The 143,627-nt window shown below is 45.0% G+C and overlaps 5 protein-coding genes and 1 non-coding gene across 11 annotated transcripts; 4 read left to right on the top strand and 2 right to left on the bottom strand.

The window, feature by feature from the left end:
- Nucleotides 1-12,530: 12,530 nt before the first annotated feature.
- LOC146196632 (uncharacterized) lies at nt 12,531-54,082 on the bottom strand. 3 transcript variants are annotated; one of them, XM_084598398.1, is made up of 14 exons: nt 53,831-54,079; nt 47,967-48,258; nt 45,623-45,779; nt 43,539-43,713; nt 42,230-42,339; nt 37,086-37,663; nt 36,838-36,944; nt 33,424-33,727; nt 23,802-23,958; nt 23,384-23,561; nt 22,960-23,072; nt 22,276-22,594; nt 18,197-18,470; nt 12,531-14,289 (listed from the first exon to the last, which is right to left on the bottom strand). In XM_084598398.1, exons 1-14 carry the CDS (start codon nt 53,874-53,876, stop codon nt 14,193-14,195), a joined length of 2,907 nt encoding a protein of 968 aa, XP_084454524.1. In that variant the 5' UTR covers nt 53,877-54,079; the 3' UTR covers nt 12,531-14,192. The 3 variants fall into 3 exon arrangements, with proteins under 3 accessions (XP_084454524.1, XP_084454526.1, XP_084454525.1); XM_084598400.1 differs by lacking the exon at nt 12,531-14,289 and adding an exon at nt 19,081-19,151 and having other exon boundaries at nt 18,332-18,470; nt 53,831-54,081; XM_084598399.1 differs by lacking the exons at nt 12,531-14,289; nt 18,197-18,470 and adding an exon at nt 19,158-21,082 and having other exon boundaries at nt 53,831-54,082.
- On the top strand, nt 24,124-25,234 carry LOC146196633 (uncharacterized). The gene has a single exon (XM_084595975.1). The coding sequence runs from the start codon at nt 24,124-24,126 to the stop codon at nt 25,045-25,047; it is 924 nt and encodes a 307-aa protein (XP_084452101.1). The 3' UTR covers nt 25,048-25,234.
- Nucleotides 54,083-54,185: 103 nt separating the features above from the next.
- Gnf1 (germ line transcription factor 1) lies at nt 54,186-92,981 on the top strand. 2 transcript variants are annotated; one of them, XM_084598402.1, is made up of 23 exons: nt 54,186-54,449; nt 54,745-54,987; nt 55,744-55,798; nt 55,928-56,011; nt 59,129-59,337; nt 59,981-60,055; nt 61,178-61,277; nt 65,834-65,926; nt 66,125-66,264; nt 67,150-67,284; nt 68,944-69,123; nt 70,189-70,485; nt 74,332-74,470; nt 74,854-74,957; nt 76,261-76,369; nt 77,259-77,341; nt 78,950-79,087; nt 79,806-79,901; nt 80,019-80,117; nt 80,723-80,877; nt 83,178-83,441; nt 88,037-88,250; nt 90,489-92,981. In XM_084598402.1, the coding sequence occupies exons 1-23, from the start codon at nt 54,447-54,449 to the stop codon at nt 90,687-90,689; spliced, it is 3,216 nt and encodes a 1,071-aa protein (XP_084454528.1). In that variant the 5' UTR covers nt 54,186-54,446; the 3' UTR covers nt 90,690-92,981. The 2 variants fall into 2 exon arrangements, with proteins under 2 accessions (XP_084454528.1, XP_084454527.1); XM_084598401.1 differs by having other exon boundaries at nt 54,189-54,449; nt 67,147-67,284.
- A 548-nt stretch (nt 92,982-93,529) lies between these two features.
- LOC146196635 (vacuolar protein sorting-associated protein 37B-like) lies at nt 93,530-104,779 on the top strand. 3 transcript variants are annotated; one of them, XM_084598405.1, is made up of 5 exons: nt 93,530-93,768; nt 94,053-94,200; nt 97,087-97,258; nt 99,872-99,954; nt 102,300-104,779. In XM_084598405.1, the coding sequence occupies exons 2-5, from the start codon at nt 94,063-94,065 to the stop codon at nt 102,561-102,563; spliced, it is 657 nt and encodes a 218-aa protein (XP_084454531.1). In that variant the 5' UTR covers nt 93,530-93,768; nt 94,053-94,062; the 3' UTR covers nt 102,564-104,779. The 3 variants fall into 3 exon arrangements, with proteins under 3 accessions (XP_084454531.1, XP_084454530.1, XP_084454529.1); XM_084598404.1 differs by having other exon boundaries at nt 93,530-93,664; XM_084598403.1 differs by lacking the exon at nt 93,530-93,768 and having other exon boundaries at nt 93,882-94,200.
- Nucleotides 104,780-107,187: 2,408 nt separating this feature from the next.
- On the top strand, nt 107,188-107,259 carry TRNAA-UGC (transfer RNA alanine (anticodon UGC)). Its single transcript has one exon. It is a non-coding gene; the product is annotated as a tRNA-Ala (tRNA).
- Nucleotides 107,260-131,213: 23,954 nt separating this feature from the next.
- LOC146196637 (uncharacterized) lies at nt 131,214-141,205 on the bottom strand. The gene is made up of 4 exons (XM_084597047.1): nt 141,188-141,205; nt 141,105-141,134; nt 132,034-132,129; nt 131,214-131,459 (listed from the first exon to the last, which is right to left on the bottom strand). The coding sequence occupies exons 1-4, from the start codon at nt 141,203-141,205 to the stop codon at nt 131,214-131,216; spliced, it is 390 nt and encodes a 129-aa protein (XP_084453173.1).
- Nucleotides 141,206-143,627: the final 2,422 nt, after the last annotated feature.

Raw genomic sequence — 143,627 nt, forward strand, 5'->3', positions numbered from 1 at the left:
ACCTCTTCACGCACACTTCGCCGCCAATTTTCCCATTATGAGATTTGGGATACTCTTTTACCGGCGCAACTACAACTGAAGTGGATTGAAATGTCTACTCGTGATGTCGCGCCATCTACGGACACAAACATACACAGCTTTCCGCGCCGATCCGCAGTGCGGTCACATCGAAGTATTTAGGGCGTACACTCGAATCCATCTTAGCTACTATTGGCGCGATATGTATACGACTCGGTTCTCCGGTTCTCAAGTACTTCCGATCATGACTGGTCCGCATCTCACCTCTTGGCTTCTGAGTTGCAGCCTCTCATGTGTCCGCTTTGACTCTTCGACCACGGCCCTCTTCAGTACACAGCTGATGGCAATCGCTGGGTCATTGTCGCCGTCGATCATCTGACGCGATATGTCAAAACCGGCGTGCTCCCAGCTGCCACAGCCCGAGGTATGGCCGGTTTCTTATTGAAAAACTGCATTCTCTGCCACTGTGCTCATCTTGAATTGCTCAACGACAGAAACCATGCTTTTTTATCCGACGCCGTTCAAGCTCTGCTCGCTTAGTGCAATACCATTCACCGCACTTGCACCCCCCTACAACATTTAAAAAAAAAAAAAAAAAAAAAAAAACGGCCTTACTGAGTGATTTAATCGCAACCTTGGTGACATGCTCGTGAAGTACGTCGGGTCCAACCCCACGAACTGGGACGTTGTCTTTCCTTATATAACCTACGCGTACAACACTGCTACGCAATCCACCCCGGGTTCCTCTCCGTTCGTTTTGCTTTACGGTCTGTATCCATCTGCTCCCCCTGATACTTCCCTCCCATACAGCCCTGACGTGTCTGAACGTACCACCGTGACCGATGCTGCACAGCACACCGAAACGTGCCGCCAGATTGCCCGGTCATTCACGACGACTCTCAGTGGCGCCAAAAACATCGCCCATACACCGAGCAGAAGCTTGTACCGCTCTTCGAGCCCAGCTTACTCGGGTGGCTATGGGTTCCATCCGGCAGTCCCGGCCTCTCAACAAAACTGATCTCCAAATATCATGGGCCCCATACCGTGTCGTCGAGCCCACATCACCAGTGAATTACATTGTTGAGCCGCTTACGTCATCTTTCTATTTCGATGAGCCTGTGCGTCTGCAGCGCTTAAAGCCTTCTACGACCCTGGTGGGCTCGACTGGTCAGGAATTTGGTCAGTTGGCGCCAAACCGACTGAGTTATGGGAAAAGCGGCCTGTTGCTGCAGAACATAGTGTGTGTGCGTTATTACTCGCCGGCATCCCGTTCGTAGAAGTGTTTTCGTGGCGAGCACGTGTTCCCGAACGATGGCCCGTGTCTTTGAGGTCCAGACGCCGCCTGCGCACCCCCTTTCTTGCGATCCGGAAGCGGCCAGCGCCCCCTTTGCGGCAACAAGACCGCCGCCACCTGGTCGGGAGAGACTGCTCGCGGACCGCACCATCACCGCCACTGTTGCTTGGGAAAACGGCGGCGGCGTAAAAAGAAGTGGGCGACAGGACCGCAGGGCTGGAGGCCCATAAATGGAAAGTCTGCCGAGACGCGGCAGTTTGAACGATCAAGTTCACACAAGGCTGACAGCGGGCTGACAGCAGAACATGGATCTCCTTCGCCGGCTCCGAAGAGCTTGTCAGTCCAAGGAGCGATGTTACATCAATCGACCAGCCGCTTGGCGGGAGGACCGGCGAGAGTGTGAAGGCACCGCCTTATCTTGGGTGAGTTTTCGTCAACGGATGTGATTGGTTGATTACAATTCAGCCAAATTTTCCCTCACAATTCGGAAGCCTTAAAATGAACCTCTGGAAAGTCTTCAGACATCTTGATTCTCATCTTGATCCTCGATCTGGATCCCGACTAGTAATTAAGTGAATAAATTGTGTCTATCTCGTCTAACTTTCGTGAACCGGCTGCATCTCATTCTGCATTTCGTTGAGGAATCGAGAAACTTCGGAAACCATCAGAAGTACGAACCATCAACATCTTAACTACGACCCCGTTATGTGTTTCGTCCCCTACAGTCGCCAGGATGGCTCTATTTAAGTTAGGGGAGGTGGGTAGCCACTGTGAAGAAGAAGACGGAGCCCTCGCTAGGCGCTGACGAAGAAGATAAGAGGTACTGTCGCATTGCTATTGCGTAGAGTGAGAGCCTCTCTGGTCTGGACTGGATCGCACCGCTGCTCCCGCCGACCTTGACGTCGTCAAATGAACCTTCTTCTACAACGGCATCTGGTGGACTGGGCTTTGGAAGTCACCGAGAAGCATCACCTGCCGGCCACGGCACGCGTCCGAGAGCAATCCCATCACGAGGATGTTACAGCTAAGGCTCACCTTAATAAAGTTTGTCACCACCACCATCTACAACTGTGTCACAAGCTGCCTCATCTATACAGCGAAAGTTGCGGGAGCTTCTGCCTCAGATATAGAGCGAAACTCATGGCACCCCGCCGCTCCTCAATGCAGGATTCAACACGTCAGTAGGGGCAGCGACCGCCTGTCCTTGACACGGGCGCTGCGCACAAGCCGAGTGTATAAAATAACCGACCGCAGAACGCCCGCGCCAGTGCGCTCTGGGAAGATTCAGACTTCCGAGCCACTCTCACGGCCGCGCCGGGAAAGCGTATTGTGTTTCATCAGGCCCGCGATCGACGCATCGTTCTCCTCCCCTGTACGGCCGCCGCTACCGAGCAATCCAGCCTGGACGCCTCAACTAGCAAGAAAGCGGTGAAAATTCCATTTCGCCACAGACTGTTGTTCAATCGAACATTATTTTCGCTTTTGTTAACCTTTACCTGACTTAGTAACATTTTTTTCGCTGTGTTTTCTATGTAACCATTGCCCATACTTATTATATCTAGAATACTTGCTTGTTATATTTATAGTCTTCTTTTTATAGCAGCGTTTTGTTCACTGTCGGGTTTTTCCTCTTGTCAATTAATTAGTCGTCTTTTATCAATATCTTGTCGTGGCGTTTTATTTTTTCATTGCACACTATTATTATGCAGTTTAATTCGGGCTACTATTTATAAACATTCAATTTTTTGTAAAGAAAGTGACCTATTTGAAATTATTCCTCAAACACACACCCACACGCGTACTTAGCTGGTTGACCGGTCTACCTTTTAAATGTGTTCTCAAACATCATGGAGGGACGACAGGTAACCGTAAAGGCGATCCTGCACCTCTTTTGACCGTAAAGGCGGGGGTTGTGACAAACTGCAATATTCTTTCTCAAATCCGCACCAAACTTTTCAAGTACAAACGCCCTGTTCTTTCCCGCTTTCATGCCAGCACCACTTTATGATGATAGTACAATGATCTCAAACGTATATAATACATCTTATTGAGGGCAGTGAACAATTTGCATAACCGTCAATGGTTAGTACACTATAAGCAGGAAGACTTCTGACTTGTAGAGGAGAGGCGACATAGACGCAGGGTTTGAAGTATTTTTTAAACACTCCAAAAAAGATAGTAAAGTACATTTAAGGGGGCGCAACACGCACGTCTATACCGGTAAACAAGCCTAAGCACGGAGTGTTAACCATTGCAAATATAACTGCTGACAGGCAGCTGAAAGTAAACAGCGGAACGAAACAAGCATGGCTACATAAAGACATATTCAATACCTACTTAAGACGACTTCAACAGAAATGAAAATGAGCTGAAACAGCAAACTGTTACAGGACACTTGCTGCAGCACCAACCGCATGCTTGGGTATTCCAACCTCATAGCCTGATTCGCTATGGGACGTTGAATACTACGAAATAAAAATAAACAAACCAATGTTTTCGTCATGTCTCATGAAACTGTTTCCTATAGCTTGTCACTGATACACTGAGCAACTAACGCATTTTTTGGAATGGGATGGAATTTCTAAATGTAACTGCATGTACAGTGATTTCAGCTGGTTCCATTTTCCTTTAAACTTTACACATCTACATAAAATCATTGATATGCATGATGCGTCACAGCTGGAGCTACCTTTACAGAGCCATCTCTTTATTAGCTCCATTACGCGAAAATCCGGTTGCCGGCGTATGGACTCGATGGTACTCCGAAATTACTTCAGGTGTTCACAGTAGTAAGTCACATATACTGCGTCTTTACCTTCCTATGAACGCGAAAGCGTTTCTATGCTCATGGCGAAAATTCGCGTCGGCGAGATGTGTCAGCGAGATTCCGCGAGTGACCTGCCGTGGTGGTGCAGTGGTAAGACGCCCAACTACTGTGCCCGAATACCCAGGTTAGATCCCGACCTCGGCGGCTGCGTTTCGATGAAAGCGAAATGAAGAGGATTTGATTGACTTATAGGAAGGGAAAGGCACAGTAACTGTCTCGCTTGTTTTTCTGTAGACACCTCACCCGCGCCGTAAGGGATGGGAGGAAGGTGGGAGTGAAAGTGGAAAGAGAGAAAGAGGAGCCGTAGTGGAGGTCTACGGGTGTAATTTCGACCACCTGGGGATCTTTAACGTGCGCTGACATCGCACAGCACACGGACGCCTCTTCGTTTCGCCTCCATCGAAACGCAGCCGCCGAGGTCGGGTTCAAACCCGGGTAATCCGGCGCAGTAGTCGGGCGACTTACCACTGCACCACCCCGGCGGGGCAGGCGAAATGAAGAGGCGTCCGTGTGCTATGCGATGTCAGCGGACGTTAAAGATCCCCAGGTGGTCGAAATTACTCTTAGCCTTCCACTACGGCTCCTCTTTTTCTCTTTCCACTTTCACTCCCACCTTCATCCCTTCCCCTACGGCGCAGTTAGGGTGTCCACAAAAACAAGTGTGACAGATACTGCGTTTCCAGACGAAACGCGCGTCTTTCTCTCCCTCTTCCTTTTCTTTCTTTTCGATTTTCTCTTCTGTCTGATTTTTTTTTCTTTCTTCTGTCTGCACGAGGCAGCGGAGGTGGCTCAGCTACAGAGCCAGTAGCAGGCCCGTGCATTTTCTTTTCCTTCTTCCTACAGCCACAACAACAACCACGTGGAAGCGAAACGAAGAGGCCTCCGTGTGCTGTGCGATGTCAGCGCACGTTAAAGATCCCCAGGTGGTCGAAATTACTCCGTAGCCCTCCACTACGGCTCCTCTTTCTCTCTTTCCACTTTCTCTCCCACCTTCATCCCTTCCCTTACGGCGCGGTTGCGGTGTCCGCAGAAAACAAGCGAGGCAGTTACCACGCCTTTCCCTTGCTATAAATAAATAAATAAATAAACAACCACGTCTAGGAGGCGAGTCGCCCAAGCGGCGTAATTATTATTATTATTATTTTTGGTGAACGCCTTGTGCCATGACCCGACATCATGTTGCATGGCGGAAGTAAAAAAAAAAAACATTCCAAGTGCTGGCGAGGCGCATGAGCCAAGTAATGATGCCGTCGGCACAGTTCATTTTGTAAATTGAGATGAATAAAATGCAAAATAACGGGCACGACGTCATTCCGTTCTGCAAACTTCGATCGTGGCTAATGTAGAAGCGGTATTAAAATGAATGCATATGTAGTTGAGTAGCGATGCAATAATGTGATGGGTAAATCATAAGTAAATATTTTGAGAGCTTTATATTCCGACGTTCGTGCACGCGCTGGATGGCCTGCCTCGCACGGAAAGAAAAAAAAAAAAAGAAAGACGAGGAAGCCGCACAGAAAACGCAGAACGATATATGAGAATGAATGAATGAATGAAAACTTTATTGGTTCTTTAAGAAGTAGTAGCGGTAGAGGACGGAGTCTTCGTCTTGAACTCTGTGTCCTCCTTGGCCGTGGGTGGGCCCCTAGTCCAGGGCTCCACTGAGCCGGGCCACCTCGCTTGCGTGTGCTATGAGTGCCCTTTGGGCCTCTAGCTCGCAGCTGGTGAGCCGGCTCTCCCATTGCTCCGCACTTGGTGTTTTGTGTTTGTGAAATGTTTGATTCCTTCCGCACTCCCATGTGACATGATATAGTGTTGGCTTTGCTCCCCACCACGGACAGTTGGCGCTATACTGTGTTGGGAACATCTTATTTAATATGTATAAATTTGGGAAGAAGCCTGTTTGCAGTCTTCGCCATCCTGTGGCTTCCTCCTTAGATAAATGTTTATGTGGTGGGGGGTGCTGGAATCTTAGCCCCTTATATAGGTTTAGTAATTCCGTATAGCTGTCCCCGCAGTTAATCTTGGGTTCCTCCACGGTTAGTGACGTTCCTGCTCGGCAAGTCATTCCTCGAGCTAGGTTGTCTGCCCCTTCGCTGCCCCCGATCCCTGCGTGACTCGGTATCCAGATTATGTTGTGTATTGGTCGTTCCTCAGGGAGCGGACCTCCATTGAGGATCTTGAGTGCAGTACTGTTAATTCTGCTTCTAATGTAGTTCCGGCACGTCTCTTGTGAATCCGTTAGGATGTTAAGGGATCTCCCTGTCCTGTATCCTTCTTTCGCTGCAGGAGCGACAGCAATCTCCTCTGCCTCCGTTAGATACTTCGGCTGTGAGGCTTGTGAGGTGTTCTCCGTGGTGGTTTACGACTGCTGCTACTGCGCTATTTTTGTGTTTGGGGGTATAGGGAGGCATCAGTGTAGACTGTATTGTTCCGATGCCCCATGGTCCTCTTATAATGTTCTGCCCTAGCCTGTCTCCTGTGAGCATGGAGAGAGAGAGAGCAGAACTTTTTATTGATTCCAGCGGATGAAGAGGCTCCGGCCCTCCGTCGCTTGGGATGGATGGCGGGTGCCCCGCCTCAGACGCAGGCCGGCAGACGTTGTTGGCCGGCGGCGTCCCAGGCCAGCTGGATGGCGGCTAGCTGGAGCTCAGGGTCCGAGCAGCGCAGCATGGTCTCCCAGAGTTGCGGCGTCAGATTTAGACCCCTCCCGGGAGAAAAGGGGCAGTCCCAGAGGATGTGTTCGAGGGTCCCTCTCGAGTCACAGTTTGCACACAATTCAGATCTTTCTCCTGGGGGCATATGGCTCACCAGGAGCGGGTGCGGAAATGTCCCAGTCTGAAGGCGACGCCAGGCGACGGCCTGCCTGAAATTTAGGGTAGGGGCTGGCGCAGCAGCCACCCGTTTACTGAGTCTATAATGCTGCAGAATTTCTGTGTAAGATTTGGCACACTCTATGGTCCCCGCTCCAAGTCCGCCCTCTCTGCCACCGGCTCGGTGGTAGAGCCCTCGAGCCATGGCATGGGCGGATTCGTTGCCGGGAACGCCAGTGTGCGATGGAGTCCAAATCAGCTGTATAGTTCTCGAGATTGGTGATTGTTGTAATATTCGAATTGCCTGGGGAGCAATAAACCCACGACTGTAATTTCGTATGGCAGTTTTGCTGTCGCAGATCACGAAACGCGCCTTTGTCTGGGCGCAGGCTAGAGCTACAGCCACTTCCTCAGCTGCCTCAGGAGATCTAGTTTTCAGGGTGACCGCGGTGATCGGTCTACCCGACCCATTCGATACCGCTGCAACCATAAAGGAGCTTGCCCCTCCGGCAGCATCTACAAAGGCTACTTCCTCCGGCGGCAAGCGGCTAAATTTCCTACTGAGCATTTGAACTCTTTTTTCCCGACGCTCCGTATGGTGTTCGGGATGCATGTTTTTTGGCAGCGGAGGTATCCATAGCCTGTCCGTACAGCCATGTCTATTTCAGATTTTGTCTGAGCGCCTCCCCATGTGTCGATGCCCAGTTTTTCTAGAATGGATCTGCCTGCGGCGGTTAGGCGGAGCCGTTCTACCTGTGAAGTGCGTACCGCTTCCGCGATTTCATCCCATGTGTTATGGATGCCCAGTTGCAGGAGGCTAGCGGTGGAAGTACAGCGCGGGAGTCCAAGGGCTCTTTTAATACTTGTGCGGATGAGGCTCTCTAATTTCTGTCGTTCTGCTGCCTTAAGGGGTAAGTATGGCGTAGAATAGCTGATTCGACTAATGATAAATGCCTGGATTACGCGCAGAAGATTTTTTTCCTTTAGTCCTCTGCCTTTACTCGAAACTCGGCGGATGAGGCTAACTGTTTGAGATACATGCCGCTCAAGCTTTTTAATAGTTTCTCCGTTGTAGCCGTTATCTTGGAGAAGGAGACCTAATATACGGATCTGCGATACCTGGGGAACTTGATGTCCTTGTACCGAAATCTGTATATCCACTTTACGCTCTTTCCGCAGGCACCGTGGATTGTAAATTAAGAATTCTGATTTTTCCGGCGAGCATGTAAGTCCACGTTCTGCTACAAACCGCACGATCGTGTCCACCGCCTCTTGTAGCGTGTGTTCAATTACGGCATAGCTACCCCGGCTGATCCATAGTGTAATGTCGTCAGCATAAATACTAAAATTTAAATGAGGGTAACGTCGTAGTTGTTCTGGTAATTTTGCCATTGCTATGTTGAAGAGAAGAGGCGAGAGTACCGAACCCTGAGGAGTACCCCTACTGCCCAGAGGGAAAAGTGACGATGTGCTATCGCGAAATTTAAAGCGGGCACTACGCCCACTCAAAAAGTTTTTGATGTAGTTATACGTTTTTGTCCCTACATTCAATGCTGATAGGCCGTCCATGACTCCCTGGTGTGAGATATTATCAAATGCCTTCTTTAGATCGAGGCCAAGGATGGCCTCGATACATGTTTCGGAGGATGGGTTGTATGCGTATTGTCTTTCTTAGCGGGTCTGGTATTGCGACCCTGCTGTTTTGTGGCTTTTCTATTTCCCTACCTAGCCTTGTCAGGAGCGCCCTTCCAGTCGTTGTGAGTCTTCGTATTTGCGCCTTGAGCTGGCACTCTCCTAGTTCTTCGAAAGTGTTGCCGATTCCGAGTTGCATGCCATCGAGATACCACGGGGGAAAAAGAAAATAAATGAAAAAATAGCTAACTAGCATATATGCCCGTTGATGACCTTGCGCGAACCCACCTGATTCAATATAATTGTAGGCCTCCGGGGACTTGTATGCCTGGACGATCTTTGCAGTGAAGCCACTCTCTACAAATACACTACAATGTTTGCCATGCCCAATGGTGGAAGAGCGCTCGCGTCAGTTCAGATGACTTCCCAATGCGTTTCAAGCTAGCAAATTGGTCCGGATGCACAACGCCGCCAATTTACAGCTTTTCATTGTAGCGCTGTTTAGCCGATTCCGACAAGCTTTTCACGCAGTCTGACAGTGCTGCAGCTCGCAAGACATTCCCTTGCAAGTACTGCAAGTCTGACAATCTACGGGACTGTTCACAACACGATAAACTAACCGCGCACAGTTGCAGACGACCATGCACCGCCGGCGCCGTAGCTAGCCGATGCGTAACTGGAGGCGGCCGCGGTGGGTATCGCCTGCTGCGCCGTCGTCTGCTGCAATGCGCGATTCACATTCGGTCCATATTGTCGTATGGCGTTTGACATTTGTTTTTTTAAACGTAGTTCTGTCTAAAATATATCATTTGAGCAACAGTATTATCAAGCTAATTTACTCCATGCGGCAGCATAGCAGACTGTAAACAAAACTGCGCGATTCGCATGAGCCTTTTGGGGGTGTCCGGATTCACAACATAGATTTTTTGAGGAGCTTTAAAAGTGGAGTCCCTCCGTAATGACGCAGCATACTTTGTCACACACTTCTGCAAAGCGCTGGCCAACGTTTAACGACCGGCCACCACTTCTGGTACTCTGCGAAACGAGAAAAATGTTGCGCTAAGTTGTTTACATGTGTTTCTACGGGTCGCCCTCCCAACTCGCGCATCCATACGTTTCGCGGTGTTTTAAAAATACTCCGCCTCGCTAATGAGGTCTCATATTTTCACGATCTGTTCTAAGGTGTTTGTTCATGGTTGCTCTGTGTCTAATAATGACATCATAGATGTCCCGTGAAAAAAGAACACTGCTTTGAAATCTTTCGGTTCCATGTAAATTCCTATGAGCACTAACTAACCCTACTTTTCACCCCCAATGGGCTGCCGCGCCGCGAGCACCTCCTTTGTTTGTAAACACGGTGTTTGGTTTACCCCGCCGGGCGTTTGATCGAGGTGTCCGTACAGCGCGCCATTCATTTGGGGCTTTCTCAACGCCGCACCACGCAGCATAAGAAGCAGACAGTCCAGCAGGCATCAGGGGTATTTCAAATTGGTTTATAGGAAAGAAAAGGCGCAGTATATCTGTCACAATTATCCACGGACACCTAAACCTAAACCGAGTCGTAAGGAAAAGGAGGAAGGTGGGAGTAAAAATAGAGAGATGAGGTGCCATAGTGGAGGGCTTCAAAACAGCGCGCAAAAGCAACTTTCGCCTCGTCGCACTTTAGTGGTCGAGGGGAGAAGGGGTGGCTGTTCCTGGCCCTACGGAGCAGCGGTCAACGCCGCTTGCGGCGGCGGGCTAGCCTGCCACCCATGGAGGAAGGAAAAACAAGGAGGGAGCGCGCGGCAATGTTAGTGAAGCCTAGTCATAAAAAATAAAAGGGAGTGATTCGACCCCTGCGTGTTGGACCACGTGGTAGCGTGCGGTGATATCTACACCCGCGCGCATGCGCGAATCGGCGCCGCGAGCGCAGCACCCAGCAGCCCACACAGCAGACAGACAGCCGCGCGCCCGCGCCATCGCAGACGCGCACACTAAAACGCACCGACATCAAAACATAGGGCTAACTAGGAGAGCGAAAAAACGGGGGAGGGAGCGGCTTCATCGGCACTTGGCTTGCGGAGGTTGGCCGCGTGACGTCATGCTCCCTCCTAGCTTTTCTTTCCTCCATGCTGCCACCGAATTATCTGTTGTAGGCTGGCATTGCACCCGCCACTTCGGTGGTGGACGGCTGTTGCGACGTGTCTTTCTCTCCCTCTTCTTTTTTCTTTCTCTATTTTTTCTCCTGTCCGCACGAGGCAGCGGTGGCTCAGCAACATATAGCCAGTAGCAGGCCCGTGCATTTTTTTTTCCTTATTCCTACAGTTGCAACAACAACACTTCAGTGGTCCAAAGTGCCCCCTGTTGGCACAATTACCACTTATGCTGGCCATGCGGCACCTAGCTATAAAAATGGTCAGTCTAAAGGTCGTTCACACTTGCGAAATTCCCCGATACTCGCAAATGTTGTGCGAATGTTTAGGTTGAAGAGTGGTAGTCGCAAGTCACTGTTCGATATTTTCCAACCTTGCGACTGTTGGCAACAAAACGGTAACCAATCAGCAGAGCAGCAGAAGTGAACAGAAGTCCGCTTTACATCTGGCTTTTTGTTACTGTCTTGTTCCAAACGAGACCAATTTGGGAAAGCAGACCGCGGGTGGCTGTGCAAAGTGTGAACATCAGTCGAGCTGAGCGTTTCCCAGGTCACGTACAAATGGGCACACGCTTTTCGCAAGTGCGGATGGGCCTTAATGGAGTTGACTGGAAGGTATCATTTCGACTTTGGAGGCAAAGTAGTTTTCTGGGCTCTCAGTTGCCAGCCTAGTCTGTGCCTTATTGCAGGTGCGAGAACTTTTGTGGATGCTGGCACAAAGACACCGCCAGAATGGTGGGGCACAAGATTTTTTTTCGTGATTGCGCATAACAATAAAACATAAATCACCTGTGGAGCTCACCTAAGCATGGCAAATAATTTATAATTGAATTTTGCCTGCAATGTATGTTAAGGTTTCAACATGCGAATGACATCTTCGTCACTAATAGGATACATTCATGCGAGGCATAGAAAAGCTGTAATAAAACCGCTGTTCACTCGTTACAAAAGCTCGAAGATCGGGTTGCAGCAAATGAAAACAAAAAACTATACTGCGGTTTCGTTTGCCTACAATCTATATATCTATACATATCTATATATCTATACATGGACAAGAAGTGGAAGCTGTGACAGATTTTCTGTTCTTGGGCGCCAAGATTACCTCGGAAGGAGACTGCAGCCATGAAATTAGGAGACGCCTGCTTCTGGGAAAGAGAGCAATGGTTAGCCTTGACCGCCTAGTAAAGAGCAGAGACATTAGTCTGCCAACCAAGATCCGTATAACCCGTGCTATGGTCTTTCCAGTTGTGATGTATGGATGCGAGAGTTGGACTGTGAAAAAGGCTGACCGCCGAAGAATTGACGCGTTTGAATTGTGGTGCTGGCGAAGACTCTTAAGAGTTCCTTGGACTGCCAGAAGATCAAATCAGTCGATATTGTCGACCATAAACCCTGACTGCTCTTTGGAGGGTCAAATTCTAAAGTTAAAGCTCAGCTACTTTGGTCATCTGATGAGAAGAGAGGAGTCGCTGGAGAAAGATTTGATGTTGGGAAAGGTTGAGGGTCGCCGGAGAAGGGGTAGGCAGCGAACGCGATGGTTAGATGGCATTCTCGAGGCATTGCAGATGAAGCTATGTGATGTTAGGAAGATAGTGAGAGACCGGAAAGCGTGGCGTGACATGGTCCATAGGGTCACGAAGAGTCGGACACGACTGAACGCCTGAACTGAACTGAATACATGATGTCACAGCCACAGTTCAGCTATTTAGAACAGAACTACTGGAAAAACAGTGTCAATTACTCACCCACAAAAAAACGCATGCTTGTTAACATTTCACGCAAAATTAAATAAAGTAACTTGTAGCAAAAAGTTCATGTCCATATTTATTGACACTGCCGAAAAGCAATATACTACGGAAAATACACCACCTTTTATTGCGGTATTGCAATCGCAACGAGCAGGGTCAAAAACAATAAAAAGCAGAAAGCACCTTCTGAGCCTTCTTTTATAATCCATTCAGCACATATTTATTTCTCATATATACTTGCTACAGTTTCATATATGACCAGGTGCACATGGAAGGCATCAGTAGAGATCACAGCAGACTCCATGCATTTAAGAACATTTTTCTAAGCATTCGATAGCAGGAAATATGAGCCAGCAGTTGGCTGTTAATAAGGCAAATATAATGTTCTCTGGCAACAGCAAATCGAAGTAGTATAAAACTTAATTTAGCAAAGTTCCATGAGGTGACTTTGTTTACAATGATATTTTCGTTACGAAAGATAGGCTGGGCAATGATTTCGGATACAGGCAAAGTTACAATTTAGATACATCTGCAGCCATTCGTACCAATGCAAATGTTTCTTCAAATCCACCATTTTCATTAACATTCTTTCTTTCAGTACTAACCAATGAAACGGCGCAAGGAGACGAACACAGGAAAAAAAGAGGAATAGAAAGAGCCCTCTTTTTTGCCATTTCATTGGTTAGTATGAAATGCTAGCCCTTCAGAAAGTATTTCTTTCAGTGTTCAATCCCTGGCCAAATCACAATTTATCTTACCAAACTTTCTTCCTTTCCAATTAGAAATGACGGTAAGAAAAATAAATCAGCAGATACATTTAGGGATACATGTAGACACATGTATGAACGCGAAAGATCTGTCGCACAATGCAATGCCGCGACGTCCATCTCCTCCTGCGGCATGCCACCATGTGAGTGGCAGCGCAATGCTCTCTGTGCTCTTTCCGCTTTTCTGACAACACCCGCTCTGTTAGGTCATGTGATATGATCAGGTAATTAAATCCTACAATTCGAGATACATATGTCATCAGTTAAATTCCCTATCACAAACCAGTCTCCGACTAACTAGCAGATGCGTGCTAAATAGGAAGAAATATGGTATAGCATCCCTCAAAAAGTTTCCCTAAGAATGGTTGCATTACAGTTATATTACGAAAGACTGATAATGTGGCACCACATGAAGGTCCGTTTGTGAAGCCATGCGAGTAAATATGACATGGCAGAGAGGGAGAGTGGGGAGGGGCCCTGCCATGGGGATATCTGCTGTGCATGCTGTAATCCCACTCCAATTCGGTGGCTAGACAACGGCCGACAACAGTGCCAGATGGATTTTCATGTAATTGGGCCAGTAATGTTTTTTATTAAAGATGAAAGAGGCCGAACGAACTGGCTTAATCTGAAAAGGCTAACCACCCCATTCTGGAGAAATCCAGGCAGCAGGACTAGTAGGCCTTGTGAACACAGGCAGTGCCTGCCTGCAGGTCACATTGCGCTCATGCGGTTGAGCATGCACTAGGCAGTATATTGCCTAAGCGGCGTCTTCGGCATAAGTGGATCTGTATGAGGCAGTGCTAATTCATCCAACTGTGTTTTGGTGTGCGTCGTGCTCCGTGGTTTGTCTCCAAAGGGTTCCAATTAAGCCAGGCCCATCAATCACGTACGAGTGCACACCACGCTTTTATGCAAGAGGATCACAGGATATGGCGCAAGATAAAGTACAATCCTGGCATTCATCGAAATGGGGCAAAAGGTCTGGAGCGGCCACTGCATTTTGGTGGCCTTCCAGGTGTTGTGTTTCGCCCCTGTGACCAGGAACGGCGACTCAGCCTGCGTGTGAAGCAAAAAGGAAAGGTGGTGAAAGGTAAAGGTGCTGGTGTACACAGACACAGACGGCAATAAGGCTGAAAAGATTTTATCGATTGTTTGCAAGCAACACATACAAATATGTACTAGAGAACTCCTGAACTAAAAGATGTTGGCCTTGCTGTGAGTCATGGGCTAAAAGAGATGAATACATTCGAGCCACCTTATAATGGCCACAGTTATGATGATAAGTGATAAGTGCTCGCTTATCATGAATGAAGGCAGTGTTATTGTCGCATCCTGCCAGCACAGAGAGTGTCCCCCAGCTCCATTTGAACCCCTCCTCTCCAAAAGAACAGTGCATCGCTGCATCATCCTTGCATCACCATCAGAATCTTCCTATGTCAGTAAATGATATGACATCTGTTATCCTTCGGTAATTAGTGGAATTTCTCTCTCTGCTGTGAAAATATTTGATGTTTTCCCTTGTTGTTCTGGTTTCAAACAATTACTAAGATGACGAAGCTTAGCCTATATCACAGAGAGTTATAACGAAATTGCGATCAGTCGCTACTGCATAGTTTTAATTCACCACAGCTCTAACGACAGTCTGCCCCATGAGTCGGAAGCAATGAGCGAAGTAGCTATGCCGCTGTTTATGTATAACTGGCAAATGTAGAGCTTAACATTGACGCCGTAGCCATCATTTGGCTGCTGGACCGGAAACATGCGACTAGAAATTACAATGCAGACTACAACGTAACCGCTTATAGTGCGGAACTGGATATAACACGTCTTTAGCCAGCCACCGGAATGCCTTTTATGACACTCGGTGTAGCCATACCATCTATTATGCTCTCATGCGAAGTGATATACCGGTTATAATGTGGTTTTAAAATCTACTCGGTGACAGCGCAGAACAATAAGTGCACTTCCCTGAGCGTCTGAAGCAGCACCGGGCTTTTTTGCGTGGCACAGCATATTGCACCATGTGGTTAGGGCTCGACAGAAGTGCACGCTCTGCACACGCCCACCACTCGCTTCCTCCTTCAGTCTACATGCGATGCTCCAGTCTTGCTCAAGACTGTGCAACAGATACTCTTTTCCCTCTAGCTCTTCCACTTTTCTCCTTTCCAAGTGCTGTATTGTAGAAACAAAGCTTGGCAAACGTAGCAAGAGTGACTGGCTTCCTCCACCTGTTTATCCAGTCCTGGCCACCAGTGCAGTCTCTGTTTCGTTCAGACAATGCCAGGGTGGCTTTCATGTGCAGCTGTCACTAGAGCTCACGTCTGTGATGTTGGGATGACCAATCGCTCCTCACGTAAAAGCAGATTGTTCATTATTGCCAACTCTTCTCGGACATTGAAGAACGGCAGCAGCTCAGAGTTGAGCGTACGTTGGGCGGGCCACTTGGTTGCCACGTACCACATTACATGCTGCAGCACTGGGTCTGCTTGTAAAGCTTCCTGCAGTTGTTCTTTAGTGATGCATGATGAAACCACTGAGACAATTTCTTCTTTGTGCTCCTGTACTGCAGGCGTGAATGTCCAAATTCCTTGCGAAATTCGACAGGCAGTAACATAGTAGCGGCCTTTGTCTGCAGGCACTGCAGAATTGACCTCTGTATGCATAAGTCAAGGTAGCGAACGGCGTCTAGTCCAAGTACCGCAGTTCCTTGGCGAACAACATAGAACAGGACGAAAGTGGATCGACGCTGGTAGCAAACATTTGCAAGAAAGCAGCCCTTCACTATGATATCACCACCCGAGTAATTGAGCAGCGTCACTGACGGTACAGGATAGCGTTGCAGTCGCTTTGAAATGGTTTACGTAAGCATCTTCGGTCATGACAGATACTGATGAACTCGTATCTACGAAAAACTGCATGCTCAGACCTTCAACTTCAATACCGATGTGAATGCCGGAGCGCGTAGTGTTGTCCCCAACACGTAGAAGCATCACCTGTTCATCTTCATCTCCATCCTTCGGTACTTCCTTGACGATCTGTTCCAATTTCGGACTACAGCATATTTTTTGGAAATGGCCAACTTTCTCGCATTTGAAACAAACCTTTGGCCGATTCCCCTAAAGGGGAATCGGCCAAATGTTGATTGGAGCTGCATCGGTAACAGCAATGCCCCAACTTGATTACACACCGAAGTTGACTGTGGCCCATGAGCAGCGTTCAGAGTCCGACACGAAGTGTTCGCACTTGCCTTTCGCATTTGGTTCACGCCATCAGAAGAGGTGAATTCGCGCAAACGTTTAATTGCCTGTTCATAGCGGCACACGATTGTAATTGCCTTTTCCAGAGTCAGCCCTGCGCCTTTAAACAAAAAGCATTCTCAGAGCCTATCTGATGCAATGCCAGAAACAAGTTGATCATGAACAGCAGCGTCCGTGTAATTTTCGAAATTACAGTTCTTTGCAAGGTCACGGAAATGAGCAATATAAACTTCTGCAGGCTTACCAGGGTTTTGCAGACGTTTCTTGAATCGGTGGCGTTCGACGAGCTTGTTCGTCGTGGCTGAGAACAGGTGGTTGCAATTATAGAATGCAGCTTGGAACACGTCTTTAACTATCGTAGCTTCACTTAAGGTCCCAGTTCCTTCGCACTGAACTTGCGCTGGCTTGCTAGAAGTGGGCGTGTAGCGGAATCAACGCTGACCTTCGGCACTGAGCGAGTGCAGATATATAGTTTGCGCCGGGACGCAGCAAACTTTGAGGTGCCAGATGCTTCTAAGTTCGTAGAAAACAGTGCCTTAAGTTCCATGGTATTGGTGGCTGACCCAGGGTTTCCAGGAATGCAGGAGGAGGCATAAGTCCCGTGAAACTCATTATAAAAGGTTTACCTTGTTGCCACTTTGTTGTATTGTAGAAGTAAGGCACTGACACAGAGCAGAGATGTTACGCGCCAAGCGCCATGTCGCCGTCTGGCTCTCCTTTATTCTCCTCCCTCCGTACACATCATATCTTACGTAACATACATGTGACCGGAAGTTGAAGGTGCCTGGGAAGATGTGAGACGAAACTGGAACTTCCAGTTACATGCGCGACACAATACCAAGCATCTAGGTCGCACTCACACGTTTTTTCAGCATGACCCCTCTAATGCTTTCGTTCACTTGTACATTGCTCTCTTCATAAAACAATAAGTGAAAACGCTTCTTGTGATTGTGCCTTCACTCAAATTTGGTTGCACAACAGCAGTATTGCATTGCGAGGAATTGTGAAACGTCGAGGGATCGCTGTAACAGACACTCAGCTAGCTTCATACTAAATGTGCCGAATGATTTGAGAGAGGTGATATTTTCGCGATGACAGAACTGTCCTGCTGAAGCAAGATATAGGTAAACGATGTAGTGGGCAGGCACTACAGTGCATTAAAGACTCTGTCAACCTCACCATGATACTTGTCTTGTTCCAAAATGCCTCGCATTCTTCGTGGGAACGAAAAGGGCCAAGGGATGTTTCAGCATACAGCGTAAAGCGTGACTGTGGAGGTTATCGTGACCACCTTTGTGAGAATGCACATACGCCGCTAAGTGCATATACGGTTCCAAGCTGCATGCGGTATGCTAAATCTAACCTAAGAGTGCAGTGGACTTAATAGGCTGCTTTTCGTTCATTCATTATTAAGCCATTTTTGAAAGGCAAGCTACCCATCTGGTGTGCATTTTGAGCCATTTTTGAAAGGAAAGCTACCTATCTGATGTGCATTTTGACCTAAAAAAAATTAACTACTATAATTATTTGCCACACATGGGTGAATTCCACGACAATTTAGGCTTGCTAATATCTTGTACATCATTAAAAAGAACCAACACAACCAGCGTTTCGTCCTTGTACTCCTTTGAAGCCTTTACTACCCAAGAGTCCCTTCCTGTTAGAATTAATTTCTGTTATGTGGAAGAGAGGAAAAGAGTGCTCACGCTGTCGTGTAGGGCTGGTAGTACCCCGTAAAGACGACGTCCAGTTCCACAGTCATTTCGTCCACCAGAAGAAGGGCATCATCCCCGGCAATGCCAAACACGTCGATGCCACCCACTCTTTTTGAACGGTCGTTGCCCTCCACCAACAGTGCGGCCAAAGAGTGCAGCTTGGAAGACAGCAGTGCCCACGGAGCGCCTATGGCTCTGCAGAAGCTGTACTCGATTCCCTCGACAGAGCCAAGGGGCATGAAGGTGACTTTCGACGGGTTCACGTCTTGGTATGAAAAAAAAAAAAAAAGAACAGTCGGTGCAAAAGCAGGGGAGATGTAAGTGTTGCATAGCCAGGAAGAGCTACGTCAATTACCAATCGAGAAAGCCACGCCTATAGCCACAATGAACAGTGAGCTTGTGAACGTGATGAGGCAGAGTGGAAAAGCAAAAAAAATTAGCTCCACTGATAATCCACGCAGCACTGCAGGGCAGGCTCCTGACTTTTCTCTCTCACTGTTTACGAAAAGGAAATTTTGAAGTGTCTGTATTTTGAGCCCTCAGAATGTGTCTGAAATGCACTAAGGAGATTTATATTTCATGTCTCCATAAAGTTCCGAGTACTATATGTAGTGCTAGCTAAATATGCAATCTGTAAGTCGGTAATTATAATTCAGAACTTTGACAACCCGATAAAGGTATGGAGGTAATAGCCAACACATGTTCAGAGTCCCTCTGTGCCCCCGTTAACTAAGCCTCACTCATCGCATACAGATTAAATATAACCACAACCATCACATTAACAGCGACAAGCACCATCGTAGTCATAAACTTTAATTACTCTCATAATTCGCGGCTTAAGAACGCTATTGCCAGCAGCACGTAGAGCTACTCACACACATTCCTTCGCAGTGCACCTTCTGTCCAGTCCTGTTCTTCCTACCTTCAATGAGGACAGCGAACTGGGCTAGTTGGAAGGGATTCATACTAAAATAAAACTAGTCACAAAGAATATGGACTTTTAGAAGAGAAGACCACGGTGTTGTCTCACAACTCATAATACAGGACAGCAGCACATTTACAATCTCAGAAAATGCGCATGTGAAAAGGAGGTGTAAACCAAAGAGCACAACTGGACAGGTGTTCACTGATGATTCCGATTAAAAAGAATTGATGAGGTTTAACTCTTCTCAACCTAGACATACAGAGCTAGAAGGTCTGCTCGATGATCGGGTGCAGCCTGACACCGCTGCTGAAGAATTGACACACTCGGTGTGGTACGCACCTCTGGCAGGTATTGCCAAGAAGCAGCAGCAGCTGTGCAAAGAGGCGAGCGCCACTGGCTCCTACAGCCGCACCTACAGTCAAGGTCAAATGCTCACCAAACTTGACCTTTGCAGACATGAAGTAGTAGTCTTTCAATCTAAAATGCAGATTCCCAATCAGAGCTGAACTGAGGGACTGCTGATGCGTTCACCCTTATAATTATACAGTGATAAGGATACCCTAAATTTTACATGCGCTGCAATGCGCCGAGAAGTATTAGACACCTTCAGCATACCGTGAACCATGTTAGTGTTACAGGCACCATAGTAATGGGAGCCTGCCAACTGCTGGTGCAGACGCCCTAACTGGTGCCAATGCGGCAGGCACGAGCGGAGTTGATGAACACCTGGCACCATCAAGGTGATCTACTGTGCATCGGGATTGATCAGCATATCTGACACTGGTAGAGGGCAGTCTCACAGTATGCTAAAGGGTCTATTGTTTATCAGCACATTGTGCACATGCGGACAGAAGGAAGGAGATAAGAGTGAAAAGATTAAGAAATGATTGTCAAGCAGATTTTCATGATGCTCAAATTTTATTTTGTCATCATGATCAGTTAACATGGAAAATTTCTCTGAAGCCTTTCATATCTAGTGAGGTGAGGGTGAATGGGTCAGCTGACTCCCTATTCACTTGTGTGGCTGAGGAATCTGCATGTTTGGCTTGCAATTATTGGTGAACAACCAACCAGTCGTGTTTTTCCAGTTTTTGCCTTCTTTCCACACGTTTATTTTCCAAGGTTGTGAATATACTTCTACCATGTACTAAGTTTTCAGTTGCCAGACAGCACTACGTTTTTTTCCTCTCAAAGCTGATTATATCTGAGTATGGACTTCCTACCTTCCTCTCCCTCTCACCTCACTCGGTTGCATGTGGATATGACTGCCTTAAGTACGCTAGGGAATGCACCGCGCTTCAGATGCATTATCTACAAGTATGTCTATAATAAATGTGGCCAGACAAGCATGTGCAAAGAGCCATAAAAATAATCTTTTTATCAAGAGCTGCAGTAAAAAATGGGCGTGGCCAATTAAGTTGCATCCAACAAAATTAGTGGTACAACAAACACCAGTAATGCAGAGATTGCTCACTGTGCCTAGGTACTGTACTGAAGCAAGCGCCTTGAATTGCGGCTCAGATGACGTGGCTGCAGTCCGGAGCAACTATATAGACCTTTCCAGCAATTCCGCCGCGCCACCGAGTGGCCGCGCAGGGCCCCAAGGGAAAGCGGAGTGCCGCCGCGGTCACATCTCTCCGACTCTGCCGGTTCACAGGCGAACATTTCTCTGCCATCTCAGCGTCCTTGCTGCATTGCTGCTTCCCGCTATTTTCTTTTAATTACATTATGCCTACCATTCCTTTGCACCGGGTTGTACAGTTGGGGGTTGCGTTCCAAATCCATGGATCACCAGCCGACACGAAAAAGTCCGGCGTTTGCCCACTGCAGCTCCCCGTGGCGGCGCACGCATGTGCAGTGCGGAAACAACCCTTCTCCTCTCCGCACCGACGCGCACATCTGGAGCACAGCGGTGACGGGAGCAGCTCGTTGCCATGGTTGCAGCGCATCCGCTGTAGAGGCGTGTGCCATGCACAGCGACCTTGGCTTTACATGGCGTAGTGAAGCTTTCACTTCAAAAGTCCCAACAAAATTGCATAAAGACTAGCAGTTAACCATCAAAGCAATCTGAGGCTTGCTGCGTTTTGCAAAGAAGCACAAATAATGCGCATGAGAACATGCATGACGGCAGAAAGCAGCGGCACAGCACGCCAACACGCTTGTCAACAGCCGAAGCGGGTGGCGATCGCTCCGTTCTCCCATCATGCTTTGCGTAGATCCGCCAGGGTATGGCGCGGCGCTGCAATTTGTGGAAAGGTCTATTAGACGCGTGAGTGCATGCGCTCGTGTGTGTGGAGGAGGTAGAGATGTTAGAGAGTTGCGAGCTGCCCTTGCACTCGCAAAGAGGCACAGTTAAGCCATCTGTGGTCTATAATATCTCCTGAGCAAAAGGCATTCAGCAGCAAACTGATTCAATTGGAGTGTAACGCGTGTGAATCTGACTGAAAGCTCTTTTGACAATGGAATCCATTTCATTCTGTTACCTATTCAGTGGTATTAAATAAGGAGGGGGTAGAAACAGCCTGCTGATAATGTGTGAAACAATCTGCTGATAATGTGTTAACACAAATAATGTGACTAGCAAAATTTTCGGTGCATATAGTTACATGGTGGCAACAATGCTGTAGGCAACAAATGAAGAAACTGGGGTATACTGCAATGGACTCTTTATTGGGTGGATGTGCACCCGTACAAGAATTCAGCAACTGGGAGGCAGTGATAGCAGCAAGCGTGTTCGGTAGTTGTTGAACAACAAATGACTGTTGCACACTTTTCAGCGCTCAATTTAAAGCTGGTAAAATAACATCTAGATAAATGCACCAAAGGTGACTAGTACAACTGGGAACAGCATGGAAGTAGATGCGAGTGGCTGCAATTGTTCAAGATAAACCGTGATGCACCTTGCACAGCAAAGAAAGTGATAAAGCCGCGTAAGCAAAGAACACAAGATCCTTCTGGGCACTACAAGCAAAATGATAAGGCTGTATGCCAGTGGTTCCTGGCAGCAACAAATAAAGATTACAATGTTGGCGGCAATATGGATGAGCCCATGATGGCAGTGAGGTGGTTGGAGTAGTCTTTTTTTCTCTTTTCTGTACCACCAATGGTAGCATACCTCCTTTTTCAAAGGCAAGTGCAGGCTTACCTTTAAGAGTGATCTTGCCACCAAAGATGCGCAGCATGTTTTCCTGGTCACTTTCATCACCCTTTGGCAAGAACTTGGCCAAGTCAATGATGCACGAGACTTCGTCCCACTCTCCAGTGCTGAGGCAGACACCGAAGGTATGTGACAGAGCGTCCATGTCAGAGGGGTCTTCACATAGGTTGCTGTTGCCATTATCACCATCTGCTTTGCTCAGAGAAGCCTGTTCAAGGCTGAGGTCCACCAAGGCAAACACGAATCCTTGGACCATGGCGTAGCCAAACACATGAAGCGTGTCACTCCGCCCAAAGGCTTTTCTCACCTGTGTCAATTTAGTAGAATACAGCAACAACTAACAGACACGCCTGAAGAATGAGACGGATATTGTTAGATATGTTGCGTAGACAATAGCAGTGATTCAATGGCAGATACAGTACCGGAAGATTGCGTTCCTGTATAACACAAAGCAAATGCGCTGAGGCTTCCCCTTAACCTTTGTTCATTTGACTATGAGTCAAGCTGGTCTGGTATAGCTACTCCTTCATAAAAGATCTGGCTGCTATAATGACAAGCTTATGGTTCGAAATTTATGAAAAATGATAGGCGACAAGTTGACGTCAGCCAAGAGTCATGAAACACAATGGAAAAGGCACATAGTTTAGACTCAGCTAAGTGGCATACGTTTACCTTTTCGCTTCTGAAGTAGTCACTGTCTGACGTGGTGCGGCCGAAGAGACACAGCTTCGCCAGGCAGAAGGGAAACACGTGGCTGCTGGCTACGTCTTGTGGTGCAACGGTTGCTAGACAAAAGAACATTTCATATTTAAGTAACGACGCAGAAAAAAATGAGAGCCGTTTACATATGTCAGTTGATTTTCATCACACCCATGGTGTTGACACAAAATTTGCAAAGCTGGCTAACTTTAACTACGCTCCTCGCATGTTTCTCCCACTGGAAAAGCAGCCACCAAAGTATCACACACACACGACAGAAAGCAGTGCTGCTGGACTCTATTGACTAACGTCTCGAGAATCGCGCCCATGGAGTTAATTCGATTTGGCCAGCTGCTGTAGCAGTAATCGAACCTGTGGATTTGTGTTCTGCACTCACGGTCTTTCTCGTGCAGATATGTCCGCAGCTGCCGGAACCGTTGCAACAGCCGCGCCGCGTCCTTTGGTCTCGGAGACCAGCCCGTGGCGAATGGGTGCAACTCTTCCCACTGTTTCACTCGGCTGGTCAAGTGCACTTCGCCGAGTTCATTGCTGTCGGTAGTGCTCAGAACCCGGCCCTACAAAGCAAGTGATGCAAAGCACAGAATGTGTTGTTAGTTTAATGAGACTGGAGAATTGCTGGTTTGGGGACCACTGATATCATTCACACACTGCCGTAACCTGGCAAGTACGCTGTGTGTCCAACATCAGTGGTTTGATCAGGCCATAGCCCCACAGCAAAATGAGACACAATGATCCTGCAGTGGGGTCTAGAAACATTTGCACAAGAAAACACAAATGAAATGCGCTGCTTTCACCTTGGGATCTGAAGGAAACTGGTGTGGCATGTTGACAACTATGATGGTATAGCTGTATCTTGATGCCAAAACCAGAAAATTCGCCATTTCCCACACCATGAGATTCACATTTTTGTTGATTATCACAGCAGTGTCGTTCTTCATGAAACCCTCCACCCTGAAAGGAACAAAAATAAACAGTCCATGTACGGTACGCATGTGGACTATGCTGGCTGCTGTAGTGCACAACTTTCCAATAAACTTTCACCAACTGGGGTTCTGGTGGTCTTGCACAAAGATTTCTACATCTCGCTTCAAGCGAAATACAGTTGCTCCAACCAAAATGCCATCCTGTGATTTTTGGCCCAATAGTGGCCTAAATCTGGACTTGATAGTCTTGCCGTGCCCTCGCAAGTGTTGTGAAATTTTGTACGACTGCTGGTCAATGCTTCTTTTATTGCTTATGTCGGGTGACGTTGAACAGAATCCCGGGCCAAAAGTAACTGAGAAGTTGGAAGAAATTCTTGAGAACCAAGCTGCGTTCGCGCGTAAGATGGATGACATCAAAAGTGAAATTGCTGCAGTAAGCGCAAAAACCGACAACTTACAGGGCCTTCTTGATGCATTTGACGCGATGAATAACAGGATTTTTAAGTTAGAAGAAATAGTCCAACAGCAGGCTGTAAAGCTTATCGATTATGAGAACCGAAGCCGACGTAACAATTTACTAGTATTTGGCGTCGCTGAAACTGAGACAGACACTGAAACGGAAACAGAATCAAAACTGAAGGAACTTGTTGTAGAGAATATATTTCGGAAAACTATGGGCGTGCAGGTTGACACAGTGGAGCGAATTCATCGCCTTGGTAAAGCCCAACCACAGAAATGTAGGCCAATTATTCTTAAATTCTACGATTCCAGAGAAAAGGAAAGTCTCCTGAAGAAAGGCACAAAGCTGAAAGGGACTTCTTGGCGTATTGGCTCTGACTATGCCAAAGAAACTGTAGAAGTACGCCGAAAACTATGGAACAGTGCGTCCGCAGACAGGGCTAAGAAGGCAAAGGTCTTCCTTATCCATGATAAACTTCGCGTAAACAACCAAACCTATATCTGGGATCACAGCCGAAACGAACGCTGTCTGCTGTCTACAGACCGCGGAGATAAGGCTGATAATTTCAAACAGCACCAGTCAGATGAGCCAGGCAGCCCAGATAACCTTGATTCCTCAATCAAGAGTGCGACGTCGGACACGTCATCACAGATATAGCTACGCCTTTTAAGTCTGAATGCGCGTAGCATTGTAAATAAGACTACAGAGTTAGAATACTTGCTGCTTTCACAAAGTCCGCATGTTGTAATAATAACAGAAACCTGGTTGAATAACAATATTTCTTCTGACTGCATTGTTCCTCCGGACTATATAATGTTTAGAAAAGACCGGGACACACGTGGTGGGGGCGTTTGTATCATAGTAAAAAGCTCTTTATCTGCAGTAGGGATGGATTGTAATGTTGCTGAAACAGTTTGGTGCAAGATAAAGTTTTACAACGTTGCTTACATTATTGGAGCTGTGTACCGCGCGCCCTCTGCTTCACCCGAGTTCTTTGATGAAGTAAACACTTTTTTATGTGCGAATGTGAAAAAGAACACGAGACTAATAATGACTGGCGATTTTAACCTCCCACACATAAATTGGCAACGCCTATGTTCTGTTGGTCCTGATTCGTCTAACGGAGAGAAACTATTAGAAATTATGTTCGCGTATAACCTAAAACAAATTGTGCATGAGGATACAAGAATAACGCCCGATTCGCAGTCATTGTTGGACTTGGTGTTCCTGTCAAATAATATAAAAGAACACACCGTTAATGTTGAAGATGGTGTCTCTGACCACAAGATGATTATTGTTTCCTTACCGCTTAGAATCAGTGAGTGTTCAAAGCCTTATATCCCTGTGCGCGTTAAGGATTATGAGCGTGCGGACGACACCTCCATTCTTGACTACCTGGAATCTGCCTTTGATGATTTTGAAATTGACTATGATTCCAAAACAGCAGAAGAGTTGTGGCAGCAATTTAAGAAAATTATACAACACTGCGTTGACAGGTATATCCCAACTCGTGTTAAAAAGACGAAGCTCCGAAGCCCCTGGATCACCAGGGACATAATTCATATGAAACGTAAAATAAAAAGACTACGTAAAAAGAAAAATAAACGTATTCGTGTTTTGCGACTTCGTGCTGAGCTGAAGCAGGCGCTGAAAGAAGCTAAAAAAAAGTTTTTCGATGAAACGCTTAGCCGCTTCCTCAAAACGTCACCGCAAAAGTTCTGGCGATACTTTAGTGATAGGAAGGAGAGAATACAGGAGATTAAACACGAAAATCAGGTACTGATAAAAAAGGGGCATATAGTAGATCAGTTTAATCATTTTTTCCAGTCCGTATTCACTGCAACCAAAGATGACATAGACCTTAGTTCAGAACGCTTGTTGCCTAGCCGAATGAATGACGTCATAATTTCGCAGGAGGGCGTATTTCAGCAGCTCCTCAATTTGAATGTTAAAAAGGCCAATGGACCAGACAACATACCAACCCAGTTTCTCCGAAGATATGCCGAGTGGGCCTCACGATACCTTAAACTTATTTTTCAAAAATCCTTGCACACCCATTGTGTACCACAAGATTGGCGCAATGCACTAGTAATTCCGGTGTTTAAAGGAGGCAACCGAACTCTTGTAAATAACTACCGCCCAATATCTCTTACATCGATTTCTTGTAAACTTATGGAACATATTATAGCGAAGCATATCTTTCATTACCTAGAAACAAGCTGTTTACTTTACCCTCACCAACACGGATTCCGAGCAGGCCTTTCCACCACTACACAACTTGTAGAGACAATTCACGATTTGGCAATGACGATGGATGCGAAGCAGCAAATTGATATAATCGCTGTAGACTTTGCCAAAGCTTTTGATAAGGTGCCACACAATAAATTAGTTTTTAAACTGGAAAGAGTTGGAATTAATATGAATATTGTAAAATGGATTAAAGCGTACTTAGGAAATCGGAACCAGGTGGTCAAAATGGATGGTCATGTGTCCGCCTCACTACCAGTTCTTTCAGGAGTTCCACAGGGCTCTGTTCTGGGACCGTTGTTATTTTTGGTGTATATTAATGATATCTCTGCTGTCATGGAACCGAATGTACGACTGAAGCTATTCACAGATGACTGTTTAATTTATTCCACAGTTAGAAACACGGAAGACCAGCTTAGAGTTAACAACTCTTTACAGGCATTAAGCGAATGGTGCAAAAAATGGAACATGGAAATAAATTATTCCAAATCAACGTACATGCACATTACAACGAAGAAATCTGTTCTTTCGTTCCCATATTTCATTGGTGACAAGTGTTTGGTAAACGTAACTCAGTTTAAGTATCTAGGAATGACAATAACACAAAATTTAAATTGGGGCACACATATAGAAGAGGTGTGCTCTAAAGCACACCAGAGGTTATGTTTTTTGAGAAAAAAATTGGAGAATGCTACACGAGATGTAAGACTAATTGCATACAAAACTTTTGTGAGACCAATCCTTGAGTATGCGTCAGTAGTATGGAGTCCTAAACAGAATTATTTAAAGAAACAATTAGAAAGAGTTCAGAGGTACGCAGTACGCTTTATTTGTTGCCGATATCGAAGGACAGCCTCAGTTACAGATATGCTTTCTTCCTGTAACCTGGATTCATTAGAAATATGTAGATAAAAATATCGCCTAAAGCTACTATTCCAGATGCTCCAAGGACAGGTAAAAATTCAAAAGGAAACATATATACAAGCGCCAGGCAAACGGAGTTCTAGAACAAATCATAGTCGGATAATTCAGCCGTACTACGCCCATAGTGAAGCTTTCAGAAATTCCTTCTTCCCCCATGTAATTGAAATGTGGAATGACTTGCCAATGAGTGTTGTAGAACAGAATGATCTGCATGAATTTGAGCGATCTCTGGATGACCATCTGCTTGAAAGTGCTATTTGATGCTTGAACGAATGTACTGTCTTCTGCTGATGTATTTAGTGATTGTGAATGATTCTATTTTCTACGAAGTTTTTCATACCCTCCCTGTAAGGACCCTCGCTTGAGGGTTAACAGTATTGTTAAATAATAATAATAATAATAATAATAAACCATTGGGCCATGTGGCTTGTTACTTCATAAAATACTGCGTCAGTAGCAAGAGTACCAGTGTCAGAGCCAGCAGAAACGAGCTCAATGAAAGGCAGTGCAGAATGGCAGATAGTCGCGTACAAGGATGCGATTTGGAAGCTCCCTGGCCTAGGACAAAGCTAACTGCAGGTCAGTAGAAGAGGCCTCTGTCCAAAGGCGCATGTTAATACTATGTATATGCTTCAAACCAACACAACCAAACGACTTGCACGTCCCACATAGTCCTCAAAGATGTCATCATGTTCATGATTTTTGGGTGGTGCTATAGTTTTGCAGGGAAACTATATTTCGCTAAGGGCATCATCCTATTTCACACGTTCTCTCACTGCATCAAGTAAATAAATAGGACACCTGTCAATCAACAGCCAAGTTCAGCTGCAGTGTACAACAACAAGCTTTATATGTACAGCGTGGCTACTTAGAGACCCAAATTTTAGTGAGATCGAAGCACTCCCAAATAAGCCATCCAACTCTACCTACCATCTGGTTACTCGCATGTATAGCTCAAGCCAATCAGTAGTGCCAGAAGCACCCCTCGCAGGCAACAGAAAATGCAAAAGGAAGGCGCATATAGCGCACGGACTGCACAGTTTTGTCCGCACAGGAGAGGCTGCATGCATTAACTGTGAACAGATATTGCAACCACCGGAAGTCTCACTGTAGCTCCAGTATTATCAAGCACTCATGCCCAGATATACCGAAGTGCAAAGTCATCTACCATTCATATTAAATGGACAGAAATCCCCCTTTGAAATCACAACTACACTTACTATACTAATGTTCACGCTTCTGGAATACATGTCCAGAGGAACATTCAATACATTGATTACACTCTTCGGTCCCTTTTTACGGATGGTGAAAGCAGATTGCCTTCACAGATCTGGCCACCTGCTGTCAACTCCATAGTGCTACGAAACCGTATTACGAGGTGATGGATTTTGGTACCTTTTAATTAATTTCATGCCATATTGCTGTCATGTGGCGAAGCCATACTAATTATAACTCAGCGGCGGTCTTTGTCTGGTTGTGCTTCACTGCCGAAGGCGTTGCAAAAATCAACAGTACTGTAATTTTAGAGATGCTTTTTTATTCGAAGTGTGCTGCTAACGGTTGTGTGCGTGCAAATTCACGTAAACATGTTTTTATCGCATATTGTATGCCCATGTGCACTCTTTGGCTACCGCTACCCTGATAGCCCCTGCTGGCTTTAAAAGGACGCTTGCGCAGGCCTACCATGCTCAGTAAGTCACCTTGCTTGCAGCCTGTCAAGTAGCAGGAATAAATGTCCCTTCGATGCTACGTCTACGCCTTCCATTTCCCGGATGCCAAACATGAGACTAGTAGTAATAGACATTTTAGGAGAGGCAGTGGCCAGTTTCAAGGCACCGTCAACTGCGACTTGATGCAAAGAAGGTTAGGCCTAATGCCTAGTGAGCTGAGTGTTATCAGCATGCCAGTGGATAGCACATCACTAGTGTGAGTGGAATTCTTGTTTCTAGGTTAAAGCTAAGCTTATACATAGGCATCTTTTTATATTGAACTGTCAATATATAAAACTATTAACAATCCCCTCTGAGTCTGGTTTATCCAGGCTTCAATCTACTTTGAAGAAAATTTTGCAGGTCGCCGTCCTTGAAAAATGCCTCAATGCACCGGACTATAATGATTTTTCTATCAGAGGATGGTTAGAGGCCCTGTGAGGAATATCCCCCTTTCGGTGCAGAATTTCTTACCAACTTCAACCACTCTATTAATCCATAACAGTGTCAATTAAGTGTAGGAATGATGTGGAGTGTTGCCGACGAGTGTGTTACTTCTAAGTTTCAGATGACCCTTTCCTAACGGCACAAACTTCCTGCGCACTGTAAAACCCAAAGCTTCCCATTAGTACAGATGAATACAGCGCAGTAGTAACACGGACAAGCAAGACGGACGTAAACACAGGCACTGACACAGGTCCTCGTGGCATCTCATGCCCCACGTAGCAGCGGCAATATGCAGGTCCAGATCATATGCCTTTCACATTCGTCGAAAGCTCAGCACCTTTGTTTGCATCTGTCTTTCCATTCTGTGTTACTACTGCACTGTATTCCTCTGTATCATAAAACAACAAGCCAGCTCCTACATATTAAGCAACTTTCCACTCGCTTCACAGTACTGCTCTGTCGGCATTTATAACTAAGCAAGCAACCTCCTTTCTTGAAGCCTCCAGCGGCGATGTTCTTGTGATGCCTTTCCTCCTCTCCATACCAACGAAACTTTGAAATTACACCAGTGATAAGTTTGTGTCATAATAGGGGATACTCGATGCCTGCCTACACGGAGCAGATATTTAATTCTGTATGCCCTTCCGCAGTGGCACAGCTGTTAAGATGCTTGACTACTGCTCCAGAGTACCCAGAGTTCGATCCCGACTGCCGGTGGCTGCCTTTCGATGGAGGCGCAACGGAGAGGCGCCTGTGTGCTGTGCGATATCAGTGCATGTTAAAGGGACACTAAAGACAGCCAAAGATGGTATGAAAATCTAATAAACTACATTTGGTGACACTGTCGCCGCATATCCGGCAGCAAAAAATCGAATAATTGCTGAGATATTGCGATAAGAAGTTGAGGTTTTTTTCTTGTTCCCGCCGGTCGAATTCAAACTGTGGCCTCCAACTACGTAGTTAAAGTTGAGTGACGCACACTATGACGTAAGCGGAGACTCCGTGATAGCTAGCGAGCCGGCGCGGCCCGCGGCGTCGCATCTCTCAAGGGCCAACTTGGCAACAGCGTACTCGCAATGACGGCCTCAGCCGAAATAAATAAAACGATGAAGAGAGTAATTTACCGAGCAATGGGCCCATAAAGGAAGAAAAAAAACATAGAGCGCTTGTAATGCAAAATACTTTACATGTTTCTCAAGCTTTTGCGCTCCTTCTTGCACTGTGTATAAACAAACCGAGCCCTCGGTCATCGCAACGCTTCCTGACATGTTTACATACAAATAAGATTTAGTTACCAGCAAAATAGTGTCCTCGCTGCTGCGCTTGTCAGTTTTGAAGCTTCGTCGCACTTTTTCCTTCAAGGTTTGTGCTACAGCTCCGTGTGCAGCGAAAATTACGTCCACGGTAGCAGAACATGACCGAAGTGCTGGCGCCACTACATTTCCCAGCGCTGTGAAATTCCACATGTTAAAATGGATCCAGTGCACAATATAGTGCGCATAGGCATCCAGAACATTAGTTGCAAGACGTGAGAGCAGGCAGCATGCGCCGATGATCAAGAAGTTGTAATTTTTAGACCAGCAGCAGAAACACTTTATTGTAAATGGGCTCATGACATAAAAACTAGAAATATTTCCAAGGTTCTTGTGGCGCGGCGTAGCCAAGCGGTTAGCGCCGAACGTTACGGAGCAAGCAGGAGTCAGTTCGAGTCTCACCTCTTCTGGCGTTCTTTTTTTTTTTTTTTTTTTTTTTTTTTACAAATCGATTTTTTTTTAACCTTTTGTAATGTATTTGCTTCGTTATTTTTAGTTTTCAGTTTTTATCTGAGGCCCTTTTTTTCGCCGGGCGACGAGCGCAATATATCGACGCTCTCCTTGGTATGAGCGGCAAGTATGCCCCTTTGTTTACGACGCCTGCAAATAGCATGCTGAAGGTCTTGTTGACGCAGTATATGTTGGTCAGATGTGCTATGATTTAGTGAACAATTGAATGATAATGCGTTTTTCCTTCGGTACTTAGCATATGTATGCTTTTCGTGGCGTACGTAGCTGCAGGGTTCAACACATTGGCAGGGTTCAACACAGTCAAACCTAGTTTATCAAGTGCAAGTTCCATTTTGCATGGCTTCACAGTGACTAAGCAATGATACAATATAATGTGTCTATCTGCAGCTATCCACCAATATACTGCCTAAGGTAACATATTTGAATGCCAGTTAATTGTACCAGTTATTGTCGCTATTTTAACTATCAGAATGCACTTGATCTCACCAGTGCTATCCAATGATATACCACATGGCTCACTAATGCTAATTAACTTAACTATCAGAATGCACTTGCTCTCACCAGTAGCTATCCAATGATATGCCACATGGCTCACTAATTTTATTTTACATGCTTAATCATTCTCCACTATTACTTAATTACTTTGTCACTAACTAGGAGCTACCTTATTACTTACACCATGGCCTCCTATTTTTCTATGCCCAGTCATATGCTACGGTGTTGCCATTCAAGGTTGCTAACTGGATTGCGAGAGTCACTTCTTGACACATGCAAAAAACTAAGTGTTTGTCGCAATGAAGCTCATTTGTGCAATGAGAGGCTCGTATATGCATGATCACCCCCCCCCCCCCCTCCCCCAATGCATTGCGCTTTACTATCCATGACTATCTGTGCTTGCGATTCTTACAATGTGATGTACACTCATCATTGCAGAGAAAAGTCTCACTTATCTATTCATCATGGGAAACAGCTAGTTTTGTCACTCAATGCGAAGTGGTGCTTGCAGTTGAGACCTCCCACCCACCCACTCCAGTTGCCTCATGCCTGGTGGAAGAGACGACCTTAAAACACCGCGAGGCACATTCAGTTAGTTTCCTATGCACGGCGTGGCCGCAAGCAGCAGAACCAATTTTGGAGGGACTTTTTTCTAAGGTGGCGCTTGGCACAACTGCTTAATTTCAATGCATACATCATGTTTGAGTGTCTCGAACAACCCTCTTTAGGCTGCAGGCACATGCTTTTATAGTCCTGCGTTCCAAATTCTGCCTTCAGGAGTGCTGGGGAATGGTACCTTTTCCTCCTATGGCAGGTAGACGCGATTGCTGCAATGCAGAAAGAACGTCTTCACAGTGAGAGCACAATTATGCTCTCCTTGCCATCACGAAATTCACAAAATATTCAAGACAGCAGATTAAGGTACTAATCTTCAGTTGCAGTAGAAGAGAATGCGTGAGTCAATCCAGCACATCTGAATACACTTGTCGGCTAAGTTGGTGATTATAACTGTACAGTATTATATACATACAACACACTTGGCTTAGCCGACTGCTACAGTGACGAAGCCCGATTTGACTTCTACCGGGCTTAAAGGTCAAAGCAGGGTAGGTTGTCAATTGCCAAGATCGTACCCCTGGTTTAACATGGTTAGTAGAGCTTCTGTTTCAATACAAACATATACATACATCTATTAGGCATGCAGCCTTAATGCGGGACAGTTAAAGTGAATTTAAATTCCCTTCCCCTGCTTGTCTCTTTCAGCACACAGTTCTTTTTTGGAACCAATAAAAGACATTGTCTCCACTGCTTTGAGATCCCTTCTCATTGAAACACACCCTCCTTTAGAAGCAGTCACGTTACTGCGGGAGATAGCTGTCATCCACTCAGAGCTTTTCTTTCTTCCCAACCTCCCCAATCTAGCTCACTTGCTGAGGCAGACGTTGTGTGACTCTCGTATACTGGCGGCGTTCCTCTCTGGGGCCATGGGTGAGCTGAACAGTTTGTCCGACCAGTAGGCCTGGCTGTCCGGGTACAATTTCTCCAGCTCGGCTGCCACGATGTCCTTGCCCGGGCAGGTACGTCCGCGCAGCAGGAACAGCAGACGCCCGTGGGTGCGCAGGAAGTGCTGAGTCTTCTCGTGCTTGAGGCAAGGTTCATCCATGAAGTCCAGCAGCTGCACGCTGTCCACTGGACTCGCAGCGCCACAATCTCCCGTTGCTGCCTGCAAGCCTGGGCATGACGATGGATGTGCGACCAGTTGGTTTGTGGAAGCTTAGCTTAGCTATGTGGAGGGAAAATGAAGCCTCAAACCAGGCACTGTACACTGTAAGTAAGTAACACCTTTGCTTGTAGGCACAGTATCTCGAAACAAACTGTAACAGCGAAGCAAGAAAATTAAGGCCACTGAACAGAACTGGTGGTGGTGGTAGTCGCTGGCATGGCACCTTCCCCTCTCTCTGCTTCTCGTCTTCTTGATGCCCTATTGCAATTTGCGTTTAAAAGAGTGTACCTAAACGTTATGATAAATGCCAAATTCTTGCTGCTCTACAACAATCCTTATTGGTACTGAGCGTGCCTAAAGTTCTGGTGGGTTACATTTTGAAGGCAAAAGATAAGGTGATGCTGCAGTTTACTATGCAAAGCATGCACGTACAAAGACTACTGAAAAAAGTTTGCATCAAGTTGAATTGGAAATTGCAGCTTGTTTAGTAGAGCAGCAGTTTTTCAACCATAGAAGCTATGACTAGACAGTAAGACCCTTCTCATCGGGTGTTACAGTGAGCGATGTTGGCGCACGTCAAACTAAGAAAGGACAAAGCCGTAGACAAAGACACAGCTATGTCACTACATCACCACAACTAAGTCTAACTGTATTGTGCGACACAGGCAGAAGATTTCAACTTTCCTCGAAAAGACTACCCTATTTCGCCAGTGACTTTCTGATTACTACTGGGTATTTTATTTCCATTTTTTCTATAAGGGGTAGTGGTTCTACAACCAAACATTGGCCAATCCCCCACAGTGGGTTTGTGGCATTAAAAAAAATGGTAGGGTTTAAACATACTTAAACTAACTAGTATGTGTGAGAGCTTTTGCGCACAGAGGGAAGTTGATGGAGATGACAACGTGCGACGCACAGCGCGAGTGTGTGTTGCAGTCTGCATGCGGGTGGATCGGCGGCGGCGATAGGTATGATGCTCAGTGCCCGCTTCCCACGTCAATTCGAATCAGCTGCGCACCGATGATTTTTTCTTTATATAGTGTGCAAGCACTACAAGTGAACATACAGGCATTAGACGATTTTGCTAGGCTCTATTCAGGGTTTAACATGGTTAGACCAATGATAGTGTGTGAAAGCACTGTTTGTATTACCCTCGCCAGGACACTGAGCATGACATCACGCCTGGCATGAAAATGAGGGTCAAACACAGGCAAAACTGTCGCATTAGTACTTTCGCAGTAAAAAACAGTGACCACAAAGGAAGATTGGAAGGAGTTCCTTTTTCCTTGCATGAAGCTGCGAAGTAATGTTATGTGTATGATGTCGAACAATACCACATTCAGGTCAAAATCATTGTTGTCGCCACTGCAGCATGTCTTCAGCAGAGGTCGCGTTTGCACGAGGCTTCATTCGCATCTATAGTGCACTTAGTTTTCAGTGCAAAAGCATTAATGAGGACAATCAGAGCATGGAAAAATCATCTAATGATTGTATGTCCCAGAGGCACTGCAATAGCAAAACAATAAAATACATAAAGAAAGTGTTGAAGTGTATTCAAATTCAAGAATTTCCTGTGGGAAACGAGTGCGGAACCTCGTAGCTATTGTGCATCTGACCGCCTCGCACGTTTAACTGCCACTCAGTGATGCTGTGCATTGCATGTCATCTTTATCAACTTCTAACACAAAGTAAAACTATACGCTGATAAGGCTTTTTGAAAACATGGTTTTGAATGTCTATTTCATTTAGGTAAGCTAAAGAGACAGAACACTGGAACTTAGGTACCGAATTTTTTTTGGCGCAATGGATAAATTGATGTATAAAATGTTCAATTTCATAGCAGTTTTGGTAGAAACGCTGTAGAAAATTTTTACCAAGAATATTTGGATGAGTGCATATGCCCATTTTTATGTGCTCCGATGCTGGAAACCATGAGCAGCGACCGCAATGACAACTGGTGGTCGACAAGAAAGATGTACCGAAAGCAAATACAAGTTTCATTGTAGACATCTTTACGTAGAGTGGTGTCCTCTTCAGTTTCCACTCTCAAGGCTGTTATGGCACAATAATGCACGCCTCGTCGATGGAAGTTTTAGTGGGCATTATCATCACTTCATTCACGGAATTCCAAACACTCTGGTGGCAAAAGCTGAAAGCATGCCTCTCGCAGTGCGAAAGGAGGGATGGTTTTTATTTAAGAATGCACTGAAGAGAGCGCAAAATATAATAAATTATGACAAGCACTCCTAGAAGAAAAAAACAAAATAGTATGCACTTGCGAAAAACAGTGATATTTTGCTGAGATGTAGTCACGTGGGGTACTCCAGTGAAAGCAATAGGGTTTCTCCGCTAGATAGTGCCTCAGTTGCATTTTTTTTTGCGATTTTCAATGGCAAATTAAAATTGTAAAGCCTATTTCTTTTTATATTGTAGTGCTCGATCTGTACTATACGAGGCAAGATCTTTTTGTCTCCACCATAATCTCATGACATATTTTGGCCAGCGTTCTGTCCCTTTAAAACACTACCACATTTTGTTTTGTGGGTAAAAAAAGTACCAGATTCATTTTTTTCTTTTGCATTGCTCGGCTTAAGGAAATCCAATTTCTTCATGTCAAACATTGATACAGCATCACCTCATCCACAGCTTCGAACTCACCACTGGCATCACCCATAGCACTTTATTAATTAAATGTGCACGAGTTTTAATTAGCTACATAATTAAAAAACAAATTAGAAGAAAGAAAATTAGATGAGAAATTAGAAGAAAATTATGTTCACTGCACAGAGCGTATGTCCCCACATATTTTTTTGTTTCAGACTCATTTTTAGCAATTTTAAGAGTGTTTGCTGAAACACCCGGCATAGATGTGCCTTTTAAATGACATCAATATGCGGTGCTGCACGAGCGACACAACCAAGCACTGTAACCTGTACTTATGCTGCGATATGTGCCGCTGGTAGCAGCAAGGCGTACTAGCCCCTTCTATGTTTCGTAGCACTGACACCACTGACTGCATGCGTACCTAAGCTTTGTGATGAACTGTGAACTTCACACAACCCCTCTTCTCGTAAACTTGAGATTGCACTTGAGCCGTTTCGAGTTTTTAGTAACTCACTGTGCATGTAACGTGCAGCGCTGTGCTGCGGTCCTCCCCAGAAAAGGCACCTTCCCCCAGGTGCACCCATTTGGCCAGTCGACCACGTTGGGCAGCGGGCACTCATCCTGCCCAAGAATAAGACCTATTTCATTCATGACTGTGATAACCAAAAAATAGAAAGATATGCTCACCAAACGGAAGACAAAAATCTTCTAAATTACTTTCATTCGCATGCAACAGTGGATTAAATGCTCGGAAAAATGCACCTTGTAGTGTGAGACTGATAGTAGCCAGTGAAGACCACGTCCAGTTTGACCGTCTTCTCATCCAGGACGAGGAGGGGGCAGCCATTTCCCGATCCTGCACCGTACACAGTAACACCACCAGCTTCCAGACTTGCCTGTGCATCGGGTGAGTCTCTCCAAGCCAGCACAGCATCGTGCAGCAAAGAAAAGCCGCTGCGCACAGCCTCGCTGTAGGTGATAGGTTCGGATTTGGTGGAGCCCAAGATGATAAAGCTCACTCGCGAAGGCGGTGGAACCTGGTGGTATGCACAGGTCTCCTCCAACTCTTCTCCGTCAAGAGCGGCCATACTGTCCAGGTCCAGGGTGCACAGCATCTCGTCGAACTCCTTAGTAACTGCTGGGAGCTTCGTGCCCATAAAGTTCGCCAAATGCTTCCCTTCGGCGCCATTTCTGCCTGTGTTCCAGTTCTCTGCTTGTCCACCATCACCCGTAAGCACCACTTGGGCATCTGTGAGCTCCACCATGGCCGCAACCAAATCGTCAAGGACCACGTAGCCAAATACACTGATGCTGTCCTTCAAGCCGTAAGCTTTCTTTACCTGTGGCAACAGATTCAGAAAAAAACGAGCACTGCAGCATAATGCTTTGTATATCACTGAGCACTAGATGAGAAATCAGTCGATGTGGACAAACATACTCTCACATGGCACGTTGTCCGATTTCGCATCTTTATTTCTTCTCCCAAAGGCAGAGGGGGCGGCTCGCTTGCTGCAAAACTTGAATCATACTATCCCCCCCAATTCTCAATGACTTTCTTGACTGGCAACAAAAACTAGCCTGATATGTATAAACGCATGTAAGGGCCACATCCGTGTACAGGCCGCACTCTGTTTTTCCAAAGAAAATATTAAAAAAAAGAAAAGATCCCTATAGGAACCACACCCAAACTTTACACGACCCACGCAGGAATAGCCTTCAAAATGCATTGGGACAAGAGCTTCCCACACAGATGAAACCCGAGGTTGCGGGTCATCACCACCATTATCACCACCATGATCTTCCTCCGCCGTGAGCTCCCGCTATCCATATTGGCATCAGTATCACTAGCTCCAGTTCGTGCTGCAGTTTTTTGTGGCTGTTCTGTCAAAGACACGTGAGTTGTGGTAGCATGGTGGTTTACTGTGGTTGCAGCTTTCCTGTGCAGTCTTTTTTTTAGTGTGCTTTACTTGAACATTGCTGTTTTAACAGGATGGGCAAGCATCTTATAATAGCTACACAGCTGGCTTTAAGCTGAAAGTAGTGGAGTTTATTCTCGAACACGGCAAGCGTGCGGCAGGCAGGAAATTAGACATGGAACACAACCGATGATTGTGCAATCAAAAAGATGCACTGAAGAACACAAGCCACAAAAAATGTGCTTTCCGAGGCAAGCCGTGCAAGCTTCCTGAACTGGAAAAAAAGCTGCTCTGCTATGTGATGGAAGTGCGGAACAACGGCTACGCTTCGCATGAAGCACAAGCCTTGGCGCATGTGAAAAGCATACCGTACGAGGACTTCAAAGCTAGTGCCAGCTGGGTACAAAGATTTCTAAAGCGGAAGGACCTATCCTTTAGGCGAAACACTATGCTGTGCCAGCAACAGATGCTGGACTACACTGACAAGGTACTCAGCTTTCAAAAATATGGCATCGGTCTGCGCCATGAGCAAAACTACATAGTGTCTCAGATAGCAAATGCTGATCAGACCCCCGTGTGGTTCGACCCTTCCGAGAACTGCACAGTTGATGTGAAAGAGAAGAAGAGTGTTATCGTGGCAACAACCGGTGCAATGGTACACCGTAATGCTGCAAGTCACCTTGAACAGGTGGAAGCTGCCTCCCTATGTTGTCTCCAACAGGAAAAGGATCTTGACAATGATTTCCCGACGAGAATCGTAGTTAGAGCCCTAGAAAAGGGCTGGATGGACAATGAGCTTGTGCTCGATTGGGTAAAAAGCGCATGGCAAAGTCACCCAGGCGCCATGTTGGTCAAATGATCGCTCCTTGTCTTCGACCGCTTCTGCGGTCGCTTAAGACAAAGTTAAAGAATGCCTGCGCACTTAGCGTACAGACATGGCCATTATTCGGGGTGCCTCACCGGAATGCTACAGCCACTGGACGTGAGCACTAACCGGGTTTTTAGGGTTCAATTCCACTGATAATGGATGGCAAACGCCGATCAAGTAGAGACACTGACTGGGCAGCTCGAAAGGGCATCACTTGCAACGGTGCTTGGGTGGATCGTGTCCACATGGAACTCCGTGTCTACAAACACTATAGTACACAGTTTTAAGGTGACCAGGATCTCTAACAGCTTACTAAGATGGGACCGAACATTTGTAGAACGATTATGCACCAGAGCGCAACACCAACTTGGAGGACTCCGCGAGTGAAGATTCCGCCAAGGATAGATGATTGGTATGCGAACAGTGCAAGGACCTCACCATGAAAACTGGCCCTGGAGTCAGAGAAAGAAAGTGCGGCCCTTACATGCGTTTATATGGTAATTAAAAACATTATCTGTTGTTTAGCTCTGGTTAAACCTGGTTTTCCCTGCTACATTATTCCCCTATCACACCCGATACCAGTGTAGGGTGCTACATTATTGGGGACACTTAAGCTCAGCCTTTAAAGGTATGACGCGAGAGCATAAGCTCTCTATAATGTCCCGCTTTAACCAAGCTGTATGGACGTGCCTGCGTATTGTAGGGGTAACGTGAATGCAAAGGGTTCTGGCAGGCTGATTCTGATATCACCCTCCAATATGAAAGGAGTGGTCTGAGTTGGTAGCTCCTGCCCATGGCAAATGGGTAACGCGAGTTCAAATGTCATGGCAGGCTGATTCTAATGTCGCCCTCCCACATGAAAGGAGAGGCCAGAGTTAGCTCTTTCGGTCACCCACCGATACCGACGCTGAAGGCTTGAGCTGGCTAGTGTAAAGCTTCCGCTTAAAAAAAAAGAAGAAAAAAAAAAGAGGCTGCCATCTACATGGCTCAGCTAAATGCGACTTAAGTGCGCTAGCACATTTTTGCCCTTGTTTAGGTTTGTTTGTTTGCACCTCCCCTTGAGGGTCCTCGATCCTGTACATGCACTCTGCTACTCACATGATCGCCAATCCCTTCATTTGCACCCTTATTATCTAGCACATACTTATTGGCATTGGGTGTGAGCTCTCCACTTGAGCAAATAGCGCTAGCGTCGATCTAGAGAATCAACTGGGATCCCATGACTTCTCTTACTGTTCTTGGAGCGTGCACTCAAATGAATTTATGCCTTTTAAAAGCTAAAAAGTCACCTTATTGTCTATATTGTTGCTTATCACCAAGTGCCAGCATTCCACATCCTCATTGCCCATCATCCCTAGGAGTGCTGCCACAATTTGTTAAATGTTCAGTGCCTCAATGCCAGACGTACGTGAAGGAACCCAATGCAAACTTCTTTTTCTCCGCGAAAAATAAGTTGCGAGTTCAAGGTGAAAGCCTTTCTTGGCTCACAGTGAAAACCTCGCGTGTGCGAGACTGCGTGTGCGAGATCTGTGCGCGAGATTCTGTGAGATGTGTTCTCTTTGTCTAGCATTCCTACATTCTCCATGGGAATGTAGGAGGTGCGACGATGAGTAAAGCCATACTGCCAATCTCACACTTGCAATAGCACTGCTACGAATGCGCCAAAGAACACCGCGCCACAGGAGCAGCAGTGTACCGTCCAAATCCACATTTGCGGGAGCTCTGCAACTAATGCATGCTAAGGAAAGGAAATTTCCGCTGTGCGGCATGAGCCCTGGCCTTGCTGGCAAAAGCTATACAAGGGGCGTGCGTTATACCTTGCGCAGCAGCAACATTCAGGCTTTTTCATCTCTCCAGTGCAGACTCTGCAGTGCTCTTGGAAGTTTTTTGGTTAGTCAAGCAACAGATGGGCAAATCAGGAAGTGCTCATTCTCGTTTGTGAAGCAAGTATTTCAGCAAGAAAATTTCGTCTATGGAGCTGGCACTAGTTCGGTCAGTAGCACCTGAAGGACGTGCACACATTTATGTCCATGCGTGCTTATCACTTGTGAAGCTAACGAAGGGTCACTGCTCGTAGAATGCAAAAAGGCGCAGGTTTCTTCAAGCAGCATTACTGTCCCACAGCAAGGCGGATTCGACTGAAAGCTAGGCCCGAAATTTTTTCTCAGTAAGGTCCTTGATGCTTGACCATGAAACTCAATGAAAACGATTAAAGGATTTTGCAGCTTGCACAGACAAAAAATTATGCGCAGCGGCATGCATGCCAAGTCAACCTAGGCAGCTTGAGCAGTACTGAAGTGGCAAGTTCAAATTGTCAAGGAAACCATTAAAGGTTAGCTACAGATTTACACGTTGTGATGTACTGAGGTAAAGGTCAACAAGCGTACCCAGTGCAGAGTATACAGGCATCTACCTGAAGCCTGAGTGTCTGTGATCGCTGTCAGTGTGTAAGAATTTGCAGCATGGAACACGTACAGTGATGCAGATTTGCATTTAAAGGTTTCTTCGAGCAGTCTTAACCATCCAACTTGCCTGCTATACTGGTAAAAAAAAAAAGCAGTCAAACAGTGCCGCTACCACCGGCACTGTAAAAAGCACTCTACATCTATCAGACATCTGACAACTTGGTTCCTGTCACAGGGGAGCCTATAAACAATACTCGGCGACTGTTTACCTCCGATCAGCAATGGGGTAACTTCAGTCCTCTCCATAACAGCAACAACAACGCTGGTCGGAGCCCACCATAGTCACGGTTAAAACTCACTGGGCTACACTTCAACAGTTCGCTTACTTGGTGAAATGCTTTCTTGATGAGTGAGTGGGCCTAATAAGCTAGTGGGTTCGTTATGCAAGTAAATATGGTATCATTCGCCATGATTGTGACCGCGTCAAGCCGACTCCAGCATATCAAATTAACGATCGATATATCAAACTATTTTGCGACCCCCTTAGAGTTCGATATATCAGGTTCGACTGTGTCAAACTTTGTTACTAAAGATCACAAATGAATTCAACTGCAGCTTAGCAGCTCGAGCTGCTTCAAAAGGGGTGTGAAGTGCACGGGTTCTCAATCTGCAGAATCGTCTGTCAAGACAAAATCAAACACGGCGCTTAGCCCTTACCTTTTCGCTGTGCCAGTAGTTCCTGTTTTCTTCATCCCAACCAAACCAGCAAACCCGCGCCAGACAGAAAGGGAAGACCTGAGCATTCTGAACAGGCTTAAGGTCTGCAACTGAAGAGAGAAAAAGGAACAGTGCTCATTTCGGAAGTACTCTCTAGGATTGTATATACATTCAGTAATTGTAAATTCCATTCAGTAATTGTTCGTGCAAAGACAGAGTGGTAAAACTTATTTGTCTTGGCACTATGGGGTTTGGCCTTGTTGGGTAGGTACACAATGTAGTGGGTGCAGATAAGATGGGAGCGCAACTTCTGTTTGGTTACTGGTCATGATAAACTGAGCAAAACAGCTGTAAATAGAGAGCCCTACAGCATTCATTCAGTGGAACAAAGCTCAGTTGCTTCTTCCCATCAATCGCATTAAGTAAGCGATCATGCAGGCCAAGGACAAATCAGGCAGCAGTAGACTATTATTTCAAGCATGTCTACGTAAAATTGAAAACCGGATCCCATAACGGACAGGCATATTCCGAAATAGACCTGACACATGCTTTATATGCCGCCTTACTAAATTCTTTGCTAACATGTCAAATTATGTTGCAGAAAGCTAAGTGTAGCGTTTTATGAGCTACACAGTTAATATGCACTATGCGACATCTTGAGAAAAATATCCAGATATTTATGTGCAGTTTCTGGCTTACGCAATTCACTGTTAAAAGAATACTAAAATTTTAGCTTGTTTCTCTTGTTTGTGAAGCATATGTGGTCACTTTTTAACATTTAAGGACATTCTGTACGCAGATGTCTAAGGTCGTCCCTGGGCTGTGTGAAATCAGTTTCACTGACATACTGCAGAGTATATGACGCAATTGTCTGCGCAGAGTCACATTCCAGACAATATATCGCTTATAAATATAAACAAAAGTGGCCCCATAACAGACACATGGGGCACTCCCGAGGTAACTACACAAGAACTGAAGACATAGAATTGACCGATAACGATTGTTTTTTGAACGCCAAGCAATTCTCTGTCCATTTCCACACGACTGTGATGATACTGAAGATACCAAGTTTCTTTAACAAATTTGAATGACATACCACATAAAACACTGTTTTGCCCAAGAAAACTCAATCCATTCGTTCTATAATGTCTATTTCGAAATATATATCTCATTCCCTTCCTCAAAGAATGTACGAGAATGCCCTACAGTGGTGACTCTATCAATTCTTGTTCAGCATGAGCGCCCCCTATCTGCCAGACAGCATCAGCAGAAAGCATGAAATCAAACAGATGGATTAGTAACTGCTCACACTTTTCATTGCCGTTGGCGAGGTCGGCGAGCTCCCTGTAACGGCGCAGGAGCGACGCAGCGTCCCGAGGCCTCGGAGACCAGCCCGTGGCAAATGGGTACACGTGCTCCCACTGCTTCATTCTGTTTTTTAAGTACTGCTGGTCTAGACCCTTGCTGTTTGTAACTGCAAGAACCTGCACACATGACAAAGGACAAAATATGAAAGGACATTTATCCTGCCTTTGCCCGAACAGCGTCTACATAGGGCGCTATAAGACCGCACACTAACTCATGAGAGCCGATTAAAAAGAGCTGGTCAACAACTGCAGAAAGATAGCAGGCAAAACAATAAACACAGGAGTGCTTAATCAGAAGAAATGGAAAATGCCTGCATGAAAGTTTTATGTACTCTCAAAACAAAAGTGAGATCGAATTGTTTAACGTTGCTTCAGCGTGACCTCTGAACTGCTGCAGCTGCCGTAATTCTCAATGATGACAACGAATATCTGGGTCTGAAACAGGCTCAAGGTAAAGGTTACTAGCGTTAAACTGCAAGGAATTATTTAAGAACAAAGGGCACTAATGTTACTGAAGCGTCAGCAGCTGTGTTAGAGACCTTTCCACCTTCAACCTTTTAAATTAGAGCCCTGATTTACTCCGTCGTGGTGGCGCAGTTGTAGTTAAGAGCGCTCGACTACTGTGCCCAAGGATGCGAGATTGAATCTCGGCTGTAGCGGCCGCTTTTCAATGGAGATGAAAAGTTAGACGCTCGTGTGCTATTCGATGTCAGTGCACATTAAAAAACCCCAGGTGGTCGAAATTTCCAAAGCCCTCCAATAAAGCATCTCTGATAGCCTGAGTAAGTTTGAGATGTTAAACTCCCCAAACCAAACTAAACCAACCCTCCTTCATATATGCATCTGCTATGAACGGACCATATCTTGCTGAACTGTGTCATCAGGAAACTACCACCCACGTAGCTATACAAGGCATTTTTTTTATGTTTACAGATCGTTATTTTAGAACCTACAAGAGATATGTCGTTTCGGTCTGTGAAGGCTAATTGCACAACAAGGCAGACGTTATGTATGTGATCGACCTAAGCGATAAAACGATTATTTATTTAAAACTAACTAATGAATCTGAACCTTTAAAATTTTGACATGAAGGGAAAATGTTATATTAAAAAATTGGAGGACGTCAACATAAAAGCTCAGTCCCATTTTAAATTTCTTTTATCTGCAATGCAGTTTGAAATATTTAACGCAAATATGTACATTTTTTAGCTTGGAAAGGTGGCTTCCCGCAATGCACATATTTTCAATGGCGTTGCTTGCTCGCTTGCATCTTTAATACAACAAAAAAGGAAGCTGTTTGTCTTATTTATGCCGCAGAAGCAGTCAACATGATTTCCACAACATTACTATGCCTAGCGACTACATTTTAAAAATTTGCACTGCGAGAAGGAGCTAGAAATTCATTGCCAATAAAGAAAATTTAGAAACTGGACTCAACTTCTATGATAAGAGCCTTAAAGTTATTAATATAAAGTTGGCCCTGGAAATCAAAAGTAAAAAATATCATTAGTTAACTTTAGGTAATCGTTTCATCACTGAGGTCTATTATGTGCCGTCTTTGCCAAAAGTATCCAGGCTGCGGGTTCCGCTTCTCAGTTGAGTAATAGAGAATTGCACAGGGAACACCCAACTCGAAAAGCCATATACAATAGCTATATTATACCATGTACTATACTATACTGTACTAAACTTTCATGAAGTCTAACGGCTATTTACAGCCTATAACAAAATATGGAGTGCCATTTTAAACACCAGGTGCTTGATGGCACAGGGAACACCCAAATCAAAAAGCCATATACTATAGCTATACTACACTATGTATGTACTATACTATACTATAGCTATTCTATACTATGTATGTACTATACTATACTATGCTATACTGAACTATACTATACTATAGCTATGTACTATACCTTTGCTTTTACCCAGGTATTCAACATTCAAGGTGACTGAAATGGTTTAACCAGAGAAGTACAATACAAAGCAGTCTTTATTGCTGATAAAGATGAAGAAAGCTGCTTACTTGCGGCTCCAAGATTAGGTTTCTGTTGATGTCGAGAATGATTACAGTGTATCCATAAGTGGCAGCTATTTGCAGGAACTGGGAAACCTCCCATACCGTCATATTGGTGTTTCTGTTGATAACGACTGGAACATTCTGTTGCATGTATTCAGCAATCCTGCAATGAACGCAGTGGACATAACACATGGACATAACTGCTATTTCACAAGTGATACATTCGGAGCTAGTGCGCTAAGAAATGGCTTTAGGTTATTAAAAGACCTCACTTCAGTGTGAAACGAATGCATGCAACACTAGAATTTTTGAGGGAAAAAAAAAATAAATCAGGCAAAGAGCATAAGTGAACAAAATGCAAGCGAACAAGCTTGCATTGGTATCGCGTCTGCTAATAACACCACGCGATGTACGGAAATCAAACTCCCTAGCTGTGTACCAATTGAAGCATTTGTGATGCTAAGTGGTGCAAGCTGGCAACACTGTACATACGTAAACTACCGGCTGGCGAACATGCCGTGCAAATAAAATCTCTCCAAATCGTATTGACAACTGTGCCAGTGCGGTGCCCTCTTGCGTCGTTCCAAAGTGACTCCTTTTTTTCCCTACTCTCCAATCTCCCACCCCCAAACCTTGCTACCGGCAAGTAACGACAGCTGGCAACAATATAAGGGCCATGGAATGTGGTGTGTGCATTGTTCTCGTGAACAGTAAACAGTGCCAGGTTTTGATGTGTTACTATACACCAAACAAGCCAGATGCATAAAAATTCTCAACCTTATAATTTGGTTTGATGGTTATGCCTTTTTATTTAAGCGACGAGAAAGGCTAACAGTGAACTACTTTATGTCATAGAGGAATTTGTGCCGCGGTTACTACATACTTGGGTTATATCTGACTACAGTGCATGTTAACGAAGAACATCAGGGGTTGAAATCAACCAGATGCTGTCCACTATAGCATCCCCGTAGCCTGAGCCACATAAGCCCGTTAAACCTGATAAGCCAAACCAAATCACCACTGTGGATATCAACACCAACGTTGCTGATCCAGAAGTTCCCCAATAATGGGTCCCTGAAAAGGCATCCAAGAAAATGGCTATTAGATGAGTGTAATATGTACAGGAAATGCCACTGAACTTGCATGCTGCTTACAAGTCTTCAAAAGCAAGCTGATAATTTTCAAGGCATTTTTATGGCAAAAGCATTAGATCTGTATGTTTCAAGGTTGCATTATGAAACAAGCCTATTAACTGGAAAAGGAAATAGCAGCGCTGGAGGAGGGTTCTGGAGTGCAGTCAGAGAACTGACAGAAATGTTAACGGCGGCAAGGGAGGGTGTTGAGGGAAAGGACAAGAGCAGTACTGGGAAGGAGGAGAGAAATGTCAACAGCGGTGCTTGTGGAACATCCTGGAAATGGCCGCACGATACTCACAGTGTTCTCGCCCGCCTTGCACTTTGTATACATCACCGCGTTTGCTCAAAGCTTCATTGCCTAACCCTATGGGTGATGACGCACCAGGCCCTAGTCGCAGGTGGAGAAGACTGAGAAAGTATGTCCCAATGAAGGAGGCTAGAGTAGCTCGAAATACCGCTCATCGTAACCGCCGTTGAAAAGTGGATGCAGTGACTGAAGTGTGTACTGGTATATTTGGATGTTATGGAGAGCAAATAAAAGACTCAAACAGTTTAACAAAACATCCACTAGGCTTTCACCTTCACATTCTTAGAAAGTTCTAAGCATCCCCTGAAGTTTTTATAAATTCCCACTTCCGCGGCGCGCGCTGACCCACAATGCCTGGCGTTCACTCGAGTTCCCACACATTACATCGCCTGTAGCACAGGTGATGTCATGCAGTGGAGTGCCATCACTGGTTTGCCAGTACTACAGCCAAGGCAGGGTGCCCGCCTGACCAGGCAACTAGAAACCACAGCACATTTCCCTTTCCACACTCCTTTACTGTCTAGCTGCGAAAGGAGAGCAAGTGGTAAACAAAAGTAAATGACTGAGCCCGTCTAGCTCAAGGCATTTCGTGGGCAGAGCGCAATGCCAGTCTGTAATGTGTGCTTTTTTCTCTTGAGCCGGTGTTTGATATAAAAGGGGAAACAGGGACGCCTATTTTAATCGCATGCATCTTAAGCTAGATCGGAAATTTTGTCGGCAGGATGATGGGCAATTCAATATCTACCAGTTTAATTGGTTTTTCTTATAGTTGGTAGAACCCTTTAGTGCCTGTTTAAGTTTATAATCTGAACAAAAGACAGACACAAAAGGTAGGAGAGGGGGGCACTGCTATATGACTTGAGACAGAATACAATACAGCATTCGTAATACAATACAGCATTCATACTTTTGCCTGCAGAATGTGTGCGACTCTGCAAGTGTCTTCTTGTTCCTGGCCGGAGCTGCAGGCGAGAGGAACATCTTACCAGACCAGTAGAGGCGGCTGCCCGGGTACAGCTCGTGCAGCCTCGAGGCCACCGTTCCTTTGCCTGAGCCGGGCGGGCCACGCGACAGGAAGAACACACGGCCATGGCTGCGAAGGAACTCCATCGTCTCGTCATCCACGAGGCAGGGAAAGTCAACCACGTCCAGGACGTCGATGTCATCTGTGAAGCGCGTCTTTCCTTCGCTGTTGCCATCTGCAAAGTCATGGCGGGACTGTTAGCAACGCAGAAAGGGTTCTTTTACCATACTGATTACAAAACTGTTTCAAGCAATTATATCAACAGGACAGTCATGAAGCTGTTTCAAAGTGATTACAGCAACAGGAGTGCTACGAAGGCGAAAGCTCTCCGGCATTGGTGATGTCAGTGTATATGCAAAGCATCCACGTGCCAAACGTGGCAGCTGGCAGGCAGGTGGAGCTTACGAACTTTTCCTTCTCCACTTATAGGGAGCGATCGAACTGAGCATGGCCAAGCAAAAATGAAAAAGGCTAAGAAATGACTTAGCAAAAATGAGTGAAAGAAGAAGTTACGAATATGTATGGAGTTTCGCTCCGCATCAATCTTATTAACTGCTCCAATTTTTTTTCTTCCCAAAATATCTTCCGGCCACTTTGTGGAAGCGTATACCCTTGTCAGACACGAGCAAAATTCGGTTCGTGACTATTAATATGCAAATAAATTTCTCAAGTCCGGTTGTTCCCATGAATGCATACAAAATAACTTTCAGCCATAGGTCCCACAGTTTTACGCAACGAGTTTTCTCTAAGCTCTCTGCTACAGACCTCTGCATCTTCGTAAACATGCAGCAATGTCCTATGGGCCTGGCGCGCTGCAGTTACAGCCATGCATGTCGCGCCACCTGGGAGCCACGGCGGAAAAAGCCATGTTTGGATACGATGCCGCTGACATTGCCAAAGCTGTGTTCTAATCCCATTGCGGCTGTCCGCGGGAACAAAAAGAAAACTTGAGTAAAATATGAAACTAAATTCATTGTTGAGTTTCAGATTTTCATAACAGTATAGAAATACAGCTGGAAAGCAGCCGAAAACCAAAGTTTTTCTATTCCTGTACGGGGAAACAATACGAGATTGCAGGCCCAGAGCAGCCAATATGGCGTGGAAGAACGAGACAATGTTTCATGTATAAGGCTTGATTACTCTTTCTTCACCTTCTGCTTAAATCTGTGACCATATATGGCATGAAGACAGTGCAAAGGATAGGGAGAGAAAGGAAAACAACATGCGCTGACTAGCCCGTATCACCCCTCTGCACCATTTCACCTATGCTCACTTTTCATGATCTGCTTCGGTCCAGACAGGCAAGCAAACGTGGAATGCGCATATGCTGTGGCGGAAACCTAATTACTCACACTATGAATAAACTAGCCGCCAAAGAATGAAATTCACCTCCAACCTGATTACACAACACTTTTCACTTGGACTGCGAACTTGCCATAGACACCCGAGGGCGTTGCTGCACTGAACTTATTTGTGCCCACTGCACACGGGCTTAACATACAATTTCACATTGCACAACATAATTGCCATTTTCAAAATATGCGTAAACATTTGCAATGGTCAGAAAGCCACCTAACACCAAGGACTGAAGAGTTTACTCAGCCACGTTTGGCGACCGTGGTGAGTCGCGACCCCTCAGTCAGTCTGTGGTGAAGGACCCTGCTGCCGGATTCTGACAGAAATCTCAGGGAAGTGCTGCCACTTGCACCCATATTTCTGACGCTCAGTGCCCCAGGGCAGATCTGATATGACCAGTGTAGGTCATGGACTAGTGTTACTAGGAGTGCGTGCACTGCCTGCTGCACGGAAGGGTTTTTTTTTTTTTTTTTCAAGCTTCAAACACATTCGTACTTACAGCAACCCAGAATGAGGGGAGGGGGGATGGTCTTGCTAGCTGCCGCCGGTGCATTGCTATTGGAAGCAAAGCCGAGCACACCCTTTCCGCTTTGTACTTTGTTTAGTGTCTTTCCTTCAGAGCACATGTTTGCATGCAGAGTCAAACTCTTGAAACGAAGCGCTCGCGCGTGAAGGGTGGGGCAGGCCCTACAGAAAGAAACGTGCTCCTAGTCGAGAATGAGTAGTGGCTTTCTTTCGTTTCAACTTTCTTTTTGTAACACACACATGGTGTCTGCGTGTGTGCGGCGTAAGACACAAAAGCGGCCGTAAAAAGGTCTGTTCTAACGCGCTGATGTTGGAAAGCATACCTTTCCTAGCTTCTTCTGCTGCCTCACATGAGAGGTGAACATCCTCTTTTTGCATGCACCGCCTGAGTGGCGGTGCCACTTGTTCTGGCGCAGTGGCGCCTCCATACCAGTGCACCAGGCCAGTAACATATATTTAGTGAAACACGAGCATGACCGATAGAATGCATATTAAATTTAAAATCACAAATCATCTGAGGCTAAAGCAGAAGAGACTCAGAAGCCATCTGGCCACTGGAAGCAGAAAGCTAATATAATACAGACAAGGCAGACAACTTGGAGGGCAGCCCTGAGCGCTCCCATACTGTTGCGCAGTTCTTGAAAAGCTGAACATGCAGTAGCATAATGAGCACCCTTGACATCCAGTAAAACTTAGGCTGCAGAAGTGATGCATGTTTTTTTTTTTTAATCTTTGTTAAAGACAACTGTGCATTGAAACTAAAATGTACACCAGGCGTGGCCACTGGCAAGGATACATGCGCCAATATTACTAGAACCAGCTTCAGTTTGAAAACTCTTCATCTCGGATGAACACCATCTGTGGCGCCGGGGCTCTTTCCAGAGCAGGGGGCGTGGCAGCCGAAACAGGCTCCTGATGAACGCCGTGGAGCGGCAGTGATAGCTAGCTCGCGATGGGCAAAAGGCAGCAAGGTATTAATTCATCCGAAGCAATAATTCGAGTGTTGATTTTTATTTTGCAGTAGTTGCAACTTTGGTAGTCACAAGAAAACAAAAAATTTATGCAGAAGCAAGCAACCATTCCAAGGGTGAAGCGGCACTGTGGGATGTCTGACTGGCAATGATTGCCTGACATAACAATTTTAGGTTTTCGCAAACAGGGAAGACAATCAATGCTGTTTGGATATATTCTGTGCGATTGGTGCGAACTATCAAATGCTAGATAGCTGCTTACAAGAAACCAGCCGTGTGCACCCATTGAGGCTGTCTGTTTATTGTTAAAAAAAGCTTTGAGAGCAAGCTTTGCAATTCAATGGCAATTGCCTTGCAGAACACATGGCACAGCAAGAATGAAGTGATAAAAATAGCAAAGTGTTAAAATAGTGGCATGAAAAAAGTGCCGGTCATGTAATTTGGCAGAATTGATAAGGGGCTATTCTCAGTTGCTGCTTAAGTAATATGGATTTAACAATTTCCTGAAATGAAATGACCTAGCATGTACATTGACAAATGGGCAATTTTAATGCATAGCATATAATAGCATTACATAATTGGTTCATCCACATCATGTACTCAATATGTGTAGAGAATATGTCCACAGTGGCTGTGTAGCTTGAGTACAATTGCATTGTACAAATTGTAGGTTTAAACTGCTACCCATTAACTAGTTCATTATCATCATCACTATACTCACTGCAGGATGAAGGCCTCTCCCATATTCCTCCAATTAACCCAGTCTTCTGCTAGCTACATCCACTTGACCCCTACGAACTTCTTATCCTCATCCGCCCACCTAATTTTCTGCCGCCCCCTGCTGCGCTTTTCTTCCCTTGGAATCCAGTTTGTTACCCTAAGTGACCATCTGTTATCCTCTCTTTGCACTACATGTCCTGCCAAAAACAATCCTATTTTCTGCTACTATCCCGAAGAAGCAGCTGAATCTCCTTCCTGCTGAGAGCTGCCAACACGCTCTCCTTCCTAACCCAAAATCATTCTGAAGGCTTTGATAATTTCTCTTCAAAATATCCTTGGACCTTGCCAGAGCAGTTGTGTCCCTGAACCTGTCCACGCAAAGCTTCACAGTTGGATTTTTTCTGTGCCATCTTTACCACAGCAGGATCAATGGGCTGCCAAGTTTCTTGGAGCTGACAATGCATCATATGCCATCCGATGCTCCGTTCTCACTGATGCATCTCGTAAACCCCTTCCTCAAAGCAGCTGACAAAGCATTCCTTATGCCATATACCGTAGCCTTCTTTGGTCTTACTGCTTTTGTTGACTTTCCTATGCAGTCTTTTTAACTTCTTTGGTGCAAATATCCCTACAATACCATCAAATTGACTGGAAATTTTTTTTAACTATTGTAATATCTCGTGGATGTGAGGAAGGACCACAAACGGTCTCCTCTGCTCAATCTTAAGCTATCTTACCAGAGGTCGCTTGCTTTTTAAACAGCTTTCAGCTGCAGATACCAAGAGGCTCTTGGGGTATCCACTTCTGTTCAATCTCTCCACTTGTAAATTTACTCTTTCTCCCACCAGGTGCACAGCACTTATTCAGCACCCGCTGAAAACACTAAATTGCCAGCCCCCTCTAGACCAGTTTTGTATGGCCGGAGTCAAAAAGGGAGAAAGCCTTTTGCTCCTTCTGTGTTGTAAAGCTAGCCCATTGTGTTGGAAGACTGGGCGGGCAGGGCAATTTATTTTAACATGTGTGGTCTTGGCACCAACCTTATAACCATGCAGATACTGCATAGCAGACGTGAAGTGGTGACAACACCAGAGTGGCCAGTATATGTCCACATTCTGGGCTTACGTAGCCCACTCGTGGGACCCTCCACACGAAACCAATGGATCGATTTATTTAATTTATTGACGACTGTTGTGGTCGTGAAAATCACCACAATTCAGCTGTCATAAATTTTTTAAAGATGCATTCAATTAATTCGCTAATTACTGTTTATAGCAACGTTGGTTAGTGAGTAATATGCTGATCTAAGTCTAGAAAACCATTGGCATCCAAACGGGATTCACTTGAAATTGGTTTGGCTTATGAAGTTTAATGTCCAAAAATGAATCAGGCTATGACATACGCCATAGCGGAGGGCTCTGGATATTTCGACCACCTAGGGTTCTTAACATGCACTTACATCACACAGAACATTCAGTTCAAAATGACCCGGTGCATGGATTCACGAGTCAATATATGCATGGCAGTCTTTTTGAGTCTGATTCCATTTGCTTCTATCAGAACACACGACAGAATCAATTTTTTTTTTCACCTCGGAGCAGCCCTTGGGGCAAAGCTAATTGATTTCAAATTGAATTCAATTTTTTTTTCTTGTGGGCTAGGCAGTTCAATTATGTGGTAATTTATTTGAATCCAAATATGATTGGGCGACCAAAATTATATTTCCGTCTGGAAGCAAATTGCTGAGTGGTAAAACAACTGGTTTTCGACTGGTTGGCTTCAATGCATGATTTTCATTTGCTTGAAGTGTTAAGGCTGCCCGACTCAGTTTCTAACTCCAACATTTCCATCAGAACAGTTCATACAAATTCCCTTAGAACTAAATTGGATCTAAAAACCAGCGAATTGGTTCCCGCCGAATTTTCGCAATTTTCGGTTCGTTTTTGGACCTCGCATGACCGCGCCCAAACATGACGCTGCCGACTGCTCGGCGAAAGAACACACGCACAAACTGCAGTGGTCACATATCAGTCGTCAAACTGGAAGTTGTCAGTAAGCATAATTAATCTATTTGTAGTACGTGCGTGCTCAGATGAGTCGACGTGTGAACAACCTGCGCAAAGTGAAGAGCACAGCCCACAAATCACGCTTGCAAGCAGAAATATTAAGCAGGCATACCAGAGGGCGATCGCCGGTCGGTGAAAAATTCCTCGCTGGAAGCCATATATGTTCAATCGTGCCTCCTTTCTTCGATTCAGAGTACTATAAACGCGAACGTATTTGAATTCAGTTCACTAACAACATGCTTTGCAAGTGCCTGGCCTACGAAAACTTGCTTCGCGTTGACAAATTTCCCGAGAAAACGAAACTACCGCCTACGGAATGGACACGCAAACGTTCCAAAAATAGCGCTAGAGGTGTTTGCGCATGCGTTTGTCCGTGGCGGCGTGTGTCCCTGGTGGCGGTCGGGTTCCGGGGTCTCTGGGTTTCTGCATCTTTGTTGTTAAACTTTTACTCTCTTGCATAGTGAAAGTTATGTCATCTCTGAACAAGAAAAAGTTGGAACGACAAAAACATTTCACTTATGTCAAAATCACAAAATTTTGCCGCTGCGCTTGTTGGGGATGCCTGGCAACCAGGTCATGAAATATGGCGCGAACTGCCGTTTAGTTGTTGTAGAAAACATGTGGTAACATGAAATTGAAAACTTGTCCTGTTGAAACGTTTTGCGTGGAAATTGGCCACAAAGCTACATTTTACTGATGCAGCCATTCTGCCTGCGGAAGTCACTGTAATGGTGTGTAATTTTGCCTTCCTTGGTACTGCTGACAAACGCTACTTCATTGCCTCTTGATACTTCAGCATGCAACTAAACGCGCGATACGATAGTCATAAAATGCAAGAAAACGAAATCCTCTATATTTGTCTTATCATAAAAAGAAATTGTATCTGATTTCAACATGTACATGTACTACTTCACGTCCAGAGTCTCGGAACAGTATCTTGGCACCGTTTCTATGATGAACAATGTACGGCATTATTTTCAGCGGGAAGTTATCACTGTCTTTCGTTTAACGCCCATTTAACCGCAGGACATTCGCAAGTTTTTCACGCCTTCTGGTTCGCCGCCAGTCAAGCGAACTGCAGACGAAGTAAAGAAGCAAGCACATGTGAAAGGCAACTCTAAACAGCCAGCGAGAGCAGCGGAAGCACAACCAAAAACCAAGGCCGCCGAAAAGATTACGAAAATTCGTTCACCCTCAAAGAGCTCGAAGAAAGAAAAAGATAATGCTAAGCCCCCGGAAACATCTAAGGGCACAACAACAACAACAAAGGTATGCGAGTGTACCGCGAAAATTGCCTTCGATTTCTAGGGCAACTTACTGCATGGGTTTTCGAAAGGGCGGTTGCGCGTATATTTTGACGTGATTCTCCTCGTCTCTCTAAACTTGGTAATTAAACAATAGGAAAATTAGTAGGTGCTTGCTACCGCTGCATACTGGATATGTGCACTTGAGAAATATGTCAAAAGAGATCAAATTTTGTGAGTGAGACTATTAGACATATGCCACTCTAAAACCCCTCCATGACGTTATAAAACTCTAGAGGCTGCCTCACAGTAGGCTGCACCGAGCACTTTCAGTCAAAAGGCTACCTGCAGTAAATGCAGGGCAGGAGCTTATTTACTGATTAAGTGAGCAACAGCACATTGATCTTGTACATTCTCTCTTTAGATTTGAAAGTAAAAATCTTTTGCTGCCACATTGAAAAAAGAAGCAGATGTTAAGGAAGATGCCTTGTTGTGTATCAGATGCTAAGCATCTCTGTTTCGACTTTTTTTTTTTTTTTTTATTCATAGAAACTTGAAAAGCTGTTTTCTGTCACCATTTGCTGCATGTTTTCAATCTTGTTCACTTGCCTTTTTTTGCTTGCTTTATGGGTAACCCTGGGCACCAGTTTTCGTAGCACATGCATTGGTCCATACTCCTTCCATAACTTAATTTATTGGCTGCGCTGTTCACTTTGAAAGAAGTCGTCATGTTCATATTTTTCGGTATTAGCTTGGCTGTTTTTGTGTTTCCACTTTTCAGGAAAAAAAGGAACCTGGAAAAAAGTCACGCCAGAGGATTGTCATGCTTGATTCTGGTTAGTTGGCTTCAGATGGTTAGAATCGCATGTGCGACATGCAAGCTGTGATATAGATGTATTTGCTCAAAAGATGAGAATTCAATAAGAGACCTCATGTAAAAAAACCACTTTGGAAATTTTATTCAGATTCAGATGATGAAGAACCAATACCGAAGAAAGCAAAAAAACAAGCCAAAGAAATTAAGGCTGCAACTATTGATTCTGATAACGGTAAGCTGGCTTTGTATTGATGACTGACTTTTTTTTAGTATTCTTGACACTGATATCAATGTAGTGGGAAGCAAAACGTTTTCAGTTATTCAGTTTTGTTGGTATCATATGCACTGTGTTCATTCGAATGTGTAAAAATGCAATTTTTTTTTTCTTTTCCTTTTGTGTGGATGGTGCAGTGTTTGGCTTGTTTGAATGCATTACTGCATTGATTAGCATGTCTGAGCAAGGTTAGCTTATAGTTTGTGATATTTCATGATAGTGTGACTATTGAATATTTGGAAAGACTCACACTTACGGATTTGTTTTAGACATTGTTATTCATGAGGGCCCATTATGTCCCTTGTTTGCCTTGGTCTCATAAGGGCCAGAAAATACCAGGTTACCTCTCACATCTTTGCGAATGAGGGGAACAATATTTATAGCCACTTAGGGCCAGCCTATATAAGTAAAAAAAAAAATGGCTATAAGTTATTAGTCTGCTTTTTCCCTGCTAACTTCTAGCTTTTCTGTATTTAACTTAGTTTGAACATCATTTTAGAGGGAATTTCGAACCAACAACTCGGTAGACTTCAGGAAGGTGTGCACAGATTCCCTTGCTTTTTTATCCTCGTGTCTGGTTTCAGTGTATATGAACTGTGAATATTGCCTTCTTTAAATGTATTCTTGTTTAGCAATTTCCCACTGACACTTTCTATTGTTAGACTTCTTTATAAGCTCTCTAGCTCATTTCTGCTGCTTTTTTTCTTCTTGGCACTTTTCTTACAACATGTATGGCACGGAGTCACAGTGGGACAAATTGAGTCACGCTGCGGCTTATGTTGAATGTGCTAAAACCAGGAGTGCACAAATATTTGAATTTTTGAAACGCAAGTTTAATATTATTTGATTTGATTTGATCAAGTAATGCATGTCTAATGTTATTGGCAACAAATTAAGTCTATTCTGAAGTTTTTTGAATAATTGGTACGGAGTTGAATACAGCATACCATAGTTTTCTTGGACGTCTATTTCAAAACTGAGCACATTCCAAAATCTGTCTGTGTGGAAACGACAGTTCTGTGCTGCGAAGCATTTTGTTTGTGGGGGCAGAGTTCTTGTCATACTACACGTATGTGACAGAATTTCAGAATGTGACTGGGTTCAGCCAAGTGAGGCAATCTCTGCCTTCATGCCCAGCATCAGACGTCATGGCTCAGACTCCTGTCACTTTCATCAGCTGATATTTCGCACTAATTTGTTCATTGCTGTCACTAGCATAGCAAGGTATAAGCGGAGGCAGTTTTTTCCTGTGTGCGAAATTACAGTTGTAGAGGTAATTATTGGTTTCATGTTGCGTATCCCCTAGTTGAAATCAGTGTTGTGGCTTTCAGCAGCTGAAGATTTAATTACATGGCTTGTAGGACTGCCGCTAGCACTTCGCTCCTTCGCATGAATATTTCTTTTGTACAAATGGCCGCACTAGTTGGGAATAATTGCACGAATATTTAATTCGTGTTCAGGTCAGTTTTTCATCACGCCTTTCCTATTTGATTAGGTAGTAAAGCAAGCTAATTTGTATTTGATTCGGTTTTGAAAAAGTACTGTTCACACCCCTCCACCCTCCTAAAAGCTCTTAGAAGCCTCTGGCACACCCCTAGCTGAAAGCTAACTGCTTCTGGCTGCACTTTTAAAAGCATTAAAGGCTTTCAATTCTCATTCTCTGTCACCTTTGGTAAACTTTGTTGCCAGGGAACTGTGGCAAGCTGGAGAGGGAACATGAAGCCAACTTTCCGACCGAACAGTTATCCGCATAGCGCATGCAAAAGCCACTGATGCACCGGAAAGAAACGTGGAGTGCCAGCTTTCAAATGCTGCGTTATTGATGCAAAGATCAACTTGATTTTGGCGGTGCTGAAACACCATCTGTGTCAGAGCAATTTCATTTTGTCTCAGCTTTACTCATCTCTAACATCTAATAATACAAAAGGGACCATCAAAAACAAGAAAAGAAGAGGCAGGGTAGCCTGGGAGCACATACTCTTATGCCTGAGCAGTTGTGATTAGCTCCAGGTCGGTGTTGGGGACTCATGAGCACATGCACCTCTGGCTTGTTCTGTGCTTTAGTAAAGCTGGCAACCAAAGTGTTTTGTGCTTGGATCTGGAGTGGCGGGACCTAGATTAGACCAATTTCAAGAAAGCTGCCAGCAACATCCATTAGCCATTCTACGTCAATGCTACAAAAATGTCACATGCTTAAACCTGTTACCGGCGACAGGAGAAATTGTGTTTGTTTCCTTCGCATTGGCTCATTTATTTTGCATCAGAGGCTAATGTAGTACGTGAACTTGAGTTTGGCCTTGCCACGGTGGCTCAGTGGTTAGAGCGCTCGACTGCTAAACTCAAGGATGCGGGATCGAATCCCAGCTGCAGCGGCCGTTTTTCGATGGAGGTGAATAGCAAGGCGCCCGTGCACTGTATGATGCCAGTGCACTTGAAAGAGCCTCACTTTGTCGAAATTTCCAGAGCCCTCCTCTACGGCGTCTCTCATAGCCTGACTCACTTTGGGACGTTAAACCGCAGAAATCATAAACCATGAACATGAGCCTTTTTATACTGTACCTATGCTATATGTACCGGTGCGGACAAAAGTAAACAGAGCATGCTATTTCCTTCTAAATTTTTTCTTTCTTTCTGTAATTGAAACTGGCAGTCGTATGTGCAAACAGGTATAGACTCCAGTGTGCTTTCGCTTGGATAAATAACGTTTCTTTATCTGGAATGCAGAATGCGTTATTTTAATTTGAACGGAAAAGTGTGCTCCATTTACTTATGTCCGTACCTGTACTGCTCCGCTGCTGCTTGTATATGGCTGATTTTATTAGCTTCTAAACTTCCCTCTAAGCAACCACTACTTGACAAGTTGGCAATACCAAATGCAATGTTGCCCATTTTGTGTATCTGCTTGCATTGCCCACTAATACTAAGTGAGAATTGTGGCCATTCCATGCATCATTGTGGGTATGGGTGTTTTCCTTCCAAAGGCACTGCACTCAGTCCTTATGATTGATTGGTAATTGAGAATTTCTCTAAATATTTTACTTAACCTCCCCTCCCCCCCTTTTTTTTTGTATCAAGACTCTGAAGACCCCATACCTCCGAAGCCTGCTGTGAGCAGGCAAACCTCAGCACCGAAGGCTCCATCACCGAAGAAGTTGGTAAAGAAAGTAAATGGAAAGGAGACCCTAGCTCAGAAACTGGTGCCCGTATCTGCCGATGACTTTTTTGCCAGCACATCTGTAAGCCCAGCCTCCAAGCTCTCGCTCAAGGCTGCTCAGGCAAAAAAAGTGGGTGCTGTTTTTAAGGCTACGTTTTGCTGTTGTGCTCTAGTGCGAGCATAGTTTCGTAGGACGTTTTGGCTCAGCTAACTTCCGATATGAATGGCAGTGATTGGGGGTTGTTTAACGTGAGGCTAACAATGTTCTGGTATATTGAGTTAGGAAATTCAGGTGTCAGGTTTTAAGGAGCTAGTGTGCTACCTGATCGGATGAAATGCATAGCTACATTAACGAAATGCATTTTCACATTCAACCATGTGGCTTCTGTTTTAGTGTGAAGGTTCATATTTAGTGGAGGTAAGCAACCAATCGTGCGTGGGCCTGGTATGAAAGTTTATTATGAAAGGTTAGTATTAAAGAGTTCAAATTTGATGACACTTGAAATAATGCACGCGTCTTTTAACTTGGCTCACTCTATAGATGACTGCCTTGTATGAAGTGCTGTTGATCATGAACTGTGGGGCTGTTGTTTACACCCGTATTTTACACCTAAGAAAAACTCTCCTTAATATAACAGTGATTTTGATTTTTATTTTACGAAAGCAAGTTTGTCTCTCTTCAATGATTCTTTTCTTTTTCATCTGAATGTGCATTGTCATGGTGAAAAATAGACCATTCCTTGCAACGAGCTGTGACACTGTGCACTGTGCAGGTCACCGATGCGAAGGAGTTGCATGATGATGACGATTTCCATATGACACTCAAGAAGCTAGACCAGAAGCAAGAGGTAAGAAAAGCTGTTAATGGCTTGTAATGCGGTTAACAACAAGGCAGGTTTGCTACATATTCACTGCATTGTTTGCAGAATGTTTCCATTCACCGAGTATTTCAAAGATGCATCCACAGGCGTGAATTTGTGAAGCAGTCTATTGGGTAATGGCTGCAGGCTGTGGTTACCTGGAAGATGGTGTCAACTCTTAGCTGCTGCAATAAATGACTAGTTCTGAATCTGCAGGAGCACGTAATTTACCATGTTGGTTGTACCTGTACAAAACCTTTGCATCAGAAAGAAAAAAAAGTTCTTCATTTCAAAGCTTGCCTGTTGTGCAGAAACAAAAATGGAATGAATCCATGCCAGCGTTCCTGCAACGTTGTGTCGCTATGCTTAAGCCGCATCAAGGCAGTTGCGGAACTAGACACCACATATAATTAAATGTTTAACATTGGTAATTGTTTTTGCCAGCACTATGTCTTCACATTGAAATGAGCGTACAGTTGACTCTTGTCTTTCCTTCATTGGTGAAACAAGCAAAAATGCAGGCCAGCCATAAGTTGCTTCGCAAGAACAGCTGTGGGTCGCAAGCAGTTGCAGGTCACCTTGCATCATTATACACAAGTTCGAGGGTTAATTCGAACTCTGCAGAGAATGTCAGTTGCTCTATTGACAGTGCAAACTTTCAATGGAGTCACTTAATGCACTATTGGATAGTACAGTAAAATCTTGTTAATTCAACCACCGTTAATTCGAAACTTCGGCTGATTCAATCTAGAAAAGCAGTCCCAGCCGATGACCATATGAGTCTATGGCTTCGAGCGGGCATTAATTTGCACGTGGGTGGACTTGCACCAATTAATTTAGACGGGGAGTCATGCTGAGGTGCAGCCTGAAAAACCAGGAAATGTCCGAATTACCTCCCCGAACCTGAAATATGTGGAACAACGGTGCCTGCGCATCTCTGACTTGTGTGCTATGGTAGGCGCGGCGATCATCGTAAATCTCTCATTTCGAAATGCAGCTCAATATCGTAGTTGATGTTGATATGGCGTGTAGCTCTGTCGTTATACCTCTTTCTATTTTCCTTTTTTTTTTTTTTTTTTTTTTTTCACTTCCTGTCAAATGCATTGTCAGGCCAAACAGCCAGCTGTACGTTCAAGTCCCAGGAAAACTGGGACAGCTGAAGAGAGTCGTGCCGAGAAGAATGCTCCTTCTGCCTCATCCCCCACAAAAGGTAGGCAAATGGTTGTCACGCTGTATGCGACTGTGGGCAGTGTGAAAATTTGCCTACCAGTGCCACCTTGGTGCACTCGCTCCTTCTTTTCCCATTTTTTGACTACTTTGAGCCCCTGGAAATGCAGAGCAGTATTCCTACTTCGTCAGCAGGGTGCCACTCTTATTCTACCTCACGTGGTGGCTTTGGCATTCGATATTGAGATACTGAACCCAACATCGCGTGACCGAATCCTGGCTGCAGTGCTCTTTTCTAATAGAGGCGAAATTCACGAAACACGTATGTGCTTCACGGTTTTAGTTAACGCCAAGTGGAGGGGGGAGGGGCAAAATTAATTTAGGGCACTCCACTGCGGCGTGCCTCATAGCCTACTTACATCTTTGGGGCATCAACTCTTTCCTTAATGTGTGAAAATAGGCAGTTAGTATAAAGATGATGTGTGTAAAAAATTTATTATTTGCCTATAAATTAAAAAAATTTCTTTGTTGCAGCAAGTCGCAGAGTAGCCGAAAGAGGTCTTATTTGGTAAGATATATGGGAAAAGGAAAGCTGGATATGAATTGCTTATGAGGGAAAAAGTGTTTTGGTGAAATTTAAAATCCTCGCATCACAAAAGTGTTAAATTTATTCAATAAGAAAATAAAACAAAAAAATTTAAATATGCATTCTGCGCACTACTGTGTCAGAAATGGGCATAAAGGTTTCGAGCTCTTCATGCTAGACTTTTCATTCAGTAGAAGAAAAGCCAGTCACTCACATGAGACAATCAGCTGCTTCACAGTGCAGTGGCAGCAACGACTCTTGGGCCATCTTAGAAATAAACCAAATTCGCTACACTGCTCGTGGCATGGAATTAATTGTTCCAGACATGCCCACTACCTTCGCAGAAGCTAGGAAACCTTTCTATCGTAGTCAGGCCTGGGCCACTATGAATTTAGATTTGTGGTTGTCATCTTTGCTCAAAAGGCTGTCTCTTGCATGTGAAAAATTAAGTGTCGATGTTGCAGAATTGCGAGTGCGTACACTACCGTTGCTAAGTAGGGTTGGTGGCGAGGATGCCACTTTGGACACTGTGCCCACTGTGACCGTTTTGTGTTGACAGGTTTCGTGGGACATTTAGAAATACTTCCTTATACATCCAATGAAAAAAAACCTGGATCTGAAACTAAACTACTCTTTTTTTGCAACATACTGGATAGTGTCACTTGTCCCGAAGTGTCCCGGTTTTTGCAGAGTGGGCCATTTTGCGCCTTCGTTCAAATTAAATGATTCGAGTATTGAGTAAGGGGGTAGAGGAGGAGCATCATTTTTGATCACCAATATATCTGGTGCTAATGAAGGTAGCTTAAATATTTTTGTTTTGCAAAGAGGATTGAAGGGATACCTATTGCTCCTGTGCATTTTAAAAAAAAAGTTTAGTAAGTAGCCTTTCATGGGCCTTTTAAGGCTCACATATCGCAGTACTTCAGTTCTATGGCTGTTTTTTCTGGTGGGTATTCCTAATGGCGTTGGTAGCACTTGACAGATAGTTTGTGGGACTTGTTCATTACACAGCATTCTTGTCAATTTCCCTGCATACCTTGTTCCTTTTGTAGTTGCACTCGTAGGGATTAGTGTAACCAATACATGTCGTCAGATATTGGTAGAAACAAAATATCTTGTCTCATAATGCATAAATTGAGCGCTCCAGTATATAAAAAAAAAGAGGATCTATAATTTTTACTGCAGTCTAAAAATCGTATAAAACAAACTGAACTGCTGACATTATCGATGTAGCCCACCGCATGCTGTTATCTCGGTAGAGTATCACTAATTTGTAGGGGTGTGCGAATATTGAAATTTTTTAATACGAATGAATTATGAATGTACGAAAAAAAGTGCTTCGAATAACGAATATCTGATGAATGAAAAAGGAAAAAATAGCAACCACTGTTAGTCTTTGTTTATCTCAGAATTCATATGGTATTTGCAGATAAAACTAGAATTGCACAGAAGTTTATACCCTGCTGAAATATCCAGTATAAATTTTAAAGAGGATTCCATACAAAAGTTTTTTTGTACAGGAAGGACCTGCATGAAAACTCTCATCAATATGGCCTTCAATGGGTCAGAAAAGTGTCTGAATGAACCAAAAGCTCAAATTATCGAATGGGCCTGAAAAATCTTGCGAAAGGTGTTTGTATCACAGCAATTTTGTCTGTTGAACACCTGTACGATAATTTCTGCATACGAGATCAAATCGAAGTAAGAATGACGTTTTTTCCTGGTTTCGTTAAATGCTTCACTTTGTGCACACTGTCGGGAAGTCTCTCTTCTCAAAAGGGAAGGGTGCAAACTTGAGTGTACGCCACTCGATACAAATAACGTGTGATCACTGTCTGGCAGGGGATAGCTATATATTAGTTTTCTTAGCACCATTTTTGCCAACAAGCAGTTGCCATCACGCTTAGTGATCATGGTTTTCAATATTGGGGAACATAAAAATGGCCGTATGCACGAACCGAAAAATTCTTGATAGAAATCCTTATCGCGCTTCAATGAAACCGCTACTGAATTGACCACCGTGCACAGCAAGCTTCGGTGTGCCAAAAAAAGATTGGACGCTTAAAACCCAATGTTTGGTCCCTTTAAAGGGCAACTCCTGTTGTCGTTTTTTTCGTCATTATTTCAAGTTATTGACTGCATGACATTCTTGGATGTGTCGTAACTCCAACACAAAAGCCAGTTTTTCGAAATTCCAAGTAGAACTATTTTTAAAATGGAAGAACAGCAAATCTAAACTGACACTGGTTTCATGGCCAGAAATGGCCTTCCTGCTGACAAAGTGGTGACGTCACATACAGTATTCAAAAAACGCTTGCATGTTGGGTGGTGAAAATGAAGTTTAAAATTCATGACGCAGTACATAAAATGCCTCATGCCTCAAATAATACATGCCTCAAAATTTCATGATCACGCAAAGAGCGGGCAGTAATTTGTGTTGTCACAAACACAGTGTTGCCTGCAAAAATCGTCTAGGCTGAGGCTACGAAAACTGCAGATTTTGAAATCAAGTTGCGCGCGAATGAATTATCGCATGGTGTCCAAATTCGGTAAAATTGGCAGAATGCGTCGGGGCAAAGAGGAAAGGCTACAGTAAAATTTTTATCACAGTACTCGAATCTCGAAAAACCTCCGGAGCTGCCCTTTAAGAATGAGGCATGTCTTCATGGCAGTCTGAGTGATTTTGGCTTACATGGCCGCTCAGATTGGATGGATATTTGAAGTCGTAGAAGTGTAATTTTAAATTAGGGCCCGTATTCTGAGTTCGTGTTGTTATCGAAAGTGTCACTAGCTCCCCAGTCTCGAGTCATCTGATTGGTGGTAACGCCGGAACATGATGTTGCCACCTCTCCCGGTTCCGTAGTGGCAACACCCGGAGCCATGACCACAGCCGATTTCATTCACTCAAACCACAGCTCAGAGCACCACAATCGTGGTGCACGAACGCACCAGTCACGTGATATTTTTTTTATTTCGTGGGCTTCCTTTAGAGTTTGGAAAGAGGATACTGTACATGCGTGGCTTTCTTTATCAGAAATAAATGAAATGGGCATTTCAGAAGGTGCTCTTTAACTTTGCAAATCACATTTTTGCCTAATGCAATAGTCAGTAAATCAGAAACATTCTTAATGACTAATTAGTTAATTGCAAAATAAAAAATTGCCTGTTGTGCACCAGATGGCTGGCAGCTGTATACAAGGGGTTCCTCAGGCCTAACTCAAATGTTTTATTTTTGAACCTTTGGCTCAAGTTAGCTTGGACACCCTGTATGTGCTGTATTAACCCACACAATGAATACACTCTCCCCTTCCATTCAGCTTGTCAGAATGATACAAGTTTCTGTCCCCTTGAATAACAGACGCATCCCTTTTTTGTATGCTGTCTCCTGACGATGATAATAAATGCTACTAGTAGGAGCCATTCTTTACTGCTAGAACAACTATTCGAAGCTATAAAGTGTCATCTGTTGATAATCACGACTACTGTACCTCACCACATGGGAAGAACAGCGAGCAAAAATGTACTCCGAGGAATTCGAGAAGCAGCAGAAGGCACCTCTGCTTGCACAAGATTTCTCCATTCAATCTGCCATATTAATGATAGTAGCAAGTTGCTGTACTTGTTCTGTTCTTCACATCTAAGTATGAGAATTGTGTAAGAGTGAATTGTCACTGTACTCTCCATTAAGGAGAGCACTATTTGTCACTCCACGAGTTATACTTGTGTGTAAGTTAAAATTTAGATGTTTTTAATCATGATCTCAAGTACACAAACCATAGCTGAAGGGTATGTTTTGTTTTATTTTAAATATGAGTGCTGCCAACCCATTTCTATGACTCGGCTATTTTCTGAACAGTATTTTACTCCGTGTAATGAGGGCACCTTCCATATTCACAAATTTTTGGTAATAAGAGTGCATTTATTGCCCAAGTAAACGCAGCACATATACAGGTATATATTTTTGGATAAATTACGGTATAGTTTCCTAGCTGTTTCAAAACTTCTGTTTTCAGGGAGCACGCAAGAGACAAAGCCTAGCAAAAAGCCTGACAAGGAAAAGTTTGAAATAAAACGTAGTCCAGAAAAGCGAAAAGCGGAAACTTCAGGTCGGTGACCCTTCACATCATCTTTTTTCTTTTTTTTTTTTTCCACTGGGGATCTCATTTTATTTAGTATGCATGCATTGTCAACATATATTAGTTCCTGTTCTAGGTAGAGATGTAGTATTAAAATCAGAGATCACTATTTGTTTTGTTTCTTGAAATCAACTGTCTTTTTTGCTTTTATCTCTGATTTCACCAAAGTATCTGCTATCGTACCATCCAAGAAAGCAGAGAGAGCTGCCACGCCCAAAAAGGAAAGCCCCAAAAAGTCATCACGGAAATCTGAAGAGGCTGCACCTGCCAAGCAAACTGCAAAGAAGGAGAACCCGGCACCAGTTAAGGTACATTCATATTCTTGGCCCTGTCTCTGTTAATTGTCAGTGCCTGTATTTAAACTCTTAAATACAAGGTGCAGTGGACTGAACGAAGGCTAGTTGCGAAACCTGCTGTGGGCTCTTATGCAGCACTCGTCATTGCACCTTGTGTTTGTGTATGTCTGTACCTTTGTATTAGTACTTTGCTCAGCAGCTAAGTAATGCTTCTAGTTTGTTTCTACAGCTACTCTTCAGGTTCTCGTGTGTTCATATTCTGAAGATGTAATTTGCAAAAATGTAATGATACTCGGAGATTGTGCACATTTTGAGAGGGTTGCATGCATGTGAACTGTGTGAGATTGCGTGTTGCCCTATCACTTATTGGTTGTCATGTGCGGTGGACTGTGATTGATTTGAACTGCCATTTATTTTCTTAAACTCACTAGTATCTGTTTACGTGCACATCAGTTGTGTTAAAAATGCCCCTAGTAACTCAAGCTGCTCATAAGTTGAATAAATTGTTGCTTTCTCCAAGCTGAAATTATGGAGAGTCAGCTGTTGGCTTGCATTAAGCTGCGGGTCATGTAGACATGCCCACTACCTTATTCTTCTTTTCCCACTTATCTTAGTTTGTGCTTTTATTAAAAGCCTGTGTGGATTTTGATGCCACGCACCTTTCTGTGCTGATACCAAGGCTGGTCGGAAGGCTGGCGAGACTTCTGGAGAAAGGCATCGGAGTGTTAATGAGTGTTTAATGGTACAGCTGTGCTGACCTGCTGGAATGCCCTCCTGCGTGCCACTGTCTATATATAGCTGTGTTGGGGAGAACCTTGGGAAAATGGTGTCAACTGTGTGAGTCATGAATTGGGCAGTGTGCACTGTGAGTGCATGACTGGTTCTGTTGTCCAGAAGGAGGAGGCTCCCAAAAAAGCAGCTCCTGTCACCACCACCACCACGCCAGCCCAGCGGAGAGGCAATGCAGCCAGCTATCAAAGCTACCTCAACAGGGAAGGCCCAAGGCTGCTGGGAACACGGGACATACCCGAGGTGCGCTGTTGCGTGTCGTTTTGGTCAGCTGCCACATTCTCGCGGAATACGCTTGCGCCATGTTCATTAAACATGTATTTATATATATATCTATCAACTGGAAGAGGCAAACCTAAAGGCACGTTAACAGGGCTGTCTTTGCCTGGCTAGCCAAGCATTGTGGACAGCGGACTTTATGTCAGTGAGGGCAAACTCATAAATAGCGTTAGCATGCAAGCTCAATTCGAGATAAAAGGTCAAGGAAGTAGAAAAAATATCTATTGGATGAAAACTAGTGTGTACAGATGTAGACATGTGTAATAAGTTTGACACTCTTTTTGATATGGCCTTTCTAGCATGTAGTTTGTTTAAAATATGGTCAATTGTTTGAATTGAATTGTTTAATCTGTATTCAGCAAAGTATGCAAGCAGTGTTGCCAAATATTTTAGTATTGTACAGAACTTCATTGCGATGTTATGTCTGTGTAATGTTGCTCAATAAAGCATGTTGCCAGGCTAATTGGTTTAACACCGTTTAAAAAATTGGGAAAAGATCCTGTCCGAAAATTGGGAAAGACCCTCGAGCCTGTCCGTCGTTCCCTCGTCTCCTTTTTGTGTGCGTTAATTTTTTGCACCAAGATCTTTTCTCAAGTTTTTAAAAGCTGTGTAATGTCATGTGCAGGTGAGCAGACAGTTCAGGCAGAAGTATTTTTATAGTTTGTTGCAAGGGCCCTAGGGACAATTGAACGCTTGTACTCAGCTACGGGACAACTTTAAGCATCACTTTGACCTCAGGAAACCGTAACAGCTTTTCAAGGGAGCATTACTCTGCAATGTGTAAACAATGGTGGTCGCTATGGTAACGGCACGAATCCATTGCATAGCAACAGCACTTCCATGTCACTTTGTTTGTAGCAGCGGAATTGTGAAATAACGAGGGGTATGCAAATATTTGAAACTCCTGATACGAATCGAATGTGTTTGTGTTTCGATTTGTGTTTGTATTTGACAAACTGATATTTGAAAGTTACAGAATAGTACATCGAAAATTTTTTAATTCACTGCAGTTTCACTGCACTGCACGCTTAACTGCATTTCTTCACCGCATGGACTGTAGTTAAGCATCCTTAAAATCTGTTTTGTGAAGGGGGACCTTCCCTATTGAGAAGAAGGCTTTCGCGACAGTGCGGACAACGCGAAACACTTCTCAAAACTGCAGAAAAAAATTAGCTTTGGTTTAGCTTGTGGTTAAACCTGGAGTTACTCGACAGCAAAGTGCATGGCTATACACTTAGGTTCGGCTTGAAAGTAAAGGCATGGCTTTTGCGCATAGTAGTTACATTTCAGCTTTATTTATGCCATAGGGCAATCACTTCACGTATGAACACCCCTTGCCTCTCGTTGTTGACCATTCTCATACGGGTGTACAAGACTTCTAGCGGTATGACATCGTCTCTATGTCGAAAACCGGGGCACACTGCCGTCACAATGTTCAGATGCACCTTCTGTCCTATCAACTCACTGTTTTCGTTCTTCTCTACCAACTACCGAGTTATCCGTCTTCTTCCTCGTTGTCTTCCACAACGCCATGGTAACACGATGCCACGCTGACGGCTTGAAAACCTAGCGCAGTGTAGCTTTTGCTACAAAACAGTGTATGTGTGTGCTCCACCTCGGCAGGGCACTCCTGGCTGCCTGAAAGGCGTGACCATTGTGATGACAGGAGTGCTGGAGTGCATCGAGCGGGATGACGCCCGGGCCCTTCTGGACCGCTGTGGTGCCAAGGTCACGCAGAGCGTCAGCCGCAACACCACTTACCTGGTTGCGGGAAGAGACTCAGGCCCAGCCAAGATACGCAAGGTGGCTGCATTGGCTGAACGCTTGTTTTGATTAAAACAAGCATAAAAGGAGGTTAATGAAAAGGAACCTTTTGAAAGTGTTGCATGCAAAAAAAAAGCTATGCTCTGAAACCTGCATTCTACTCTTGGATCTCTAGAGGTTGACAAGAATTTCTATTTAGCGATACCAACATGCTGTGAGTAATGTAAAAGCCCACATATAATAGGAGATTTTATATTATTATTATTATTATATTTTTTTTATCAGCATTCCCAAGCAGCTCATTGGTCGCACTTTAAGGAAATGAGGGGTACCGAACACGTTCAGGAGTGCCGAAGAGGAATTTTTCCAGAAAACTTTTCACTCAAAAGAGACTCTCAGTAGACTATACACCAGACGATGATGATCGCTAAAGCTCCGAATCCGAGAACACTTCCAGGGTGCACACGGCACGTGCCTGCACGCGGTGCTAGATGCGAGCAGACACAAGCCCGCTGCATGCTAGCTGGCAACGCTTGGTGCAGGATGGCATTGGACATACAAGTGCAAGGCGCATTCGCCTTGCTTAGTTACCGCAAAATACAGCGTAAATAAATGTTTTTGATGAGCTTCCCGCACTTGCATTATGTGCAGATAACATTTTGTTTTTCTTTAATTTTTGCTATACCGAAATAACACTTCGCATATATGTTATATGTGTATTATACGTGGGTTTTTACGGCTTTTGGTAGTGTACCGTTTCTCCTGTTCACTTTCATTAGTTCGAATTCAGACTGCATAGACATCGCTGTGGGGTTCAAATTTATGAGAATTCAGAGTATGTGGTTTTTTAATCTACATATTACCCTGTGTTTAAATTCACTGCATCGCTTAGAAAACAAATGCAGTGTTAGACTAAGAGGATAGCAATCTTTCAGAGGTAGTGAGTTGAAAAATTTAAGAGAAGTTCAGGTAAACTAACCTAAATCAATCTCTTTGAAAAATGTGCTTGCTCTTCATATTTTGCCCATTCAAAAGCATGTAATAGTTCTTTCATTGCGGGTAGAGGCGTAAATTGACTATTTGTGAAATCCCCTTTCTTTTCAGGCAGAAGAGTGCAAGGTGAATATAATCGATGAGAACGAACTCTATGAGCTCATTGAAAGCCATTCAAGCAAAGACAGCAAGAGCAAGGCTGCGTCAAAGGTAGAAGAGCTCGAAGAGAAAGGTACACCTAAAATGAAACGGAAATTGGATAGCGAAGAGTGCGTCGAAGGTCCACCGGAGAAAAAGGCACAGGCAGTCAAAGAGTCACTTTCTTCTTTTGCCAAGTCCGGAGCTTGCAGTTCTACTCCAGAAGCGTTGCCATCCACATCTGACAGTCCTAAGTCGCAAGCATCTGCCGTAAGATCATGCTTTAGCTTCTTTGTGCATTGTTTACTATTAAGTAAACCATGTTTTGAAGATGTACTGCAGTGATACATATATGAGGCGCATTTTTTCCCTCACTTTATCGATTTCGATAGTCCTCTCACATTATAGTAATAGGAAACAAGGTGTGAATACTATAACACATTTTTTTTTAATTTTTGCTATCTTGCTGAAGGTACAATTAAACCTTTTTATAGCGAACAGGCTAAAAGTTGTAAAATAGCTTGATGTAGACTGAATTCTTAATATAAAATTTTCTAAGAAACATGTAAAAGCAGCGCGATTTAGTCGCTGAAGGTTTGGTAACTCGAAGCCCTTGCTAGAGAAACAGGGCGACCTTTTTCCAACTTATATATAGTCACTTTTAAAGATGTTTGGAGCAATTCCGGAGGCCACTAAAATTAGGGGGGCACTTAATTCTGTCGACTTCTTCAGTGCTTCTGCATTGAGAAATCAACATAGACGTGCAGTTAGCATGTTTTTCGTTTCTTTTTCGATTCTGAGTGACAGCTATTTCTTTTTGACTGAGCAAGCTTTATATCGCATAAAAACTGAGCGCCGGATATGTTGGTTTCTCAGCACCGCTTCAGTGTAATGTTTAAAACACTAGTCAGAGCAAAGGCTGCCGCAGTGTTCATTACCTCAGTGACTGCTATTTCCTGGGTGCTGTCAACGTGTTCGAGAGATGTAGACATGAGCTGACCACTGGTTTAACAACTCTCCATGCCGCTGTATCCTCCTTGGCACTGCTGGTGAATGCGAGATTTGAAAACTACAAAGCGCGAACCTTTGTGTGAACATGTATCACACCACCACCAGTCAATCGTGCACCAGTGGACTCTGCTTGATGCTGGGGAGTTTGATATATCTGTTTCGTGACCAACACTGTTCGATGTGTAAGGTAGAAATTACATGCGTTTGATAAAAGCACTTAGCAGGAGTTTGATGTGCTATTGCATTATCCATCCATATTCGAGGTTTGACTCTAGAGGCGAGTCTGGCGTACCCATTCTCCTATCTACACTTGAGCACTGCAGTTAAGGCAACATACCAGGAGGCAAATCAGTTACGTAGTGAAGTTTGTTTTGAAGGCGTGCCAGACTCGCAGCTGCCAAGATAGCTATAGTGACCTTCACCACAAGACTCGCAAACTGCTTGGAGAAGCCAACTGTTTGACAACCTTAGGGCTGCACAGCGCACATAAGAAAGTAGAGAGTGGCTATGAACTTAGAAAAAGGCAGAGCGGGCCATTGAGGAAGAGAAGGCACTTGGAAGCTTGAATGGATTGAGGAAAGGAGCGAAGGGAAGTGGGCACTTACTGGGCAGCATGAAACATGAGACAGCTATGGCATGGCGATGACAGTGGCTGCTGCAGTGCACGTAACTGCGTGAGTTATTGTGTTGGATACATTGCTTTGCTCAGTGATGTCGCACGCATTTCTGTGATGTTGCTTCGAAAGTAATTGTGGCGTGTTTGTCGCTTCTGTATTTTTACATGCCATTACTTTTCTTTTTCTCCATATCCTTGGCTGTAGTTTGCTGAGCTGGCTTGAACCGTGGGGCTTTTCTCGTTTGTTCCTTCTACTCATGATATTCGTTGTCGAATTACAGTCGAACCTCGATTTAACGAACCTCAATGTAACGGAATTCGCGGTGCAATGCATTTTTTGTATTTCCCAATCTCTGTCCTATTGAAAGCCATGATTTGTTTTTGTGTGTGCAATTTAGTGAAGTAGTTTTATGCCACACTTTCGATTTAATTCTCACGCATCGCTTGCATGTACCAGCAGCCATTATGACAATGGGATGAGAACTAACACTTTAGCCGAGATACGCCGCATTTCGGATTTGCGCGACATCGGCGTCAGTTTGAGAGGAGGGTTCAATAAGCGGAAAGGGGTAGACCTTTTTTTTTTTTTTTACGAAGATCATTCTTCCACCCACCAGTCATCAAAAAAAAGCATGCGGTCAGCCGCGATCATAACGCAGACTTATAGCATTGCTCGCTTCAAAAAGCGCTTGCTGCTAAACACGTTCCAATGCTTTTGTGGCAGTGGATCGCGCCCGCCCAATTGCCGGCACTCTGCAACCGGACCAACCGAGCAAAACCTGTCAAAACCACTCTCTCTGCCAAGTTCGACCCCCATTCCACTCGAGCTAATGCGAACCGTGAAGTTCTTACTGAGCAGAATCTTGGTGCCCTGCCAAGAAACACACTGGACTGCAACGGCGCTGCGCAACGGATGAACGCACTAACGGCTAGCTTCTTTCTTTTTATCTTGTCAGCGGCTAAAGCGGAAGGCATGTTCATTACGCGCGTAGTGTAAATACAGTACATGTACTTTAGGCCTGAACAAAAGATTGCCGTGCAAAAAAAGTAGCTGCGCTGGCGTAGGCGATGCACTCACTTTTTGCTCACACGAAAAAAAATATTATCTTCCTGATATACAAAACAACATCCAGTAACCTTGTTAGCACTGTTATCGCTAGAATTTCTTGCTTAATTCCTGAATTTGTAATTTACAAGTTTCCATCTACTAGAAGTCTTCTATATATAACCTGTTCGTACTATATTTCGGCAGCTAGAACATGGGAACCTTGACATACCGAAATTCGCGATTTAACAAAATTTTTGACTGCAAGTAGGACTTCGTTACATCGAGATTCGACTGTATATACATGCAAGTGTGGTATCCTGCATTGTTTATATTTAATCAGCTGTTGTTTGATCCTTTCACAGTGGTAGTATTTGTTTTCTCAGAAAACATGTCTCCTTTACAAGATTTTTTTTTGGCACTTAGACTGAAAACAAAGGAAGACTACTTTTGTTATGAAAATGAGAGGAAAAATGTACAGTAAACTGTGAATCCTAATGAGCCTTGCCGTGTGATGTTCGGGTCCATTATGTTGCAAGTATGTCAGGCGCAGATTTAAAACTGGTTTTTAGTATGTCGTTCTTGTTATGAACAGGAACTCCTTCAATCAACACACGCTACATGACAAGTACATATTTCAACTAGGAAGCCATCAGTGTCATCACCAGGAGAGTAAACAGCATATGTTGCCATAACGAAATGACAACACACAAACGAACACTTCGACGCAAACTAAGAAAACTAAGGAAACAAAGCAAGAGCAATAACAATGTGTAAATGCCAGCGGTAAGCTATGATTAGTAGCTGTCAAGATTGAAATATGCTCTTGTTGCACATCGCTAGTGCAGACATTGAATGCATGCAGAAGTACTGAAAGTAGGTGAACCTGGGATAGTAAATCGTGCAAAAATTAGTTCGTTATTTTTTTCTTCTGTAATATAGCAACACAACTAAATATATTTTTAAATTTCAAAAAATGTCTACCTCCCCTTAAGTGCCTACTTTCAGTGTGGCATCAAACACAATTGCTGCCATTCATGTACATACAGCAGTGGCCATGTGGTGCGACACACCTGCAATGCTGTATATTTAACACAGCAGCTGTCGAAGTGTTAAAAGAGGCATGGTTTTATTTGTATACCAAACCAGAGCTAACATGCACAGCAACACATAGTGTTGTGTTGTCAGACCCGGGGCCTTATTGAAAAGCTATCACGACAAGCACTTTCAAGAATCTTGGAGGGTTTGTGGACTCCAATTTGTGAACCTCTGTTCCAGAGCCCCAATCATATTCATTTACAGTCTCTTGCGAACCACAAGTAAAGTTTTTCAACAGTAGGTTGGGGGGGGGGGGGGGGGGGTAGTGTCAGAAAGCTTGCCCCAATACTGCACGGGTGGTTCTTGAGTTTTCTGCAGCCCTTTGTTGTTCTTGCCTTTCCTGCAGGAGATGTGGGTGGACAAGTACAAGCCACTGTCCACCAAGCAGATCATCGGGCAGCAGGGTGACAAGAGCAACTGCGGCAAGTTGCTCAAGTGGTTGCGAAGCTGGCACGAGAACCGCGCAGGACCAAAGAAGCCGCTGCGTGAGTTGTAGGCTTGCTACTCCATCGTTACAAACATGAAAGGCCCAAATGTGCCGTTTTGCAGCCAACGCAGAGCAGGTATCATCAAACTCATGCTCAGGGTCTCAACATTGCTGGTGCCACACACAAAAGAAAGGAGCTCAGCATGTATCAGAAGTTGAGCTGAGGTACAGCTATGGGGCTTCAGATAGAGTGGTGGAGGTGTGGCATCAGATGTAACATGGCGATGTTCTTTTTTGTAGTGTCAGAAGTAGCTAATCTACTGACTTAGGCATGTTTTAGCTTTAAGCCAACTTAAAGCAAATAGTAATTTGAATAGGGTTCCTAATTTGGCTTCCTTGGTGCTGTCTTGAAAGCATTGCATCCGTGAATTCATAATGCAGCCAAGTGGGGAGGAGGCGGAGGCGATGGCTCAGCTTATAAGGCAGCACTTCTCTCGGGAGCTCCCGGCATTGGCAAGACGACCACTGCGAATCTGGCTGCACGGGTGAGCCTCTCTCAGCACTGCTCTGGTTTATTTCAAGGTGGTTCAGCATTATATCTTATTGCGCAAGCCACTGTGCTGCTTCAGTTAGTGAAGTGAATTAGTTTGAACATACTGTCCTAGAACAAGAACTTCAATTTTGTAATGCATGATTTTCAGGCCATTTCTCTTGCTTCATTTTATGTAGCCAGGGTCTGAATGCTGCAAGAAATAGTTGGCACCGTGGTAGTGCAGTTGAGTGGTGTTGGATAATACTAATATATAGTTAAGTGGCATGTACATATCAAGGTGAATATGATTCACTGCATCGGTAAGTAAAAGTTCCTTTTTCTAAAACATAGATGCCTTCTGGGTGTTGTAGCATCTCATTATAGTACGTAGAGAGGGGTAAGTTTGCACCATCACTTTCGCCAGCATTTGCTTCACTGCTTTACAGCAAACATTACATCTTAATAACCGAACCTCTTGTTGTCATTATGTTGCTTAGTAACAAGAGTGCTCCACATTTTTTTCAGCGCTGTTTTGAGTATAGGACAGTGCTCTGTATGAAGCTGAGTTTTGTGTATTATGTAGGAACAATGTGGAACATCTTCTGGGCCAATAATGTGCAGTTTTAGGAGCTGCAAGGTGCTGCATTACTTTGTCAAACCGTTTTCCGGGGGTGCATGACTATGTCGTTGTTAGGGCATCTCATCTTCAGAGCTTGTTCAGTACGTTTGCTTGAAACATGTGAATGTTATCGCTATTACTACAAGGCCATGCTGTAAGTAGAAGCTAATGTTTGTTATTTATGAGAATGACAAATTCAATCTAGGGAAGTTGGCGGTGCTAATTCAGTCTCATGGATAAACAGCATGCAAGAAGTGCGGATGAAAGAACACAAAATCGATGACACAGTGCTACTCATCTTAAATGACACTTCTGTTTTTGCACCAGAACAGTTACGTCACATCTTTGTGGGAAGGGTGTTTCTACGCACTTTTTCCTTCCTGTGAACTGATGGTGTTACATTTCTACTGGAGCGCAAGATGTGCCTCTTGGTCGTGCACGGTAATCCTTGCAGTGGAAGCAAGTTTACGGTGTTAAGTTTGTGTTGAAAACGGACTTGTCATCATTTCATGACTACCATGACCTGTTCCTGATTAAAGTAGCCGAAACTTTAGTGCCGAGGCTTGCCTTTAGAGGTGCACCTTGACATGTTGATGTTGGCCTTCCCCTCTGTATCGTGTCACCGCTGCCTAAGTGGATTGGTGGGCCATTGAAGCCCTTGCTCACCGAATAATTGCCAACTACTTTACCAATGCAGGAGGCCGGATACAGCGTCCTGGAGATGAATGCTTCGGACACGCGCTCCAAAAAGAATCTTGTCGAACACGTGGCTGAAACACTGGGGAACCTCGCTCTTACTGGCTCAGGTATGGCTTTTGTAGGCTGCGCTCGCAAAACAAGAGCTGGAAGGATTCACCAGTGGCATTTTTAGCTCTGACAGGAGCTAGCCAGGGGAAGTACCATGCATAATTTCTCCTAAGAGAAGTGTGTACCTTGATTTTGCCTTTACCTGTCTAGTCATCAGGGAGAGTCAGTGTTCCTAGTTTGAGCTATACCTTGGTGATCCATCTGCAGTAATCTGGCTTTGGCAGATAGATATACATTACAAGTTTAAAAACTGTTACTAGCAGCACATTCTAGTGTTGTTGTCTGTCCAGATTTATAAAAACTTGGTGCAAATTAAATACTTTCCAGCTGATTTCAAATATCAGCACAGCTAGCTTAACTAAGGGCACTGTTTCACAAAGCACAGCTATGAGAAGAAGGATATTGCAAGCAAATTTCGTTTTTGCCTTTTGTCAACATAATTTCTGTACCTTTAACATCTGTTTGGCCTTGAAAGGTAAGGGCAATCATGTAGTGGTAATAGTACTTATAACTTTATTTTGTATAATGATAACTTCTTTACTATTTTGAGTTGTCGCATTTGGTGGAAAAAACAATTTGCTGTTACAGTTTGACTTACTTCTAACATAGACATGGAGCTTACTAAATGCTTTCATGAGGCACTGTAAGGTGCCAATGTAGACACCACCTCACTGGTGGAGTCCTGCCCGCATTTGATTATGTATTGGAGGGTCAAGGTGCAAGGCAGCCTTTTTACCTGTGTGTTTTTTACCTTTAGACTAGATCTTTCATGGGAGTGGCACTCTCTGCGAAGTTAACAGAGCAATTTGTTGGCAAGTGCCAGGGGTCTTTGTTAGGAGGCATGGACAGCTGGGACTCGCAGAGTTGTCAGTGGACATCTTCTTGCAGGCTGTGGGATGACGTCCAAACACGTGCTCATCATGGACGAAGTGGACGGCATGGCAGGCAATGAAGACCGGGGTGGAATTCAGGCAAGTGAGAGCCCCTGGCTGTTATTAGTAGCTCAGTTTTACCTGCATGTCTCCTGCAGTGTGTGGAGTCTTGTTGTTGCATTGCAGAAGCCACTGCACTTTGAAAGTGATTTTTACTCACACAGATACTTATACTTATACTTAGCAAGATATAGTTATATACGTAGTATATACTTAGTACACACTTGGTATATACGTAGTATATACTTAGTATACACTTAGTATATACTTAGTATATACTTAGCAAGAGTTGTGTTCTTGATGGATGATTTACTCTTGGCAATGCCATAAAGATTTATGCAGAAATAAAATACACAATACACTGAAAGACAGGGCATGCGCACTTTTCTACAGCGAAAGTTGTTGTAGAATTGGTCTAGTTATATTGTCCTGCACTCTGCCTTCGAATTTACAGACACCTCAGGACCTTAATTACATAATGAAGTAAATTGGCTGATATCAATCAGTTGGTTCAGTTGAATTGAGTTGCAGTTGGAATTTATATCAACCATCTGTCACGGCTGGCATGGGGCAAGGTGGAGAGAGAACAGATTTCCTCTCCACTTGTAGGGAAAAGACAAGAATATGGTTGCTGTCTGAAGTACTCAGCCAATGGGTAGGTATGAATGGAGGATCATGAAAATTGAGGGTGCTTGCCATGGAAAACATCTGCCTGGAGGCCACCGCGGCAGGCTGACATATTTTACGATGCTGGCAAAAGAAGAAGGGGAGGACAGCTCAGGAGCAAAGAATTGCAAGTGTGATTTCAACAGGTCTCATGTTATGCTGTATGAAGAAAGAAGCATTTGTGTGAAATGTGTGTGGCTAAATGGCTTAAACAAAGCTGGAACAGCTTTTTCTGGTTATTATGCTAAGTCGGCTACCTAAGGCCTGCAGTGTTTCTTTTATTATATTGTTTTTATTCAGATGCTGTCACCTCCAAATGTGAGACAAGTCAGTGCATGCACCATTATCACACCTTAAAATTCGGAATTTAGGGCTGATTCGTTCCTGTAGAAAACCACTGATGTGTCACTTATCCTGTTTTTCTCTCTCCTGATTTTAATGCGATAGTATTAAAGGCCCCATTTGCTGAGGTGCTGTCATTGGCGCTTTGAGCGAAAAATCACGAGCATGGCACTGGTAAGTGGTAGGTAGCTGGCAGCTGACATGGCCGTGAATGGCCGTGCACTGACGGGGCGTAGGGTAGCTGCCAACTCAGGGCTGTCCTTTCATATGGGAGGGTGATATCAAAATCAGCCTGCCAGGGCCATTGGATTCATGTTAGTCCTAGGCCACGCAGACACATTTATACGGCTTAATTAAAGGGCGGTTTGCATATGACATGGTAGCCAAAGCTGTTGCATCATACTTTTAAAGGCGATACTGAAATTTCCCCCATAATTTTTCATCCCTTCATCCTCTTTTTTTTTTTTTTTGCATATATTTATGACTCGTGCAGGTACTTAATCAGTTTCAACTAGACTGCTCTCATTCTGCTGTTTGCGCTTGTTTCACTCTGCTCGCATTAAAGCTTACTTTCTCTCAATGTAAATAATCATGTGCCCCAACATTTCACACTGTTCTTTCCGTGCTCTTTTTCTGCAGGAGTTAATAGCCCTGATCAAAACTACCCGCATCCCCATCATCTGCATTTGCAACGACCGTTCGCATCAGAAGATGCGTTCCTTGGTCAACTACTGCTTTGACCTGCGATTCCAGCGACCGCAGGTCAAGCAGATTCAGGTGGGTCAAAGCTAATAGGAATTTTCTAACCTTGATACTAAAAAAAATTTTTTTAATGCCGGCCCTTGCTTTAAAACATGAACGTGCCATTTTACTGGTTTTATTGCTGGGTGCATTTAAAGCTGAGTTAAAGAGACTGATGAACTCCTTGCTTCTGCTGAATTGGCACAAGAAGAGCAACAGTTAGTCTGTAAAGCCCACTTCTGTGGGCTTTACTTTTGAAGTTTTGGAGAGCGGGGTTTTGTTATTCGGCACGGCCTTTGCAGGCCATGGTTGTTCGAAACTAAGCCCCCGAAGGGGCACAGCAGGGTTAGCAGAGCCTCTTCCAAACGCACACCCCTAAAGGAGCCGGGCGCCGGGCCGGGGGACGCTTGTACCCAATTTTACCGGTGGGTGTCCGGCGGCGGGTTAGATGGCATCCTCGAGGCACTGCAGATGAAGTTATGTGATGTTAGGAAGATAGTGAGAGACCGGAAAGCGTGGCGTGACATGGTCAATAGGGTCACGAAGAGTCGGACACGACTGAACGACTGAACTGAACTGAACTGAACTGAAAAACTTGATGTCTGATTACAGAAAATATGCAGCAAAACACTGTGACATTATCGATGATCCACATATAATATTCCTTGAAACAACCTAAAACAAACCTATTTTTTGTACACTTATCTTCTTTGGCTTTCATGCAGCTTCTGACATCATTGTTATCTTTCCACAGGCTGCTTTGATGTCCATCGCGTGCAAGGAGGGCCTCTCCATCAGCCCTGCTGTAATACAGGAGATTGTCATGGCTTCCAACCAGGATGTGCGGCAGGTTTGTCTCTCTATTTTATTACTTTTTTCTGTTAGTACTTGCTCCTTTGGTAATTCCTTGAGGTTGAGCTTTTCCTTTGTGTGTTTATTTCTCTCTTTCTTGCCTTTCTTTTTCAAGGCCCTTCACAACCTCTCGCTGTGGAGTTCCCGAACAAAGAGCGTGAGTGCGGCGCAAGTAAAGGCTGATGCTGGCAAGGGCACCAAGGACATCCGACTGGTGAGGTGGTGCTCTTTGAAATCATTATCGCCACCTGTTCTTCTCGGGTGTGGCCAAAAGTCACCCAGAAGCTGGTGGGAGCAGAACTCGCACTCTTGTCCCAAATGTTTTTTCTGCAGATACTTAACGCCACTTAACACCCCCTCCCTTCACGATTAAGTCCGCCTCTGATCCTGAAAACTGCGAAAACTGTTTAAGGGACGTAATGTCAGGAAACAACCAATGTAATCCGTAGATTGTGGCATGACTGAGGAAAATGAAACGGAAGGAAAGAAGGCGAGAATCATCGGTGGTTGACAAGATCCAGCCGTTAGATATGCTGTCATACTGAGCATTAACGTCGCTGCATACTAGTTGCAAAGCCACTAGAAAGAAACACCTGGAGCAATAGACATATTGCTTACCTAACACAAAGACCCAACAATAGCCAAAGAAGATGCTGAGCTATACATGGATATCTACGACAGCTGCTCGCTGAATTAACCACGTCAAGCTATAGCTGAGTCAGCAACATTCTTTTTTTTTACTTTGAAAGGAGCGGTTGGAAGTTTCCACCAGGACTAGAGGGTCCTTGAGCCAAGCCTGTTACTATTTTTTCTCCTCAGGGCCCATTTGACGTGGTGCGCAAGATTCTGTCGAGCACAGAGGGTGGCCAGTCCATGACACTGAACGAGAAGGCAGCACTTTTCTTCCACGACTACAATATGGTGCCATTGTTTGTCCAAGACAACTACCTGCACGTCCAGCCCTTGGAAGCCAAGTGAGCTCTTCAGTTAGCTTTTGTGACTCCCCTGAATACCGCGGGACCCGTGTGAGCTTACTGCAGCTGTCACAGCCACTTCCCTCTGCGTGCCATTGGCTTGTCAAGTGCAGTGGTGCAAGTGGGAAGAGGAGCTAGCTCGAAACACATGGAGACATGTGCCCATTTCCGGGGCCTGAAGCGGGGTGGTGTTGGGCATGCTGGGACTCGGCGCATACGTCTATGGGTGCCCATACTAGAGTCACTGCTTGAAAGCGGCTGCTATACAACGGCAGTTAGAACCAGCAGCTCAAGTCCCACAGCTAATACTGCTGTCACACGGGCACGGCTGAACTCCTTTTAACTCCCTTCAACCAAGGTAGTCCTTATCCCAATGGAGACACGCACCGTGTCACACGGCAGTCCTTTAGGAAAGGAAGTTTAAGGAAGTTCCTAGCGTAAGGAGTTCCAATCATCTCCTTCGAGCAGGTAAAGGGAGCACTCTGGTTCCCCATGAGCTTTGCTGCAGGTTTTAAAAGAAGCACTTAAGCATTAATTTTGCGTTTTTAACTAATTTTAATACTGTAGCACAACGTAGAGCATGGAAAAAAGGAAATGCACTAATATCCAAGCATACATGCAAGAATTTTGCAAGCACATTGTGGCCAGCAGAAAGGACAAACCCACTATGCTAGTAGAAGTAACAGCGCATTCCTTTCATATGAATGAAGGCACATTTATATTTTAAATTCAATTCAAACTGTTGAAAAGAAAGCAGATAAAAATTAATTTACATGTTTCTAACTTGATTATTTTATATGCATACACAAAACGAACAGCGCCTAATGGGACCCTGATGGCGTCTTTGAGGAGCTCGTTCTTAGCCGTGTGACACGGCGACAACTCCTTTGGGGCTAAACTCCCTACGTGGTCCTTTATGGAAAAGAAGTTCGAGGGAGTTGGGACTTGCCCATGTGACAGAAGTATAAATCCCACACAAGGAGCCAACATGTATTTATGTCGGCTCCGCATGTATTTTGGCTGCCCCCGATTTTCAGTGGTCATTTTTGAAATGTCGACACAACTTCAGCGAGCGGCACAGCTTCAGTACAGTTTCCTTTTTGCAGTGGCCTTGAGTGTTGGGAAAATGTATGGTTTTGACAATGTTTTTTGTGCCAGTGAATGAGTAGAAACAAAAAATATTTTAAATATTTGCTTCAAAATTATTTTTAAAAAAATTTCCATTTGACCTGAATTTGTTCGAAATGCAAGACCGTTATTGTAAAACTGTACTCGAAATCTTTAAGAATTTACGCGAGTAAAGCCACAGCCTTTGTTTATGGGCTGTGAGCAAATTTATGCATAGTTCATTCATTTACTTGTCATTTAAAGCTCTTTTGCAACTGTCTTTTAGTCAAACATTCCATCATGCTAAAGGAAAAAAATGTAACAGCTCTGAAAAGTGCATCCATGGCACACCACAGGGCTTTGCAGCGTCCTTCTTTCTTTATTCCTTGAGAAAGGAATCTTTTCTTTTGAACACAGTTTGGCGCTACTGTATGTGTAGCTCGGATTTGAAAGGTAACCTGAATTCATAATGTTAGACTCACAGTTGTAGACGCCAAGCCGTAAAGGGATAAGGAAATGCACAATTGCAAAATGTTGTTTCCTTCCTAATCTTTTTTGTTTGTCGCATCATGGTGCTGTATAGTCTAGTCAGTTTTATTCGGGCCCACTGCAGTTCAGTTTCCATGATGTAAATCTTGCATGGTTGCGAAAAATATTCACATCATGTGAAATTCATGTCATCCAAAGCGAAGAGAATTCGTATGCAGAAGCATAAAAAATGAATTTATGCAGATGTGTTTATGGCTGATAGGATTTATTTTCGGCCAAGAACTCCTGTTCAATTTCGACATTGGCTGTTCGTAGGCTTCGTGTCGCTGCTCACCGCTAGTGGTGCCAGCCATGTGACTAATTATCATGGCATTGGCGATACGTGGGCTCCGGTTAGTGCTTGAGGGTGTGGTCACAGCTTGTGCATTCGTATCATTCATAGTGGCGCGGGAGAGTGTTTAGTACATGAATTAGAGGGAATAATAAGAGTAAAGTACTACCAACATGCATATTGTCTGATTACCACTTGCATTTTCTTTAAACTAAATTCAGTGGAAACAGCATTAAAGGCTATGAGGTGTGCTTATTGGAGGTGCCTGGATTAATCTTGGGTAATTTCGGAAGGACCGCCATTCCCGTATGTCAGAAGGGAATGTCGTATGCGGTATAACCTGCACCTCCCTGGTTGTTGGTTTACTGCACAGGGGCGACCGTCAGAAGCACCTGGAACTGGTGAGCGCAGCTGCCGACAGCATCAGCTGGGGCGAACTGGTCGAGCGGCAGATTCGCAAGGACAGCAGCTGGGCCTTGCTGCCCATGCAGGCATTCTTCTCCAGCGTCATTCCCGGGGAACTGGTGCGGGGCCACATGCGCGAGATGATCGCCTTTCCCGCCTGGTTTGGCAAGAACTCCTCCACCACCAAGCGACATCGGCTGCTCCGCGAGCTCAAGCATCACATGCACATGCGGTGAGGAGGTCAACATTGAGCACGAGGGCAGCAGACAAGGACAGAGGAGTCGGGTCTTGAACATAAACAGAGGGGCTGGAGACGGGGCCCACTAAGGTAGTCATTTGGGCAAGCCTCATTTGTGTTTACTTTGTGGCAGAAAGAACAGGAGTGTACTTAGCATGGCTAAGGGCAGAATATCATGCAGGTTAGGTTAGGTTAGGTTAGGTTCAGACTCCAACATCGTCCTCTTCACGCACCGCCTGGAGTGAGGGTGTAAAAGTGCAGCCACACGTTCAAAATGAATACCACCTATTCCGATCTTTAGTGCGTCTTTGTAAGAGGAAATGAAGATGTCGACATTTGAATACAGCCTGAAAGATTGGTGAAGAAACTAGCTACCTTTGTAGGTTTGCAAACTAAAAGCCCCATGCTCCAGAATAATTTTAAACCAATGCTTTATTACTCGACAGTGCTCCGGATTAGAAACTCAAGTGCTGCAGACTGCTCCTACTTTGGCATTCCTCTGCTCCAAAGTGCTCTAAATTGGAAATTTTTCTGCTTTAAATTTGTTCCAAATTGCAGTTTGACAGTAACATCACTGCACCTGCCAGACCACTTGCTGACTCGGGTGCAAAGTTTCCTGATTGGTTGAAATATTGATGCCGTCACAAGGTTGCATGATCTGCCTGAGTGTTGATTGGTCAACAGTTTGGAAGATGTCACGCAACCATTTTACCTCTCTCTGCTAATTAGAAAATTTTATAATGCATATCGGCTTTTTTTGCAGTGTGGACTCCAATGCTGTCACGTTGGAATGTACTGCATTGCCTCTTTTCTTTGTTACGCAAATTTGGCACAGCTCTGTTAGAGTTTCCTTTTTTGTTGCATTGTTTGTCATCAACGGTCATCGCCTACTTACCACACCCAAGCTTTTCTCGTGACTTCTGACTCTCATCGTCCAAGTCTGGAACTTGTTGCAGTGCCAGCAAAGCTATAATTTGTAAGGGTGCGTGAATATTGAAAATTTCGGATAGGAATCGAATACGAAAGGAAATGTCTTCAAATATCGAATCGATTATTGAATGCCCGATCAGTGGAAAAAATTGAAATTAAAATATCGTATTGTTCATCTTTTTTTATTTCAAAATGCACTTGGTATTTGCAAATAAATTAAATTAAGATTGCACAGAAGTGTATACCCTACTGGAAAGTCCGGTATAAATTTTATATGGGATTCCATATACTGGATTATTTTATACGGGAAGGACCTGCATAAAACTGGGTGGAGCTTTCATATCCCTGCTTAATACCGTAAGCACTCGTGCTCGTTAATTCGGCCTTCAAGGGATCAGAAAAAATGTTTGAATTAACCGGACACTCAAATGAAAAGCAAATTAAAAATTGTCGTATTCGGTAATTTTTGAATGTTTGAAAAATATTTATCATATTTTTAATAGAATGCAAATCGAGTAACAAATTGTTTGATTCGTATTCTAAATGTTGCCTATGCGCACAACTGCAATAAAGTGGCTTCATGGCAGGATCTGTGGTGGGTGGAGACCGCTGTAGAGGCATCCCACGTTCCGGTACAGTTTCTAGTTGCGGAACCTTCACAATGCCCATTTATATCAGTAAACCAGAGAGAGAGAGAGAACAACTTTTATTTAAAATGCCTGCAGAATCGGTTAGGCTCCCTCCAAGCAGGGAGGACAAGCTTTTACCGTGACGCGGCCACTACGTCAGTCTCGTGCGTTGTGCTCCTTGAGGTCTTGTTACGTCCCTCGCTACTTCCGCGGGTTCGAGAGGGCCGCCGCCCCCTTCTTGGGGGTGCTGCCCCCCCTCTCCTCGGTTTCGCTCGGTCGCTGCCTCTAGAGCTGCCGAGACCTGCTGGACGGCCTTGAGTTGTGTCTCTTGATCGCAGCTCCTCGTTGCAGCCTCTAGCTGCGGCGGGATCGTCGTCTTCTCGCTGGCTTCGTGCGGATTTACGCTACAGTCCCAAAGGATGTGAGCCGCGGTGGCTCTCTCCTTCGCGCACAGTCTACAGATGTCGCTCGCGTGCACACTCGGACACATGTGCTTAGCTAGCACCGGGGTGAGCAGGGACCCCGTCTGTAACTGTCTGTATAACACTGCCTCCTTCCGGGTAAGCCCAGGGTGAGGTGGCGGCATAGTCTGTCTGTTCAATCTGTACCATTTCACTATTTCGTTGAAGGTGGTCATCTTGTCCTTGGCACTGCGCCACGACCAAGACACCGAGTCGGCCGTGCTTGCAGCCGCGCGGTTGGTTAGTCCTCGCGCGGCCGAGTTGGCCGTCTCGTTGTGGTTCACGTTTCCGCGTTCCGACACGTCACTGCCCATGTGGGCTGGAAACCACTTGATCACCACAGGACTTTTGCGTCCGATGTCTTCGGCCTTGCGCAGTATGCGCGCGGCCTCACTACATACCCTACCCTTGGCGTAGTTCTTCACTGCCGTTCTAGAGTCACACAACACTGTAGTGCATCCGGGGTCGGAAACGGCCAAGGCGATGGCCACCTCCTCCGCCCGGTGTGCTTCTCGAGTCTGGACGCTCGCCGCGGTCTTCGTTGCACCCGTCGATGCCCCGACAACCACCGCCACGTATGCGTTGGTGTTCCCTCGATACTCCGCCGCGTCCACGTAGGCGGCGCCTTCTTCTCTGTTCCTACGGCTGTCAGTCCTTTTTAGCATTGCATCGCTAGCTTCTAGCGATGCAATGCTGCGAGTCCATGTATATTTACTCACGTTTGCGCAAATAGTTTGAGAGGTCCAAGAAAGGAAGAAGAAAGAAATCAAGGGCTGTCAAATCTGCTTCTCAGAGCCACACCCACATTATCACTCATCGCGGTACCATCTTGGTAAAAACTTGATCCACTTCTGCTTCAGCATCATTTCATCGCTGTCAAAGGTTGTTGAAGCCCAAGAAAATAGGAGTAAAGCAGCGATAACACGTAGTGATCGCACATAGTTGCTCAAGAGTAAGTTGAAATTTAAAGTATGTCTGCCTTCGAGACTATATACTAACTAGTTGAAGTCCCAGCCTCATCATTGCTTCAGTCATCCTCGGACCTCAAGTCAGAGGTCGTCGAAGTTGTCCTCAAACTCTTCGCTAGTGCTGTCATCAAAAACATCATCTAGTCGAGCCAGCAGGATCGCACTACTGATGAGTTCTTAGCATGTCTTGACGCGAGTTTGACACCATTTTTGCTGACATTTGAGGTCGCTGCACTCTGAACAATTTTGTGTGGTACATCTTTGCCTGACCAGGAGAAGGTTAACTACACAGAAACTGAAGCTGCAGATGTCAAACTACCTGTTAGATTAAGCTGCGTGTTCCAACTCACAAACGTTTGAATTGGAAGCAAGCCTTTGCAAAACCATTAGTTGTACCTGGCCGGTAGCCTATGGGGTGGTCCCAAAAGAATAATGGTTTTATGGGGTAGATGCTTAATGTAAGTTAGGCACTTACGTGCAATGCAAAGGCTTACAGGCTATATTCAAATCCCCTGGGAGCTTGCTCTTTTAACTCTGACTTACTCTGACTTCTACATTCTCTGTTTCGTTTAATAAGCAGTTATAGCTCTTTGCATTCCGCATTGACTCACTTGTCTGAAGCACAGCATTTCTAAGTTGACTGGCAACAAGCTGCTAACATTCAGGAAAGCACCTTATGAAGAACCAAGATGGTGTGTGCAACATTGCACTGAAAAACTCACCTCTCAACCTGTTGAAGTGACTTTGTTTTGGATGTGCAGTTAAACAAGTCTTCAGTTTGATTTCGCTTAAGACGTCATTGGATTCAAGCCCCTTGATGTGATTTTATGAACATATAAGCTCTGTTGCTGCAGTGATATATGTTATGGGGGTAATTCTCGATGATAATGCGCCGAAGGGGGCTAGACAGTACAGTCGCCTTCTAGTCACGACGTGCCAGCTCTAGCAGACAGAGCTGTCACTCCCAACCCACGGTGCGAGAAGTCACCACTGGGGCGTGTTTGGGCCAGAGGGGACAAATACGAGTTGCGCACTCGAAGCGAGCTGTAATTTGCCTGAGCAATTATACACAGCAAATCAACAGCACAGAAATACAACCGCCGTAGCGAGCGAACGTCCCGCTTGCGTATGGGGGTGAAATAACCCATCAAAATGAAAAACACACGCAAGGAGGCGAGAGGAGTGTTTTGCTCACCTGGTGTGGCTTCGTGCTCACAGCCAGTTGCGGTAGGTGCATTGGTGACCAGGCGACTTGGTGACAGTGGTGGCCTCCTCGACCGAAATCATGAACCGCGCGCGTGTGTGCTCAACCACTAAAGAGCCCGAAAAAATCGCGAGAGACGCGCTTGTCTCGGACTGTAAAGAGAAGGTCTCCGCGTTAGCTGGGAGGAAAGAGGGAAGCCCCCGACAGCGTCGCCGCGGGAGACTGAGAGGCAGTGGGGGTGGCCAGTGTGTCCTCTCCTCCTTCAACCTCCCTAACAGCGCTCGCAACTTGCTTATAATTACGCGCTGCCGTTATAATGGGGGCAGGGAATAGTGAATCCCTACAATATACTTTGTGAACTCATGTGTCGCCTGCCTCATTTTTCACCATTGCACAGAGTGTCTGCGGACAGGACTCAGCTCTCCATGGACTATGTGGGCCCCTTGCTGAACTCGCTGACGAAGCCACTGATTGACAAGGGTGCAGATGGCGTGCCAACCGTTGTGCACCGTATGCACCACTACTTCCTTCAGCGAGCCGACCTGGACAGCCTGAACGAACTGGCCATGTGGCCAGGCATGAGAGACCCCATGGCACTTGTTGACTCCAAGGTAAAGTGACTCGAATTGCTAGAAAAACAAGGGGGGGGGGGATAGGAAGATAAAATTTCAAGAGGATGATAACTTAGGGTTCTGTTTTGAGGTTTTTTGCTGACGAAGAATGCTGCGGCTTCACAAATCTGCGGCCCCGTGCTCCTATTGCAGCCTCCTCAGTGTCTGTGTCTAGGTGCCAGCATTACTTTCTTAGTGTTGCGGCATGAAATCACTGCCACTTAACATTTACAGTCTTGTGTTAGGATGCAGTCAAACCCGAATATATAAAATTATTGCTTATAATGAACTGTCTGAATAATTTCTTTAAGGTCCCATGCAAAAGTATAGCAGTGTTATTCGCTTGTTCACCTTTATCGAACTCCTTTTAATGGAACATTTTATATATCACGCTGTACCGCATGTAAAGGGCTCTTCTCCTAATGGCACTCCCACGATAACTTCATGTTTGTGGAGGCAGGCGGACTAAGTGTCTCAGGGCACCCGCTGGCAGCGCCAACGCTGTAAAACCGCGTGGCAAGTTGAACGTTGAGTCCACTTAAAAGTGTCCCTCAGGTCGGCATGCGTTTTTTTCAATGTTACACTGCTTGTCATGCGGGGAACTCGCCGTTCGGTGCAGCTGTTGTTTGTCGTGCGGTGAAGCCAGCTTACACGACCGAAGCCTTTTAGCATCTCTCGTGTGGCCTGCTTTGTTGCTAAAGGTGACACAGAAATCAACTGTACCATAATTTTAATTTGGTTGTTATCGTACCTGTGTACCAGTAACAAAATTAGACCTCTCATGATTGATGGGAGCGTTTCCCATAGCATCGTCCACTGCAATCTCGATGCGAGCCCCATCTCCAATGGCATTTGTGCCATTTGGCTCAAGTTCCGACGCTCTGATCTGGCACACAAAGCGGCACGTGAGCGCCTGTCCAGTGCACCCCCTATTTCGCTTGCCTCTAGTACATGGTACTAGTTGGCAGGTGACACGGCCAAACACTGATTGGTCAATGGGTTGTGTGACGTCACGTTACCTTAGGACGTTGAGCTAGCAGGAGCTACCAGCTCCATAGCTCCAGTGAAAAGAGAGGGTGAAATGGGAATGGAACCTTTCGGTACCCCTGGATCCCAAGTCGGACATGCCATATATACTTCTAGGCCATGGCATGTGTATGGCTTGGTTAGAGGGGGGCTTTATATCTGTGATGATTGTGTATGAGATTATAGAGGCACAAATTAGGTTTATTAATTAGGTAAGTTAGGTAGATGAAAATCTGCAAGGTAGCAGCTGCCGCATCGTATTCTTAATGGTGGAGCTTAAATTTCTCTTATAATGTTGTTTTTCGGTGCTTTGTGTTGTCATTGTTTCATTGACTGCATAATTCATTGGAATATCCTGCTTTTCCTGAAGGCTGCGAAGCCTGGTGGTAAAGCCACCTAAAAGAACACTGTGTTCTTTTTCTGTTTTCAAATACACAACATCCATGCCTCACAATTCTAGGTAGCGTGCGGGCGGCAATGTCATATCGTGGGAGTCGTTGCCGGGCACACTTTACTATAACCGATTTTTACCACAAATGTGTTTACTATAAAGGGGGGTGGGGAAGAAGGAGGAGGGGGGGAGGGGGGGGGGGGGGGAATGTGCAGTTGTCTATGGAAGACGAACTGGGACTTCAGTTTCACTTTACTATATCAGTTTTTACGATATCCGAGTTTACTATAGTGAGGTTCTACTATTTTCAAATAAAATTAAACTATAATTGCACAGGAGTGTAAACATTACTGAAAAAGCCAGTGTATATATATATATATATATATATATATATATATATATATATATATATATATATATATATATATATATTGTACATCATTTTGTACATGTACCATCTTTTTGTGTAGGAAGGGGCTGCATGAAACGGAGTGTGTAGCTGTCGCATTGCTACTAAATACAGCAAACTCTCGTTATTTTGGGCTTCAAGGGATCAGCAGAAAGGTCCATATTACCCAAAAGCTCGAATTGTGGTGTAGCACGCATTGTGGTGAAGCTGCGTTGAATTCAAAAACTTTGTGTGTTCGGTAATTTCCGAATGTTAGGAGTACTTCGAATGTCAGTTTTTCAAATTTTCGAAATTTCTTATATTCGCCCACCCCTAATACACACACGCATATGCACACACACGCATGTACACACCATTTGCAGAACTAATTTCTCTTCCTTTCTCATTTTGTGTTGGCTCATTGTGCACGCAGGTCAAGGCGGCTCTCACACGTGCCCTGAACAAGGAGGCTTTCATGACACCTTATGCCACTGAGGATATGGTGAAAAAGAAGGGGAAGAAGGCAGCAGGCAAGGCTGTGAAAGGGGCTGCTCTGCCAGCCGACGAAGAAGCAGAAGAAGAAGCTGAGGAAGAGGACGAGGAGCCAGACCCATCACTCGTTGACTATGACTAGACTTTTGTTGACCTTGTTGGCTACTTTGAAAGCAGGCTGGGAATACATATTAGCTACAGGCTGATATTGCCACTGTTGCTTTGAAAGCAATCATTGCAGCCGCTTTGGCTTCTGAGACTCTTTCCAGGCCCGCTTGCATGCCTGGATCGTATCATCTGTCTTCCAGCTCTTGGACTCAGTGGAAAAGTGTATGCTGAACGTGAGCAGTTGTGAAAGGCTTACAGATTGTGCTATGCAGACCGGAGAAGAGTATTATGCTTAACGCACATGAGTAGCCCAAGAAGAGACATTTTTTGGTTAATAGCATCAATTGTGTCATTGCCCAGTGTAGGAACCCAAGAAGTAGTTTTTATCATAAGATGCCTGTTGCTCTGAAAAGGGATGTTTAAAAATCCGGACTACTGATAGTGTGTCTGCAGGACAGTAGCAGGCTGTGCTTCTTGTTTTTCTTTAAAAGAAAAAAGTGATGGGGTATGAATATGTGTGCAAAACATTCAGACCCCACATGTTTCCATGCTCATAATTATCTCATTGATCAGCTTTGCATATGCCACAGACGGTTCCACCTTGTTATTTTTGTTGCTGAGACATCTGCTATGTTTCAATTCTTTAACACTTGTCTTCATCATAAGTGATGACAGTGACAGTCAATGGCACTTTTCATCAGGGTACTGGGACTTCTGTATATTAGGTCTTGGTCTTCTCTGGGACTGCTTTAATGTGATTTCATGCATGTATGTAGAGCACAAAGTAGTTTCTTGCATCCATCATATAGTATTGTTGCTTACCCGTTGCTTACCTTAGTCGATCTGCTTAGTGTCAGCCATATATAGAGTGTTTCCTTTTTCTGTGTCTTACCTGATTATTGGTAATAATAATCCTTAGGTAAGACGCAGTGGCTGATTCAAGTGCTACGTAGATAACAAATGCAGTCAGGACGCCTAACTTTGTGTTATTGCTGTGATGTCATCTTCTTACTGCAGTGCAGAAAACAAACAGCATCAAAACAGAGAGATTAGCAAAATGCATGCATGGTCTAAATTAAAAAACTGTTGTCATAGATACCAAACTTCAGAGAAACTTTCTCTTTGGCATACAGGAACAGCTGTGGTTGTGCTGAATGCCGGGCAAGGACGTTTGTCACTGAGTTCTAGGGCAAGCTGCCACTTAATCCAACCCCACATTGAAATGCTGTTGGATTGAGATAGAAAGCAAAACCAAATTTCATGTCAACTCGCATCTCTCTAGGCACGTTCAAATATTTACAGCAGCATGTCAATAGTAGGCATTGTTTTAACAAATTTTTGTTTTTGTGGCACAACCTGTACCAGATTTCCCACACCATTTAACAAATACTACCTCTTTTTACCCTGAAAAAGGCACATTGTCACAAAGGGGCTCAATAGATACATATCAAGTCCTCTTTTGTGGCATTGTTGTTCATTGTATATACCATGCCACTTTTACATTGGCAAATGGTGACTGTCACTGGGTACATAAATTCACTGGGCGTCACAAGGGTATGCACATCAAATTAATACAGTTATTTGGCATGTATATTTCAGAGAAATCTGGACTACAGTTGACCACTTGTGTACATGCACTGTACTGTTCAATCAGCGTTTGTTGATACAGGGCACATTTTTACGTATCATGGTGATGTTTACTTCATAATTCATGGCTTGGTTTATATTTTCAGTAAATTTACCTGATTGAAAATCGTGCCCGTGATCAGCATTCCAATTTCTGAAAGCTATGTCACCACTCTGTTGAGATCTTGCTAAGAGTTATTAATTGTGCTGGATTGTTTTGCTGTTGAATGCAAAGTATGTTAACAAACCAAGTTACTGTTGTGAATTATTGCAAATGATTTTGGTGAGCTGACAAGCAGCCTTTATTCCAACATTTTTGTCCAGAATCTTCAGATGCAATTGTGTTTTGGGGACATATGTGGAAAAAAAAAAATCTGTGTTAAAGAGGCAGTTAGCATTTATTTTCATTAATGTCATGATCGCTGCATTTCTTGTAACAGCATGGGGGAGGCATTTTAAAATTCGAATGCCTTGCAGACAGTGATGCAAGAACAGGTGAGAGGTGACTGCATTTATTTGCAGGAATAATCATGTCATTTATTCAAAGTTGTTTGTTTGCTGGCTTCGCAAATTTATGGAAGTATAAAATTTTGCTTGTATCTACCTCTAAAGCATGCCACTTGTGTTTGTAGCACTGTCTTTTGTTGTGAATAAAATGCCATGTAAAAGACGACTGTAAATAAATTAACTGGAAAACTTCTGTATTTTGATTATTTCTGTTACTGCTGCCCTATAATATTTTAGCCTGCATTGCGAAACAATCACATGTAAATAGTTTTATTAATTCCAACATGCTGGAACCTCCCACTGTATCTACCCTTTGCAGAAAGCAGTGAGGAACAGGGAGTTATGTGTGCCTACACAAGTTTTGTACTGCTTTTTTTTTTAGCTTGTTTTTCTCATCCTCTTGGTTTTTCACAAATCAATTTGCTCCAGCGAAATCTGCACCTGGTCCAAAAGCTTGCAACGCGCATAAAATTGAGTTACATAATCAATCGCAGACACGCTTGCGTGCAGCTTTTCGCGCGCAGTGCGCTAGTGATCGTTGCGCGCGGGCATTCTTCGATAGGCAGGTGGTATTTATTGCAAATCGCTGCTTGTATTGCTTCCCAGGGCATTAGTATTGTGCAAGTTTAATGCATAAATGACGCTGGAATTTTGCATGCAAATTTCGCTGGTTTCGCTTTCTACCGCGGAGCGTGTCTGTGGCTGATCTAGCAACATTGTAGCCATTTGTTGTTACTCGCTCTTTGCGCTGCTAGTTGAGGTGTGCTAAAGTTCCATTATCCGAGTCATTTTGGTCTCATTCTTCTGTCACTCGGATCTGTAACTTTACCTGAATGTCGCTTACGTCCTAACGCTTGAAGACGTCTAAGGCCACAGGTAAATCACTGGCTCCCTCATTTCGGACCTAGCTGTTGCAATCCTTCGGTCCACTCGCCAGCGCTGCCCAAGTCAGTCTGACGCCGGAGGTGTCCGGCACGCCTGTAAGCTTCGTCATCTTCCTGCAATTCCTCTAAGCGTCACGCATAAAGCTAACGCAGGTGTTCCGATTGGCTGTTGCCATAGCTGCTCTATTGTTCACGTCACAACGGTGTCGAGAGCGGTGCGATAAGCGCACCTCCCGTGCCGTTGCGGCCCGTCCCGTCCCGTCTTGCTGAACGGTTAATCTCGGGCAGCGGAGTGAAGGGTCGTCATTCGTTGCAGTTCGCGGTGTGAAAATGCCTCGTCCTAAACGCCCTCCACCTCCTGCCCCTGCTCATGCTCGCAGGTTTGTCGACATGCCTTACTACGTGAGTGACGTGAACCCAGACTACACGGCAGCACTGGGGTTGTTCCAGCACCTCACCACAGAAGAGCTACAAAAGCTATTAAACGACGATGCCCGAGTCGACAGTATGGTCAAGGATCTCCAACAGGTGTGTCGTCGTGCGATTACGTTTGTTTTCTCGTCGGAGTGGTTTGATCGCCGTTGTCGTTACTTTTGTGTCAAGTGTGTGAACGTGTGTGAAGCATCGCCGTGACCTTAGGTCGTGTTTCCTGTGCCTGTTCGCGAAACAGGACGCCTCCTTGACGCTGCAATCGTGTCGGGAGAATTTTGGTAATGTTGCATCACATAAACGCATAACGTCAACCATGCAGGCTGACGTTATGCGCATGTGCCATTATGAATCGAAACTTAATGGCAAACATTCATGGTGGGAAGAATGGGGAAGTTTCGTGTTATGATTCCCTGTCACATGTCGTTGTTTTAGCACTTAAGCAGCAGCCTTCAAATGGTGGTGATTGTTAATTCAAGACTGTTAGCTGAAGAATAATTGCTTTAGACTACACTATTTAACGAGTACACTGTAGCTGAGATAAGAGAGGTTATGCCGTATCATGCAATTTAACAAGTACACTGTAGCTGAGAGATAATGAGAGGTTATGCCGTATCATGCAATGGAGGCACTTCACCATCCAGTTTTAGTTGGCCAAAATTTTTCAGTGATAGAGGTTTACCAAGGCCTTCTTTTAATCTTCAAAAGCAAGAACCCAGCTTTTGCGCCCTGACAATAGGTATTAGTTTACCGAGCCATTTTTTACTTCTTTGTTCGAAAACATATTTATGCAGATACCATTTTGCTTTGCCATAATGACTGTCGTTTGATGTCTCCACAGCATTCAAGGCAACTGTGCAGTAAACTGGCTTGTCTTCTCTTGGCATCTTTTAATCTAACAGTGGTCAACATGTCTTTTTATTTGCCTTCAAGAATCTCACTTTGCACTCTTTGCAGCAGATGAGATTGCACATTGTCTTAAACCTATCTTGTTAAAGATTGCAGTATTTGTAGTGCACATAGAGTATCACAGTAGGCACCAGCCATTTTGAAAGAGACAGGAAGAAGCTTTTGTCAGAATGTTGAGAACTACTCTGGATGTAGTTTACTTCATTGGGGTGGGCTTACAACACTCCGGATGCTCAACCCAAGACAAGAGCAAAAGAAGTGGCTTTTCAGTGTTTTGTGTATATGTAGGGGAAGAGGGAGAAACAGGACATATAGCATCTTTCATTAGAACGTAGCTTTACTGGGAAAGCTTGTACCTGCTGCTAAATGATCAGCAGACAGATTCATCAAGCGCTTTGCACACAGGAGTGATGAGTGACTGGCCACCGTTGCAGTATTTCTTGGTTTTGGGGCTTGCTGCCTCATTTTAGTGGAATACAGCAACACATAATTATTTCATGTGGTAGTGGTGCAATAGGTTTAGAAGCTGAGAATATTTTTCCTTTAAGTTTTGTGTCATTCTTTTATAGTTGTGCTTGCAGATTTCTACATGTATCTCTGTATGCAACCAGACATCTTTTTGGTCATCTATCTGATGGTTGGATGTTTCCTTGAAGGTGTCTAGAGGTGGCGATGCATTGGAGTGCACACAGTGGAGATGCATTGAAACATATAGTTGTCACTGCTGGTCTGGTGGCATCACTTCCCTCCTACAAGAGAAAATTGGTGATCGGTGATATCACTTTTAAAGTATGTGTTCGCTGTAGCTCCCCGGCCATTACCCCTTTGACTGTTTTTGCCGTACAGGTACTTCGGCCGCATTCCGTCCCGCGGCATTTTTTCCGTTAGCGTGTAAAAAAATTTGACACTGGGGTGAATTTTTTTCTGAATATTCGACAATAAAAAGGTTAAGATGCAACAGCACTTCCAAGCATGAATGTTGATGAGAGTTTGTGGTTCTGAACTTGCTGCTACAATGTCTACATGTAGGCTGAGTGCACAGAATACATGGCAAATGACTCTTCACTCATTTTGTCTTCTATTTCTGTGCATTTGAGTAGTTTGTACTGTTTTAATTTTGAGACTCTTCACATCCTTGGCTGGGCCCACCGTGCTGCTTTCCTTATAATTCAAAGGTACAGTTCCGTTCAGTGTGAAAGGTGACAATTTAAATGTTCGACTACTGATTAATGCTTAATTTTACAACAAGCATACTTTTCCTTTTTTGTAACTAGCATTTCTCGTGGCGTATATTTCCATAGAGAACTTCAGTGCACAAGTAACAGAAAAAAATTGCCTTTTTGTGCAAGCAGGTTGCTCTGCTTTATATTGACCCCACCGCGGCGGCTAAGTGGTTATGTTGTATGCTTTTCGATAGAGGCGAAAAGCGAGGCACCCATGTATTGTGCGATGTCAGTGCACGGTAAAGAACCACAGATGGTTGAAATTTGTGGACCTGTCCACTACTTTGTCCCTCATAGTGCGAGTCAGTATGGGACATTGAGCCCTATAAACCAAACCGAACCATTCTTTATTACAGACTTGTCCTTGCCCAGTGAATGCAAAATAGCATTACAAAAGAAATCGATGAACCTGTCATGGTCGGCAAAGAATTCACATTGATCGGCGCAGTCACAGGAATCAGTGGGACGTATCACTACACGCACCTCACTGTTGGGAAATTTTTCTGGCTTATCAAAGCTTTGGTTTTGATAAAAATGAAATATTGGCCATTATGTAATGCTAACCTCTCTGTCTATTTTGACTTGGTATTGATCTCTAGTGTCCTACATATGCATAAGCAATCGTCCCTCATGCTTCAGATGTACGGTAATGAGCCAACAATGCACCATTCACTCTTTCCGCATTATATTTGTGTGGTCACGATATGGGCCTGCATAGTTTTCACTTGGCAGTACTTGAAAAGTTGTATAAATTGAAAGAAAAAGGAAAAGAAATAGTGATAGTGCATGCTGAGTATGAAGAAATAACAATGGGGGTTTCAAATGTGTTGCTTTGTGGTTGCTGTGGCAACAGGTGAAGAATGCCGAGAATGAACGTGAGATGCTGCTGGCCAGCAACAAGAGCCTCGCAGACTTCAACCTTTCGCGGGAACCCAAGCTGAGGCAGTCGCGGCAGCAGCTCAAAGAGCTGTACGAGCAGGCACAGGAGCTGATGACCGAAGTGGAGCAGAACAAGAAAACTTTAGGTTAGTCCATTGTGTGTCCTTGTATATGTTTTATCTGCATGTAGATGTTGATGCCGAAGCTGATTGTTACAAAAATCTGCAAATTAATTCTGAAGTAAACTCATTCTTTGAGACAGAGGTTTTTTTTTGCCTCAATGCCACCCAGCTTCTGCAAACTTTTTTCGTGCGCACACTTCATTTTGTTTTCCTGCCTGACTTGATATCAAGAAGTTGTCAGGGTCTTTTGTTTTGCAGCTCTCATTATTATTGCAAAAATATGGCTAATAAAGAAAACTAGCAGTACATACAAGCACTACTTTTACACCTCTCTGAACAGCATAAAAAAAAATTGCCTGTTCAAGTTACTGTTTGCACTTGTATTTAAACCCTCTGAAGTAACCCTCTTTGGAAGGTTTGCGATGGTGGCGTGCATTGGCACAAATACATTGTGAAGTCTGTGTCTTCATCTTGTGTTGTGAAGCCTGCGTCTTCACAGCTTTGTCATCTCAACTAGTTTGCTAATGTGAATGTTTCGGGGAGGAGGATGTTTTGGGGTGGTAAGGTAGAGTCTTTGGGGTGCTTAACTGCAACCCCGAGGATGCATGTTCAATCCCTGCTGAATTTCATGTACTGTGCGATGTCACGGAAGGACCCCAGGTGATCGAAATTATCTACAACCCTTCACTACGCCATCCCTCATGGCCTTAGTCACTTTGAAACGCTAAAAGGGTAGCAAAGGTAAATCGACCAAAAAAATTAATTTCATTACCAGAAAACTATATACAATGTAGGGAGCAAACCTGTGTAGTGGCGAGTGTAGGGAATGCCCCAACGAATTTAAATATAGCATCAAAAGCCTGGTATTTAAAAATGGCTCACATTAGTGTTCATTTAATGCTCTTCATCTTTTTAATACTTTTTTTTTCTGTCTTTACGAAAGCTCCTGTAAGTTCTAAATGATTTACTGCAGGTTTAGTTGTTATGGGCACTTTTGTGGAGCTGTGAAGTGAAGTTTTTTATTTGTTGTTCGGGTTGTTTTTACTGCGTGTTGTTGAATTTCAAAGGTGTTCCGTGTTATTTTGCCCATTCTTGGCAAGAGCGGTTATAAAATGAATTGGGAAGACAAAGTTCCGCGGAAAACAATTTGTGAAGGAAGATACGAGCGAGAAGCTAAATCACGAGCAGTCCCTAGGGGATTGTCAGGGTGTGCGTACAACGGTAGCCTCAATAGGGGCAATCCTGAGATATGAAAATTGTCACTTGTGGTGCTGAGACTTACTGCAGCAGTTAGTAAAAAACATTAAATGCTGTTTAGAAAACAGTCCTAATCGTGTGTATTTTGAAATATTTCTCTCGACTGCCCTGGTAAGGCACGTGCTGGGAAGGCAGAGTTCCATGGCTTCTCAAGTAGCAAGGAATGATGGAGACAAGAGAAAAGCCTTAAGAAAGGCTTGAGGAAGATACCAAGAAAGCAAAAACATATATTTCTTTCTTTTCCGCATGCTTATTGAACTATTGCTGTAAATATGGAACCACAAAACTGCAATTTTCTCAATTACATTTTGGAAATTCTGTCAACATTAATGTACATTTTCTTAAATACTGCTGATAAGTTGTCAATGCAATTTTTTCAGGTTTTATTACAACCTCTTGTCAATAATCAGAACTTGAAACTAGGAAAATAGGTTGGACATAGGTGCGAAATTCTCTCTTGCAGTTGACAAATTGATAGGTGCGAAATTCTCTCTTGCAGTTGACAAGGCGGGCAAGTTGACACATCATTTCAAAGAGAGGTAAACCAGCTCAAAACATGAGATAAAGAAGAAATAAAACGACACACAGTGCATTCTGTGTCATTTTTTTCCTTCTTCGTCCTGCGTTTTGCACTGGTCTGCCTTTCTTTAAAATTCTTGTTATAGCTACTGAGAGTTACATTTTTTTTTTTCCCTGCAAAGTTCGTGCTGAGACCAATGTTCTTATTTCTTTTTCTTCAGTGTAAGGTCACTAACACATGTAATTTGCATGCGAAAATCAATGTCCACATTATTTTTTGTTTCTGAGAAAAGGTGAATTTGATTCTTTTGTTAATTTTTGGCCCTCATCTACCCAAAGGGAAAAACAAACCTTGTTAAGTAGTACAGTAGTGTGGCTTTAAAGCCTCAAGCATTATCAGTAAACAAGAGATTTTCAAATTAAAACATGCAGTAGGTTTTGAGGTGTGAATCTGAAAAATCAAAAATACCCATTTACCCTACCATATACCAGCAAACACCATAAACCAAACCTAAGGTTTCTTGCTCAGAAAAATATTTTTCTTCTCTTGGTTGCTTAGTTGAAGACAGTCAGATTTTAAAAACTGATGTAGGTATACTTTAATGCTCTCCGTTGACAATATCTGCATCTGTTGTTTGGGTTTGAATTTAAAGAGTGTACCTTGTAGTCTGGTGCCTAGCTTTTCTGTACTTCCATGAAGGTGGCTCTTTTTGTCTGTGTACATTAATTTCTGAAACAGTGCAAATTGTGTAGGGTTTTCAAAAATTTTATATCTGCACTGCAAATTTAAGAATGTTCTTAACGACTGACACTGCGAGCATGTGATTGAACTCCCACATGGGTGCCTTGTACATCTTTCAGACTCCTTGGGTGGCCAGTCATCCCTCGAGACAACGCTGGCATTACTGCAGACTGCAACAGCTCAGGCTGAAGAAGAATCGGAGGTAAGCCAGTGTTATGTGTTTGGTTTGCATTAGTTTGCGTTTGTGCTGCTGATTGTTATTATAATTTTTACTATCCATCGCTACAGACTGTAGTTCATTTTTCTTATATTTCTTCTTCTTTGCTCTTTCTGTGTGCTGTTTACTTTTAGATTACAGTAAAACCGCGTTAATTTGAAGTCATCAGGACTGCGAGAATTCTTCGCATTAAGTGGGTTTTCGAATTAACCGACCACACCAAGAAATACTGACTTCGACTCAGGCAAAAGAATTTGTTGCAAGAACGCACTACCTTTGTTCAGCATATCTCGAATTACTTAAAGTAATCAGAGATGCTGGTTAGCCACGTCCGGTAGTTCGCTGCTCCGAAGGTCATGCTCTTGAGTTAGTCAACTAGGTGAAACATTTTAGAACTTCCACCGTGGCACTCAACAAAACTGTGGATAACGTTCAGCAATCCGATAACTTCACTGAGAGCAGGTGCTCAGGGAGGCTTATCGCTGTCGCGTATGTTCGCAACAGCAGTAACCTCACTTCAAGTCCGAATAGCCTGTCTGCTCACCGCTTTCAAAGTTCAGGTACTCAGCACCTGTACACAGAGTGCATTGATGCGGTCGCAATACTCTGCTCCTTCTTTGTCAAGTGTACATTTGTAGTCTGCATTGGCATCAACAATGCTTGAGACGAAACACTGACCGTGACGTATGGAGTGCATTATGGGTGACACCTTTACTATGCTCCAAAATGATCGCTACCACAGTAGGTGAAGGAACATCCACCAAACTTGCCAAGGCAGGAGAAGTCACCTGATTCGTGGGTACTGGCGTGTCAACTAAAAATGGAGCCTTGGCACCAGGAACATTGCCAATTATAACATCGTAAAGGGTAGTGAGTAGGCATCGTGCACTGGCCTTGCCTGAGAAGTATGGTGAAGGGATCTCAGCCTCTGGCTCCAGAACTCTGTCACTAGTTCCGTCTGCCAAGAATAACGTTGCCACTTTCCCTATAAGCACATATGCAAGAACGAGGGCTTGACGCTCAACAATTCTATTGCTTTCTGGGTCGTGCAACACTGAAGACGGCCATCCGAACACCTCACCATTCATTGCAGCATCTACAAAGGTTTAAACAAAGAGGAGTCGGGCAACATGCAGACACTTCATAGTCCCCTGAACTTAAGCTTGTGCATGACTGTATCATGTCGTGACCTATGACAGAATGTGCACTATCATTCCTTTGGCTACATATGACAATCTGTGACTCTGGGCCCAGTTTTCCCGCAAATGAAGCACTGAAACTGGGACTGTGAGGGAGGAGCAGAGTTCTTGTGTCTTATTTCAGTCAGCTCTAACTTGTCTTTGAAGAACAAGTTAAAGCGAGAAAATTATTGGCCACCTCCGTTAGTTTACCAACCGTCTTACAATCCCGTTCACGTGGAGGCACAGCGAGACTGGAGTGACACTTACTGGTGTTCAGGAACTGCTCAGCTACCACCATGTTGCAGACATTCTCAATTGTGTGGCCCTGTTCTGTTACTTAACAGGATGTCTCTTCAACACTGTAATGCACAGTGGAATTAGATCACCGTGGAGTAAGGCGCAATGTGATCAGGTCAATAAGTCATCAGGGCTGTAGCCTATTTTTGAGGGCTAGTACTGAAGGTGCCTTTAAAGTTTGGCATGAAACAAATCTACATATGGTACCATAGACGGCGAAGTAACTTTACTATTACCAATTGGCTTTCAGAACCTTGCTGAAAACAGCATATTTGCACTGGCATATTCTGCTTATTGATAATCACATTTTCTTGGTGGTAACCTGTTGGTAAAGTATGGTACATAGTTGCATTTAACTTGTTACTGCTCTGGGTGCAGAAATAATCCTAAATAAAGCTAGTTTTAACCAGAGAATGTTGGGTCTTTAGACTACACTGCATTTCAATCAGCAATCAGAAGGCATTGGTCAAATGGTTGGCTTTGAGGCAAATATTTTTACTAAGCCCTTAACCTTGCTTCATGCTTGTAGTGCATGTATATACCACTGCAGGAGGAGCTTTTAAAAGAACTTGAAGGCGGGCTAGGTGGTATGCTTTCTTCGGATTCATCATAGCACATAGTATAAGAGACAAACACAGACAGTCCTGCGTCCCTCCTTCTGTGTTCATCTCTTACATGTGCTGTTATGAATCCGCTGTGAGCATGAGGGGCAGCACGAAGAGACAGGCTTAGAATGTGGAAAACCTGAGTTCACATAAACAGAGACAAATCTGCTGGACATGCCAACTGTTGCATGAAAAAGGGTGACTGAAGTTACAGCGAGTGGTGCGAATGTCTTTGGTGACCTTGCAGAAAGTAGCCTCAAGCTTTCTGGAGGGTGAGAGGACGGTTGAGTCTTTCCTGGAAGAGTTCATAGAGGTGCGCAAACTTGCCCACCTACGGCGCATCAAGGCAGAAAAAATGACCGAGCTGCTGACGTGCCGACTTCCCAGGCCTATGGGGGGCGCACCAAGCCGGCCTGCACCGCCTGCACCCGCATATCCTCTACCTCCTGTCGGCGGACCCATGCCTCCTTACCCTACCACACACTATCCCATGCCAATGCCATTCATGTGAGCCCTTGTGTGCGTGCATTTGTTTATGTGTTCTAGGTCCAAACCCTTGGACGGGCGCAGCAGCTCTAGAGACACACCCCGAAACTTTCCAACGAATGCTAACTGGTGAAAGCGGCCACTTGCAACCAATCTATAGTTTGGCGCCTGTTGACAGTGGGAGATGTTGCCTGTATTTGCAGGCCACTGTTCTAGAGCGTGTGCCTGTAATGGTCCAGGAATGGGTCTTCTATGTACAGTTTTAGCTCGAGCTCACTTCTGTCTAATGCAAGCACATGTTGGGCTGACAGGAAATGTCACTGCTCGAGAGCTGCAGCCTTAGCCACTGGGTCCGATTTTTGTGTTCCCTATGCAGCAGAGAAAGTTGGCAAGGCTGGTGCTTGCTCTTTCGTTTTTACCATTAGTCCAACTACACCGGGAGGTTAGTACGTTTTAAACGTCAGCAGCTTTGTGCCACTGGCACCAGTTAAACTGCGTATCTGGTTCAACGGCCTGTACTGAATAGTGAGTGGTCCACTCTCCTGTTTGTGAATACAGGTTCTGAGCTGCTTTTGAGCGTATATAAGGTGGGGAAGACAAAGCCATATTTCATAGACTGGTTGGTAGCCCAAGGTTGACTTCAAAGCAGTGAATATTGGCTGCACTCGGCATTACTGACTCCTGGCACCAGGTTTTGATTCATGGCTCCTGTGGACAAAGTGTGGCAGGCAGGTCTCTTTTTTTTTTTTTTTGTTTCTTTGCTACATAACACTCTTCAGAAGCATTGAGGCGCTCATGGTAGGCATATCTGATTCAAAAGTGAACACTGTGCTCGTACGCTATACATACTACCATGGCAGTTTCGTCGGAGTGCAGCTTTGTGCAGAGTGGCTGTGCCTCAAACTGATGTTTGTTTAATCTATACCACTGTTATGCTTCGGCCATGCCATACTAGTATTTGGTTTTTGTTGGACAGTAATTTAAGCTCAGAGCGAGTCATGTGGGGTATGCAGTGTGTAAGTTGCCATTTGCTGCTTTCTTTTTGTAACCTTGTGTCGTTACATTGTTTACTTTTGTGAAGGGGAAAAATCAGGTTGCCATAAGTTATGAGAACTGGACTACAAAGTTGCATCAGGGCAAGCCAAGGTAGATAACCGCTTTGTAGCTCTTGCGCTAAGTTATGAAACTACTATTTGCTGTATTTCTGGCACAATATGTGCAGTCTACTTGTGTATACCAGATATATTGAAATCTGTGTTTCACTGATGTGTAATGTCATCCAGATTCTTGCTGCTTCAACCATATTACATTATGAAAAATTACAGCAGTAGCTGCAGGCTGCGTGCGCACTATATCGAGAGAAAAATTTTTTTGTCATGAGTTATGTACTGATCATGTCATTTAGCCAAATTATATTGGCAGCTGGTAGTCATGCGCTGCACTAGTAGACATATTTTTTTTATTGTACACTTCTTTTAGTGAGATGAACTGACACTGCTGAATCGAGAGTCTTGAAACTTATGGGAACAGTTAGTATTACTGCAGATGTTTGCCCACAATTGATGTCTGCAAAACTTTTCGAACATTGCGTAGCGTGTACATGAAAAACGGAAACCTTCACCTTTTATTTTGTGCTCTGTCAAAGTCAACCAGGAGCAAAGATCTTGTCCTGATTTTTGTGCTACGGTATTGTGCATTAGCAGCATGTGAACTATGTACTTGCTTGTGGATGATATATTGCATTTTCTTTTCTATTGTTGCCCAAATTGCTGTTCTTTCAGCTGTAGCTTTTTGACGCTTATTGCAGTACTGATATGGGCAACTTGTTAATTTAGGTCATGCTCTATTTTTTTTTTTCCATCAACTAATGGCTACCCTGTCAGCATGCGAGTTAAAGTGCACAAAGTTTATCTCAGTGGTCACTTGGTTCATGTTCCTGCATCATTGTGTGACACCTCTTACACACGTGTTGCACTTGCCTTTTATAGTTTAATGGATTGTATGAGCTTCCAAAACAATGATAAAAATAGGGATGGGCAGTGTGCCGGGTTGTTTTTTTTTTTCTCCATTTACGACCTTGGTAAAGAATTTTGAGCTGTTTGTTTGCTCCTAATTAAATCACTTTAGCAGAGTGGCTTTCAACTGAACAGAGCATGTCTTCATAAAGCCATCTCCAGTCACACGGTCTGTTTACTTTTCGTTTGCATAAAGTGAATAAAATGAGTGCCATTTTACTACTGAGCTAATATTGCACCATCCTGATCTCCCAGCTTTACGTGATGGTGCCTTTCTGTTACTGCTTAGTTTACAGCCATGCGATTCCCGACTGCAGTGGCTGCATATTCACTGGTGAAAATGTGGTAAAACCTGCATCGTGCGCAATGGCAGTGAGTGTTGAGGAACGCCGGGAGGGGCAAACTAAACTTGATGCGTCTACTGTGGCATCTTTCACAGTCCTTATGTAAATTCAGAACATCTTTATCACACGTGCCATACCATGCCATTTTTACCTGCTGACACTTCTCAGATACACAAGACTGTGCTTTGTAACATAAAAGGCCACTCAGCACCCTTCCTCTCTGCCAGTTTTGCCTTCAGGTGAGAGGCATTGAAAGGCTACGAGGGTCTTCTGTTGCTTTCATTTATGACTCATTTGTATGTTCTGCTGTTCACACTAAAATCATATTATGAAAATGTTGACTGTAGTTGGATCTCCAGTAACCACCTCATGCAATTCCTCTGTTACAGAAAGTAATTTGCTGTAAAAATGCCCTTGGTTACCTAAATGAAAAGCAAAGTACCAGACCAGAGTAGCAGCTCAAGAATTTCGATGCTTATAGCTTCTTTGGTAGAGTCAAATTTCAAAAGCTGATTTTGTTTGCTTTTTTGGCTTGGTTTATGGGGGTTTAAGCAACTCAGGCTATAAGAGACACCGTGGTGGAGGGCTCCAGAAATTTCAACCACCTTCAGTTCTTAACTTGCACTGACATCACACAGCACATGGATGCGTTGCTTTTCGCCTCCATCGAAAGCGCGCCACTGCGGCCAGGATTCGGGCCTGCATCCTTGGGCACTGCAGTCGAGCGCCCTAGCCACTGTACCACCACGGCGGGGCAATTTTGTTTACTATTTAGTGGAGTAATGCACATGCAGCGTGCCTTAGCCTATAGTTAGTAACTGCTTTTCCTTGTATCCTACTACAGAAGCCAACCTTGAACAGCTTTTTCTAAACCATAGAAAATTGAAAGCTAGTTATGCAGTTGAACACTAGTGATAGTGTTTAAATTTCTCAAATCAATAAAACAACACACAGGAAATCGGAACTATGTAATATTCCATCACCCATTGATTTGGAAATTCGCTCATCGAAATATTGTTTTTAGCTATCGGACTTAATTTCTCCATTTCAGTTGCAGCTTGTGGGAGAAATAGCGACAGTTTTTTTTTTTCGAATGCAATCCTTGTAAAACAGCAGCTCGAGAACGGCATGTAACTGCTGAGCTAAAATGAGTGCCTTGCACTAGAATTGTGTTAGCTGGCTTACCGAAAGTACACCAAGTCACGCAATCGTGCACTCATAGGATGCTGCTTTTGTATAAACCAGCAAATTGTTTCAGCTCATATTTCGCACAAGATTATGACATTTGGTCGACAGTATTGTTTCATACCAAATTGGTTGGGGTACTTGCCTTATTCGATCAGAAAAATTCGGATATTTACATTGTCTGCAGTGATGTAAAATAAGCTGCTGACCCAGCGCTAGGAACGGTGGCGCCATCTTTGTGCATTCCAATCGCGAAACGATGCATACGCAAAGCGCGCGATACACATAGCACTTCAAATTTTCTGCAGTCTTGTCCAGCCTTAGTTGTGTATATCGTTATTAATGAAGCAGGGGAGAAGACGTTTTCAAATGTTCCGCAAAGCAACTCTCCCTCCTTCTTTCACCGAATATCTGTGCTAGAGTTGCTACGAACGAGATGGGATCGCGCCACTGGTGTTTTTACTTCATCGTAGCCAAAGTCGTAGCTGCGGGCGATACGAATGCCGATTTGCTTTAATCGACTTAGGCAACTACCCCAAACAAATGTAGAAAAAACATCCTGCCAAATTTCATTTTTGGTGCGAAATCTGAGCGCGAACAATTCACTGGTTTAGCTCGGAGAGGCGATTCACGGGGACAGTCGCGGGCAGAAGAATGGACCGCTCTTTTTAATTAGAGAAACATAACGCATGGTTTTTGCATATGCTTGTAATATTTACTGTTGCGTTTGCATGTAAGGAAATTTCACTTTTTTTCATTAGACAACGGGGAAGAAACGTTTGAATTTGAATGCGGAAGCGTGGTACTACATTTTATTTTGTCCGCGACTGTACCACTTTACATCGAGAAGCGTAAGGATATTTGCTGGAGATAGGAAGCGGCAATTGGTTCGTTGACCAATTCGTGTCGCGCCGCGCTTAGGTCGTTTCTACCTTAAAAATAATATCAGGAGGGAGAAAACGCCACTTTTCTGCCTCCTGATACCAAGGTCTGAAATAATATAGTAAATGCGCTGTGAAATTATTGTTTCAAACAAACATCTATGCAAAATTTTGACTATTATTAATTAAACTTAAGTATGCTCTTTTCGGCTTTCCTTCACATTGGGGGTGTAGCTCAGTGGTAGAGCGTTCGCTTTGCATGTGAAAGGCCCCGGGTTCGATCCCCGGCACCTCCACTGATATTTTTGTTTTCATTTTATACGTAAGCATGATTTGTTTACTGGGGATGCTTTTTGTTGATCTAAATTCGATAGCACTAGCGCTGTTGTCGATATCTAAATACGCATTTAAAGGCGGTCAATTATGACGCAATGCAATGCTTATGCGGCAACAGTGGCACCTTTGTCCGCTGCGTGTGTGACTGCTTGTGACCTCAAATAATGTTCTTTTAAATGCTTGTTCCATAAATTTAACAGGGCTTAATTGTTCTGTGCCCCCCCCCCCCCCCCCCCTCCTCTTTTCTTTTTTTTATGCTGCCATTCCTTTCAAATCCTGTGTCATCACAGTCGCGATTTTATATTGGAATAACGACTATGGGCTAAGCTTGCTTCACTAAATATAGAAAAAAAAAAAAGAAAGCTAGAAAAAGAAGGTTGTGCCGCGCGTGGCTCCGTAAAAATTGACTTTTTAACTCGTAGGCAGCGCCTTCTTCACTACCTAGCTTCCAGAAGGTGGCTGTATGCCAAGCCGCGGGATTGCCCGAAATTTCGATTCGGGGTTTCGTAATGCTGCAGTGTAATAATGTTGTACTGTAATTAAGAAACTCTAAGCTCTTGGGACAGCTCAATGAAAATGTATGTACTGTGCTAACACTACAACCGTACTCCTTTTCATGGGACGGCCGCGCAAAGTGCGCTCACCGTCCCAAGAGAGAGCGTTGAAAGCGCAGCGCGCCGCCGCGGCTCGCGAGCGGCGTCGTATACAGAGCGAGGAGCAGCGAGAGGCTGACCGTGAAGCGAGAAGACGTAGGCGAGAGGACCCAGCTGTGAGACAGCGCGAAGCGGATGCCATCAGAAGAAGGCGAGCAGATCCAGAATGGAAGAAGCGCGCAGCGGAAGCACAAAAACGAAGACGCGAGGACGTGGAGATAAGGTTGCGCGAAGCAGAGGCCAAGAGACTTCGACGATTCCATATGTGTATGGGTGATACGAGTGCGCGACGTTTGAAGCTTCCCGACGCTGAGTGTGTGGAAGTGTTTCTCAACCCGTTCGATGTTGCGTGCGACGTAAACGATAAGGCGTTCATCGAGTCCGGCGAGGCAACTTCACGCACGCAGGATGACGAGCTTTCGGACAGCGAATCCTCATGTGAATCGGGAACAGTGGCGGATCCAAGGGGGGGAATGTTGGGCGATCGCCCCACCCAGAGCTACACAGACCTCCCTTCCCTCATGGCTAGAGGGGGGGTGTCCCTAGCGCACTGAGGTGAGCAGCTGCATCAGCACTGCAGTGAACAAACCATAATTCAAACCCTAGCGCTTAGCCAAAGAAGGGGCGAAAAGTAGTGAAAAAGCTTCACCCTTTGGGGGGGGGGGGATCTCAATCAACCTGGGGACAAGTATGCTGCGTGTGTTTGAAGTCAACGGAGTGGATTGGGTCCATTCTGTCTTTCTTGGCTGACACTCTCTGCTCTGCGATGTCAGTGCACGTTATAGAACCCCAGGTAGTTGAAATTACTGGAATCCTCCACTGCGGCATCTCTCATAGCCTGAGTCACTTTGGGACATTAAACCCCGAACCTTACTTAACCTAGTATCTGCTGTCCTACGCATACTGCAAGCAATGCATAGACATGGTTTCTCTGGCAGTGCGTAGTTTAGCTAGTGAGTGCAATAATGTGACTGAGCAGGAGAGAAGCAGTACGTATTTCGTTTTCAATGTGATAGTAATGATTTAGCAGTTTGCAGTCTGTTTAATGCGTGGTGCAGTGGTGACTGCTGTTCAATTGACCAGCTGTGCTGAGCTGATGTGCTCCCCATTGCACTGTCTGTAATGAAAATTGACCGTGGCTATTTAGTTTTTGTAGCGAGAGCTACACTACGCCAACCGCTTCGCCTCTTTGCAGTGATCGCACTTTCGTCGTGGTATGGGAGGATATCACAATCTGCCTGCCAAAACCTTTGCATTCACATTATCCCTAGGCCACACAGGCATGATCATATGGCTTGGTTAAAGCGGGGCTTTATATGTTGGCTGGCAGCTTGTGCTGTTCGTCATCTCGAAGGTGGGAGTGAAAACAGAGAAAGAGATGCCGTAGTTGAGAGCTTCGGATCACTGAGCTACAGACGCTTTCACCTCATCACTCTTTAATGGTCAAAAGTGCCTACCATGGCATAAATAAAGCTGAAACCATAGAGTATATACTACTATGTGCAAAAGCCATGTCTGCTTTCAAGCCGTAGCCATGCAGATAGCTCTCGTGTAACTGCAGGTTTAACCACAAGCTAAACCACGGCTAGTTTTTTTCTTTTTATTCTTAGTAAAGCATAAAGCTTTATTACAGCTCCATTAGCACCGCAGTGAACAAACCATAGTTCAATCCTCAGCGCCTCGCCACGAATGATGCTGTGAACATTGATCACACTGTGCAACAATTTTTTATTGTAAATTTTTTTAACCTCTACCTCAACAAAATCATGCACATTGTTGTGTTTTATTGTCCATAAGGTTAACTAAAGGTTGATAATACAATGGGATGGCATCTTAGTGATTTATGGCTATAGTCATATGTTACTCAAGAGCAGATTTCGTTAAAAGGATATTTTTTTGTTTTCAAGAGGCATAGAAGCAAGGTAGGAGGTAACAGTTAAAAGCGACTGATTCACTACAAAACCCGACTAGCTCACTTTGATAACCCAGGCACTGTATGACTGTTGAATGGAAAAATGGTTAAAATGATTAAGTATTACTATTTTATCTTAGAGGTCTCAAATCTCTGCCAATTCCCTTTCCAAGGAGAAACACCATTTGTCAGTTATCGTGCTGGTTTGTAATTTATTTATCTCAGCGTAACTTCACATTGCAACAATTTTTTCTGACTGCTGTAAAAAAATTAGAAAAGTAATAAACCCAGTGAGAACACTTTCTTTTAATGCGTCTTGGTGAGGTAGTAGCTTTCAATCTTGGGTTCTGCCTCTGCAGAAGTGATATGTGCAATGTGGCTTTAGAAAATCCTGAATGCAGTGAAAGCTGTAGCTAAAAGTGCTCTGGGTGGATGCAGTACAATTTTTCACAGAGCACTTAGGATGGATCCACAAATCCTTGTCATTGCTTGACCATTATGAATAACAGATCATAATTAAATTGGTTTTGAAAGAAAGAACTAAGCTTGAGAATTCATCACAAGAGTAATACATTCGTGCTCAGCATACTCATACTGTTATGAAATGAAATGTTATATGTGGTGATCCTTATTTTTATTTCTGAACTTTAGTGTTCAGGAAGTATGCCAAAACTAGAGCGTAGAACAATATTCAATTTTACTAGTCTTTATGTGAACAAAATGAGAGGAAGTAGAATCTGCAAAGTAGTGGTTTAAGGTCTATTCAAAGTATTTAGTTAAGCGGTAAAAATTATATATTAAACCCCACAAACCAAACCAAAAATTATATATATATATATATATATATACATATATATACATTCTATAGATTGTAGCCGTATGGCTGCGCTTGGGTGGATGCAATGAGTAATTACTCCCTTATTACAAATCTACTCCACCTTCCGGGATTCCCCTAAATATTTGACCAACACCATTCCCACTTCGAGTTATAGATCAATTCGCTCTCGCCCTGCCATCTGATCTGCTGACCATCCTGGTTAGCTCAGTCGGTAGAGCGACTGCCCCGGAAAGGCGGTGGTGCCAGGTTCGATTCCCGGATCAGGACGAATTTTTCTTTAACTACGAAGCTTCCGAGAAAGCTGTATAGCTTTCCTTTGTAGCCGTATGGCTGCGCTTGGGTGGATGCAATGAGTAATTACTCCCTTATTAGATAAAGATATAGCGGTAGTAAAAATTAAATTGGTTCACAGGAAAGGAAAGGCGCAGTAACTGTCACACTTGCTCTGTGGACACCAGAACCGCGCCGAAAGGGAAGGGAGGAAGGTGGGAGTGAAAGTGGAAAGAGAGAAAGGGGAGCCGTAGCGGAGGGCTACGGAGTAATTTCGACCACCTGGGGATCTTTAACGTGCGCTGACATCGCACAGCACACGGACGCCACTTCGTTTCGCCTCCATCGAAACGCAGCCGCCGCGGTCGGGTTCGAAAACTAAGAAAACAGAGGGCAACTAGACTGCATGGTGACCAAAATACCATGGCATTTCTATGCTTTCTTGAGGTGTAGTACTGAACATTAAATGAATATTAATGCATAAGCTAATAGCATGCATATAAAGCTGCAATTCTGTCAATACTAGACTATGCATGTGTAGTTTTGGACCCTTTCACTGAAATTAGCATTAAAGAATAGAAATGTTGCAAAAAAAGCAGCCCGCTTCATTTTTATTGCCGCAAACCGTTAATATCTTTATTTGTTTTTTTTCGAAAGCCGGCGGCATGCGGCCTTATCACTGTGATTTAGCACATGGATTGATTCCGTATTCTTTGTTTGCTCATGCTCATTGTCGCGAGGCACAGCTTTATAATTTTTTTTTTGTTGCGGAAGATGCGCCAAGATTTTTCTAGAAGATTCCAGTGTTTTCTACAATGTTCCAGTTTATGCTAGTCACCGTTCATGGCTTTATCTAGATGTTTCTTCACTGCCTTTAAATTGAGCGTTGACGGGTGTGACGGTGATGGTAGATCGACAATCGCCGAACACACTTGCTGCTATCGCTGCCGCCAAATCGCTTAGTTCTTTTGTGGGCACAAAGCAGCCCCAGTAAGGAGTTTCTTCATTGCAGAATTAGAAAAAAAAACAAGTAAATATTTGAATGGTTCATGGAATTACATAATGTAATTGTAATATAATAGTTTTAGACATACTTCGGTTACAGAGCTCTTAACAAAGGTACCATAACAAAGGTGAACCTGCCAACATTTACTCAAAGAAAATGGGTATCACGTCTTGAATTTCTGTTTAAACTTATCAATGGCTATTATAACATAGATCTCGTTGAAATAATTATTTTCTCTTTTGGTTATGCTGCAAGGCAGAAAAATAGTTGCACAATAACCCCATTTACCACCTTTTTCCACGAACAGTAGTTGAAAGGAATCTCTTAAAAGTGGTGTCAGGAGTAGATTATGAGTGGAGGGGCTGGAACAGAAGTTCATTAGTACGTTTTTTATTATGTACTTGAAAAGTATTCGCTCACTATATGCCCTTTCTCACATTTCCTTGCAGCAGGAAACCAACGAACAAATTGAGCTTGGCATGTATCTGTGCCAGCCTGTTTCTTTATTGTAAAAATTGCTGCTGTATCAAAACCAAAATTTCGCTCTGCATCGCTAATCCATGACTGTTTTAGTGTTTTGTGGGTGTAGTCAACATAACAATAGCCTAGCTCATGACGTCATGGAGTGATTAGTTTTATGGGAACGCGGAGGTCATAAGTTAAGTTACAGCAAAAAGTTTAGAGAAATAAGTCAGGAAGTGAGGTAAGATTAGAGGGCTGACCTCTCCACTTGGTTCCAGCATCCCTTCAGTCAATCATCACTCTCGGCATTTGTTTCAAGTATTGTTTAAGAACTTGTCTTGCTTACCAGATACAAACTTCGAGCTTCATTGATGTGATTTGTATTCTATTTTTTGCCTGTGTTATTGTGCTCTTTACCCATGTATCTGCAAAAATCTCTTGTAAGGATAAATAAATAAATGAAATAAGTACTTCTATTGGCTACAGCTAGAAGTAGTAATGATCACAGTGCTGTCTTCTGATGGAGCTTCCATTTTCCTAGCTTAAGTGAATTGTCGTCATGTATTATGAAATATATGCTATAAATCTCGAATCTAAGCCGACCTTAATGTTTGACATCTCATGTATGTAAAAAAAAAAACAATCTTTTGATTTTGATTCAAACAAATAACCTATAATAATAATATAATAATAACCTAAACTTGTGTTCTCTAAATACATGTAGGTGCAGCAGCTATCATTTTCCTTTTGATAGTTTGCTGTGATGCCCTTAGAATAATTTCAAGCTTTTTCACTAGCTTCTAGGTTCCACCACCACAGGTCTGCAGCAATGAAACACATTGATTGTGTGCTGAACTTTTCAATGGCTGCTGATCACAGTTTTGATGGACAAGGCAAAGGTTGATTTTATTCTTTAAATTTCTTTTTTGTAGTCTCTATCAATTGTCATTATGGGGATGTCTCATGTTTGCTTTGAAACTACTCCCGATGCCCTATTACATATCACAAATTATTACTGCCTTTCCAGACTGTGTAATATACTTTTCCATTGTGTCTGCTTGATACCAGCAGGTTAATACTTGCATCGCTCTCCTGCATGCATCTGTTTTCTTATATACCACAGCATTTGACTGCTGCATGTCCGACTCTCCTCATACGAATGCAGACAGTTCGGAATACACGGTTTCAAGCAGGCCAGGCAGGGCAAACAAAATTGATAGTAGAGAAGCCTGGGAGGCTTTGCTGGAAAGCCCAAACCCGGAACAGCAGCTACTAGCAGTTCGACTGGCTGAAGAGGCCGCTGAGATCCAGGGGATTTTGGCCAGCATCTGAAGCGGATTCTCACCTGCCCCAAGGCGCCTCCCCTCTAGAGGGGAGGACCTGGGGTAGAAAAATGTCTTTTTTGTCAGACAATAAAGTTGATTCACTCACTCAAGCAGTTCAAATCGACTTCTTGCAGTTTTGACAAGTTGCATCTTCACTACTCTCACAATCGGATATACCAGTCCCTTCGAAATAAAGATCCATTATCGACACTGACAGCAGCAACAATTCTTCACGTGCCCCGTCTTGGTACAAGGGATCCTACACACATGCACATGTCATATGAAATAGCACAGTTTACCATTGAGAGACTTTCTTCACTCCAGGGATGATGATGACTGAACAGCGTATTCATAAAGTGTGTCTGATATGTGATCATCGCTGGTGCTGCTTGCAACTGTCGATTGTTGGACTGAAGGGGCCTGTAAGCTATCCTAGTCCAGCTCGTTCTCCAGCAGTGTTACTGTTCTAAATGGAGCAACAGCAAGTATTAAATTTATGATTACAGCTGCAATGCATTTGTGAAATTGAAAGTATAATGCAGGAAACATCAAAAACACTGTGAAATGCTGTGTTTTCTGCAAAGCAGAGACCCTTCTCCCTCTGCCACAATTGATGTTGTGGGAAAGGGATCTGTTCCAACTTTAGTTCGTTGTGCATAAGCCATGTACTTTCCTGTGTTATTTTGAGTAAGACTGGGAGATGTTTTTTATGCATTTATTTCTTTCTTTTGGAAATAGGTGCTTTTCTTTTCTTAGTTTTGTAGTGCCAGCGATTATCAACAGGAAATGTTCTCAAAGTTTGCAAGAGAGATTCAATTTCTTTTTTTTTATTACCTTATTTGGACGTGCTGTATGCACAATTGGCTGTAGCAGTATTTGGTGTCTTGAGCCTGTTGACTGGATTACATTAGCAATTTTATGTCAACGCAGCACCTAACTTCAAAAGTGCTTTCTCAACATTACCTTTAGTGAGGCGTGTGAATAGGACGTTTTTGAAATCGAGGTAAGTGTGAGTAGTCTAGGTTAGGCACCAAACCGAACCTGAAAAGTGCATTTGTAGACCTAATTCAATACTGAGAAAACGATATTGAGTATGAATTGATTACTTGTATGATAATTCACTACTTCTGCAAATATTCATATACTAAATAAATATCGATGCAGGTGAGTGAAATGCTAGTGCTGGCATTGTAGCTCATAGAATTAACTTTCAAAGTATAACAATGGTCTCCACTTGGGGCATGCAGCATGAAACCAGTACCTGAAAGGGGGTTCAGAAACTGGTTATCAAATGTATGCACTGTGTAGAGACATCCCACCGACAGTTCTTGTTTCGTGCAAGGCTTCAAAAATGAGCTGACTATTTGCAAAATGTTTAAAAAAATTAGGGAGCACTTAAGATTCTTGAGAGTAGGTGCAAAAGCACCTTTAAAAGAACCTTTTCATTCAGTGAAATTTTTAATGTTTGTTTAATTTTGGGGGGGGGGGAAAGGTGGAGTATCTGCATCACTTTTCAGTGGACCCCTACACTTACAATAAAAGACATACAATTGGAGATACATACATGTCCTCACTTTGAACCCATGTCGCAAACTATAGCCTCCAACTTGACTAGCAGATGCATGCGAAATGAGAAGCAAAATGGTATGACACCACCCAGAACTTTACACAAATAATAGTATGTTGCATCACAGTTATGATCAAAATCATGTGAGCATAAAGTGGGTCTGCAAGACTATTTTTTTACTTGCTTCCTGCTTATTTTCGTGTTACAACCACAACGACAGCGCCAATGCCGGCTTTTGTGCGGTATGGGACCCTTATGCTGTCGCATAGATGTGAAACCTGTGGGCCTCACAGCAACCCATGTCACCAAGCTTTCAGCCCACTTAGTGCACAGGTAACTCAGGCGACATCTGCAGCGAAGAGAGATAATTGGTCGACGTGACATCACGGCTGTGAATGACACTATAGCGTCAAGTCTTCCGCTAGTTACACGTTTGGGGCCCACAACAGTCTGAACCATTGAAACGCAGGGTGAAGAGGGGTTAATTGAGGTGGGTGAGCTGAAAAATAGGCTCGATAAAGTTGGCAGCTGGTTGGATGGCTTGCTACCTGCTCTGCGCTCCACGTGCCTTGCTTGTGTTTGTGTAACCCTTTCTTTGTTGTTGTGACATGTGTGACTTGGTCTGTTTGCTGGTCAACAATAACTGCAATAATGGGCCAATGTAGGAAGGACAGGGAGCATACTTTGCAATTTTGTTGACATTCATCTACACCCTAACACAGTTACATTCTGTTTAATGAAGTTACTAATGATGCAGTACAGGCATGCATTTGAGCATACTGTACAATACAAAACATGTTGGATTACAGCTGTAAGTCTCGCTCGTCAGCTTGTATCTATATACAGTAAATTATTTAGCTTGTACTGAGCTCATGCATTACTTGCAAGATATTTTGGACATACTAAATTCATGCAACGTGCGCTGTCATACCGGGCGCATACTCACTGCATGCAGTAAATACATGCACAATCTACCTCGTTTACTGAAAATTTGTTTAGCATTTGTATAATGCATGAAGATCAACTACTACCACGCAATGGCCAATACATACTATAACATTTACAGCAAAAAACGACAGCATTCATGTGCACTGCAAAATCACATAGTTTTAGCTGTTTACTGATGTTTTTCTCGACTTATGACATATTACGTCACTTTTGCAAGTCATCGTGATTTCGTGACACTAATAACGTCATCATTTTCTTGTTACGGCATACTACACTACTTAAGTCATATGACCCAATGACAGCAATTTCTAGCTGGCATACTACACCACTTTCAAGTCAGTCATTTGACTTAATGACATAAATTTCTAGTTATGACATACTACACCACTTTTATAAGTCATACAATTAATAGCGTCATAGATTTCTAGTTACAACATACCACACCACATTACAAGTCATACTTGGTCATATGACTCCTCTCAAACGGCATGGCTCAAGTGTCCGGCGAGAAGTATGAAAGATCTTTCCTATACACAGGTTTTCAATTTCTGCAGTGTTTACAAGGTGCTCATGTACTTAGCAATGTCACTGTACATTAAAGAACCTCAGATGGTCCAAGTTTCCAGATCCCTTCTATGGCACTTAGAATAGCACGAGACTCTGGAAAAGTGCAGTATCTTCCTCACTTCTCGGTAGAACACCTGCACTGAGTGGATCTACAAACATTAGACAATTTTTCTAGCCTCTGAACTTCCGCTGTAGTGCTCAGGTGGAAATTTTGGAAGTGGGATCACTTGAAGTGAGTTATTTTGCAACTGGGCCATTGCACAGCACACTGACGACTTTGTGTTTTGCTATGAGGGTTTAACGTCGCATAGCGACTTAAATTATGAGAGGCGCCGTAGTGGAGAGCTCAGAAAATTTCGACCACCTGAGGCTCCTGAATGTGCACTGACATCGCACAGTACACGGACGCCTTGAATTTCGCCTCCATACATGGAAGTAAAGCTCATTTCCTGGCTGTTGCCAGTGTCGACATTCGGTCTGCGTGCAAAATTTTTTGGGAGGCAGAGCTCGCCTGCAGATCCCAAGGAGGTTATATAAAAACTCCTTGGCAGATCCTCGCCAGCCATTTGACGGGTACAAATAAATGTTATTTATATTTCTCTTTGGAGCGAAGCTCCTCTTCTCGCATGCTGATCCCGAACGTCAAAACAATTGTGAAGGTTTAAGAATGGCTTGAACTTAGTATAAAGCGAAAGCTGTGAGTGTAGCAGAAATAGTCGCTAAACACCGTCTCTTCAATCCGCGTTTTTTTTCTCATAATTTAACAGTAATGATAACGATTGCTTCACAGTAGCAGAATGGCGCGCGCTGTATCTGTCACACTTTTTCCGTGGACTCCGGCGCGTGGACACCTGGAACTGCGCCGTAAGGGAAAGGAGGAAGGTGGTGGAAAAAGATGCTGCATGTAATGGATGGCTGCGGAATCGTTTCGAACACCTGGGGATCTTTAACGTGCGCTCGCACAGCACACGGACGCCTCTGTTTCGCTTCCATTGAAACACAGCCGCCGGTGGTAAGGTTCGATCCCGGATTCAGTAGTCCGATTCAGTAGTCGAGCTCCTTGATCACTGAGCCACCTCGGCGGGGCATGCGACATACTCTCTCACACTTTTGGAGTGAAGCTCAACGTCTCCCATGTAGAGCTCAATGTCTAATCAGGCTTAGAAATGACCTCTAACAGGAAAAGCGTGCGCCCCGCCGCTGTGGCTCAGTGGTTAAGATGCTCCACCACTGTTCCGGAGTACCCGGGTCCGATCCCGGCCGCCGGAGCGAAACGGAGAGAGGTGTCAGTGTGCTGTGCGTTGTTAGGTTGTCAGTGCACGTTAAAGATCCCCAGGTGGTCGAAATTACTCCAAAGCCCTCTACAACGGCCCCTCTTCCTCTTTTTCCACGCGGTCCAGGTGTCCACAGAACGAAGTGCGACAGAGATTATGCGCCTTACCTTTCTCAAGTGCACAAAATTATTCCGGAGCCCTCCACTACGGCCTCTGCCATATCTCACCACAGATGATCTCATTTGCGTTGCTCACACGCCCGGATCAAAATCGTCAAGATTCTATCATCCGCTCGGGACCTCTTCCGCCAGCAGGCTTCTTTGGTGAAAACCGTGGAGGAAGGAAACAACATAGAAGAGGCCCTTGCCATTCCCAATGCATTGGAGAAAGTGTGGCGGAAGTGACGTCAAAATTTAGGGTTAGCCAACTCGGGCCATTAGCAACGGCGACGCTGTTGCTATGAAAACTCGGGCCACTAGCAACAGTGTTGATTGATTTATAAGAAGGGAAAGGCGCGGTAACTGTCTCACTTTTCTGTGGACACCTCAACCGCACCGTAAGGGAAGGGAGGAAGGTGGGAGTGGAAGTAGAAAGAGAGAAAGGGCTACGGAGTAATTTCGACCACCTGGGGATCTTAACGTGCGCTGACATCGCACAGCACACGGACGCCACTTCGTTTCGCCTCCATCGAAACGCAGCCGCCGAGGTCGGGTTCGAACCAGGGTCGTGACCAGGGTACTCCGGCACAGTAGTCGGGCGTCTTACCACTGCACCACCCCGGCGGGGCACAGTGTTGCTAAGGGCCCTAGTACGTGAGCGTCGCGGAGAAAGAAAATGCGGAGGGTAAAGGAGGAGGAGAGACGTTGCAGCATCCGATCGCGGCGTGGCAGTGCCGTGTATTTGGGTTTGCTCGGTACGGTGGCTCCGCAAGGGACAAAACGACAGAAGAGACGAAGAAAGCGGGCTGTTCCGACTAGCATCTACCGCCCACAGGAGCCGAGCAGCCTAGCGATTAGCGGCGCATGCTTTTTCAATTGGCGTCATGTTAGACGCGGCACTAGCTTGAGAGAGCCTAATACTACTACTACTACTACTACTACTACTACTACTAAATAATAATAATACACAAGTAATATTTCTATGCTAATGATTATTATTATTATTATTATGAATATTATTATTATTAGTAGTAGTAGTAGTAGTAGTAGACGGCCGAATTAACTGGCTAAATATTATCTTCACAGTTTTAATTAATAGTAATAATAATAATTGGTTCACAGGAAGGGAAAGGCGCAGTATCTGTCACACTTGCGTCTGTGGACCCCTGAACTACTCCGAAGCCGTCCACTACGGCTCCTCTTTCTCTCTTTCCACGTCAACTCCCACCTTCATCCCTTCTCTTACGGCGCGGTTCAGGTGTCCACAGACACAAGTGTGACAGATACTGCGCCTTTCCTTTCCTGTGAATCAATTACTATTATTATTCTAATTAAAACTGTGAAGATAATATTTAGCCAGTTAATTCGCCCGTTACATAAAGACAATTCAGTGCCAACTTCGTGAAACGAGTCTTCCTCTATACTACTACTACTACTACTACTACTACTACTACTACTACTACTACTACTACTAATAATAATAATAATAATAATTATAGTAGTAGCAATAGTAGTAGTAGTAGTAGTAGTAGTAGTAGTAGTATAGGCTTTCTCAAGCTAGTGCCGCGTCCAGCATGACGCCCATTGAAAAAGCATGCGCCGCTAATCGCTAGGCTGCTCGGCTCCTGGGGGCGGTAGATGCTAGTCGGAACAGCACGCTTTCTTCGGCTCTTCTGTCGTTTTGTCCCTTGCGGAGCCACCGTACCGAGCAAACCCAAATACGCGGCCGCGCCGGCTTCAGAAAAATGACGCCAGGGCCTCTCCTAAGTTCTTTCTTTCCTCCATGGTGAAAACACTCGGCCTGCCTTCAACGTCTCTGTTGTCCAATGGTATAGCATATGCTCGCTCACCTGAGTTTTGCCGTCCTCTTGATGAGCGCGCATTCGTACTTGAATAGCCCCGCTTTCGACTCGAAGCGCTTCAACAACATTCAAATCCAGCTGCTTCGCCTGCTTGGGAAACAGCGCACTATCGGGGTACGGCATACACGAGATAAAACGGAATGTTGGATAAAACCAGATAAAACCGCCTTGGCCGACACCATATTATTTTTTGTGTTTCCGCAGCTCTGATTGAACGAGGGATCGTCAAGTTGTTCAGTCGTCAGCAGCGGTATTAACGGCTTGTGGTCCGTTTCCACGTGAAAGGTTGATCCCATCAGGTATTTGCGGAAATGTTCGCAAGCCCATGTGATTGCCAGTGCCTCCTTTTCGATTTGGGCATATCTGTTCTGTATCCGTAAGGGAGCGTGATGCATATGCCACAGGTAGGAGCTTTTCGTGCGACTGCTGTAGAAGTACCGCCCCAAGACCGTATGAGGAAGCATCCACAGACACTGTGTGAGGCGACTGAGCATCGTAGTGAGTGAGAATCGGCGTCCTGCTTAAAGCTTGCTTGAGTTTGTCAAAACTCTGCTGCTGAGCTGGGCTCCAGTGCCAGTCGGCGCCTTGGTGGTGCAAGTCTCTGAGAGGCTTCGTAAAGTCTGCTAGCTCTGGAAGAAAGTTCGCTAGGTGGTTTGCAGAGCCCAACAAAGACCTGACTTCTGACACATCACATGGTGGGTCGAGCTGGACTATGGCCCTGACCTTTTCCGGGTCGGCGCTGACTCCTGTTGAGTTTACGACGTGTCCTAAGAATGTTACTTTTGTTTGTCGAAAGGAGCACTTGTCGATGTTGAGGGTAAGACCTGCATCTTCCAGCTTCCTCAGCACCAACAGTAGGTTGGTGTCGTGTTCCTCAGTTGTCTTCCCTGAGACAATGATGTCATCTTGTAGATAACTCACACCATCTAGTCCTTCGAGCACATGGAGCATTTCTCGTTGGTAGAACTCTGGCGCTGTGGAGATTCCGAAGGGAAGCCTCAGGAACGGGAACCTGCCAACTGGTGTGATGAATGTTGTGTTCGCGAGAGTCCTTGGACAGTGCCACCTGCCAGTACCCTGCTCGTGCATCTAAGCGGCTGAAAACTGTTGCAGCTGCTAATTTTGCAAAGCACCCGTCCACCGTAGGCATGAGCACACGTTCGCGTATTATTTGTTGGTTGAATTGACCATAGTCCATGCAGATGCGCAGCTCATTGTTCTTTTTTCGTGCGACAGCCATTGAAAAACACCACTCGGTTGCTCTCTCGATCTTCTGGATGACTCCCAAGTCTTCCATCCTTTCTAGTTCTTTCTTCACAAGTGGAAGCAGTGGAAGAGGCACGCGCCTAGGATAACTGACTGCGCATGGCTCAGCATCCTTTTTGTCTTTGATGCGGTACTCCGTCTTCATGACTCCAAGCCCAGACGTTAGCTTTGGGTATGACGCCAAGAAGTTGGGGACATCAGTTGATTGTGCGAGGGTTTCGTCTAGCTCAAGAGGGCGCTGTAGAATACCAAGTGATTCTATAGCTGGTCGACTGAGCAGCGGTTCTTTTAATCCTTTGATGATGAAGACTGCTTCTTGGACTTCAGTGTTGCGCCAGGTTACTGTTGCATCGATGTAGCCAACAGTGGCTATCGCTGTCTGGCCTGGGCCTATCAACAGCTGTGGCGTTGACTTGATGGGTCCCGTGACGGTTCTGTCGTACTGGTCGGTGTGCGATTGCAGTCACATCCGCGCCGGTGTCGACCTTGAAGGTAAAAGGCAAGTTGTTCACGGTAGCAGTAATCCTCCACGGCGTGTTCACTCCCACTTTGATTTCGCCTAGATATAGCTCTCCGAGATATTTTGGTCGTTGTCGGATACTCGAGGTCTCGTCCTTCGGCTTAGACGTCCAGACGCGGGCGTAGTGGTCTTTTTTCCCACACTGGTTGCACGTCTTGTCTATCGCGGGACACTGTGTCTTCGTGTGGTCACGCACACCACCACACCACTTGCAGCGTTCGTCTCCCGTCTTGTGTGTACGTTGAGGGCGCGACTTGAAAGGCATCTTCGCTTCGTTTCGGCGAGTTTTGACGTTTGTCTGGCCGCGAACTTCTCCCATGTCGAGAGCTGGCTGTTCGATGGAGCGAATTTCCCTGTGTTGAAGTTTCACGCTCTCTGAATTGCGGGCAGCTGTGATCGCTTTTTCGAGAGTGAGTTCTGCGTCAAGCTGCAGGCTCTCGCTGAGTTTTACGTCTCGCAAGCCGACCGCGAGCCTGTCCCGAATCAGTTCGTCTTTGAGAGTTCCATAATCACATCTTTCGGCCATCTTGAACAGTTCAGTCGCAAATGCGTCGACGTTTTCATGCTGCTCTTGTTTCCGAGGGTTAAATCGCGCTCTCTCACAGATGACATTCTTTCGAGGTAGGAAATGCTTTTCAAAAGCACTCACCACGGCGGAGTATGATGCCGTCTGTTCATCTGTCAGCTTCAAAGCAGCGAGCATGTCCTCCGCTTCTTCGCCCATGGCGCAGAGTAATAATGTGTTGATTTGCGTCGTCTCGTCCTGTCCTGTCAGACCGGAGATGAGTCAGTAGCGTTCCCACCTGCGGTGCCATCGTGTCCAATCTTCGGGCTTGCGGTAATCGAGCAGTTCCACGGCGAGCGGGTTGAACGTCATTCTCGGAGTGCCGCTCGCGCGCTCTTCGTTCGTGCCGCGAGTGTCTGGCATGACGCTGCGGCCGCTTACGTTGGGCTCGCTGTTCTTCTGGGTGTCACGCTGCGTTGGTTATCCCGCCGCTGCCACCATGTGGTAGACGTAGCCGGTATAACAAGCAAAACTGTTTATTTATACATCAGGTAATGGCGCCCGTTTTCGTTCTGCTTGGCGCGGTTAGCGCGGTCGCCCATGCCGGGGTCTCCCGGCGGTCCGCCTGGTTAGCTTGCCGCTTGGGGCGCTGTCGTCAGTGGCGCCCACAACACCCTTGATGCTTTATAACGTGCGACTACTGTGCCGGAGTACCCGGATTCGAACCCTACCGCCGGCGGTCGCCTTTCGATGGAGGCAAAACGGAGAGGCATCCGCACGCTGTGCGCTGCCAATGTACGTCAAATATCCCCAGGTGGTCGAAATTCTCCATCACAATAGTTTAGACAAAGGGAAGGCTGATCAGGTCCCTAGTTCGGCGCACCGGTGGGGAAAGCCGCTGTCGGTGCTTTTTTGACGAGGCCTCGTTGTTTTAGAGGTCCAAGATGGACAGGGCCACCTGCCAGCCCTCCCATGTCGGCTCATTTATTACCTTAATACTGCTATTTTTCTTGCAAGCCCATATTATGTGGCATAAGTTTGCCTTCTCGTCACCAAATTTTGCACTGCGTCGAAAAGGAATCCGTCTCAATGGCGTGAAGTTGAACTGGATTATTAAAAGACAGTTTGTAGACTTCGAACGCGGCATTCTGATTTATTACGACCCTAAACAGGCCTAGGGTATGTCTGCCTTTCAAGATGCAAATGTTCTAATATCTCGGAATATGTTCCCATCGAAGAGGGGGACCCTAAATCAGTAAGGACGTAGAAGGATTCCGGGGAAGAAAAGCTCGGGCCGAAGCGTGTGCATAGAGAAACAATGGCGTGTGCGCGCTCGTTTCCTTCAACTTCCTGGTGGCCTGGCACCCAAACCTGCTCCTTTCAAGTGTGACAGATACTGGGCCTTTTCTTTTCTATAAACCGGTTTAATTTATAACGCGCGCTTAGATTGCACAGTACACGGGCACTATATAGTTTCCCCCCTCTATCGAAAAATGGCCGCCGTGGCCGGGTCTGAACCCGCGTCTTTGGGTTCAGCGTTCAAGCTCCCTAACCACCCGTATTCAACTTTGTTCCAGATGCTGGCTAACGCATAGTGCTTAAAGAGGAGGTTGTTTCTTGACTCGCATCGGGTCGTCACAGCAGTCGAGCTCGTCTCGGGCGGTGTGTGACTGACGTGGTCGCATTTCTCTTGCAATAATATTTCGGTTCGTTTTTATATAATTTATCCTCCAAATAAACTCAGGCTAGGAGAGACGCCGTACACTGGAGGGCTCTGGGAATTTCGACCACTTGGTGTTCTTTAATGAGCACTGGAAACGCACAGCACACAGGCGCCTTTGCGCTTCACCTCCATCGAAACGCGGCTGCAACCGTCGTGTTCGATCCTGGGTACTCCGGTTCATTATCATCGCGGAGGCATATTACGCATGAGCCGGTGCAAACCGACCGTGTCCCGAACTCTCTCTCTTCTGCCCCCGCCGTGCCCTCCTTTACTTTCCACATTTCGCTCCCGCCGCTGGCAACCTGTCCCTTTTGGAGCGAGCTCTAGGCTTCGCACTGCAACTTCTAATGTCATTCTCTCGCGCGTTTGACCTTGAGCTATAGAAATAACTCGCAGCGAATATTCTCACTTGTTTGTTCTCTCACCACCAGATCAAGTTGACATTCTACGGATGCGTTTGCTAAGCCGGAGTGCACCGGGGAATTCACAATTTGACTTTGCGGCCTGGGTACAGAATAAATACGAGTTGAGGACATCCTAACGGAATGCATGGAGCGGACATGTGCGCGAGGAGTCAAATGTTTCCAACTCACAATACTTGTTTTGAGCTATGTAGGGGCGTCTGGACATCCACGAACTTGAAAGCCTATGTAGGGTGTCGCTGTAGCCCTTCACTCTCACCTCTCACAGTACCATTCTCTACGGTTCCCAAGGACGCAGGGATCGAATCCCGGCCTCGGCGGCCGCTTTTCGATGGGGGCGAAAAGCAAGGCGCTCTTGTGCTTTGCGGTGTCAGTGCACGTTAAAGAACCCCAGGTGGTCGAAATATTTGGAGTGCTCCACCACAGCGTCTCATAGCCTGGGTCGTTTTGGGACGTTAAACCCCCCAAACCAAACCAAAGCAAATCCCTTCTTAGAACCTTAAAATCGGCATCTCAAGAGGCGTCATATGTGCCACATTATGCTACTGTGTCTTGGCAAGACAAGCCAGGCGCAGAGAGAAACCAATTGAGAGGTGCAGAGCGCCCCAGGTTAGCATAACAAGGTCGCGTCACCATTTTATTGAGGCGAAAACCTTTAATGGCTCATACTGTCGTGGACAAAGTGTGTCCCTCTTTTGGCTCGCGTTCAAGTGTGGGATTGCAGATGGCAGGAACGCTAGACAAGATGAGGCTTCTCAGGCTTTCGCCTTGCACTACTTTAGTCGCTAAAGTCCCCCGTAATTTTTATTATCACGGAGTATAACGAAAAATCACTGAGGACATCTTTCTTTTGTAGAGAATTGAAACCTGCCGTTGATGACGATGGTGATGCACTTTAATGTGGTGGGACTTGCTTAAAACATTACAGTGGTGCAGTCTGCTTATAATGCTATAGTGTACTAGAATATTCTAGTACACTGTAATAATGCGAAATCAATGCGAGTTCCGTGCCTAGTTTCGTATGATGGCTTGGTTTGGGTCACGGACCTTAAAGTGCCAAAGCAACCGAGACTATGAGGGATGCCATAGTGGAGGGCTCCGGAAATATTGACCACCTGGGATTCTTCATTGTGCACTGCCATCGCACAGCACACGGGCGTCTTGCTTATCGCCTCTATCGAAAAGCGGTCGCTACGGCCGGGATTTGATTCCGCATGCGGCAGTGTGCCTTAAACATTGCGCCACCCTAAAAGAGGCGTTATGAATTTTGCGTTTCATTGCTTAGTACCGTCGCTTAGTTGGCGTTTCAGTTTGGTTTGGTTTGCCAGGTTTAACGTCCAAACGTGACTCAGGCTATGAGAGACGCAGTAGTGGAGGGCTTTAGAAATATCGACCACCAGGGGCTCTTTAGCATGTACTGACATCGCACAGCATACGGGCGCTTTGCTTGTCGCTTCCACCGATAAGCGGCCGCCATGGCCAGGATTCGACCCTGCATGCGGCAGTCGAGTGCCCTACCACTGCACCACCCTGACGAGGTGTTATTGATTCTGCGGTTTGTTACTTATTACCGTCGCTTAGTTAGTGTTTCAGTTTGGTTTGGTTTGTGGGGTTTAACGTCTAAAATCGACTCATGCTATGAGACGCCGTATTGAGGGCTCTTTACCGGGGGTTCTTTAGCGTGTACTGATCAGCATCGAACGGTACACGGGCGCCTTACTTTTCGCCTCCATCGAAAATCTACAGCCGCGGCCGGTATTCTATCCCGCTCTCGGTATTCGAGCACCCTAACCACTTCACCACCACGGTGGTGCAGTTGGCATTTTTATTAGTCCAACTCGGACAAAGTAAAATTTTGGTGGCCAAGGGACAAATTTCAGGGATTAGCCCATCGACATTTGCAAGTCACCATTGAGTTGGCCATAATGAGTTTAGGTTAGGCACCAAGTTTGGTCAAATTCGGCCCAAGTCATATTGTAAGGTCGGCCCACGTAAGTTCGGAGGTCATCACTGAACTGGTTTAGGTTAGAATTTAGGTTGGACATTAGCATTTGTTCAATTCTAACAAGGCTAAATTTTGGGGATCCAAGGTGCAAATTTGGAGTGGCCCTTTCCAATCAGGTCACCATCATGTTGACCTTGTTCGAATTAGATTGGATACGAAATTTGGCCCAATTACCAGGTTTTTCGTGCTGACATGCTCTGATAACAGTTCCAGCGGACACGCTTTCTACACAGTTCCCATCCACAGCTTAATGGTTAATTGATGAATGAACGAGTCGTTTAAACTTTCACTAGCAATTTTTAATCACAGTACTTACATATGTCCTTAGCCAACTGTTGTAATAATTATCTATGCACTTGATGATTGGCAGCTCGTATGGACACTTTTGACGACGCTTCGTGATAACACTTTGTGATGACACTTTCTGATGACAAACTCGGTCCTCGTCACCCATGAGCCAAGGAACGCTTTCTCATTAAAAGAGTAAAAAATAAGGTTCCTCGATTCCGTGCCAGATGACGTACTAGTTGAGGCGGTTGTGGGGTATCTTCTGCGATAATTATATCCTTGTTTTTACAAAGCCCCTTTCTTTTCGTCGTCTCTCTTCTTCACCCGCTTCAGTCGTCCTGCCGCTGCAACGAAACCGGTATCAAAAATTCCTTATCTGCGCAAGACTGCTCTAATGCCATGCGGGGTATCCACTGCCTGCCTTTCGCACGAGGCAGTAAGCTAGCAGATAAGAAAAATGATTGCGAGAGGCCCAGAGAACGAGGGATGAAGTCTTCGCACGGGCGGTGCGCGAGCTCTTGGCGTCTCAGTGATGGAAGATCAGGCAATGAAAGGACGGGGCCGCCATATCGCTAAGGAGGAGAATCGATCAATCATAGATCTCATTAGCACGCAGTGCCCCTTCCGGCGGTTCGCGGAGCCACACATTGTCGCAAACTATCGCGCGCCTGGAACCGTGAGCAGAATCGGCCACGTCACAGGAAGGGCTCTCTCCCCAGCGACCGTGCAAAACTTTTGCGACTCCGTGGCGAGTGTACAATGCTGCAAAATGCACGCAACCTTGTAAACTGCCATGGCCTCTGTTTTGACCGATATATGCCATCCGTCATTGTATGCTTTTGTTTAGGTTTTTTTTCTATTTAGCTTGACTTAACTATCTCATCTTTTGCACTTTCTGGGCTCCTCCTTAGCACAGCATCACTTGATTTCTCCGTTCTGTGGGTTTCGGCTCGGCCATGATCTTGCTGTAACGTGCGCGAAGAATCTGGAAGGCTTCGGCAGTATCCATGCAGAGAAGAGGTGGCTGCTCTCTGTCCCGTTGTTTAATTTCATTCGACAACCTTCAACCGAAACAAAACATGCTCATAGACTTATGCACACATAAAAGATGCCCCAAATAGGAAACTGCACTTGTTTTCGGTATAAAATTCTTTAATTATTTCTCACTATAGGCCTCGTGCATCGCCACCAAAAGTCGCCTAATAGTGTCTTTAAAAAACGCTCGGTATGTGGCAGTTCCCGTCGCATACGTTCCTCATTCATGGCAGCTCTTTTTCATTTTATCTGGCTGCCACCGATTTCTTCCACTGTAGCATGTTATGTTCCTCATGAAAAGTGAGACGTTCGTGGCGGTGAAGTCATCAGGGAAACCTAAACCATGTATGCACAGGTGTCCACGGCCCACGCACGAAAAATAGTGTCCTGTAATATAAACTCGCAGGCCACTGGGTTTAAGCGACTGATAATTCACGTCAACAGTCGAATTCTGCTTTCGTTACTTTTTTTCCCCCGATGCTTCCGTTATCTGCACCTCAAGCACGCACGCAACACGCACACGCACTTTCAGCACCACGTTCCACTCACTGGCCCGTACTCCACGCCGATAAAGTAGTTTACTAAATTTGCAGTAGAAACGAGTAAAATCTATTTTGCTGATCACCACATTATAGTTTGGTTTGTGGGGTTTAACGTCCCAAAGCGACTCAGGCTATGAGGGAATGCCGTAGAGGAGGGCTCCGGAAATTTCGACCATTCTTTACCGTGTATTGACACCGCATACTACACGAGCGCTTTGCTTTTCGCCCGCCTGCATCGAAAAGTGGCCGCCGTAGCCGGGATTCGATCCCGCATCCTTGGGATCAGCAGTCGAGCACCTTAAGCGCTGAGCCACCACGACAGGTCAATCATCACAGTACTATGTAAAGGTGTATACCGCACCAGCGAAGACATACACGAATATGCATAAATCAACCAATTCGCTTGCTGGTCTAAGCTCGCGTGGCAGCAAATGTCTGAATGTTGTTACTTCGCCGTAACAATATTATTAATGCTATAGATAGGTCAGTGTACATTATATATCCCTATAGGCGGTCAAAATTCATACGGAGCCCTATACTGCGGCGATAACCAAAGAGGTGTTTGACGCACAAAGTCGTCCACGTTTAGAGGGAACACGAGAGCCGCCCTCTTCAAAGCGCCATTGCGGCCGACACGGCCGCACATTGAAGGAGAGTATCGCAGGTGCAGATGGACCTGGAGGTGCGCATGCGTCGCGTGGCCTGTCACTTCGCTTCGATGCGCGGCAGTGTCGAAAGCAATAGCCGTCCAAAGAGAGCGCCCACGCGCTCGCGTCTTCACTGTAAATGTGTAAATCGCTGTTAACAGAATGCGCAAGTCGACATTTACGATGACACAGCAATCACTTCACATAGGTGATATTGTTACGTGGGGCTAGCCTGAGAACCAGCCGTGATGGTTAATGTCAATGACACAATCTAATCGCTGTCTGCCTGATGGCATGCATAGGTGCTGTTGGCTGCCATTGAATAGCTCGTACTAGTCTGTCACACACTCCGGCGCACCCAAGCGATTGTCCTATAGTTGCGCGGGCTATAGAGGAATGGCACTGAAGACGAAGCGGATATAGCGTTGGACCTGGTGAATGGTTAAACGAAGAAAATAACAGCATTATGCAACAAATATTCGGGAATAATTGATTGTGTACAAGAAAGTGTCACTGTTCAACAACTCAAGAAAAATGTGTCTCACCTTTTAAATGCATTTGCGTAACATCAAGTACTTGAATGTATGTTTTATCGGCGACATGCTTTCCTTTATGGCGTAATCAAGCCCAGCTTTGTCCTGCTTTTTGTCACTGACCATGATGCACTGCCATGATTGTGCTTCTTTGTTTTTTCTCCGCGTCAACATGTGTACATGTATGAGTTTATATATTCCCTTTCGTCTATTTTGCAACCGACTGTTGATGGGGTTCTTAATTTGAGTATAGTCACTTTGAGTTACTGGTTACTGACAGCTGTGACTGTAACTTGTTTATCTGTATTTCACCGCATGACTTATATTATTATTATTATTATTATTATTATTATTATTATTATTATTATTATTATTATTATTATTATTATTATTATTATTATTATTATTATTATTATTATTATTATTATTATTATTATTCATTACTGCTGATTGCCTCTGTTCTGTTTCGATCTGTATTGCGGGGATTAGGTCTCGTCAGGAGACATCAAAGTCTCCTTTAGCCTCTCCCCGCGGGCATCATGTAATGTTGTTCGAAATAAACATGACGATGATAATGATGATGATAAAAAGATGGTGCTCGATGTCTCCTTGTCCGTCATCACTGGAAAGATAATTTGGAAACAAGCAGCGTACTCATTTAACGCGAAGTGCGGTCAAAATGCGTTTCTGATTGTGTTTCTTGCCGTTCTGGGAACACGTAAAATGTATCGGGTGCATACTCTGAAAGTTTAAAGACCTAACTTGGACGATTTATGTTGAAATACATGGCTAAATCTTTGTGCCAGAGCTCCCCAGCCGTGGATGTTCCTTATATCACGACATGGAACTTCATAAACTGCGTGAAAGCTGACCGCTGCCACTTGTATACCTATACGGGCAAGTTAGCTAGCAACTCGCTGTCACAAAAATACATGCGTAGTGTAAACTTTGTAATTTTTCAACAGTCGTCTGTTTGATTCTCTGGGGTTCTGCTTGTTTTCAGTAATTTGTTACTGGAATGATGATTATCAGCTTGATATTATGATAAATATATATTTGTTTCAGAAGCCCGCGCCGATCCTATTTTCGCTGACGTCCGCTAAGCCCTTCTTCGAATTACTCTAGTTTCGGCGCATGGTGCGAGAAACTATAGAGTAGTCTGTCTCTGGCAAATCACCCGTCTTTTCTGTCATTCGCGGTTATCTTTTCCTGGGTATGCAACTGTTTCTACTTGGGTAGCAGGCACGCCGTTGTTCTTTGTATAAAATCAACATGGGGGCAGCAGGCCAAGCGTGCATGATGGCGGGGACCTCCTGTTCTTTCGGAACCATTTCTGTACGTACATCACTCACTATAAACCTTTATTACTGGAAAAATGTACAACCCGGTGTCACGCTGTGAAATGAGCCGACTGTCTTAGTCCAAGAAGCACTTCGTGCGCACGCGTTGAGCCGCACAATCCGTCCTGCCCTCAATTCCCGCATCGCCTGACGTCCATGACGCCGTGGGCGTACTGTACGGCACTCGTGTGCGTAATAAGTGATAAGGTCTCGTTCGCAGTTTGTGCATGCTCATACTGCGAGCTCTCAGGCCTTCTTGTGCTTGGCTACTGAGTGTGCCGGGGCAGCAGCGTGGGCTGGGGCGACGCTGGCCGCGGCTGCCGCATGTCCGGCTGCCCCCGTAGCCGCAGGCGCAGCAGGAGCGGCCGTGCCCGCGGCTGATGGTACCGTGCCCGCGGCTGCAGCTGCGCCGACCGGCTCCTGTCCGCACTTGACGGTGCACAACCCTTGGTGGCAAGAGCCGCTCAGCACCTGGCCGTCGAGGGTTCGGGTCTGCGTGTGACGAAAGGCGCGGGTCAAGAAATTGATTGAAACCACGTTTTATTCTTTCATAAGGGGCTAGTGGGTAAGACGGTCTCCGTTTATTAGTACACTTCAAGAGAGAAGGAGGCTTGAATGTGTGACATCTTGGCGAACAGTCCACACAAGCCAACGTGCTGATCGGTGAGGCTGCTGCTCTTTAATATTCCTCACAGAACCAGTTTTGTAAAAGTGAACGGCTTAGTGTGGAGCTTTATTGACCTTCCCGCTTCGCTCGAGACACGCGCAGTAGCTTTGACCCTTATCTAATCTCAGTTCTAAGCGAGCGTGCCTGCCGCAGCTCAGTCGCAAATGCAGCTCGGCCAACGAGGGTTTGGAAAAAGGCGACAGCCCAGCGGCTTATGAACGTTCTGAAGTGAGCATTACGAATGGTGTGGACTCTGGAGACATCGGATCTATTTAATCCATTTTGTGTTTGGTAAATTTCCTTATCAAATGCACGCGAGCTTTAGAGATCGTCGAATCGCTGCTTTTTGTTCATTATACGCCAAGCTGGCGTGTCTCGCTGCCCGGTGGTGGAGCTTACCTTGCAGGGTACGCCGTCTTCGCCATCAGTGAAGATGAAGTACGCTCCCCTGCCGTCCACCACGTACTCGCAGTGCACCCGGCACTCGGAGAAGAGCTGCATGCAAGAGGGAAGCACAGACTGTAAAGTTCTGCTATAATAATAATAACCAAACAGCAGCTGCTTCTGCAGATTAAGCTTACTGCATACATGCCTCTCTAGTCCTTAATATAGCTCCTTCTGGTGGAAAATAAAGTTTTTAAATCAATCAATACAGCTCTCTCTCTCTCTCTCTCTCTATGTGTGTGTGTGTGTGTGTGTGTGTGTGTGTGTGTGTGTGTGTGTGTGTGTGTGTGTGTGTGTGTGTGTGTGTGTGTGTGTGTGTGTGTGTGTGTGTGTGTGTGTGTGTGTGTGTGTGTGTGTGTGTGTGCGTGTGCGTGTGCAATCGATTGATTTCATCCCCTGACCTGGCTTTTTAATAAATAACTGAGGATAAATTGAAGTTAGATTCTGTGGATGGCTCAACCTTTATAACCATGATGATACCATTTGTATTTAAAATAGAACTATTTTGTGAGGTGCTATAGGTACAACAATTGAAATACAGCTGTCATCTCCGACGGTCGCTTTCGGAAGCAAATTGTGGTGACGTAATGGCAGTGCATATTTCTCTGGGGAAACTGCCATTTACAGTTCACTGCAACCATGGAGCCCACGTCCGTCTTTATGCCTCAACATTTAATATTATTTCGGTAAAGAGCGTTTTATTTTTCACGTAATCAGCACATTTGCCTTGTTCAAGAATAAATTTCGCCTTTCTTCGAAATAAAGGCTGTTTTTAATTTCGACCACCTAAAGTTCCGTAGAATGTCGGACATTACACCTTCGATTTTGCCTCCGACCAGAAAAAAAAAAAAATTAGAGGGTCTCTTAGGTGTCCCTTAAAGGGAGAATGGTGAAAGCCTACCCTTCCTATTGTATACTTTGTCTCTCATCGTTAGCCTCTTGTCGGCATTTGTTGCAGTGCTACATATAAATATAATTTGTTTACAGGAAAGGAAAGGCGCAGTATCTATCGCACTTTCTACGGCAAGTGTGAGTTTGGATGGTACACCATCGCTTCTGTCTCGTGGCGTTACTTGGCGCGCTTTCAAGTGTGGCATTGCAGATGGCAGGGACGCATCCCGCCTCGGGGACAGGTGGGTCACCGCCGCTTGCGGTGGGGGCTAGCCTGCCACTGAATTTTTATCTTTTGTAGGCCGTCATTGCCGTCATTGCACCCGCCACCGCTTTGATGGTGGACGACGGCTGTTATTGCGGCGCGTGTCTTTCTCTCCCTCTTCCTTTTCTTTCTTTATTTTCTCTTCTGTCTGCACGAGGCAGCGGAGGTGGCTCAGCTACAGAGCCAGTAGCAGGCCCGTGCATTTTCTTTTCCTTCTCCCTACAGCCACAACAACAACATCCCGCCTCGGCCAATCAGAACGCCGCAAAAGCGGGACACACTTTGTCGACTACAGAATGAGCCATTAAAGGCTTTCGCCTTAATAAGAGGACACCGAAACGGGAAGATCCGGACACCGAACGAGATTTAACGTGACGAGTTCGTTCTCAGGTTTCTGCGCCACACACACACTCGGGCGTAGAACGCCACCCGGCGTCGGCATTCGAAGCGGCAGCAGCTCGAGCACAATCGGCCATTTGGAATCGAGTCTGTCACTGCTGTGTTGTCAGCTCATGAGGTTTTTCTCTTGGTTGCATACACGCTCGGGGAAACCCCGCCGGGGTGGTGCAGTGGTAAGACGCCCGACTACTGTGCCGGAGTTCCCGGGCTCGAACCCGACCATGGCGGCTGCGTTTCGATGGAGGCGAAACGAAGTGGCGTCCGTGTGCTGTGCGATGTCAGCGCACGTTAAAGATCCCCAGGTGGTCGAAATTACTCCGTAGCCCTCCACTACGGCTCCCCTTTCTCTCTTTCCACCTTTACTACCACCTTCCTCCTTTCCCTTACGGTGCGGTTCAAGTGTCCGCAGAGCAATTAAGTGTGACAGATACTGCGCCTTTCCCTTCCTGTGAACCAACCAACCAACCAACTCGAACGCGCAGCTTCTACTACGTTCTTCTCAGGCAAGCGCATATCTTCGTGACCGTGAACGCAACTGCATCGTTATGAATTTCAGCGCTGCCACCGTCAGAGCTGCTTAAATGGGGTCTGACGAAAAGAGGTAGGCAGCGTCTTGCGGAAAGTGATCGCTTTGCGAGTTATGCGCCAACAATGACATGATTATGCGGCTGCTCGCAAGGGTGACAAGGCCGCCACGGACCACAACTGGCTACCTAAGGCCACGCAATTGCAGTTGATCGCTTCGACGCGAGAAGAAAACCCTGTGAGGGATGCTACAGTTGCCGGATGTGGAGGCGGACTTGACACCCGAAAATGCCTTGCGCTGTACCCCGAAGTCACACATAACTCATCAGCTCATGATAATCTATACAATACCTTGTTATAATGGGGCTTTTAGCCGCGGTTCCCACGGCTCCTGAAGCGGTCGACGACTGGAGCCGAGCGGGGGCTGGCGAGCGCCTGATGCCCCTTTACAAGCCAAGGTGCTCCGCCGCATGGCTTAAACGTACTTAGGAGAAGCCTCAGCGTCGTGCAAATCTGGACATGAGGGCCACACTCCTCGACGCCCCAACCTCCGTGCCGACGCTGTAGAGGCGCGCTCTCCTCGCAACGCGGAAGATACGCGGAGGAAAACGAGCGCGCTTGCTATTGCGTATTTTGGGCCGCCGCCGGCTGCAGCCTCCGGATTGGACAGCTGAAATGTCAACGGCTTCCAGTTCCGGGCTTATAAAACAAGGCGCCGTCGCGGTGGTGGACGACGGTGTTGTTGCGGCGCGCGTCTTTCTTTCCCTCTTTCCTTTCTTTCTTCTCTATTTTCTCTTCTGTCTGCACGGCAGCGGAGGTGGCTCAGCTACAGAGCCAGTAGCAGGCCCGTGCATTTTCTTTTCCTTCTTCCTACAGCCACAACAACAACATCACGAGACCTTCATGAGCGTCGTCGAGTGCACGGCTGCTCGCCTGGAGTGAAAGCGGCGGAGTCTCCTTGGCCGTCGCTGCGCGAAGCGAATCGCGAGTAGCTAGTAACTTTCGACCCCTATGCCGATATTGTTGTACCTTGTACCATGACTGTAATTAGTGTATAAATTCACCTTTCGTTCACATCATCTTGTGGAGTTGGAGCCTTGATATGACAGCCTCCGGCTTCTCCCCCCGCCACCTCTATAGCCAACTGGGATCTGGGAGGTGTTTTGGGTTCGAGGTGAGCGCCCTACCCGAACAAGGGGGCCGCCGCGCGATGCCAGCACAAGAGTGGGCTGCATACTAGTGCGAAGACTGCCTGTCGCGCCATCGTGGCAGCGAGCCAATGAGGTGTGGAACTTTCATGGCCGCAGAACAAATCTCGCTGAGGATGACCATTTCTCGCAATGAGCTCATAGCGAAACAGAGAGTGTTCCACCCGTTCCACAAAATCCCAGACGGCCGGCCGTCTGTATCTTTTTGAGTTACTTCACGGCAGCCCGAAACCCTGTTGCAGTGCGCGTCCGCACACCGCGCCATCCATACTTGGTACACGCCGTCCACGAGCACGTGGATGAACAAGTTAATGATTTCTCTAGGCAACAGATTCAGGTATCACACAGTCTGGCACGGCACACCCGGAAGCTGGAAGAGGTCAGCTACACGACGGAGAAGCGCTTCGGGAAGAATACATGCGCACTTTGACAACATATGCACAATGTCCTCCCTACAGCCACAGAACGGACAAATTAGTCGCAAGCTGGCCGGTATTTTTGTACGCTGGAGCCTTAACGGGAGAATACCCCCGGCAGGTGGAACATGAAGGACGTTTTGCTTGCTTCCAAAACGTTCGCCGTGATGTACCGTCAGATAGGGCTAACATTAGTAAGTTCGTGCTGTTGGAAGCGAGGATGAAGACTTGAAGTGAGGAGCCTAACCAATTGCTTAAGAGGAGCCGAAAATACACCGATGTACTCCGCCTTACGGAGAGGCTCAAGGCATACATGACTGTCTGGGCGTAAAAAGGCGATACAGGGCCTGGCCGCGGAACGCAATGAGAGTTCTTGCTCTGGGCAAAAAGGCGGAGTCGAGTGATCAGAAAATTCGAAATCAGGCTAATAGTGGAACCATGTCCGATGTGAATGCCACTTGGGTCCACCTGGCGTGCAATACTGAGGCTGCGATGCCCAGGTTGGAGATGCTGAGTCCTCCCTATATCCCTGGGCAGTTTAACCGCAGGTCTTTTGACCTTGTACGTTACTCCGCTCCACAGGAAACGGAAAAGATCCGCTCCAAGCAGAAGTTCCTTTGTGCCGACAGAGGTGTTACGCCGGCGACATATAGGTCAGCACCGAGTGCGCTGCCCTGATGGAATAAGAGAGCTGTATTGTGGTGTCCGGTGCCCTAGAGCCATTTAAAGATTGTGGATTGTACCATCTACGACCTATGTGCTATGGTCGTAGCCATTTCATGCTTACATATACTCTAGATTACTGGAGAGACAATGTTGTTTTTAACGTGTACATGAGCGCTTTTCATTCCGTCTTATTCGAAAAGCGGCCGCCGCGGCGAACATGTGTCCTCGGGTTGGTCGTTCGAGTGCCGCGACAGTCTGGTCACGTGAGTCGCCATTCAGAAAGAGCCACAGATTAACCCGAGCCTTCTGTCGTTCGCAGGAAAGTCGCTGATGAGAGACGCCGATGAAGATTAGGATCCGTATTAGGATACCACAGTCTGTTTCCGAAGTGCATTCTATGCGGCCGCGTTTCAATGGAGGCAAAACGCATAAATGCCCATGTGCTGTGCGATGTCATCATCAGCCTGACTATAGCCACTGCAGGGCGAAGCCATCTACCATATTGCTCCAATTAACCCGGTCCTAGAATAGTTACATTCACTGGACCTCTGCGATTTAAGGATAACATGGAGAAAATTGAGCATGCTGTAAAGAACGGGGGAAGCCTTAAAGCGGTAAAGAAGAAACTGGGCATAGGCAAAAACCAGATGTATGCGTTAAGGGACAAGGCGGGCAACGTCATCACTGATATGGAAAAGATAGTCAAAGTAGCCGAGGAGTTCTATACAGATCTCTACAGTAGCCAAAGTAGTCAGGACCGTAATGAGATTGGCGGTAGGGAAAAACAGTCAGACGTTCCACCAGTGACAAAGGACGAGGTCAAGAAAGCACTAGAAACTATGAAAAGGGGGAAATCAGCTGGAGAGGATCAGATACCTACAGATTTACTGAAGGACGGGGGGGGGGGGGGGGGGGGGTATCGTGCTAGAAAAACTGACCACCCTGTATACGCAGTGCCTGGTGTCATCGACGGTACCGGAACCATGAAAGAATTCAAACATTATCCTCATTCACAAGAACGGGGACTCTAAGGACCTTAAAAATTACAGACCAATCAGCCTATTGTCTGTTACGTACAAGGTATTTACAAAGGTAATCGCTAATAGAATCAGGACAACCTTAGACTGCAATCAAGCAAAGGATCAAGCAGGGTTTCGGAAACGGTACTCTACTATCGATCATATCCATACCATCAATCAGGTGATAGAAAAATACCCGGAATATAACCAGCCCTTATACATAGCATTCATTGATTACGAAAAAGCATTTGACTCAGTTGAAACCTCGGCGGTGATGCAGGCATTGCGAAATCAGGGGGTAGACGAGCCGTACGTGAACCTTATACGTAGCATTCATTGATTACGAAAAAGCATTTGACTCAGTTGAAACCTCGGCGGTGATGCAGGCATTGCGAAATCAGGGGGTAGACGAGCCGTACGTGAAAGTGCTGGAAGACATATATAGTGGCTGCACGGCAACCATAGTTCTGCATAAAAAAAGTAACAAAATTCCCATAAAGAAAGGTGTTAGGCAAGGAGACACAATCTCCCCAGTACTATTCACAGCTTGTTTAGAGGAAGTATTCAGAGACTTGGAATGGGAGCAGTTAGAGATAAGGATAGATGGAGAATACCTCAGTAATCTGCGATTTGCTGATGACATTGCCTTGCTAAGCAACTCGGGGGATGAACTGCAAATAATAATTGATGACCTAGACAGGAAAAGTAGAAAGGTAGGCTTGAAAATCAATATGCAGAAGACTAAGGTAATGTTCAACAGCCTCGGGAAGGAACAGCAGTTTACATTAGGTAGCGAAATACTGGAAGTAGTAGGCGAAAATGTCTACTTAGGACAGGTAGTAACCGCAGATCCGGACCACGAAAAGGAAATAACAAGAAGAATACGATTGAGATGGAGCGCATTTGGCAAGCACTCGCAGATTATGACTAGCAGCTTACCGGTATCGCTCAAGAGGAAAGTATACAACAGTTGCGTCTTGCCTGTACTCACCTATGGGGCTGAAACGTGGAGGCTAACCAAGAGAGTTCTACTTAAGTTGAGGACAACTCAGAGTGCTATGGAACGAAAAATGGTAGGGGTAACATTAAGAGATAGAAAGCGTGCAGAGTGGGTCAGAGAAATAACTCAAGTTGCCGACATTATAGTAGAAATTAAGAAGAAGAAATGGACATGGGCAGGACATGTAGTGCGAAGAGAGGATAACCGATGGTCGCTGAGGGTAACAAACTGGATTCCAAGGGAAGGAAAGCGTAGCAGGGGGCGGCAGAAAGTTAGGTGGGCGGATGAGATTAAGAAGTTCGCAGGGGTCAAGTGGATGCAGCTAGCACAGAACCGGGTTAAGTGGAGAAATATGGGAGAGGCCTTCGCCCTGCAGTGGGTATAATCAGGCTGATGATGATGATGATGATGACCTCTGCGAACTTAACCTCATTCGCCCACCTAACTTTCTGCCGCCCCCTGATACGCTTTCCCTCCCTTGGAATACAGTTTGTTACACTAAGCGACCATCGGTTATCCTCTCTTTGCACTATATGTCCTGCCAATGTCCGTTTCTTCTTTTTGATTTCCATTAGAATGTCAGTGCCTTGAATTATTTCTGACCCCCTCTGCACGCTTCCTATCTCCGATTGTTACCCCTACCATTTTTCATTCCATAGCCCTCTGCGTTGTCCTCAACTTAAGTAGAACCCCCTTCGTTAACCTCCACGCTTCATGTCGGCGCACGTCAAAAACCGGCGGTCGAAATCACTCAGACGCCTCGGTTGCTTTGGGATGTTAACCCTCATGAGCTAACGTATCCCAAATCTTAGGGCTCAGTAGCCAAGCGCTATATACAGATAGATGGGAGGAGAGGGAAGGCAGAGGTGTCAACCAGATATGTTTCGGTTGGCTACCCTACACTGGGGGAAGGGATGAGGGGATTAAAGAGAAAAGAAAAGTGATGTGGAACACAGTCACAATTTGTCACTCAAGCCGGTGACTGTCAGGTAACAAAATATGCCTTGTATATTTTGAAGGCAGTCGACTGTTGTGGCCACGAACAAATGATCTTATCCGCGTTGAAAGGGTGAGGATCGAGGCAGTCCAACGCACAACACCACTTATGTGCCAAGCACTATAGTCCCTGAGTCACTACTGCGGGGTTCCTCGATAAAAATTATTTCGACACTCAAACTCCGCCTTAAAGGCATGACGCGATATCGGTCTCTAGTACTCAGAGATGCTTTAGCATTGGCGAAACCGACGAGGGTAGGCAGTTTGTACTACGAACATGGAGGAAGGAAAAACTAGGAGGGAGCATGACGTCACGCGGCCAACCTTCGCAAGCCAAGTGCCGATGAAGCCGCTCTCTCCCCTGTTTTTTCACTCTCCTAGTTAGACCCTAAGTTTTGTTGTCGGTGCGTTTTAGTGCGCGCGTCTGCCAAGGCGCGGGTGCGCGGCTGTCTGCTGTGTGGGCTGCTGGGTGCTGCGCGCGCGGCGGACCCCGCGCTGCGCCGATTCGCGCATGCGCGCGGTAGTAGATATCACCGCACGCTATCACGTGGTTAAAATACGTAGGGGCCGACTCGCTACCTTTTATTTTTTATGACTAGGCTTCACGGATATTGCCGCGCGCTCCCTCCTAGTTTTATCTTCCTCCATGACTAGGAAAGCCGCCTTCAAACTGCGAACGCTGAAGTCACTGAAGTCACAAAAAACACTTCCTAGGCGTCATCTGTCGCGATGGAGATCTGGCGACTTCGCGCTCGTTTCGTGGCGCAAAAATGAAAAGGCGAAAACGACCTCACTTCTTGGTGGGCACCTCAAGTATGCCGTCATCACGCAGGTGAACGTAAACAAACTTTGTTTAGAGAATGGAAAAAAAAAAAAAATATGAGACGCCCTTGAGCGCGCGCACACATTTCCAGTTCATTTCATACTCCAATTTTCTTTGGACGGCGAGATCGACTGTCAATTTTTTCTCCGGACATGCCACCAGAATGTGCTGCAACTGCTCCTGCCAACTAAAACTCAATTTGCGGCCTTTGTTAAGATTGTCTGAACAAAATAGCGTCCAGAATGACGTCTTAGTCACGTCGCCATCAGCCTGGCTTCGGCCACAGCAGAGCTAATACCGCTCCCTTATCATATTTGAGAGGTACTGAGATTGAGGGCTAACGCTACAATTATCATTTTTCTTTCGATAGTTCGCTGCGCTGCCCTAAATTTGAGTCGAAACCTTTTAGTTAGCCTCCATAATTCTACTCCATAAGTCAAGGCTGGTAAGATGCGGCTGTTATACAATTTCCTCTTAAAAAATGCTGAAAAAGTGCATGTTATCAGGTTATTACCGGTCCTTTTCAAGGGAAACGACCGTTCGTGATCTGACAGCACTTTTCCAAATACGCTGAACCCATGCTCTTATTATTCCAGTCATTTCACGGCATGACTTCTTCCGTCTCCTGTGTTTTCTGCCTATGCACTGTATTAATAGCGTCGCGACTGGGTGACCTGTCTTCGTCGCTGCCAAGATGAGTTGAGGGGCTTTACAGATGAGTCATTTCTCTCTCCCCTACAGTTATATTCGCATTGCCTCTAAAAAGGAGCTAGACTAGTAATTTGGCCTGTTGAATCATCCATGTGTGTCACTGTTACCTTGACGTTGGTACACTTGTGCGTCCCGTGCTGTCCGGCGTCCACTCCGCCACGGGAACCCGCCGTCCCAGTCTCGGTCGCACCGTGCAGCGCTGTGGCATTTGCGCCGGCGGCTGCTGCGTCCGGGTGGGCCGGCGCTGGTGCTGCGCCCGCTGCCGCTGGTGGCGGAGCGCCAGTGGCCCGCACTGTATTGTAAACAACGGCTCACTCATTCACTCACTCAATAACTGCAAGAACGAGTAAAAATTAGGGGGGCATTAAGCTCTGCAGTTAAGGGTATGACGCAAGAGCGTTTCACACACACGCGTAAAATGTTTCTCGCTTTAATTTTGAAAAGTTTTTAAAATATATTTACATTTTTCGCATCGATGGTTAGCATAAGAAACATTTGCTTTCCATTCTTAGCAGTTGGACAATTTTGAACCCCTTTTAAACATTATTTCTGATTTTTTAATTCATCAATCAATCAATTAGTGACTATGACACTATCACACGAATCAATGTTTAAACAATAGAGCCATTGATTACCATGGTAAGGTATTTTTTTACGCAGCCTCATTATTTTCTACACGCGGTGCCGACCAACGTTGTGCCGACTACTACTACTACAAACAAGTTGTATAAGCTATCGCTTAATACATTTTCAACTACAGGCTTCTCCCGAGTGGTGGGAGGCCGTTCTGTTCAGCTCGGACCCGAAGATTCAGGCACAGGCCATCCAGCGAGCCAATGGGGTCGCCGCCCGCTATGGGCTAGCGGCCAACGCTTCTCCTTCAACCTGCTCTGCAAGACTAAATATTTGCTTTAACATCCAAAAAATCAACTCGAAAAAACAAAGTAAATAAATAGTGATCCTTCATCGCTAATTGCGTGCAAAAAATATTACCAGGGGTGTACTCGCATCTCCGCCTAAACTGATTAAGACATGCAGAATCAGTGTTTGACATGGTTTTGCTTGGCGGTTGGGAAATGCGAGACTGACATAGAGCTGGCGTAATGTCAAACGTACGTCTAGTTTAGCGGAACAGAGGGCGCAATATGTCTCTTTTCTCTGTGGACACCTACACTTGCAATGAACAGCATGCAGTTCTAGGTACATAAGTCTTCGGTTCGAATCCCTATCCTAAACTAGCCTCCAACTTGACTAACAGATGAATACTCAATGGGAGGAGAAAAAAAACTATTAGAAAGCGAAATGATATGACATGAACGATGTGCAGAGAACGTTTGCGTCACAATTTTGATACGATTTTAATTTTCATATTTTAATATCTTCAAAAATTCTTTTTAATTTTTCTTGTTCAGACCACTGAATACTGGAATGGTTTATTTGTTGATGTGGCATGTCGCAACTCTGTGCACGCGTTTTAGAAAACTGTATAAAGGTGGCGCCGCGAAGATCTGTCTTGAGGGCACTGATTGGACTTAAAGGGCGAGATTACAATTTTCACAACCCAAGTTCATGAACATGAATGGGGTGTGCATACATCGCTGGTGATGATGTAATGGAAGAAGTGACTATACTAATGAGAGCAGACTCTTTATGCTTAGGATCGAACGCACCCGGGATCCACTTGGTTCGTTTAGGGGTGGGCACGAGATTTTCCTTTCATTATACTTGCTTTTCACGCGCACTTTTCGTGAATTAACCCGCGTTTTGAAATGGCTTAAAAACAAGAAAAAAGAGCGCCAAATATGAACGTGCCTGCGTGTAGCCTAGGTGTAGCGTGCCTGATCCTGTGTGGTGATAGCGCCATCCAGGAGCACTGGAAGTTTGATTCTAATTCCACCTTTCCACCTCAAATGAGCAACCGGATTTTCGGAGTAATGCGACCTTTAACGCCATTAAAAAACAGGTATAGTGACAGAGAGAGAGAGGAAAAACTTCATTCAACAACATGAAAGGTTAAAGCACCTCACCAAAACCTGAGCAAGCACGGTACTTGCGGGCGCTGAATATTTCAAGCTTCGCCTATGAAAGCTCCAGTATACGTACAAAGCGTGACGTATGAAGAAGAGTTTTCCTCCACGAAAGCGACCCTTGGAAACCTCTCTTGCTCTCTCGCTGTCCCGAGTCCGCCAACAAAACATTGATAAAATGAAAAAAAAAAAAAAATAATAAATAGTATGCATGTATGCTTGCAGGCAAGGAAGTAGTATGAAGCCGGAAGCGCTCCTTATACTTACCGCAGCCGCATTAAAGACGTGCTCCTTCTTACGAGCTGTTTTCTGCTTATGTTGCTTTTGCGTTGCTCGTGTTATTTCGAGGGTGAATGAAAAAAACAACGCAACCTCTTCAACACGCAGCGAAGAAAGATAACACGAAGGCGTTAGAGAAACACTGCGCGTGATAAGGGTCACCGCAATATGCGTCGCCGCGGGTGCCATGGATGAAACACCTCCCGAGAAAGCGAGAAGAGAACAGCTTTGAGGAAGGGACAAGGCGGTGTGGGCTTTCGGACATACGTTTACCCTCGTCATCCGCACTGACGAAGGATATTGGGGAAAGAGAAACTGGACAGA

Source organism: Amblyomma maculatum, chromosome 3, assembly GCF_055883805.1.
Source record: "Amblyomma maculatum isolate TAMU_Amacu chromosome 3, ASM5588380v1, whole genome shotgun sequence".
NCBI classification, from domain to species: Eukaryota; Metazoa; Arthropoda; class Arachnida; order Ixodida; family Ixodidae; genus Amblyomma; species Amblyomma maculatum.

Coding starts and splice junctions, on each gene's coding strand:
- LOC146196633 (XM_084595975.1), top strand. CDS start 24,124: ATGCCATCCTGTGATTTTTGGCCCAATAGTGGCCTAAATCTGGACTTG.
- LOC146196632 (XM_084598398.1), bottom strand. CDS start 53,876: ATGGCTTCCAGCGAGGAATTTTTCACCGACCGGCGATCGCCCTCTG. Junction 37,664..42,229: donor ACTACTGGCACAGCGAAAAG/GTAAGGGCTAAG, acceptor CTGTTGCCACAG/GTAAAGAAAGCTTACGGCTT. Junction 33,728..36,837: donor CGCTGCACGTTACATGCACA/GTGAGTTACTAA, acceptor CGTCATGCCCAG/GCTTGCAGGCAGCAACGGGA.
- Gnf1 (XM_084598401.1), top strand. Junction 69,124..70,188: donor GCCCAGCCAAGATACGCAAG/GTGGCTGCATTG, acceptor CTTTCTTTTCAG/GCAGAAGAGTGCAAGGTGAA. Junction 80,878..83,177: donor GTCCAGCCCTTGGAAGCCAA/GTGAGCTCTTCA, acceptor TTTACTGCACAG/GGGCGACCGTCAGAAGCACC.
- LOC146196635 (XM_084598403.1), top strand. CDS start 94,003: ATGCCTCGTCCTAAACGCCCTCCACCTCCTGCCCCTGCTCATGCTCGC. Junction 94,201..97,086: donor TGGTCAAGGATCTCCAACAG/GTGTGTCGTCGT, acceptor CTGTGGCAACAG/GTGAAGAATGCCGAGAATGA. Junction 99,955..102,299: donor AGGCTGAAGAAGAATCGGAG/GTAAGCCAGTGT, acceptor GTGACCTTGCAG/AAAGTAGCCTCAAGCTTTCT.
- LOC146196637 (XM_084597047.1), bottom strand. Junction 132,130..141,104: donor ACAAGTGTACCAACGTCAAG/GTAACAGTGACA, acceptor TCTTGCATGCAG/CTCTTCTCCGAGTGCCGGGT. Junction 131,460..132,033: donor AAGACGGCGTACCCTGCAAG/GTAAGCTCCACC, acceptor CGTCACACGCAG/ACCCGAACCCTCGACGGCCA.